This window comes from Phyllobates terribilis, unplaced genomic scaffold, assembly GCF_046119375.1.
Source record: "Phyllobates terribilis strain yellow unplaced genomic scaffold, ASM4611937v1 Scaffold_2__4_contigs__length_985480577, whole genome shotgun sequence".
NCBI lineage: Eukaryota > Metazoa > Chordata > Amphibia > Anura > Dendrobatidae > Phyllobates > Phyllobates terribilis.
Genome location: NW_027362762.1, coordinates 932,474,170 through 932,603,441, shown reverse-complemented (window position 1 = coordinate 932,603,441; position 129,272 = coordinate 932,474,170). Strand labels below are relative to the sequence as shown.

General features: G+C 44.8%; 2 protein-coding genes across 3 annotated transcripts; one reads left to right on the top strand and one right to left on the bottom strand.

The window, feature by feature from the left end:
• Positions 1–48,843: 48,843 nt before the first annotated feature.
• LOC141237463 (interleukin-10 receptor subunit beta-like) lies at positions 48,844–108,623 on the bottom strand. 2 transcript variants are annotated; one of them, XM_073668343.1, is made up of 7 exons: positions 108,397–108,619; positions 93,482–93,605; positions 84,553–84,719; positions 71,423–71,583; positions 70,145–70,295; positions 56,911–57,068; positions 48,844–53,608 (listed from the first exon to the last, which is right to left on the bottom strand). In XM_073668343.1, exons 1-7 carry the CDS (start codon positions 108,443–108,445, stop codon positions 53,486–53,488), a joined length of 933 nt encoding a protein of 310 aa, XP_073524444.1. In that variant the 5' UTR covers positions 108,446–108,619; the 3' UTR covers positions 48,844–53,485. The 2 variants fall into 2 exon arrangements, with proteins under 2 accessions (XP_073524444.1, XP_073524445.1); XM_073668344.1 differs by lacking the exon at positions 56,911–57,068 and having other exon boundaries at positions 108,397–108,623.
• On the top strand, positions 108,562–122,853 carry LOC141237489 (serine/threonine-protein kinase Sgk1-A-like). The gene is made up of 3 exons (XM_073668345.1): positions 108,562–108,695; positions 122,422–122,510; positions 122,655–122,853. Exons 1-3 carry the CDS (start codon positions 108,686–108,688, stop codon positions 122,838–122,840), a joined length of 285 nt encoding a protein of 94 aa, XP_073524446.1. The 5' UTR covers positions 108,562–108,685; the 3' UTR covers positions 122,841–122,853.
• The last annotated feature ends 6,419 nt before the right edge of the window (positions 122,854–129,272 follow it).

Genomic DNA, 129,272 nt, shown 5'->3' with positions numbered 1-129,272 from the left:
TGGAGGAGGGTCCGATCAGCTCTCTGATGGTTTTTGCCTACGGACATAACTCCACAGAGACCATCGTCATCGACTTCCTTCTGCTTTATTAAAGGAGCCTTTGTCTACTTATCTATGTTAGTTCTTGTTTTCAGAGTTTGCATGGGGCAGAGCGCTACATACCATCAGAGCAATCGAATGACTATGTATTTTAAGCTGCTAATTGAGGAGAAGTTAAGGGGCTTTTCCCAATATTACAAGTTATTCCACATCTCTAACTTGCTGATTGCTGGAGGTCGGATATCTGAGACCCTCAACAATCCCGAGATCGGGGCTTTGCAGAGCTCCGTTTTGCATGAAGCAGAGTTGTGCACTTCTCCTCCGTTCATTGTGTATGGGACTGCCAGAGAAAACCAGCGCTCTGCTATTTCCAGCATTCTGATATACTGTCCAGTGAATAGACGGGAGGCCGACCGTGCACACCTCCACTCTATTCAGGGTATCCCAGACGTCAGACCCCCACTGAGTCTCCGCCACTTCTCCTAGTGTGTTTTCGTTTGCTGCTCTGATGCCACGTCAACAGCCCCGCAGCCTATAATTGTGCTTGGCGGCTCTGCCCGAGTTTACGGTACAGGCCACTCAGAGCCACTGTGCTTACTGATTGGCTGCAGTGTTGTTGATTTATTGTTAGCGCTGCAGATGATAACAGGCACCAGGAACAGAGGCGAAGACTCTGTGCTGGACCCAAGAAGAGCGAGTAAAGCACAGTTTTGTTTTTTTTAAAAAATGCACCCCTTTAATGGATTCAGTTCCCAAATACACATTCATTTTTGTCTATGGGAATCCATGCCATATAAACTACTGAAGTCCATGTTGCGGTGAGGTTGTCTCCCGGCGGTGACGTTCACGCAGAATTTGAGGCATTCAAAAACTACTAATTTTTCAAGTTTTTCATTAAATGCCTCCTTTTTTGGGGACATTTTTGGAGGATTTTTTTATTTTCTTAAAACTATATTTTGAAAGAGTTTTTTTTTTCCCGTTTTTCTTTTTTTTTTGCTGTCTTTTGAATGGACTGCCAAATAAGTTGTAGCACATTCCATCAAGATCTGCTTTAGAGAAGTGACATTATTTTTCTTTTTCCTTTTATTTTTAAAACTGATTTTAAAGAATTTTGGAAGCTATATATTTTTTTTTTTTCACAAATTGTCTGTTTTTTTTTTCAACCATTTGATTGGACAGTGCCAAATAATTTGCAGAACGTTGCATCAGGATCTTCTCCAGAGAAACAACATGTTGGTTTTTTTTTCTGCTTTTGGTGTTTTTCAAAACTTCTTAAAAAATGTTTAAAAATACTCGGAAAACCCTTCCCATTCATTTTCAATGGGTTTTCCATTTTGCTGCTCCGGACATTTTTGAAGTTTTTTTTTTTTTTTAAAGAGGATTTTAGAGCAGATCAGCTCAAAACAAAATCCTCAAAAAATTCTGTGTGACCTTAGCCTGAGTGTTTGCTTTCCCTGAAGCGTCCATCGATAAAGCCTACATTAAAGCAGTATTTCCATCTCCAAGATCCTATTCCAATATGTAGTAGGTATAATAATAATAGTAAATACCTCCAATTAGAAATTAGTATAGTTCTTCAGATTTGTTATGTCACGTACCCCATGTGCAGGGCATTGAAGTAGCCTAGGTGTGCATGGTTACGACCACTCATATAGTGACCATTAGTTAGCTGTTAATGGTCGTAAACACAGATACCTAGGCTACTGCAATGCCCTGCACATGAGGTAAGCAATGTAGCGAATCAGAAGAACTATACTAATTTCTAATTGGAGGTAATTGCTAATATTATTATTATTACACCTACTACATAATGGCATAGGATCTTGGAGATGGGAAAACCTCTTTAAATCCTGTTGTGGTCGATGTTGCATAGTTTCTTCTCCCTCTCGTGGGGATGGAGTTCATCCTGATGTTTGGGCTATAGAGCCCTATGAGTTGTGTACATGTTCCTATGACAACTCCTATGTGAACTGGCTTATATTTTGAGAAAGCAAAAAAAACGGTTTCCTCTGTCGACCACAAACCCTCTGATGTACTTGTGTAATTCACATAAATATAACCTCTGCAAAAATTACAGGAAATGTGCTTTTTATAAAGCGGAAGAACCTTGTGTTTTGCACTATGAAATCTAATGTACTTTATACCGTAATTCAATGGTGGGTGAAATATTTTTTATTTTTCCCATTGGGGAGGAATAAGTTTAACAAAAAATCCCTTCCTTCACCACTTGTGGCGCTGTTTATCCCTAAAGTGGTATAGAGCTCTACAGCTTTGTGCATTTGAAACCATATGGAAAATTTGCTGCATGTACATCCTATTACATTTCCAACAATTTGCTGACACCTGGCCTGCTTGCACTTACCTCAGCAGCACCTCCATCACTCTCAGCTTCCACTCCCAGACCAGGTTCAGACGAGGCTATAAAAAATTGTTGAGTTTCATCCAGAAAACTTGGATTTTTTTTTGCTCACTTGTCATCCATATGCAGTCCATTTTTTGGGTTTCTTTACAACAGCAGCTATTAATAATTTATAAAAACTATTTACAGTTTTCTATGTTTCAGAATTTCAATGTATCCGTAAATGCAATGCGGCTCTGTATGGCATCCAATTTATTTTGCTCAATGTGATGGTCAAAGTTCCCCATCTCAGTCACCTCTTTCGGCAGCAATCTCCTGCCGTAGCTCGTCTGTCACTTTGCACACACTTTCCGCATACTCTTCTCAGTTATTGTCTCACAGTCTCTCATGCTTGGGCATCCGTCTACTAGCTATCAATTTCACGGCAGTCTTTCGCGTTGACGGCATGTGAACGCTGCAGCCGATCAGCGAGTGTGGAGCAGATTGCATCGCAGTGCATGGACTGGCTGGCGGCTCTCCTGACCCGAGCATGAGAGCTTCATGTACTTGTATGCAGCGGTCATGCTCAAGTCAGGAGACTCACCGGCCAGTCCGTGCGTTGCGATGCGTTCGTCGTCCATGTTATACAGTGTCTGACTGCGCCCATAGGTTATGCTCAAACACAGGGTTTTTTTTCTGGCATTCAAAAATAACAAGTTTTGAAGCAAAAACCTTGGATCAGATTCCATCACTTTTCACTTTTTTATTCTTCAGGTATTTTTTAACACTGCTGTTTTTGAGAAGGATTTTTGGAACTGATCTAAAACCATTTTAATTTCTCCTAATATTTACATTGACCCCGGTAGGTACAGACTAGATGGAGGAGAGACGCTGTCGCTATAAAAAATAAAAAATCTTCTATTGTCCTGATCGTCCCTCAGAATACAGGTAGCCATTTACTATAGTACAGCTGTTGTTTGCAGCAGATGGACTGACAGTGACACCGCAGAGCGGTGGTCTCCAATGTCTCGCAAGCTATTGTGAAACTGTAACTCCCAGCATGCCCTGACAGCACAAGACATTGACTAATATAAAGAAATTAGGGAGTTACTATTCATGCTATTTCCTTATAGATATATTTATATCACTGGCTAGGGGTGTAATGGTCGCGGTTGCAGAGGAGCGGGAGGGAGGGCAACGGACGCACATTCAAATGAAGAGGTATTTGCGGTGCAGAGACTCGCCGGCTCCCTGCATTGTAATACACACCAACGGACATTCAAAGGCCAGTGCACGGCCGTGACGTCATGTGCTGCCCGTACTTGCACGCTGAAGTTAGCTGCCGATTCCTGTACCAGCTACAGAAGAGGACGCCGTGCAGCGGAGGAAGGTGAGTAGAATCATTTGTTTCTTTTTAAAATGTGCTGGAGAAGAACAGAAGGGGACCAGGATGGGGAATATTATACCATAATTGGAGACATTATTCCAGGATGGGGGACATTATACCAGAATGGGGGATATTTTTTTTTTAAACCAATTATTTTTATTTAGGTTTCAAAAATTTTACAGCAAACAGTTAGCAATATACATATAACAATTCACATAAGAATGGGGGATATTACACCAGGATGGGGGACATTATACCAGAATGGGGGATATTACACCAGGATGGGGGACATTATACCAGAATGGGGGATATTACACCAGGATGGGGGACATTATACCACAATGGGGGACATTACACCGGGAAGGGGAACATTATAACAGCATGGAGGACATTATACCAGGAAGGGGAATATTATACCATAATGGAGGACATTATACCAGAATTGGGGATATTATATCAGAATATGAAACATTATACCAGAATTGGGGATATTATACCAGAATTGGGGATATTCTACCATGATGGGGAATATTATACCAGGACAGGGGACATTATACCAGGACAGGGGACATTATACCAGAATTGGAAATATACGAGGATGGGGGACATTATACCAGAATGGGAAATATACGAGGATGGGGGACATTATACCGGGATGGGAGACATTATACCAGAATTGTGGATATTATAGCAGAATTGGGGACATTATACCAGAATTCAGGATATTATATCAAAATGGGGAATATTATACCAGGATGGGAGACATTATACCAGAATTGGGGATATTATACCAGGATGGGGGAACATTATACCAGAATGGGGGATATTACATCAGGATGGGGGACATTATACCACAATGGGGGATATTACATCGGGAAGGGGAACATTATAACAGCATGGAGGACATTATACCAGGAAGGGGAATATTATACCATAATGGAGGACATTATACCAGAATTGGGGATATTATATCAGAATATGAAACATTATACCAGAATTGGGGATATTCTACCATGATGGAGAATATTATACCAGGACAGGGGACATTATACCAGAATTGGAAATATACGAGGATGGGGGACATTATACCAGAATGGGAAATATACGAGGATGGGGGACATTATACTGGGATGGGAGACATTATACCAGAATTGTGGATATTATATCAGAATTGGGGACATTATACCAGAATTCGGGATATTATACCAAACTGGGGAATATTATACCAGGATGGGAGACATTATACCAGAATTGGGGATATTATACCAGGATGGGGGAACATTATACCATGAAGGGGCACAGGATGGGCAAAATTGTTATCGCATGGAGCCCAGGATGGGGGGGGGTGAACACGTATGTCTTTATAGGATCAAGAACGCTACAAGGCCCCTTACATATGACCAACATGGAAGTGAGGGACAAGGTGCAAATATTGCATCGGGGCCCATCAGACTCTAGTTACGCCACTGTTTCTGGTGGACACAGACAGAAGAGTCCCCTGTGCAAGAACAATATACAGTCATGGCCAAAAGTATTGAGAATGAGACAAATAGTGATTTTTTCAAAGTTTACTGCTTCATTTTTTGTAATGGCAATTTGCATATACTCCTGAATGTCAAAGAGTGATCAGCTTAACAGCAATTACTGTACTTGTAAAGTCAATATTTGCCCAGAAAATGAACTTTAACCCCCAAAACACATTTCAACATCATTGCAGTCCTGCCTTAAAAGGAGCAGCTAACATCGTTTTAGTGATTGATCCATTAACACAGGTGTGGGTGTTGATGAGGACAGGGCTGGCGATCAATCAGTCATGATTAAGTAAGAATGACATCACTGGACACTTTAAAAGGAGGCTGGTTCTTGGTATCATTGTTTCTATTCAGTTAACCATGGTTATCTCTAAAGAAACACGTGCAGCCATCATTGCACTGCACAAAAATGGCCTAACAGGGAAGAGTATCGCAGCTACAAAGATTGCACCTCAGTCAACAATCTATCGCATCATCAAGAACTTCAAGGAGAGAGCTTCCATTGTTGTCAAAAAGGCTCCAGGGCGCCCAAGAAAGACCAGCAAGCGCCAGGACCATATCTTAAAATTGTTTCAGCTGCGGGATCGGACTACCAGCAGTGCCGAGCTTGCTCAGGAATGGCAGCAGGCTGGTGTGGGTGCTTCTGCACGCACTGTGAGGCGGAGACTCTTTCAGCAAGGGCTGGTTTCAAGGAGGGCAGCAAAGAAGCCACTTCTCTACAGAAAAAACATCAGGGACCGACTGATATTCTGCAAAAAGTACAGGGAGTGGACTGCTGAGGACTGGGGCAAAGTCATTTTCTCTGATGAATCCCCTTTTCGATTGTTTGGGACATCTGGAAAACAGCTTATTCGGAGAAGAAGAGGTGAGCGCTACCACCAGTCTTGTCTCATGCCAACTGTAAAGCATCCTGAAACCATTCATGTGTGGGGTTGCTTCTCAGCCAAGGGAATCGGCTCACTCACAGTCTTGCCTAAAAACACAGCCATGAATAAAGAATGGTACCAGAATGTCCTCCAAGAGCAACTTCTCCCAACCGTCCAAGAGCAGTTTGGCGCCCAACAATGCCTTTTCCAGCATGATGGAGCACCTTGCCATAAAGCAAAGGTGAAAACTAAATGGCTCATGGAACAAAACATAGAGATTTTGGGTCCATGGCCTGGAAACTCCCCAGATCTTAATCCCATTGAGAACTTGTGGTCAATCATCAAGAGACGGGTGGACAAACAAAAACCAACAAATTCTGGCAAAATGCAAGCATTGATTATGCAAGAATGGACTGCTATCAGTCAGGATTTGGTCCAAAAGTTGATTGAGAGCATGCCAGGGAGAATTACAGAGGTCTTTAAGAAGAAGGGGCAACACTGCAAATATTGACTTGCTGCATTAACTATTGGTACTCATAATATGATTGCAATTATATTTCTGTATGTGATATAAACATCAGACAAACACTAATAAAAACCAGAGGCTAGCAGATCATGTGAAAATATAATTTTGGTGTCATTCTCAAAACTTTTGGCCATGACTGTACAGTATTGGCCCTTTACAGCCATAATGCACAATTCCACCTGCTTTGGAGATAGAAATGGGCCCCTTTACCCCTTGGCCCCTGTGCACCTGCACAGTTTACACCAATGATATGTCCGCCCCTGAGATAGATATCTATATATATAGACATTACATAAGACGTACAGTCAGCAGCATCTTACAGGAAACCCCTGTGTGAAACCTGAGACAAACACCACAAAGCGGTTTTAGAAAAAGTGCTGCCACAGCCTGGAGACAAGGAAGAGGCTGATCTCTGCTGAGATGGCAGAGAAGGAAGGAGCAGGGCAGGGATGTCAGTGACAGCTGATCGGATGGGAAGGCCCTGGCTGTGTTCCTGTAAAGGAGGAGTCTGCAGACAGAGGAGCAGGAAGAGAAGAAACCCCAGGCCCAGGGTCTGCAGATCCAGAGGACGGATAGCATGTGGCCCCTACTCCTGGCACTGACCACCCTGGTGCCCGTCTCCACTATGTGGGGTGAGTTACTGCCATAGCTCCTGGTATGGTGGTGGGGGATTACAGCAGGAGAACCTATAGATTGATGTATGTCCTAAGCAGCTGTCCTATAGTCAACGTAGCAGAGCTGAGATTGTCATTCAGAACTCGGCGGTCCTGTCCTTCCTTTTACATACGACTTCAGTTATTAGTTAGGCTCCGTTCACATGTCCAGGTTTCATCCATTTGTAACACACCGGTCTAAAAAAAAACGGACTTGTAAAAAATCTAAATAGAAACGAAGATTCCGTTGTTATTAGAGAAGTTTCTGAACACCTTTGTCGCCTCGGCTCAAAAACGGATCCGTTACACGGATGACTTAATGGATGACCTTCCGTTATGATCTATTTCCTATAGACTTAAAGAGCAGTCCTATAATATATATATATATTTTATTTCCGATTTTATGACATATTTATGAGATCTATGAATATATATATATATATATATATATATATATATATATATATATATATATATAGTGTGATTTCTATGATATAAAGTATATTTATAGTTATTATAGTCTCTATTGTTATTACATGTATTCTGTTAGGCTCCACTCAGCCGTTCTATATGTGGTTTTGTACATACAGAACACCGACGCATTATAGTCTATGGGGCTTTTCACATGTCCGTCATAGCCTTAATGCCTCCGTAAGGACTGGACAATAAGACGCTTGTGTGAACAACACATGGGTATTCTTACGGCTTAGGCAATCAAGCGGTGAGCAGTATTAGTACACAACGTTTTTACAGGCGGATTCTGCCTGAAAAAGCGCTTAAAGGGTATTACACACACGGGAATTGGATGTTTCGCCCCCAGCAGTTCGCCCCAGCAATAGGCCCCCGGGTACATTTCGCCCCCGCACATTTCGTCCCCAGCATTCGGCCCCCAGGATGTTTTGCCCCCGCACATTTCACCCCCGCACATATCGTCCCCAGTTCGCCCCGGTCCGGGGGCGAAATGTGTGGGGGCGAATCTTCCTGGGGGTTAAATGTGCAGGGGCGAAATGTACCTGGGGGCGAACTGCTGGGAGCAAAACTTCCTATAACCTACACACACACACTCTTATGTGGATCCTAAATCTACTGATCTGTAAGGCATTGGCTACACTGTGACTTTATGTAGCACTACTGAGTGATTTTAACTATTTAGCTCCACCTGCAGTCCAAAGTAATACATTGAGTTGTATGCAATTGGGTGAACTGCCGATTCCACTTAAAGGGTTTGTCCACTACTTGGACAACCCCATCTCAATCACTATTTCCCCCCTAATAAAATAATAACACCAACACACGTGGTCAAAATTGTTGGTACCCCTCGTTTAATGAAAGAAAAACCCACAATGGTCACAGAAATAACTTGAATCTGACAAAAGTAATAATAAATTAAAAATCTATGAAAATGAACAATTGAAAGTCAGACATTGCTTTTCAACCCTGCTTCCACAGAATTAAAAAAAATAAATAAACTCATGAAATAGGCCTGGACAGAAATGATGGTACCCCTGAAAATAATGTGACAAAAGGGACATGTTAAATCAAGTTGTGTCCAGTAATTAGCATCAGAGGTGTCTACAATCTTGTAATCAGTCACTGTGCTTGTATATAGGGCTACAGATACTCACTGTGCTGTTTGGGGACATGGTGTGTACTACACTCAACATGGACCAGAGGAAGCAAAGGAAAGAGTTGTCTCAGGAGATTAGAAAGAAAATTATAGACAAGAATGTTAAAGGTAAAGGTTATAAGACCATCTCCAAGCAGCTTGATGTTCCTGTGACTACAGGTGCACATATTATTCTGAAATTTAAGATCCATGGGACTGTAGCCAACCTCCCTGGACATGGCCGCAAGAGGAAAATTGATGACAAATCAAAGAGACGGATAATACGAATGGTAACAAAAGAGCCCAGGATAACTTCTGAAGAGATTAAAGATGAAGTTCAAGCTCAAGGAACATCAGTGTCAGATCGCACCATCCGTCATTGTTTAATCCAAAGTATACTTCATGGGAGAAGACCAAGGAGAACACCATTGTTGAAAAAAAATCATAAAAAAGCCAGACTGGAATTTGCCAAACTACATGTTGACAAGCCACAAAGCTTCTGGGGGAATGTCCTATGGACAGATGAGACAAAAATGGAAGTTTTTGGCAAGGCACATCAGCTCTATGTTCACAGATGGAAAAATGAAGCATATCAAGAAAAGAACACTGTCCCTACTGTGAAACATGGGGGAGGCTCTGTTATGTTCTGGGGCTGCTCTGCTGCATCTGACACAGGGTGTCTTGAATCTGTGCAGGGTACAATGAAATTTCAAGACAATCAAGGGATTCTAGAGAGAAATGTGCTGCCCAGTGTCAGAAAGCTTGGTCTCAGTCGCAGGTCATGGGTCTTGCAACAGGATAATAACCCAAAACACACAACTAAAAACACCCAAGAATGGCTAAGAGGAAAACATTGGACTATTCTGAAGTGGCCTTCTATGAGCCCTGACCTAAATCCTATTGAGCATCTTTAGAAATAGCTGAAACATGCCGTCTGGAAAAGGCAACCTTCAAACACGAGACAACTGGAGCAGTTTGCTCATGAGGAGTGGGCCAAGATAGCTGTCGGGAGGTGCGGAAGTCTCATTGACAGTTACAGGAATCGTTTGATTGCAGTGATTGCCTCAAAAGGTTCAACACAATATTAAGTTAAGAAGAATCATCATTTCTGTCCAGGCCGATTTCATGAGTTAAATTTTTTTTTTAATTCTGTGGAAGCAGAAAAGCAATGTCTGACTTTCATTTGTTCATTTTCATAGATTTTTAATTTATTATTACTTTTGTCAGATTCAAGTTATTTCTGTGACCATTGTGGGATTTTCTTTCATTAAACGAGGGGTACCAACAATTTTGACCATGTGTGTGTACTCACCTCCGGTGAGGCCAATTACTTGCTGCTTCACTCTTACCTCCTTTAGGCTATGTTCACACATCTTTGTTTTTTCAGCATTTTTTGATGCAAATTTGTAGCTGCGTTTTACAGTACCAGCAAAGTCCATGAGATTCCAGAAATCTCATGCACACATCTTGGTTTTTATTTATCGGGATTTCATGCTTTGCATGTTTTTTTGCAAAATACAGCATGTCACTTAGTTTTTTCATCATTTTTTCACCCATTGGAAGTAATGGGTGGTGAAAAAAACGCTGGAAAAACGCACCAAAAATGCAGGTGTCAGGTTTTTCAGCTTTTTTTTGTGCCAAAACCAGAATTAAATTTTTTTTTTCACTGAACTTTATGTACATGCATAAAGAGACAAAAGGACAGTGAAAATAGCGCAGCAAAAAAACAAGCAAAAAAGCAACCAAAATCCTGAACAAATCTCCTGGCAAGAGATCAGGTTTTGCTGCAGAAAAATAACGCAGCAAAAACGCAATGTGTGAACATAGCCTTAGACGTCACTGGCATTCAGAGGAAGTCAGAGCTGCAGCTGCTCTTTTACTTCACTGGATTTGACCGGAGGAGGGGAGAGTGAAGCAGCCGCTGATTGGCCTCAGGGATCGCGTGACATAACAACGTCATGAGAGCCCCAGGAGTGCCGGCACTGACAACGCTGGAACGATGCCCGCACTGGAGGTGAGTATAGGTGTTATTATTTTAGAAGGGGGGAACATAGTGATTGGAATAGTGGACAAACCCTTTTAGTAGTAAAAAAATCATTCAGTAGCGCTACAAAAAGTCACAGTGTAGCCCAGGCCTTACAGTTGAGCAAAAAGATTTGCAGGACTCTGGTCCAGCTGCCACTTAGGTTTGTGACTGTCAGACTAGACTTCTTCGAACTTCCTCCCACCAGCCGATATTCCTTGCACCTCTTCTTATTAGTAGCCTAAGCGTGACGTTATTGTTGTCGCATGATGCATACATGACATCTCGCTGGGCTTACTAATCAGAAGAGATTGCGGCTGGTAGGAGGAGGATTGCCGCCGCAAACTACCGACGTGGCAACTGCACCAGGCTCCGGTACTATCTATCCAAAACCATAGAAATGGCAGCACTCCAAGGTACGGGGATAAAAAATAGCAGTGGTTTATCCACCCACGTGACTTGCGATATCTCGGCTCGCAAATAAATCGGAGCCGTTTTCAAGCATGTAATTTTCTTTCTTTTTTGTGTTTGTGTATTAGTTATTTTATCATTTGCTGAGTGACAGCAAAATGAAATGCAGAACAATAAGTAACATGCTTCTTAGGCTTCATTCAGACATTGCGACTTTCTGTGTATTTCATATATTGAACACATACCCATTGCAGTCGATGGGACTGTTCACATGTTTGAGTTTTTTTCCGGAACAGGTGTTCCGTAAAAGAGAACAGAGACTTGTCCGTTTTTGATCTTAGTCAGGGATCAAACTCTCAAGTGCAAGTCTCTGGGTCTTTGAAAAAAAATTGGACAGCCCTATGATGGCGTCCTAGTCATACCCTCTTGCGGTCCGATTTTTATGTTTGATGAGAGAAGCTTGAGAAACGTTCTCGTACATAGAAAAAAGCATCCGAAAACCTACTGAAATTCTGATGGAAAAAACTGATACACTGATGAAAATTTGATCCAACAAAGTGATGGAAAACGGACCGTTTTTTTTTTTTGCATATGAGAAAAATCATTGACGTCTGAATGAGCCCTTAGGGTATGTGACATCTTTAAGACACCTGGGGACCCACCGAGATTTTCCTAAACGAAGATGCTTTAGGAAAAAGTTTCTCGATCTGCCGATCAGCTCAAGTTCCAGTAGTAGGAAACCTACAATGGCCTAAGTGTGGTCTAAGGAGTAACGTTTCTCCTTGCGGAGAGTGACAAGCCAAGCCTGGCATGTCAGAGTGAGGAGACTTATAAGCCATGCATGCTTCTATTTGAAATTAAATATACAACTTGCCTCTTCAGAGAGGACGAGGACTAAAACTCTAGTGCCACCTATTGGAAGCAGCGATCCTCAAAGTCAATATCAACTCTTTAACGAGCCTTGTAACATGACTTGGGATAAAAGCCAAACCAGAATCTCAATTTGCAGACACAGTGTTTTGAGGGTGTTGCCCCTCCTCAGTGCAAAGTATGAGATCTGATTTGGGTAGATGAGAGACTCTGGATTGGGTTCTAAGGGGTAATGTTTCTCCTTGTGGAGAGTGACATGCCTAGCCTGGCATGTCAGAGAGAGAAGACTTATAAGCCATGTATGCTTCTCTGGGAAATTAAATTAAAAGCCAAACCAGAATCTCAATTTGCAGACACAGTGTTTCGAGGAGAAACATAAGAACTTAAAAACTACTTGCTGTGCATACAGCCCCTGGCAAAAATTATGGAATCACCGGGCTCGGATGATGTTTATTCAGTTGTTTAAAGTTGTTGAATAAAAAGCAGATCACAGACATGGCACAAAACTAAAGTAATTTCAAATGGCAACTTTAGGGCTTTAAGAAACACCAAAAGAAATCAAGATTAAAAATGTGGTACTCAGTAAGGGTAATTTTTTTCAGACCAAGGAGAGGAAAAAAATTATGGAATCACTCAATTCTGAGGAAAAATCATGGAATCACCCTGTAACTTTTCATTTTCAAAACTAACACCTGCATCAAATTAGATCTGCTCGTTAGTCTGCATCTAAAAAGGAGTGATCACACCTTGGAGAGCTGTTGTACCAAGTGGACTGACATGAATCATGGCTCCAACACGAGGGATGTCAATTGAAACAAAGGAGAGGATTATCAAACTCTTAAAAGAAGGTAAATCATCACGCAATGTTGCAAAAGATGTGGGTTGTTCACAGTCAGCTGTGTCTAAAATCTGGACCAAATACAAACAACATGGGAAGGTTGTTAAAGGCAAACATGCTGGTAGACCAAGGAAGACATCAAAGCGTCAAGACCGGAAACTGTCAATGTCTGTGACCGAACTGTAAGAAGCCGCCTAAAGGAAATGGGATTTACATACAGAAAAGCTAAACATAATCCATCATTAACACCTAAACAGAAAAAAACAAGGTTACAATGGGCTAAGGAAAAGCAATCGTGGACTGTGAATGACTGGATGAAAGTCATATTCAGTGATGAATCATGAATCTGCATTGGGCAAGGTGATGATGCTGGAACTTTTGTTTGGTTCCGTTCCAATGAATTTTATAAAGATGACTGCATGAAGAGAACATGCAAATTTCCACAGTCATTGATGATATGGGGCTGCATGTCAGGTAAAGGCACTGGGGAGATGGCTGTCATTACATCTTCAATAAATGCCCAAGTTTACATTGTTATTTTGGACAGTTTTCTTATCCCATCAATTGAAAGGATGTTTGGGGATGATGACATCATTTTTCAAGATGATAATGCATCCTGCCATAGAGCAAAAACTGTGAAAACATTCCTTGAAAGAAGACACATAAGGTCAACGTCATGGCCTGCAAATAGTCCGGATCTCAATCTAATTGAAAATCTTTGGTGGAAGTGAAGAAAATGGTCCATGACAAGGCTCCAACCTGCAAAGTTGATCTGGCAACAGCAATCAGAGAAAGCCAGATTGATGAAGAGTACTGTTTGTCACTCATTAAGTCCATGCCTCAGAGACTGCAAGCTGTTATTAAAGCCAGAGGTGGTGCAACAAAATGTATTAGAGTGTTCTTTTGTGTGTTTGTTTTTCATGATTCCATAATTTTTTCCTCAGAATTTAGTGATTCCATAGTTTTTTCTCTCTGCTTGGTTTGAAAAAAAATTACCCTTACTGAGTACTACATTTTTAATCTTGATTTCTTTTAGCGTTTCTTAAAGCCCTAAAGTTGCCATTTGAAATGACTTTAGTTTTGTGCCATGTCTGTGATCTGCTTTTCTTCAACAACATTAAACAACTGAATGAACATCCTCCGAGCCCGGTGATTCCATAATTTTTGCCAGGGGTTGTATATTCAGGCTTTTGTCTATTAACCACTTCAGGTTTCTAAAAACGCCAAGCGGTTAAAATCACTGTCACCTGTCCATTCTCCTGCCATTTTTCCGCTCCAAAGACGCTCTATTCTTTACAATACAAGACAATTGGAAAGCTCGAAACGTTACGTTTGGTACATTTTGCCTTAGTTTTTGCTAAAAAAAAAAAAAATACACTAGCGGTTTCTCCATTATTCAAAGGAGTGAAAAAAACGATGGGAAACAGACAGTAAAAAACATGTCTCAAAAACCGCGGGAAAGCTCCAAAAATGTCGGTAAAACGCTCAGGAAATGACACAAACGACGTTTTACGAAAATAATCGCCAGTTTCCTGAAACTTCCTTGACTTGAAAAACTCAGCTTGTTCACCTGAGATTAAAAGACGTCGCGTGCACATAACCTTGTAGCTGCATTTTTTAATGTGGGTTTAAAAAATAAAAAATAAAAAAAATACCTGCAAAGAAAACGCAATTGCAATTTTAAGTTCAGAATTCATAATTTTTGTTTACTGTGCTGCAGTGATGATGTACCTGACCGCTGCAGTCAATCATTAGCCGCAGCGGTGTACCACACTTCTAGATAGTCCATGTCACGTGATATTACAGCGTCTGGAAAAGCTACCACAAACCAATCTTACCGTCTCCAGAAGGCTTGCATTATTTGGAAATAAGGGAGTGCTGAAGTGGCCCAAGGGTCCAGTGTATGGCAAAGCTAACCCCAAACACTTGTGTACCTGGTGATAAAACCTAGCACTGTAATGGGGAGAAGTCTTTGATGTGGTTGGTAGATGTCATCCGTTGGATTATCATAGGATGTGATGTATCCCTCCAATGAGGCTAAAGGAGTTGTCTACATTTTTTTTTAATCACATGCATCATATTTGGGGCTTAAAAAAAACAAACATATTTGCTGCCGTGTTTCATAAAAATCAACTGTTTCCCTTCGATAAACTCTATGTTGCACTATCTATTGCTGGATGCAGAATGAGTTAACTGAGAATCAATCAGTGAGCAGCTTCTGTCCCAACACTGTACTGCTGTGGAGTAGCACACTCGCTGGCACTGTTGTGGTGTAGCACACTGTGGCTGGCACTGTTACATAGTAACATAGTAACATAGTTTTTAAGGTTGAAGGAAGACTAAGTCCATCTAGTTCAACCCATAGCCTAACATGTTGATCCAGAGGAAGGAAAAAAAACCCATGTGGCAAACACTAAGCTCCACATTGGGGAAAAAAATTCCTTCCCGACTCCATACGACAATCAGACTAGTTCCCTGGATCAACGCCCTATCAAGGAATCTAGTATATATAACCTGTAATATTATACTTTTCAAGAAAGGCATCCATGCCCTTCTTAAATTTTAGTAGTGAATCACTCATTACAACATCATGCGGCAGAGAGTTCCATAGTCTCACTGCTCTTACAGTAAAGAATCCCCGTCTGTGATTATGATTAAACCTTCTTTCCTCCAGACGTAGAAGATGCCCCCTTGTCCCCGTCTCTGGCCTCAGAGTAAAAAGATCAGTAGACAGGTCTTTGTAATGTCCCCTCATATACTTGTACATAGTAATAAGATCACCCCTAAGCCTTCTTTTTTCCACAGTAAATAACCCCAAGTGTAATAGCCTGTCTTGGTATTGCAGACCCCCCAGTCCTCTAAAAACCTTGGTCGCTCTTCTCTGCACCCGCTCTAGTTCAGCTATGTCTTTCTTATACACCGGAGACCAGAACTGTACACAGTATTCTAAGTGTGGTCGCACTAGTGACTTGTATAGAGGTAAAATTATGTTCTCCTCATGAGCATCTATGCCTCTTTTAATGCATCCCATTATTTTATTTGCCTTTGCAGCAGCTGCCTGACACTGACCACTAAACGTGAGCTTGTCGTCCACCAATACACCCAGGTCTTTTTCAGTTACAGTTTTGCCCAGTGTTTTACAATTAAGCATATAATTATACATTTTATTTCCTCTGCCCAAGTGCATTACCTTACATTTATCCCCATTAAAGCTCATTTGCCATTTATCAGCTCAAGCTTCTAGTTTACATAGATCCTCCTGTAATATAAAATTGTCCTTCTCTGTATTGATTACCCTGCGGAGTTTAGTGTCATCTGCAAATATTGAAATACTACTCTGTATGCCCCCTACAAGGTCATTAATAAATATGTTAAAAAGAAGGGGGCCCAATACTGACCCCTGTGGTACCCCACTGTTAACTGAGACCCAGTCTGAGTGTTTTCCATTAATAACCACCCTTTGTTTCCTATCACTGAGCCAATTCTTAACCCACATACATATATTTTCCCCTATCCCCATTGTTCTCATTTTATATATAAACCTTTTGTGTGGAACCGTATCAAAAGCTTTTGAAAAGTCCATATACACAACATCCACTACATTTCCTTGGTCCAGTCCGGAACTTGCCTCCTCATAAAAGCTGATCAGATTAGTTTGACAGGAACGGTCCCTCGTAAACCCATGTTGATATTGGGTCATGAGGTTATTCTTCTTCAGATACTCTAGTATAGCATCTCTTAGGAAACCCTCCAGGATTTTACCCACAGTAGAGGTTAAGCTTACCGGCCTATAATTTCCAAGTTCAGTTTTTGTCCCCTTTTTGAATATTGGCACCACATTTGCTATACGCCAGTCCTGTGGTACAGACCCTGTTATTATGGAATCTTTAAAGATTAAAAATAATGGTCTATCTATTACGTTACTTAATTCATAGAATCATAGAATGGTAGAGTTGGAGGGGACCTCCTGGGTCATCTGGTCCAACCCCCTGCTCAAAGCAGGATTCACTAGATCATCTCAGACAGATGTCTGTCCAGCCTCTGTTTGAAGACGTCCATTGAAGGGGAACTCACCACCTCTCGTGGCAGCCTGTTCCACTCATTAATCACCCTAACTGTCAAAAAGTTTTTTCTAATATCTAATCTGTGTCTCCTCCCATTTAGTTTCATCCCATTGCTTCTAGTCTTTCCTTGTGCAAATGAGAATAAAGATGATCCTTCTACAATGTGACAGCCCTTGACATATTTGTAGACAGCTATTAAGTCTCCTCTCAGTCTTCTTTTTTGCAAGCTAAACATTCCCAAATCCTGCAACCGTTTCTCATAGGACATGGTTTGCAGACCAGTCACCATTCTGGTCGCTCTTCTCTGAACTTGCTCCAGTTTGTCTATGTCTTTTTTAAAATGTGGTGCCCAAAACTGTACACAGTATTCCAGATGAGGTCTGACCAAAGAGGAGTAAAGACCGATAATGACTTCACGTGATCCTTCACGTAATTCCTGCAGTACTCGCGGGTGTATCCCATCCGGGCCCGGGGATTTGTCAACTTTACTGATTTTTAGACGCCGCCGTACTTCCTACTGGGTTAAGCAAGTGACATTTACTGGAGAATTTTTGTTATCACTAATCATGTTTTCTGTCATGCGATTTTCTTGTGTAAATACAGTTGAAAAAAAATCATTTAGCATATTGGCTTTTTCCTCATCCTCATCCACCATTTCACCCAGACTATTTTTAAGGGGGCCAACACTATCATTTTTTAGTTTTTTACTATTTATGTAGTTAAAGAATATTTTGGGGTTATTTTTACTTTCTCTGGCAATGATTCTCTCTGCCTCAATCTTTGCTGCCTTGATTTGGTTTTTACATAATTTATTTAATTTTCTATATTTATTTAATGCCTTATCACTACCTACTTGCTTTAGTTCTCTAAATGCTTTCTTTTTGTCACTTATTGCACCCCTTACAGCTCTATTTAGCCATAGTGGTTTCCTCCTATTTCTAGCATGTTTATTCCCATAGGGTATATATTGTACACAGGTCCTATTCAGGATGTTAATAAATGTCTCCCATTTGCTTTGTGTAGTTTTATGTCTCAGGATATCGTCCCAGTTTATTGCACTAAGATCATCTCTTAACCGTTGGAAATTTGCCTTCCTGAAGTTTAGTGTCCTTGTAACCTCTCTACTACACATCTTATTAAAGGTTACATGAAAACGTATTATTTTGTGATCACTATTACCCAAGTGACCCCCAACTCGTATATTTGATATGCGGTCTGGCCTATTGGTTAATATTAGGTCTAGCAGTGCCCCCCTTCTTGTTGGGTCCTGAACCAGTTGTGAAAGGTAATTGTCTCTCATAGTAGTCAAAAACCTATTTCCTTTGCTTGAACTACATGTTTCTGTCCCCCAATGTATTTCATGGTAGTTGAAGTCTCCCATAATAATGACTTCTCCTTGAGTCGCTGCTTCATCTATTTGCTTTATGACGATATTCTCCGCTACTTCCATTATTTTTGGAGACTTATAACAAACTCCTATCAGTAATTTATTATTTTTTCCCCCTCCCCTTATCTCCACCCACAGGGACTCTACATTTTCAATAGATTCACATATATCCTCCCGCAAGATGGGTTTTAAGGATGATTTTACATATAAACACACACCCCCCCCTCGCTTGTTTGTACGGTCATTTCTGAACAGACTATAGCCCTGTAAATTAACTGCCCAGTCATGGCTCTCGTCCAGCCATGTCTCAGATATCCCTACCATGTCATAATTATTTTACAACAAAATTAATTCTAATTCCTCCATTTTGTTGGTGAGGCTTCTGGCATTAGTGTACATGCATTTTATGTATCTCTCTGTACCTCTATTCCTTCTTACTTTATTGACTGTTCTAACCCCACCCCCAATTTCTTTATTTGTGCCCAGGTCACTATCTGCACTATCTTCCCCACCTATAAAATGAATACCCTCCCCCCCAATCCCTAGTTTAAACACTCCTCCAGCTTCTAGCCATTTTCTCCCCCAGCACAGCTGCACCCTACCTATTAAGGTGCAGCCGGTCCCTAGCGTAGAGTCTGTAGCCAACTGAGAAGTCGGCCCAGTACTCCAGGAACCCAAATCCCTCCTTCCTACACCAGTTCTTGAGCCACTTATTTATCTCCCTAATCTCCCGTTGCCTCTCTGGCCTGGCACGTGGTACCGGTAGTATTTCAGAGAATACCACCTTGGAGGTCCTTGCTTTCAGCTTGCAGCCTAATTCCCTGAAATCATCTGTAAGGACCTTCCACCTACCTCTAACTTTGTCATTTGTGCCAATGTGCACCATGACCGCTGGGTCCTCACCAGCCCCTCCCAGTAATCTGTCAACCCGATCAGCGATGTGCCGGACTCGAGCGCCAGGTAGGCAGCACACTGTTCGACGATCCCTGTCTTTGTGACAGATTGCCCTATCTGTTCCTCTAATAATTGAGTCCCCCACTACCAGCACCTGCCTGGCCTGCCCTACTCTCCTATTTCCCTCTTTACTGGAGCTGACACTCCTCCGGCTTTCAGGGGACATGCCTTGCTGCAGTAGTGCTACCCCTGTACCATCACTCCCCTCATCTGCCAACTTTGCAAACTTATTGGGGTGTGCCAGATCAGGACTAGCCTTCCTGGCACTCTTCCCTCTACCACCCCTTCTAACTGTCACCCAACTAGCGACCTCACTGTCCTGCAGCTCCCGACTACCACCCTCCCCCACATCTACCCCAGTGAGCAGCTGCTCAGTGAGCAGCAGACTCCTTTCCATGTTGTCAATGGATCTCAGTGTTGCCAGCTGCTCATTTAGATCCAGTATCTGGGCTTCCAAACGCACAACTTGCACACATCTCGCGCAGCAGTAAGCACCCACGACCGACTGTTCAAGGAATACATACATGTGGCAAGATGTACACTGGATAGCATTGTCAATAATGGAGCTCATTTCCTAATGGGGATTGCAATATACAGAATGTTAAGTAAAAAGTAAAGTAAAGAATTAATGAAATACAGTCAGCAATTCAGTCCAAAGTCCTCCCTTCCAAACTCCCTGAATACAAAGTCACTGAAAAACAAGTCACACACTTACTTTCGTTCGCATTTGCGCTCTGGACACACGCAGCTAGTTCACACTCGCAAACTAAGAGTTTTAAAGAGTTTTTTTTTCTTTTCCCTTTTCCAGCAATGCACCCTTCACCTCAATGCACCTGTTGAGGTGTAGCACACTGTGGCTGGCACTGTTGTAGTGTAGCGCACACTGTGACTGGCACTGTTATGGTTTAGTACTCTGTGGCTGGCACTGTTGTGGTGTAGCACACTGTGGCTGGCACTGTTGTGGTGTAGCATACTGGCTGGAATTGTTATGGTGTAGCACACTGTGGCTGGCACTGTTGTTGTGTAGCACACTGTGGCTGGCATTGTTATGGTGTAGCACACTGGCTGGCACTGTTGTGGTGTAGCACGCTGTGACTGGCACTGTTGTGGGGTAGCACACTGTGGCTGCTGGCATTGTTATGGTGTAGCACGCTGTGGCTGGCACTGTTGTGGTGTAGCACACTCTGGCTGGCACTGTTGTGGTGTAGCACTCTGGTTGATGCTGTTGTGTAGCACGCTGTGACTGGCACTGTTGTGTAGCACGCTGTGGATGACCCTGTTGTGTAGCACGCTGTGGCTGGCACTGTTGTGGTGTAGCACACTGGCTGGCATTGTTACGGTGTAGCATGCTGTGGCTGGCACTGTTGTGGTGTAGCACACTCTGGCTGGCACTGTTGTGGTGTAGTACACTCTGGCTGGCACTGTTGTGGTGTAGCACACTCAGGCTGGCACTGTTGTGGTGTAGCACTCTGTGGTTGGTGCTATTGTGTAGCACACTCTGGCTGGCACTGTTGTGGTATAGCACTCTGTGGCTGGTGCTGTTGTGTAGCACGCTGTGACTGGCACTGTTGTGGTGTAACACACTCTGGCTGACACTGTTGTGGTGTAGCACTCTTTGGCAGGCGATGTTGTGGTGTAGCACTCTGGCTTGCGCTCTTATGGTGTAGCACACTGTGACTGGCACTGTTGTGGTGTATGTAGCACTTTATGGCTGGCGCTGTTGTGGTTTAGCACACTGTGGCTGGCACTGTTGTGATGTAGCACTCTATGGCTGGCACTGTTGTGGTTTAGCAGTCTATGGCTGTCGCTGTTGTGGTGTAGCACTCTATGGCTGGCGCTGTTGTGGTTTAGCAGTCTATGGCTGTCGCTGTTGTGGTGTAGCACTCTATGGCTGGCGCTGTTGTGGTTTAGCATACTGTGGCTGGCACTGTTGTGGTGTAGCACTCTGTGGCTGGCGCTGTTGTGGTGTAGCACGCTGTGACTGGCACTGTTGTGGTGTAGCACACTCTGGCTGGCACTGTTGTGGTGTAGCACACTCTGGCTGGCACTGTTGTGGTGTAGCACTCTGGCTGGCACTGTTGTACTGTAGCACTCTGGCTGGCACTTTTGTGGTGTAGCACACTATGGCTGGCACTGTTGTGGTGTAACACACTCTGGCTGGGACTGTTGTGGTGTAGCATTCTGGCTAGCGCTCTTGTGGTGTAGCACGCTGTGACTGGCACTATTGTGGTGTAGCACTCTATGGCTGGTGCTGTTGTGGTTTAGCACACTGTGGCTGGCACTGTTGTGGTTTAGCAGTCTATGGCTGGTGCTGTTGTTGTGTAGCACTCTTTGGCTGGCTCTGTTGTGGTGTAGCACTCTATGGCTGGTGCTGTTGTGGTTTAGCACACTGTGGCTGGCACTGTTGTGGTTTAGCAGTCTATGGCTGGTGCTGTTGTGGTGTAGCACTCTTTGGCTGGCTCTGTTGTGGTGTAGCACTCTATGGCTGGCGCTGTTGTGGTTTAGCACTCTATGGCTGGCGCTGTTGTGGTTTAGCATACTGTGGCTGGCACTGTTGTGGTGTAGCACTCTGTGGCTGGCGCTGTTGTGGTGTAGCACGCTGTGACTGGCACTGTTGTGGTGTAGCACACTCTGGCTGGCACTGTTGTGGTGTAGCACACTCTGGCTGGCACTGTTGTGGTGTAGCACTCTGGCTGGCACTGTTGTACTGTAGCACTCTGGCTGGCACTTTTGTGGTGTAGCACACTATGGCTGGCACTGTTGTGGTGTAATACACTCTGGCTGGGACTGTTGTGGTGTAGCATTCTGGCTAGCGCTCTTGTGGTGTAGCACGCTGTGACTGGCACTATTGTGGTGTAGCACTCTATGGCTGGTGCTGTTGTGGTTTAGCACACTGTGGCTGGCACTGTTGTGGTTTAGCAGTCTATGGCTGGTGCTGTTGTGGTGTAGCACTCTTTGGCTGGCTCTGTTGTGGTGTAGCACTCTATGGCTGGCGCTGTTGTGGTGTAGCACTCTGTGGCTGGCGCTGTTGTGGTTTAGCACACTGTGGCTGGCGCTGTTGTGGTGTAGCACGCTGTGACTGGCACTGTTGTGGTGTAGGTGAGAGGCTTAAGACTGGGATCTAAGGGGTATTGTTTCTCCTTGTGGAGAGTGACATGCCAGGCCTGGCGTATCAGAGTGAGGAGACTTATAAGCCATACATGCTCCTCTGGGAAATTAAATATGAAAATTGCCTTAATTTGCAGACATAGTAAAGATTTTGTTTGGCTTTTATCCTAAGTCATGTGACAAGGCTTGGTAAAGGGTCGATATTGACTTTTTAGGATTGCTGCTTCCAATAGGTGGCGCTAGAGTTCTAGTCCTCTTCCTCTTTGAAGAGACAATTTGCTTCTTTATCTGATGTTACAGCACTGTGTCTGTCTCTGTGTTTCCCGCTATGTAAATTTATTGTCTATAGATGCTTTTATAACCTCGTCTTTGTCTTTGCCATCTTCTGCACGCGGGGACTTTCCTTGCAGCATATTATGCAGGATAGACTAAAGCAGAAGTGACGTTAAGTTCTTAGCTGCTGTTCACATTCCTTGGGTTTTCTGCCTTGGTCATATTTTTTTTTAGTTTTTTTTTTTTTAGGCACAGATGTAATCAGTGATTCCAGCTGCCGCTGCATTGTCTGTTGGAGTTTATGGTAGTCTGGAATCCTCCTCCTGTATCTAGAATATGATACAAATTTTATAGATCTTTATGGATACTTTCAAATCTATACAAAGGCTATAGTGGACACCCTTAAATATAACCCCTTCCCAGTTATTTCAAAGCCACCTTGATACGTCAATACTATGGGATAAGTAAGGAGGCTGTGGGTCAGTATAGGGGAAGGGTGCCCTATCCAACAGCCCTATAGGCAGTTATAATAATAATAATCTTTATTTATATAGCGCCAACATATTCCGCAGCGCTTTACAATTCAGAGGTTCATATTCAACAGTCATAAGTAACATAGCTAAAGATAATACAATAATTAAAGAAAAGCTAATGACGACCCTGCTCGTAAGAGCTTACAATCTACAATGAGGTGGGGGTGACACAAAGTACAGGGGCTTCTTTACAATGATGGTCCGGCCATCTTGAGGGGATGAGGGATAGATAAAGGCTGCATGAGCTCATCACCAGCCAGTATCTGTAGTGCTTTTGGGTTCGGTGGAGACTTATGTTTGGAGAAATAAGGAATGGGTTATAAGAATATAAAAGGACTTCGATTAGGGAACGTAAACAGGTGTGTTTTTAGGGAGCGCCTAAAACTGTGTAAGTTGTGGTTTGTCCTAATTTCTTGGGGTAGAGCATTCCAGAGAATAGGTGCAGCTCGGGAGAAGTTTTGGAGCCAGGAGTGGGAGGTACGGATTAGTGCGGCAATTAGGAGTACGGATTAGTTATCATGGCAAATAGATACTAATCATTGTAATAATATTGTATCTACTGTATCATCCATCAAATTATAAGAAGCTTTAGGGGCGGGACCAAATACACATTAGTATTGCCAAGGGAGGCATAAGAACTATGGGAATGGGGGACGGGAACATCCTGGGTGGGGGCTTCAAATGTCCAAGTCATATCATGTTTCTCATGGCATACACTCTCATATTGTTCTCCTTTGTAAACCTTGTTCCCACCTTCCTGCTGGATGAATACTTTAGACCTTGCCTTGTGCACTGGGTACAGTCAACGGCTTTGCTGAGGTTAACGGCACGCGCCGCTGATCGCAGTGCACAAGCGCTGAGCTCAGTTAATGGCTAGATTGGTGACTTGCCGCCTTTGATGTGACAAAACACCGGGACCTGAGCAGGACTGAGGACCTGCTAAGTTCTTTATTTTAGGTATTTTACACAGTGTGGGGCTTACTTTTTCTGAAAGTGGACAACTCCTTTAATATTTGCCTTCATTGACGTTAAGGGACCTAGGCCGACCCCTGAAAATCAAGCCCAAACTGTACAGTGGCACAATGCAGTCAGGGGTAACGTCCTCCTGGAATCACCAAACCCAGACTCCTCCATCAGACGCAGATAGAGAAGTGCAATCCGTCACTGCACAAAACACGTCTCCTCCAGAGTCCAGTGGTGGCGGCTTTACACCACTCCATCCGACGCTAGGCATTGTGCTTGGTGATGTACGGCTGCATGCAGCTGCTCGGCCATGAAGCTCCCGGCGGGGGCGCAGTGTTTGTGCTGATGTTATATCAGAGGATGTCTGGACTCTGCAGTTATGGGATCAGCAGAGCGTTGGGGACTTTTCTGCCCCCTGCTCCTCAGCACTTGGCTCCCGCTCTGTAACATTACGGGGTCTCCACTTTGTGGCTGAGTTGCTGCGGTTCCTTCCACTTCTCAATAATATCACTCACAGGTGATGGGGGAAGATTCAGGAGGCAGAAATGTTACTCCGGTGGCTCCTGTTACAGGACCGCACTGGTATCTGTGATCTCTGCACCACCAGCCATTCTGAATAGTTAGTAAAGGCAGACAGCATGGCGGGGGGCTGGATCTTATACACCGTGGGGCGAGGGGCCAGAGGTTATACATCAGGGGTAAGGGGCCGTAAGTTATACACCAGGTCAGAGGGGCCAGATGTTATACACTGGGGGAGAGGGGCCGGAGGTTATACATTGGGGATGATGTTTCCAGATGTTATAAACCAGGGGAGAGGGGCCGGAGGTTATACACCTGGGGCGAGGGGCTGGAAGTTATACCCCCGGGGCGAGGGGCCAGAGGTTATACACTGGGGGAGAGGGGCCAGAGGTTATATACCGGAGGGTGATGGGCCGGATGTTATACACTGGGGGAGAGGGGCCAGAGGTTATACACCTGGGGCGAGGGGCCGGAAGTTATACCCCGGGGGCGAGGGGCTGGAGGTTATACACTGGGGGAGAGGGGCCAGAGGTTATATACCGGGGGGTGATGGGCCGGATGTTATACACCGGGGGCGAGGGGCTGGATGTTATACATTGGGGACAAAGTTGCCAGATGTTATACACCTGGGGTGAGGGGCCGGATGTTATACACGGGGACGAGAGGCAATGGGATTGAATATAAAACCTGAATTACGTGATTAATCCGTGTCTCCGATGCTTTTTCCTATATAGTGAGTCTATCTCTTTGCATGTACAAAGTGAAGTATAGTGAGGTATAATGGCGCCATCATGCTGCCTGTGTTCTGCATTATACTCATGGTTGTGTCTTTGTTTTTCCTGTCTCTAGATCTTCCTCCACCAACTAATGTCCACATTGATTCCTACAACTTGAAGCATACGGTGAGGTGGGATCCTGTGCAGGTGCCAAATACGCAGCTCCCGATAATGTACCGTGTGGAATGTGAACTGTGAGTAAGACGTGATGTATGTCTGCTTCTGTATATACACGTTGTGACTGTGTGGATGAAACGTGTAAACCAGAGATGTTCACGGCGTATTCCCCTTCTATGGACAGATCCATCCCGGTGTATATATTACAGGCGGGTGACTGGCAGAGCTCATCCTGATCATTCCTACAGGTTTCATCTGCTCTGATGACGTAGATGGGAAAATTCTCCTACATCCCCCCCGATATCCATTTATACTTACTTTTCTAACTTAGTATTAAGTGATCGTATTCCTATAATATGTCTGGTGGGAGGGGGGTGTAGTGTCATAGTATTGATACCTACTGACCAATACCAATTTATGTGGCTATGGGTTTATATCTCTTTAAGGATTATTACCATCCGAAATATTGCATTAATACCTGATGGATGCCTGTCCCTGTACATGGGATCCACACTTATCTAGAGAAAAAGCCTGTCACTCGCTGCCGGGAATGGAGAGGGGTATTATCACATTATGAAGTTACTTTAGTTAGTTAGACAGCATGGAAATAAGCAAGTTTGCTATTGACTTGCTTTTTCTATCTTCTGTGAGAGCCTTTATCTTACATAGTGTACATCTGGTCTCCATGGAGCTCGGCCACCAGAGTCTGGAAAGTGTGCTCAGTTGTTACATTCAAAGATAGGAGTTAACTCCGAACATCCCAGTTATCTCTCTCCAGCCCACTGATTTTTTTCTATACAGCAGTTAGTTGCTCACATCTCTATTTCTCTGTTTCTGATCAAGCTGCTGTGATCACAATTTACTAGCACCCAGCATCGGCAGTTTCCAGAGTAGTTCTCCTAATCACTGCTCTCACTTTCCTCAGTGTGTGCTTGTTCAAAAGCACTGTTATCTTTGTATGCAAATATAGTGATAACTGTGTAGACTCTGAACAAACACTGATAGGACATTAATATGCTTTAGCAAGATAGAGCTCCTGACCAAAACTGTTACTCAGGAAGGAGTGCCCGCCCCCCCAAGTAACCAGGAAGTAAGGAGACTGTAGAGCTATCAGCTGCTCAAGATACAATTTGAGAATGCCCCTTTAAAGGAGTTCTAAAATTGCCAAATGGAGAGACCTTTGCATGCACAGACACTTTCTCATTCCTTTACTATACTTGTGGCTTGACGCCATCCAGGATTCCCCTTATGAATTCAAAAACCTAAAATATCTTATTTTAGTGAATCTATCAGCAGGTTATTGCTGTGTAATCTGAAATCAGCATGATGTAGGGACTGAGAGCCTGATTCCAGTGATGTGTCACTTACTAGCCTGTGTGTTGCTGTTTCAATAAAATCAGTGTTTTATCAGCAGGAGATTATCACTACAGGACTAGCTGCCTCGTGCCTCCTAGTCCTCCTGCTCTGTGTAACTGTGCCCACACCACTGATGAGCAACTTCTTTTCTTGTTTTATTCCTTATTTTAATGCTGATCCAAAAAAAGAATTAACTTTTTATGGTTGAGGTGCTAAATCTCACCACCTCTTTACACAGAAACCTCCAATCAGTGGTGTGGGCGGGGTTATACACAGCTCAGCATTCTGAGCTCTGCGGGATCTGCAGCAGAGAAAACAGGGATTGTATAAAAATGACAGCAAACAGCCGAGCAAGTGACACATCGCTGGAATCGGGGTCTCTGCCCCTACAACATGCTGCTCTGAGATTACATAGCAAAAACATGTTGATAGATTCCCTTTAAGCTAAACATCAAACACCCATACACATGGCTCAAAAAAATAAAGGGAACACTCAAATAATCATCCTAGATCTGAATGAATGAAATATCCTCATTGAATACTTTGTTCTGTACAAAGCTGAATGTGCTGACAACAAAATCACACAAAAATCATCAATGGAAATCACATTTATTAACCAATGGAGGCCTGGATTTGGAGTCACCCCCAAAATTAAAGTGGAAAAACACACTACAGGCTGATTCAACTTTGATGTAATGTCCTTAAACAAGTCAAAATGAGGCTCAGTATTGTGTGTGACCTCCACGTGCCTGTATGACCTCCCTACAACGCCTGGGCATGCTCCTGATGAGGCTGAGTATTGTGTGTGACCTCCACGTGCCTGTATGACCTCCCTACAACGCCTGGGCATGCTCCTGATGAGGCTGAGTATTGTGTGTGGCCTCCACGTGCCTGTATGACCTCCCTACAACGCCTGGGCATGCTCCTGATGAGGCTGAGTATTGTGTGTGGCCTCCACGTGCCTGTATGACCTCCCTACAACGCCTGGGCATGCTCCTGATGAGGCTGAGTATTGTGTGTGGCCTCCACGTGCCTGTATGACCTCCCTACAACGCCTGGGCATGCTCCTGATGAGGTTGCGGATGGTCTCCTGTGGGATCTCCTCCCAGACCTGGACTAAAGCATTCGCCAACTCCTGGACAGTCTGTGGTGCAACGTGACGTTGGTGGATGGAGCGAGATATGATGTCCCAGATGTGCTCAATCGGATTCAGGTCTGGGGAACGGGCGGGCCAGTCCATAGCTTCAATGCCTTCATCTTGCAGGAACTGCTAACACACTCCAGCCACATGAGGTCTGGCATTGTCCTGCATTAGGAGAAACCCAGGGCCAACCGCACCAGCATATGGTCTCACAAGGGGTCTGAGGATCTCATCTCGGTACCTAATGGCAGTCAGGCTACCTCTGGCGAGCACATGGAGGGCTGTGCGGCCCTCCAAAGAAATGCCACCCCACACCATTACTGACCCACTGCCAAACCGGTCATGCTGAAGGATGTTGCAGGCAGCAGATCGCTCTCCACGGCGTCTCCAGACTCGTCTGTCACATGTGCTCAGTGTGAACCTGCTTTCATCTGTGAAGAGCACAGGGCGCCAGTGGCGACTTTGCCAATCCTGGTGTTCTGTGGCAAATGCCAAGCGTCCTGCACTGTGTTGGGCTGTGGGCACAACCCCCATCTGTGGACGTCGGGCCCTCCTACCACCCTCATGGAGTCGGTTTCTAACCGTTTGTGCAGACACATGCACATTTGTGGCCTGTTGGAGGTCATTTTGCAGGGCTCTGGCAGTGCTCCTCCTGTTCCTCCTTGCACAATGGAGGAGGTAACGGTCCTGCTGCTGGGTTGTTGTCCTCCTACGGCCCCCTCCACATCTCCTGGTATCTGCTCCATACTCTGGACACTGTGCTGATAGACACAGCTACCCTTCTTGCCACAGCTCGCACTGATGTGTCATCCTGGATGAACTGCACTACCTGAGCAACTTCTGTGGGTTGTACTGTAGACACCGCCTCATGCTACTGTACCTCTAGGGGTGAGAGCAATGGCAAAATGACCAAAAGAACAGCCAAAAAGGATGAGAACAGAGAAATGGTCTGTGGTCACCACCTGCAGAACCACTCCTTTATAGGGGTATCTTGCTAATTTCCTATCATTTCTACCTGTTGTCTGTTCCATTTGCACAACAGCAGGATAAATTGATTCACAATCAGTGTTGCTTCATAACTGGACAGGTGGATTTCACAGAAGTGTGATTGACTTGGAGTTACATTGTGTTAGATAAGTGTTCCCTTTATTTTTTTGAGCAATGTATATTAGACATCCACTTTGAACACTAAGGATATAGACCCCCTCTGTAAAAACTAGTAATGTACTGCATAGTGAAGAAATTAGAAATTACGCGGTTAGGACATAACGCGATATTCAACTGGATGCAGTGTAACAAACGGTCATGGAGGTTTTGCTCCTTTTTGAAGTGGGGTGGAGTGCGCGAGTGGAGTGTGTGTTTCTCAACCTCTCCCTCCGCACACCTAACACTCATTCATTCACAGGCCTACGGAAGCAGGCTGAGGTCAAAAAGCTCCTCCAAGTGTTCATATTCCTTTGCACAGAGACTTTTGCACTATATGGCACTTCTATTGTGCACCATATGACAGTACTATTTGTGCTCTTAGATTGTACTACTTAGGAAGTGTAAGTTGAAATCCTTGAGTTACGCATGGTTGTATTATATGTGCAGTGTACGACCTTATTGTTTGGACACTCGCGGTTTTACTTGCTCATTTTACATACTATTGCGGCTGTATTGTTCTATTTTATTTTTGCTCTGTAGATCCATTGTATTTTAGCACAGATTGATGGCATTATTTGGGCACTGTATGACCTCATTATTTATACATTGATGGCATTATTTGGCTATTTACTATACTATAGGCTTAGTATGACTTTAGCAGAACACTATATAGCCATAATTTTTCAGTACAGTGTGACGGTATTATTTGGCTATTTACTATACTATAGCCTTGGAATGACTTTAGCAGAACACTATATAGCCATAATTTTTCAGTACAGTGTGACGGTATTATTTGGCTATTTACTATACTATAGGCTTAGTATGACTTTAGTAGAACACTGTATAGCCATCATTTTTCAGTACAGCGTGATGGTATTATTTGGCTATTTACTATACTATAGTCTTAGTATGATTTTAGTACCACACTGTATAGCCATCATTTTTCAGTACAGCGTGATGGTATTATTTGGCTATTTACTATACTATAGTCTTAGTATGACTTTAGTACCACACTGTATAGCCATCATTTTTCAGTACAGTGTGACGGTATTATTTGGCTATTTACTATACTATAGTCTTAGTATGACTTTAGTACCACACTGTATAGCCATCATTTTTCAGTACAGTGTGACGGTATTATTTGGCTATTTACTATACTATAGTCTTAGTATGACTTTAGTACCACACTGTATAGCCATCATTTTTCAGTACAGTGTGACGGTATTATTTGGCTATTTACTATACTATAGTCTTAGTATGACTTTAGTACCACACTGTATAGCCATCATTTTTCAGTACAGTGTGACGGTATTATTTGGCTATTTACTATACTATAGTCTTAGTATGACTTTAGTACCACACTGTATAGCCATCATTTTTCAGTACAGTGTGATGGTATTATTTGGATGCAGTAAAATAGCATTTTTGTGATGGCTTCAGCAATATGATAGAAAGAAGATAATTTTGCTTTGGGTCTCGCAATGAAAGGGTTATTCCCAACTTGGCAAGTTATTACTGCTCCACAGGATCGGATAGATAATTTGCAGATCATTTGGATCTGACCAATCCTGAGAACTGGAATCTAAAAGATAAGCACCTGCAGAATCTTTTGGACCTCAACCGGCTTCTATGTATGGAGTAGTGTTAGCGTGTGTGAAGGAGGATGCTGAACTATAAAAAATATAGGACTAAACCATAGAAATATAGGACTGACACTCAGGGCATTAATGCAGGAGAGGTGAGACTTAGAGTTGGGCAGACCTATTCACAGGACTCCATCTTTAGGCCAGGTCAGTCGTCTCTGGTCGCTCGATGGAGGCTTTGTGAAGTTCTTACCTTCTGGAATCCCCAGTGCCGTTTTTGATTAGCCGGGCTGCCTATAATATTGACTTTTTTTACATTCCTAGTGGAGCTCAATATGGTCGAATTTTTGAAATAGATAAAGTTTTATTACCCCTCCCCCCCCCCCAAAAAAAAATTGATTTTATTCTTTATCTCTAGAATAGGAAATAACTTGCAGGTCTGACCAATGTGACACCTAGTGATCTTGAGACTCCCAAAAATGAAGCCCAGCAGCCCCATAATGAATGGTGCGAGGGTGCACATTATTGACATTGCTCCATTCATTGTCTATGGGATTTCTGAGTACAGCGCTTGGCTATTTCCCCCTGTCGCATATAAGGTGAGAGGAGTGAAGCTTGAGCATGTGCCACCCTGCTCCATTCACCACTGGGCTGCTGAGCCTCGTTCCTGGGATTGCTGGGGGTTCCAATGGTCGGACCTTCCAAGCGATCATCAGATCATCAAGTCATTCCCAATCCTGTGGATAGAGGATAACTTTTTTTTTTTTTTTAAGGAAAAATCCTTTTAACATTAGTGTTGTGAGATGATCTGCAGCAATGTCATATGTATGTTTGCTGAGAATCTGAAGTCGCACTTAGAGATGGCAGCTAGGAGGGGGTTGTACAAAGATCTCAAGCAGCCGAGAAAACAGGCTGTAGATAAGGAGGAAGGCACGTGAAAAGGAAATAAGTGCGGGATAGAAGCTGTGCTGAATTATGAGCTAATGAATGCAGCACAGATACACACAGACCTCACAGCCAGCCTGTATTACTGGGAGGGACGATCCCACAAGAGAAAAATATGTAACTTGGACGATGCTGCAAACTGCAGAAAATAAATGAAGATCACAGACTGAAATCTTATGAACTAAAGGTAACCACTAACGTATGTAAAAAAATATTTTTTTCCTTGTCAAAGGTGTCCATGGCCTTTAAACCTTCAGTCAGCTCCCCCATCCCTGTTGCATTTCAACTGTACAATTCTGCTGCCTTCGTATTTTTTTACAGCAAACACCCTGTTTCTATATTTTTCAGGTTACATAATGTTTATCCGATGTGTGCGAACATCACAGAGACACAGTGCGATTTCACTGACAAAATACAACATTTTTGGAGGGGTAAATATAAAGTCCGAGCTGAGCTGGGCGAGTGGTGGTCCTCGTGGGCCGAAGCACCTGATGATTTTCAAGCCAGTATACACAGTAAGTGCCCTCAATAATCAGACTTGCTACATATTAGACGGATGTTTCTGAACACCGGAAACATTTACTCGATTTATATTTTAACAAAATCGCCCCTGTGGATGACATATCAAATTTGGGACATTAAAAGGGGTTTTCTGCTTTGGACACCCCGTTATTGTCTGCTGGATTCCAATATGATAAGCTGATTACTGGATCTGCTGTTACTGGATCTTCTGACAATCAAGTGTTAACTTTTCCTGCAGCGCCTCCGCAGGGAGAAGGAAGTATTACATTTCCATAGAGAGATTTTTTTTGTAGCTTCTCAGCGCTCTGGCTTAGCAAAGGTTCCCATTCTGGTCCCAGATCTCTATTAATAGGGTATTTTAAAAGTTTTTTTATATGGTTACTTCAAGGGTGTTACCCTTTTTTGGTACTTCCTTTCATTTGCATATTATGAGTTTGTTTCTTCGAGCACTTTATTGCATTTTTTTACTGTAACATGTCTTCTTCTTCATTGCAGCAAAAATTGGTCCCGTAAGGTCCCTGGTTCTGGAGCCCCATGGAAACACGGTGACAATAGATTTTTCACCCCCATTTTCACCTGTTCCTCAAAACTTTAGATTGAAATACTGGCTGTATTACTGGAAGGAAGGCACGGAGGATAAGGTGCGTCACTTTGGACTCTGCATAAGAAGGTTTTACTTTCGCAAATCTGGATGTCAAAGGGTTAATCATTTATCCCCTATCCGTATGACAGGGGATAACTTTCTGACCATGAGGACCCCTCATGATCCCGAGATTAGGGCTCTGAAAACCAGAAACAAGGCCCTGCAGAACCACATCTTGGATGCAGCGTCTGTCCTGACATCTTTACCGCGGGTTGTTTTTTTTATTGTATATATTAACCCCTTCACAAATGAGTGATTTTTCAGTTTTTTCGTTTTCCTTTTTTTCCTCCCCCTTCTTCTAAGAGCCATAACTTTTTTATTTTTCCGTCCACATAGACATATGACGGCTTGTGGGGTTTTTATTGCATTTTTTGAATGACACAATTCATTTTATCATGTGATGCACGAGAAAGCGGGAAAACAATTCCAAGTGTGTTGAAATTGCAAAAAAAAGTGCAATTTCACAATTGTTTTTTTTATTACTTAAGTGATCAAAAAGAAATTTGTAAAAAAAAATAACATGTTTTTTGCTTTTGTTGCCATTTTCCGAGACCCTTAACCGTAATTCTTTCAATTTTCAGGATCTGGGGCCGGGTGAGGGCTTATTTATTGCGCCCTGGGCTGGCATTTTTATTGATATCATTTTGGGGTAGATATGATATTTTGATCGCCTCTTGTTGCATTTTACTGAAATGTTGCAGCGGACAAAAAAAACGTAATTCTGGCATTTCAATTTTCTTTCTTGTTACGTCGTTTAGTTATAGCATTAATTTATTTTATATTGTGCTAGATCAGACTTTTACGAACGCAGCGATACCAAATATGTGTATTTTTTTTTTAATTGTTTCATTTGTAATGGGGGAAAAAAGTGGGTGATTTGAACTTTTTTTTTTCATATTTTTAAAAACATTTTTTTCTCACTAATTTAATATTAATATTTAATAGTCCCCTTAGGGGACTTGAAGCTGCTATTGTCTGATCGTTTGTGGTATACATAGCAGGGCTTCAGCATTGCTATGTACAGTGCCTACAAGTAGTATTCAACCCCCTGCAGATTTAGCTGGTTGAAACATGCGGAATTAACTTGGCATTGTGACATTTGTACTGTAGATCAGCCTGGAAGTGGGAAATGCACTGCAGCAAATTTTTTTTTTTTTTTTTTTTTTTAAACGTAAAAACTTAATTCAGAGTGTCATTTATTATTCAACCCCTCAAACCACAAGAATTCTGTTTGGTCCCCCTAAAGTATTAAGAAGTAGTTCAGGCACCAAGAATAATGAGCTTCACATGTGTGGATTAAAGATCTCTTTTGCCAGCCTTTTCTGACTATTTAAGACCCTCCCCAAACTTGTGAACAGCACTCAGACATGGTCAACATGGGAAAGACAAAGGAGCATTCCAAGGCCATCAGAGACAAGATCGTGGAGGGTCACAAGGCTGGCAAGGGGTACAAAACCCTTTCCAAGGAGTTGGGCCTACCTGTCTCCACTGTTGGGAGCATCATCCGTAAGTGGAAGGCTTATGGAACTACTGTTAGCCTTCCACGGCCAGGACAGCCTTTGAAAGTGTCCTCCCGTGCCGAGGCCAGGCTTGTCCGAAGAGTCAAGGCTAACCCAAGGACAACAAGGAAGGAGCTCCGGGAAGATCTCATGGCAGTGGGGACATTGGTTTCAGTAAATACCATAAGTAACGTACTCCACCGCAATGGTCTCCGTTCCAGACGAGCCCGTTAGGTACCTTTACTTTCAAAGCGTCATGTCAAGGCTCTTCTACAGTTTGCTCATGATCACTTGGAGGACTCTGAGACAGACTGGTTCAAGGTTCTATGGTCTGATGAGACCAAGATCGAGATCTTTGGTGCCAACCACACACGTGACGTTTGGAGACTGGATGGCACTGCATACGACCCCAAGAATACCATCCCTACAGTCAAACATGGTGGTGGCAGCATCATGCTGTGGGGCTGTTTCTCTGCCAAGGGGCCTGGCCATCTGGTCCGCATCCATGGGAAGATGGATAGCACGGCCTACCTGGAGATTTTGGCCAAGAACCTCCGCTCCTCCATCAAGGATCTTAAGATGGGTCGTAATTTCATCTTCCAACAAGACAACGACCCAAAGCACACAGCCAAGAAAACCAAGGCCTGGTTCAATAGGGAAAAAGTCAAGGTGTTGGAGTGGCCTAGTCAGTCTCCTGACCTTAACCCAATTGAAAACTTGTGGAAGGAGCTCAAGAATAAAGTCCACATGAGACACCCAAAGAACCTAGATAACTTGGAGAAGATCTGCATGGAGGAGTGGGCCAAGATAACTCCACAGACCTGTGCCGGCCTGATCAGGTCTTATAAAAGACGATTATTAGCTGTAATTGCAAACAAGGGTTATTCCACAAAATATTAAACATAGGGGTTGTATAATAATTGACCCAGACTTTTATGTTTAAAATTTAATAAAATTCAACTGAGCAACATAACTTTTTGGTTTGTAAGATTTATGCTTCTGTTCATAAATCCTACTCTCGTTTGCAGTTTGAAGGCTCTAACTTATTTGCATCTTATCAAACCAGCTAAATTTGCAGGGGGTTGAATACTACTTGTAGGCACTGTATAGCAGAAATCACGATGTTCTATGAATGCCATCCACGGGCTGGCTTTCACAGAAGGATCGCCATGAGAAACACAGGGGTCTTCAGCAGACCCTCTGGTGTCATGAAAACCCATCGGCGTCCAGTTATCCTCCTTTTCTGTGTCTGTTCACTATTGATGTATCCTATCATGTGCTCCACAGACAGAGGTTCCTTTAAGATTGTCCACTCACTTCATCCTGGAGAACCTGGAAGAGCTGACGGTGTACTGTGTGCAAGTGAAAGCTTCCACCGATTGGATAGAAGGTGAAAAGAGTGATCCCAAATGTGCAAAGACGATGAGAAGAGGTAATACCTCACATATGGCGTTATATTACGTGAGCGCCACATTTGCTGCCATGTGGGTTTTGCACCACCATCCACACACTGTGGACAAACGAGAAACAAGCATTTTGCAGAAATTTTTCAGATTTTTACCTGGGGTGTCAGCTGTAAAAAAATAGCCAGCGCTCACTGGGTATGGAGCAGGATCAGCACATACAGATCCTCCTAACTCCTGCTGTACATCTATGGCGGCTTCCGAGAGAAGTGGGCCGATGCCCGGCGGGAGGCAGTGGGTTCCCCCCAGACACCAGTGGATCAACTTTTCCTGGAATGTTCTTTTTAAACGATGGCATAAAATTACCATTCCAGAATCCACTGACCAGATGATATATAGGAAGGATTATATTTATATATGGATATTTTATCTTTTTTTTTCTTCTTCTTCCCAATATTCAGAATACACTGGAAAAGAACTGGTTGTGATTGTCACCTGTGTCCTCTTGGTCTGCGTGATCTGCTCAGTCGTCGGATATGTGATCTATAGATACAACGCGCTTCTTAAGCATTTTCTGTATCCTCCTTTCAGGATGCCAAATCACATACAGGAGGTAAGTGCGGACGTTTTCTACTCAGCATTGATTATTATCTGATATACCTGTGCATAGGAGGAGTGGTGCTTTTCTGATAAATGCTAAAATTCAGGATGCATGCAGCCACCACTAGATGGAGCTACTTGCGTACACCATAGTTGCGGCACAATTTAAACATAAGCAGTGCCTAACCTACAGCGTAAAGGGTTATTCACTTCTCAAAGAGGTTGTACAGGACTTGTTTATTGATGAGGAAAGTTAATTTACATCAGATGGGTGGGGGTCAGACATCCGGGACCTCCATGATCAGCTGTTTATAGCTATGGGTGTACACAGTGTACAAAATCCAGTATAACAGCTCTGTACGGTCAGTTCTCGTGTACCACAGCTCAGCTACCATTTACTTCAATAGGATCTGAGCTGCAGTACCTTTTATAAAAGTCCTGAACAACCCTCTTTAAGGTTATATGACAGAACCACAGGACCCTCACCTACTGGGAGAAGGAGGTCGCTAACCCCCATCTGCCAGTTGACTGCTGCCACTTTCTCCATAGATTGGTCCCTTTAGCATCATTATAGTCAATGGAACGTCTGAGTCTCTCCTCTACAGACTATTGGCTGCTTTCCAAAGTCTACGCCCCTGAGGAACAGCTAGATTTTCCTATGGTCATAGCAGAGTTATTTATTGGCACCTCAGTCACCCAACCTGCCCCCAGCCGTCCGCTATGGCTCTGCTGTAATTACTAGTCCTAAGTCCACCCACCTACAGTATATAGTCCACCATGTTAGTATTAATGTGTATCACGTTGTGTTTTTCAGTTCTTGGAGAATCTTCCAGAGCAACCCGATGAGACAGCATTTTGTGCCAGTCATAATGAAGAACTTCACAATGATATTATAGAATTTACATTCTTCCCAGACGATAATCAGACATGTGCTGAGCCAAGCCCGGCGCCCACTGAGAAAACCTGAAGAAGCTCCGACTAAGCATGACTCACGACAAGACATCAGATCAGATGAAGTCTGTGCAGATGCCACGTGACACTCAGGGCGCACACATATCTGGGACTTATACTATGTACCTTCTCAGGACAAGTGCCATGTGTTAGACAGTCAATGCCTGAACTTCACCTGACTCGTAGGTATGACTTCTGGCACGAATAGAGACATGGTTATGACTATCCGGGTACCCAGGTGAAGATCTTGGGCACTTAGCGTTTTTTTGAATAATTCAGGGTATTGCATGAAGACAAATCACTATATCCTTTGTGTTCTCCTGATGCCTAGATTGTGAGGGCCATCTTCTGTTTTTTAAGATGGACCTTTCTTCAGTGGCTTACGGTTCCTAGTCTACTTGTGGGTATGATTGTGTTTGCAGATATATGGAGACTCCTGCACTTCCCATATAATAGTAATGACTCTTGCTAGAAGATATGACTCTTGAGTAGAAGGTGAAGGTGTGGGAAAGGCAGAAAAGTCTTGAGTTTGTGTGTCATCTGGTGAAGCTTGGGTCCAGACTTGGGCCACCAGAAGGACAGAGAAAGTCACAGTAGATGAGTAATTAATATAGAAATGAAGTGATCAGTCTGGTCGTCAGCCAGAACTTGTTAGAGGATTGAGTCAGATGACTTCTAGCAGCTGACAATGGATGAACAGGATAGGGTAAGTTGCACCTCTGTCATATACCTCAGAGAGCACTTTAGAAAAACGAGTCAGTACTACAACAGGCCATACACCTCCGATAACTGTTATTCCTAAGGTCACGTTATGGCTAAGTGTGCAAGTGTCCTGTAGGAAGAAAAGGGGGTAAACCATTGCCAACCAATTCTGTTAGTTTCTTATTCCATGTAAGAACAAAAGGATCTTGGCATGTTGAAATCCAACGTGCCCTACCCTTCTTTCCACAACATCTGCTGTGTTAGGGCACTCCGGTAAATGTCGGATGGTCCAACCAGAAGTATTAGGTTTGGTTTGACATTGATCCAATGTGTATGGCCACATTTAAAGTTATGCAAACAGATTGGTCAAACAGATAGCGATGTTTCTTCTTGCCTACTGATAAGTTCCTCCAAGACAGCCCGTGTCTTAGATAGATGCGAAAGTAGGAGGTTGTGGATATGCTCACCACTAGGAAGCCATCATGGTGGAGTTTGCCACTTTATTGCACTTAGCACCATTCCATATACTAAAAATCAGTGTACCATTTGTGATCTGATACCTCCATTGTGGAGTCATCAGAGGCCATGTGATTTATACTAACCTGTTGGTTTACAGAGACTCTTGTAGGACTTCATGGGTTTTTTGGTTAATGTCAACAACCTCTGGATATTGGACCATGTGCAATGTTGCCGAATCGTATGTTCAGCAGACATACCGGTCACAGGCCTCATTTCAGTTTAAGGAATAGGGGGACTTGACCTATGTGTCTTTAGAACATAGGATTTGACATATGTCCCACTGAGGTTCTTGCATATAGGTCCTTGGTTTCTTTCAGCAGATTAAGTGGTACGTAAAGGCCAAGGGGGCATTTAGTTAATTTAACTTAGGGTAAATATCTATTTTAATGAGGGTATTTCCAAAAAAAAGATCTGAGATTATCTAGTTTATTGAGCTGGAGGCCCCACTGCGATGATGTCATCGTCAATGGGTTCACTAAATCTACGCTCTTACTGTATGCCAAAACAGGCCAGTATGGTTGGAATACGAGTGGTCTGGAAAAATTTCAGTATTGTATTAAATTAGTGGCAGATGGTTGGCAGATCGTATTGGTCATGTGGAAAATGGCACATTGCTACTGCAGCCACGGGAAGATGCCGCGGTGCTGGTGCGGCCCCAGGAAGATGCCACATTGCTGCTGCGGTGACCCCAAGAAGATGCCACATTGCTGCTGCAGCCCCAGGAAGATGCCATGTAGCTGCTGTGGTCCCAGGAAGCTGCCATGGTGCTGCTGCTGCGGTGCCAGGAAGATGCCACATTGCTGCTGCAGCCACGGGAAGCTGCCACAGTGCTGCTGCAGAACCAGGAAGATGCCACGTAGCTGCTGGGCCCCAGGAAGCTGCCATGGTGCTGAAGCGGCCCTTGGGAAGATGCCACGGCACTGCTGCAGCCCTTGGGAAGATGTCACATTGCTGATGCAGCCACGGGAAGATGCCACTGTGCTGCTGCGGCCCCGGGAAGATGCCACGTTGCTGCTGCGGCCCCAGGAAGCTGCCATGGTGCTGGTGCGGCCCTGGGAAGATGCCACATTGCTGCTGCAGCCACGGGAAGATGCCACGGTGCTGATGTGGCCCCAGGAAGATGCCACAATGTTGGTGTGGCCCCGGGAAGATGCCACATTGCTGCTGCGGTGACCCTGGGAAGATGCCATGGTGATGGTGCGGCCCCGGGAAGATGCCACGGTGCTGTGCTGCCCCGGGAAGATGCCACATTGCTGCTGCAGGGAAGCATGTTGATACATTTTGTATTCTTCAATCATTTTCTGCATGTGTATGCTGTACATTGAAAGTGCCCCCTATAAGACTTTGGGGTACTTTAAATTTACAGTATTGTGCCAATCCTACCACTATGCCTGCAGGATTGGTTTATATCTTTTTCTTTTTCTACAGCCAAATCTTGTGGAACTTATGTCTTAATTATGTATTAATAAAATGACAGAAGTGCACTATTCATAAATAAATATGTTTTTTACACGATGGCCTATCATTTCTTAGGGGATTAATTTGCCTGAACTCTATTGCAGACCAAGCAGTGAAGAAGATTTCTTCTGTCGCAAGCTGCCTCCCAGCCAGAAGTAGTTTCAGCCCAGAATATTTACCCTAGTATATTTTTTCCAGATACACTCACACAAGAGGAGGAGGAAAAAATGACACAATATGAGACCTTTTGGATTGAGATATGGGAAAGAAAAGGAATGTGTAGGATAATGTAGTAATTAGTAGTGTTGAGCATTCCGATACTTAATTCCGATACTTTTACAATATCGAATACCGGAATCGGAAGTTCCCATAATGCCTGCGCTCTGCAGTGTCTCTGAAGGATGACAAGCTGGATGGCAGAGCTCAGCTGAGATCCAGCCTGTCATCAGAATGCCATCCCAGCGGGGGAGAATTCTCCTGATTGTTTAAAAGCCGGCGGGCGGTAAAAAGCCGCCGGCTTTTAAACAATCACACAGCCCCATACTGCTTCCCCGCAGCCTCCCACCCCGATCCTCCGCTCCTCTCGCCACCTCCCATCCCGATCGTAAGTTAGGACCGGGCGGGGAGCGCAGCACCAAGGAGCGGGGAGTGAAGGACCCGGGCGGGGAAGACTTCACCACCGGCTTTCCCGTTCTGTGCTGCGCTTTCCCGCCGGTTATTTCAAATGAACAGCTGAGATATCAGGTGATGCCGATCAGCTGTTCATTTGAAGTTGCCGCGGTGCCCTCAGAGGGTTCATGTGAGTTCATGCTTGACTGCATTGCATGAACTCACATGAACTTTCCCACGGCCGCACAGGTCAGCCTCACCTCCCAGACCGGTCATGATTGGTGTGTGTGGGTGTCTGTGCGCGGTGTGTGGGTGTCTGTGCGGTGTCTGCGGGTGTGCGCGGTGTCTGTGCGATGTCTGGGGGTGTGTGCGGTGTCTGTGCGATGTGTGCGGTGTCTGTGCGGTGTCTGCGGGTGTGTGCGGTGTCTGTGCGATGTCTGGGGGTGTGTGCGGTGTCTGTGCGATGTGTGCGGTGTCTGTGCGGTGTCTGCGGGTGTGTGCGGTGTCTGTGCGATGTCTGGGGGTGTGTGCGTGCAGGCAGACATAGGCCGATGTGACACTACTACTCCCATCGGCCTATGTCTGTCCCCCGTCCACTCCTGCCAGCAGGATCAGCTCGATGGGAGCAGTAGTTCCCATCAGCCTGATCCTGCTATTTAAATTGCCCTACTGTGTCCCCAATAAATTTTAAATACATGTCATTGGTGGCCAGTGGTTGCCTACAATAAATTAGTTTATACATTACCTGTCCCCGCCGATCGCCACCTAAAATAAAGTAAAAAATAAAAAACTACACCTATACTCACCTAGACACCTAATTCCCCGAAGCCATCGATCTCCTGTAATAAAATATAAAATAATAAACCACAACCTTATCCTTACCCCTCCGTAGTAGTCCACGAGTGTCCCACGAAGATCTCCAGTTCAGAGCAGCCACATAGAATGTGACCGCTCTGAACCGCTGCCGCCGCTAGAATGACGGGGCCGTAAAGCAGCCCCGTCATTGCATAAGCGGGTTCGCCGGAGTTCAGGCAGTGCTGCTCCGGTCAGCTCCTTTACGGCCCTGCTGTATCGTGAGAAATTCCCACGGTACAGCAGTGCCGTAAAGGAGGTCTCCGGAGCTGCGCTGCCTGAATGCACTCCGGTGACCTCAGTCAGTGGCTCCCGCTGCCGGGAGCGGACGTGTTCCCGGCAGTGTGAGCTTACAGCAGCCATGCACAGCTGTCACCATCTCCAGATGTGACAGCTGTGCATGGGAGATCAGCCCAGGAACGTGGACAGGTAACTATTTTTTTTTAGTAAACTAAGAATTAAATAAAATGGTGTGTTTTATTTCAAATAAATTATTTTTTTCTGGGTGTAGTGTGTGTTTTCTTTTTAACACTTTGTAGGTTAGTAATGGGGGTGTGTTATAGACGCCCATCATTACTAACCTGGGCTTCATGGCAGCTGGCGCTGACATGAACCCCAGCCCTATTACCCCCTGCCACCGCACCAGGGCAGCGTGGAAGAGCGAGGCTAAGTGCCAGAATTGGCGCATCCTATGGATGCGCCATTTCTGGGGCGGCTGACGGCTGGTGTTTCTAGCCTGGGAGGGGGCCAATATTCATGGCACCCTTCCTGGGCTATTAATATCAGCCCCCAGCTGTCTGCCTAGCCTTTGCTAGCTATTAAAATAGGGGGGACCCCACGTCATTTTTTTTGGGGGGTCCCCCATTTTAATAGCTAGTAAAGGCTAGGTATTCAGCTGGGGGCTGATATTAGTAGTCTGGGAAGCTCCGTGGGTATTACCCCCTTCCCAGGCTTCAAACATCTGCCCCAGCCGTCTGCTTAACCTCCGCTAGAGACTAAAATTATGGGGCATCCCACGCCAATTTTTTTTTTAAATAAATCCTTTATTTTAACACTAAATGACATTTGAGGAGTTAATAAAGATGCAGTCCCTAAATTATTATTTATTTTTTAATTAATTTTTCCCAAAAATTTTGACGTGGGCTTTGCCATATTTTTGTATGCCAGCCAGGTACAGCATCCAGCTTCTATGAACGCGCCATTTTCCGGGGTGGCTGCGGAGTGCAATTTGCAGTGGGGGGGGAGGCCCAGAAAGCTTGGGTCTCCCTGCGCTGCAGATTCCATCCCCCAGCTGCCTAGTTGTACCTGGCTGGACACAAAAATAGGGAGAAGCCCCACGTATTTTTTTTTTAATTATTTCATTAAATATTTTTTTTAAAAAAAGGGCTTCCCGATATTGTTGTGTCCGGCCAGGTACAAATAGGCAGCTGGTGGTTGGGGGCAGCCCGTTCCTGCCTGCTGTACCTGGCTGGTACAAATATAGTGCGAAGCCCCACGTCAATTTTTTTTAAATTATTTCAGGAAATTCATGAAATAATTAAAAAAAAATTGACGTGGGGCTTCGCACTATATTTGTGTCCAGCCAGGTACAGCAGGCAGGAACGGGCTGCCCCCAACCACCAGCTGCCTATTTGTACCTGGCCGGACACAACAATATAGGGAAGCCCTTTTTTTCTTAATTATTTCATGAATTTCATGAAATAATTAAAAAAAAAAATACGTGGAGCTTCGCCTTATTTTTGTGTCCAGCCAGGTACAACTAGGCAGCTGGGGGCTGGAATCTGCAGCGCAGGGAGACCCAAGCTTTCTGGGCCCCACCCGCTGCAAATTGCAGTCCGCAGCCGCCCTGGAAAATGGCGCGTTCATAGAAGCGCCATCTTCTGGCGCTGTACCCAACTCATCCAGGGCCCTGGTGCGGTGGCTCACTGGGTAATAAAGGGGTTAAGGCCAGCTTGGCATTATCAGCTGGCCCTAAGCCCGAAATTCATGGGGTCACGCCAATATTAGACATGACCACCATGAATTTCTAGTAAAGTATTTAAAAAAAACACAACACCCAGAATAAAGTCCTTTAATTGAAATAAACACACAATTCTTTATTGTTCTAAATTAAACCATACCTACCATCACGCCCATTCCAGCTGAAGCCAACGATCTCCTGCAATAAAAGAAAAATAATAAACCAACCTCATCCTTACCTTCCCATGGATCCCATGACAGCTTCAGCTCTGCTACATCGAGATGACAGGCTGGACCGCAGCAGAACGCTGCCATCCAGCCTGTCATCCCGCAGACACTGAGAAGCGCAGGCATGCTTGCGCTCCTCAGTGTCTCTCTGTGACGGCATAAAGATGAGCCGAGGTCATGTCCAATGAACTCAGCTCACCTCATGCACGTCACTGACAGCGTGGGAAAATTCTCACGCTGAAGCGCTGAGTGCAAGAGAATTTTCCCACGCTGCCATTGACCTACATGAGGTGAGGTCATGTCCAATGAACTCGGCTCACCTCATGCACGTCACTGACAGCGTGGGAAAATTCTCCTGTACTCAGCGATTCAGTGTGAGAATTCTCCCACGCTGTCAGTGACGTGCATGAGGTGAGCTGAGTTCATTGGACATGACCTCACCTCATGCACGTCACTGACAGCGTGGGAAAATTCTCACGCTGAAGCGCTGAGTGCAGGAGAATTCTCCCACGCTGTCAGTGACGTGCATGAGGTGAGCCGAGTTCATTGTCGGCTCATCTGGATGCCGTCACAGCCAGACACTGAGGAGCGCAAGCATGCCTGCGCTTCTCAGTGTCTGCGGGATGACAGGCTGGATGGCAGCGTTCTGCTGCGGTCCAGCCTGTCATCTCGATGTAGCAGAGCTGGAGCCATCGTGGGAACCATGGAAAGGTAAGGATGATGTTGCTTTATTATTTTTCTTTTATTGCAGGAGATCGTTGGCTTCAGCTGGAATGGGCGTGATGGTAAGTATGGTTTAATTTAGAACAATAAAGAATTGTGTCTTTATTTCAATTAAAGGACTTTATTCTGGGTGTTTGTGTTTTTTTTTTTAACTTTCACTATGGGGTTAGTAATGGGGGTGTCTTATAGACGCCTCTCCATTACTAACCTGGGCTTGATGTCAGCTGGTATTATAAGCTGACATCAACCCCAGTCCTATTACCCCACTGCCATCGCTACAGGGCAGTGGGAAGAGCGAGGCTAAGTGCCAGAGTTGGCGCATCCTGTGGATGCGCCATTTCTGGGGCGGCTGACGGCTGGTGTTTCTAGCCTGGGAGGGGGCCAATATTCATGGCACCCTTCCTGGGCTATTAATATCAGCCCCCAGCTGTCTGCCTAGCCTTTGCTAGCTATTAAATTAGGGGGAACCCCACGTCATTTTTTTTGGGGGGGTCCCCCATTTTAATAGCTAGTAAAGGCTAAGTATTCCGCTGGGGGCTGATATTAGCAGCCTGGGAAGCTCCGTGGGTGTTACCCCCTTCCCAGGCTTCAAACATCTGCCTCAGCTGTCTGCTTAACCTCCGCTAGAGACTAAAATTAAGGGGAACCCCACGCCAATTTTTTTTTAAATAAATCCTTTATTTTAACACTAAATGACAAGTACAGTAAGCAACACTGTCACTGTACTTCATATATATGTGACTGACATGTTTCTATCTATCTAATCTATGTATGATTCTCTATTCCTTCTATTCTAAATTGTCGGGTACAGATGCTGAATTGCCGGCCGGCTTTTTTAAAGAGACGGTGCATTAAAACACTATTATTTTTTTAAATAAATCCTTTACACTAAATGACAAGTACAGTAAGCAACACTGTCACTGTACTTCATATATATGTGACTGACATGCTTCTATCTATCTAATCTATGTGTGATGCTCTATCTTTCTGTTATAAATTGTCGGGTACCGCTGCTGAATTGCCGGCCGGCTTTTTTAAAGAGACAGTGCACGAAAACACTAATATTTTTTTTAATAAATCCTTTGCACTAAATGACAAGTACATTAAGCAACACTGTCACTGTACTTCATATATATGTGACTGACATGTTTCTATCTATCTAATCTATGTGTGAAGCTCTATTCTTTCTGTTGTAAATTGTCGGGTACCGGTGTATGCCGCTGATGAATTGCCGGCTTTTCGCATAATACATTCTACATTATTCTTAGTTGTTTTACTTCATGTAGAATTAACCTACAAGGAAAGAAAGGGTTTATTTTCATTCCGATATTTCTGTCCCATTGACTTGCATTGGTTTCCGGTATCGGAATCGGCGATATCCGATACTTTTTGAGTATCGGTCCGATCCAATCCGATACGATATTTCCTGATATCGGAAGGTATCGCTCAACACTAGTAATTAGTAATCTTTTTGTATTATCTAACGACCCTTTAGCTGGTTGTATGGCCAAAGAGACGGCAGATAGATAATATTATCTATATAGTGTAAGTAATGAATAAAGGGGGTTGTATAATCAGCGATGACCCCTTTCAGATTGATGCCGCTGCAGTGCTCAGCAGATTACTACAGGTCTGGCTTCCATCATACTGGGGAAGTCGCAACCACCAAGGCATTGAAGTATTACCGAAATTCTTGTTGGTCTACCTGTCCGTGGTTTAGTTTTTACAGAGCTCTTGATTTTCCATTTGTTAATCATAGTTTGAACGCTGCTGACTGGCATTATCAATTCCTTGGATATTTTTTTGTATCCCTTTCCTGTGTTATACAGTTCAACTACTTTTCCCGTAGATCCGTTGACAATTCTTTTGCTTTCCCCATGACTCACAATCCAGAAACGTCAGTGGCTGGATGAAAGATGCACGGGTCTGTCTGTATCCCAGAAACTCACTCAGCTTTTATGCACACACACTGATTACAAGCAAATCAGTCACAGGTGAGGATGTTACCTTTAGTAGCCATTCAAACCCATTTGTGTCAAATTCTGTGCATGTTATCAGGCCAAAATAACCAGGGTATGTGAACTTTTGATCAGGGTCATTTGGATGTTTTTGGCTGTCATGAAGATTTAAAACGAGACAACACAGTAGTTTGACAATAAATGGCTTCACCTGACCAATAACCATGAGTGGAGCACAACTGCAGTATTGGAGTACTTACTCCAGTTACAATTATTCATGAGTGGCCACCCCCTGCCCGGCCGCCCTCTTCCCAGTTGCCCCCTGCCCGGTCGCCCCTTGCCCAGCCGCCCCCTGCCTGGCTGCCTCCCGCCCAGCCGCCCCTTGCCTGGCCGTCTCCTGCCCCGCCGCCACCTGCCCGGTTTCCTGCCCGTCGCCCCCTGTCCAGCTGCCCCCTGTCTGGCCCTCACCTGCCCAGCTTCCTGCCTCGTCGCCCCCTGTCCAGCCGCCTCCTGCCTGGCCCGCCCCTGCCAGGCCCACTCCTTCCTGGCCGCCCCCTGTCCGGCCACCTCCTGCGCGGCCGCGACCTGCCTGGTTGCCCAGCTGCCTACTGCCCAGCCACCAACTAGCTGGCTTCCTGCCTGGTCAATCTCTGCCCCGCCGACTCCTGCCCGGGCGCCTCCTTCCTGGCTGCCTCCTTTTCGGCTGACACCTGCCCGGTCCCCCTCTGCCTGGCCGCCTCCTGCCCGGCCACCCCCCGTCCGGTCTCCTTCTGCCCGGCCGCCTGTCACTGATTACAAGTTTTCTTTTTAGGTAAAAAAAAACGTTGTAATTAATTTTGTCTCTCTGGACGTGAGTGCACCAGATATTGAAATAGTCAGACGTAGATTTACCCTATAATTATTGGCGTAAGTTATGTTACAGCTGTCGAAACAATGGCGCTTTATCCCGTCCATTTTTCTCTCCCCTTTTCAAAAGTTGCAAATGAAGTAAAAATTTGCAAATTTTAGCACAAATATGGCATGCGCCAAAATGTAACAACTTTTAATAACATTTTTTTTAAAACGCAGAACTGATTTAATAAAATCTCCATTAAATGATATTGTGCATTATAATTTGTTAGGATCTCCCTAGGCCTGGACAGAGAGCGACCAAAAACTAAACTCTGGATTGTCTTTTTGGCCACCATCTTATTTTTTTCCTCCATTACTGTAAAAACTTGTTAGTATGACTGTGTAGTGCTAGGTCTAGTAAATGTTCTGAGGGGAACGCAGGGAGCAAGACACAGGGCTTCCAAGGACCCTAGAGAAACCTCTGTGTCATGTACCAGCTACTAGACCCTGCAGTAGACATAACTCAGTGGCAGTCATTTATAAAATTGTTTCTAAGAAGAACTGCCTGTGTTGCCCATAGCAACCAATCACAGCGCAGCTTTCATTTTGCATTATGCTCTTGAGAAATTAAAGCTGCACTGTGATTGGTTGTTATAAGCAACAAGGACATGCCTTCTGAGCTTCCATAAATCTGCCCAATTAATGTGTTCATTTTGCCTGGAGTGTTCCTTTAATTAGAGTTAGTGCGTGTATCTGAAGGAAATAAAATGATGATTTCCATAATAAAAAAACAGAAATATATATGTGCTCCAAATGATGGCGGTGTTATACAAGTGACCACAGTAGACATATTATATAAATATATATTTTTTTCATTTTATTTTATTGGATTATATTGAATATAATTAACTACAAAGTGTAAATAAATTAAGAAGACGATGACACACAAAAAACATCCACGCTGCCTACGAGTCACATTTACAGCATCTTAGAGGAAATGTGTCATCAGGAAATGTCCCCTATTGCTTATATCAGGTTTTCATGGTAAATTATATATTTTTTTTTTTTCATTTTTGATCATTTTTCATATCACAATCTATATAAAATAATCTGGAGATTTTCAAAATTGGCCACTAGGCCTAATATTAGACTCCTATTTCCTATTCATCACATGGACATTATTAGGAATAGACTGACTCAGACCCTTGTTGTTTGTATGGAAGAATTATCTGAGCATGCTCCGATCTGGGCAAAAGTCATAATGCAGGGAGGGAGAACAGGAGAGCTGTGACATCACCTATTGTGAATGATGGATCCAGTGTTATCTACTGTATATAGAGGTGTTATCAGTCATTGTACAGGAGGAGGAGGAGGTGAGCTGTGACATCACCTATTGTGAATGATGGATCCAGTGTTATCTACTGTATATAGAGGTGTTATCAGTCATTGTACAGGAGGAGGAGGTGAGCTGTGACATCACCTATTGTGAATGATGGATCCAGTGTTATCTACTGTATATAGAGGTGTTATCAGTCATTGTACAGGAGGAGGAGGTGAGCTGTGACATCACCTATTGTGAATGGTGGATCCTGTGTTATCTACTGTATATAGAGGTGTTATCAGACATTGTACAGGAGGAGGAGGAGGTGAGCTGTGACATCACCTATTGTGAAAAATGGATCCTTGGTAATCAACTGTATACCTAGGTATAAAGAAGTGTTACCTTTCAATGTAATCCTGTCTGTGATGATAATGAAATTACTAAAAAGTCATCTGTATAGACAGGAAGTGTGAGTCTAGTATAATAATTCCTAGTGAACAGTGCAAATATATTTATTTTAAACATAGTTATGAACAATTGAAAAAAAAATAATATACATATATATATATCATTTTTTAAATACATTTAACATAAAAACCTTGTATTAAAAAATAGGCAATTTTCTGAGGGCTAATTCCCTTTAAGGCTGGGGCTACATGGCGACTATGAGTCAACAATATTGTGCTACTACACTTGACAATTAATAATAGTGAATGAGGTTACAGTGCGACTCACAACTTCCCATGACCTGACCCCAAGCAGAAACCCAAACCTGCTGGGTTTCTACATTATCACATTCGCTATCATTAGTTGCTTGTGGTACTGTGAGTTTAATGTCACGTGGCCATGTCACCACATAGCTCTAGCCTAAAGGGATTAAAATACCATGGCTGTTTTTTTTTCCACCTAACAATAGCGCCACACTTTTCTACAGGTTGTATGAGGTATTGCAGCTCATGAAAACAAGCCACGGACAGGGAGCGGTGCTCATTCTGGAAGAACAACCCCTTTAAGTTAGGATTTGCATACATATATAATGATAGTAACACACAACAGAGATATACATTTATATAAAACATTCAAATAACATGAGAGCAAGTTATGGTTGGGAAAATGGTTTTCAGTTTTTGCAAAATTATGATTCCTTAACTAACCAAATTGTTTTTAATTTACCAAGTTATCTGCGTGCCCACCTTATGGAAGCCGATGCACACGGTTAAGACATCTATTTGGGTGGGCCGACTTCAAGAGATTGTCTACCACTGGACAGCCCCTATGGATAGCTCTACTGCCCAGCCTAAAATAAAAGTGGTGAGCATAAAGTCAAACTATTCATAACTTTCTTAAAGAACATAAAGTGTAGACCACCCACGTGCCTGCTCTCTTGTGACATCTGCACTCTTAATAACTACTGCTAATAGAAGAGTTCCTCTGTATCCAGAATAATAAAAATCAGACGAGGTATCATCAAGAAAAAACTGATACTATATGGGAATATTTGATAAAGCTAAGTTTTATACAGTGCAAACTTTTCAGGCGGAAAAAGCTTTGATAAGTTGCAAAATTTTGGTGAAATGCAAGACTGCACTAAAGTTTTACAACTTTTGATGGTCTTATGCCATTTTTTCAGCTGGGGCAAGCCAACCTCTGATCGTCAAACTTATGAGCAGCAGAGACCCGTATGCCACAAATCTTACTCCAGTCCCCGACTGGAGGCGCACGCCACTTTACAGTCCCTGAAAAGTGGTGCCTCTTAATGATTCAGAAGCATCTGAGTCCAGCACGAGCTCTCATCAAAACCGGTGTGAACAAAGTCGGTCTTAATGACTAGACGGTCCTAAAATGTTCCAAGTTTCTCAGTGATTCTCATGGTGTTTGATAACTTTGGTATCTTTAGACTGTCTAGTCCAGGCTTACCATGGTCCACAAAGTTACGACAAATTGTGGCGCACTTTCAGCATTTCCAGCATGTCTGAAACACACAATAAATGTAGTGCAAGGCAAAAAAGATGGGAATTTGGCTTAATTTGTGCCAAAAAACGAAGTCCCGTAGCTTAGTAAGTCAGCTACCCTGCGTCATGCCTACAGCAATCCCTAAGGGTATGAAGTATGAACGCCAAGAATAGGAGATATTGAGGTATTCCTGGAGTGTTCTGTTAAATATATAAGAATAAAAAAAAGTAAAAGTGCCTAAAGTGTAGAAAAAAAGTAAAGAAAGGTGAAAGGATCAAACTTAGGTAAATTAGTATAAGGCGAGGTGCAGACGAGAGAATTTTTTGTCATCTGAGAAAATCAGATCAATTATTCTAATCACACTCTGATCAGACACCGGACGTAGAGAAGATATAGTAAAAAAATTCTCCATCTTCTCCATTCTGTCAGTCCATGGAAATTGGTCTGCACTCAGATGTCATCCGAATATCAGATCAAATTCGGGCATGCAGCTCAGTCCGATGGAAAACATCTGACATATGCACAGCCCCATTGGTACGAGTGCGATCTGATGTATTGTCGGATTGCACTCGAACCAATAATACGGTCGTCTGCACGAACCCAAAGGGTAAGAAAATAGTCCGAACAGTTATTAGGGTCTACAACAGGTGGGACATAGTGCGCTAAAATGAGACGAGCCTGCTCAGCTCCAAAATCCTTGATAAACGGCACAGGTTGGCCAGAACAAAAACTTTTGAGAAAAAGTTTAGTTTTTTAATCTCCATCTTTCTTTCTTGTACTGGATCATCCCAACACATCCTTCCCTTGGACATGGTGACGCCACCATTTTTTCTGATTTTTTTTAGAGACAATATCAAGTAGTGATGTCATTGATAGTGACATCACTGTTGTAGTTGGCGACTTTGTTGAGGGGATACTGTCTCTAAATAAAGAGATTCAACTCTATGTCAAGACTTATTTCCAAGGCAATGGTCGATGTGGGGAAAAAATTCAAAGCAGCTCATACCCACCAAACCTGAGACCCGACTGTAAAGAGCACTGGTTCGGGTTTGGCCTTCGGTGCAGCTCTGGAGGCTTATTCCACTTTCCAGATTTTTTTTTTAGGATTCAGAATACCCCTTTAACTGAAATAAATAACTATCTAGGTCAATATAAAAAATAAAGTACGATAGGAAACTTTCTGAGACACTGTGTCCAGGATTACTGTTCCACTTTGCAAGTCTTCAAATCTAGCCAATACTATATCATGTATTTAAGATTTCCTTAAAGTGTTTGTCTCAAGTTAGATTTCCAGGAGCACGTCACTTCCCTGGTGCGATGTGCTTCTGATGATTGACAGCCGGCCTGTGTTCTCTCCCATGCTGCAGCAGAGGCAGCTTTATCTCTGCAGCATTAGAGGAGCGGAGGGACACTGAAGATGAGCAGCGCTTGCAAGCTCTATAACACCGAACTTGTAAAGGGCTGTAAGACTGCAGAGGTGGCCAGTAACCTAGGCAAAGAGCAGTAAATAATACAACTAATATTCCCTCTGTTTTTGAGAACTGAGATGATTTCTCATGAGGACAAATTGCAGAGTTTCTTGTTTTTACAAGAAGTTAGTAATTTTACACATTTAAGAAGTTGAGAATAACTTTTTAAAGTGAAGTGGCTCAGTGTCAGCTGAGTGCTGCGGGTCCAGCTTCTCCTTTGCAACTAGTCTTATATTTTCCCTGTAGCGACCACTACAGGAGAAATATAGTATTACATGACAGTCATGCAAATAAATAACTATCCATTTGAGTAACAGCCAATGGTGTTCTACACCGGCTCATAGAGGGAGATCCTAAGTATGGGGGATCTATGACGCCCATATGCCCTAACACCCCATACGAACAGGGGCTTTCCTAAATATAGATCCCATACAGGATCTGAACGAAATCTTAGTCTTAATATTTCACAGGTTTTTATGGGAAATCGTACCCATGACCTGTGGGGGAATCGGCACTAACAATCGCCACCCTCGAGGGCACAAGGGATGTAAGCAGAGATCTAAAATAGGTAAAGTCCATACTGATCAGTTTCTACTCCCCGGGTCTCCAGGACCCCTGAACAGAACCGAATATGTTCCTAAACTCATCAAACTTATCTAAAGTCTAATTGAATGAATAGATAAATTGTACTTTAATGATACCGGCCGCATTGGTGCTAGATCATGTCACCCTAGGAGAAGACAGTAGCCCCCAAATGTCCCATCCATGGTAGGAGAAGACAGCAGCCCCCAAATGTCCCATCCATGGTAGGAGAAGACAGCAGCCCCCAAATGTCCCATCCATGGTAGGAGAAGACAGCAGCCCCCAAATGTCCCATCCATGGTAGGAGAAGACAGCAGCCCTCAAATGTCCCATCCATGGTAGGAGAAGACAGCAGCCCCCAAATGTCCCATCCATGGTAGGAGAAGACAGCAGCCCCCAAATGTCCCATCCATGGTAGGAGAAGACAGCAGCCCCCAAATGTCCCATCCATGGTAGGAGAAGACAGCAGCCCTCAAATGTCCCATCCATGGTAGGAGAAGACAGCAGCCCCCAAATGTCCCATCCATGGTAGGAGAAGACAGCAGCCCCCAAATGTCCCATCCATGGTAGGAGAAGACAGCAGCCCTCAAATGTCCCATCCATGGTAGGAGAAGACAGCAGCCCTCAAATTTCCCATCCATGGTAGGAGAAGACAGCAGCCCTCAAATGTTCCATCCATGGCGGCTATGGAAGGGGCCCAGCAATCAGACCATTAATTAATAAAAGGCCTGAGGAAAACAGAGAATTCCTCATGCCGCGTGCTTCCCGTCTGTCTCTTCTGATATAAATGTCAGCTGCTCACACGATTCTCCACATTCCTCCGCAGGTTGGGTCGGCAGGTAGGGAGCGCTGTAGAATGGCTTGCTTAAATACTGCAAGGAGAAAAAAAGAATCACAAACCATATATACAGGATAGAATTATCTTGTTTGCCTATAGCCAGTTTCTAGTCATCCACATTTATTTCACTGAAAGGGAATCTGTCGGCACAAAATGACTGTTCAAACCAAGCACAGTTGCTCAGTGCCCCCTTGATGAGGCTGAACAGTTCAGTGCTCCTTTCCACCTACTTGGTTTTTATCTATCTCTTCTCTTCTATGGGGCCTGTAAATCCAGAGCTGTCAATCAAGGGAGAAGGGGGAGGAGATAGGGTGCACTGAGTGCTTATTATTGGTCTGCAAATTGCCTCTTCAGAGAGGAAAAGGACTTGAACTCTACTGTCACCGTGTGACTTAGGATAAAAGCCAAACCAGAATCTCTACTTCCAGACACGTTTCAGGATGCTTGCCCCTCAGAGATCTGATTTGGCTTCGGAATCATAGAATGATAGAATGTTAGAGTTGGAGGGGACCTCCGGGGTCATCGTGTCCAGGCCCCTGCTCAATGCAGGAGTCACTAAATCATCTCAGACAGATGTCTGTCCAGCCTCTATGTGAAGACTTCCACTGAAGGAGAACTCACCACCTCTCGTGGCCGCCTGTTCCACTCATTGATCACCCTAACTGTCAAAAAGTTTTTTCTAATATCTAATCTGTATCTTCTCCCTTTCAGTTTCCTTCCATTGATTGTCGTGTTTCCATGTGCAAATGAGAATAAAGCCGATCCCTCTACACTGTGACATCCCTTCAGATATTTGTAGACAGCTATTAAGTCTTCTCTTAGCCTTCTTTATTGCAAGATAAACATTCCCAGATCCTTTAACCGTTCCTTGTAAGACATAGTTTGCAGTCCGCTCACCATCCATATGAGAAGCCTCTGACTGGGGTCTAAGGCGTAACATCTCTCCTTGTGGAGAGTAACTTGTCTGACATGACAGTGTAAAGAGACTTATAGGCCATGCAATGCTCATCTTATTGGTTTGAAGTCATTTTGTGCTGACAGTCTCCCTTTAAATTATCCAATAATCCACAAGCAAATTTATGCTTAAAATGTATCCCAACATTAAAAGTTATCTCCCATCCACAAGATTGGGCACTGGTCTGAATGCTGAGAACCCTACCTTTCCCAAAAACAGAGGTCAGAAATGCACACGTGGCCACCACTTCATTCATTCTCTATTTGACTCCATTCTGATGGGGCATATCAGAGCTCTATTCTCCGGATCTGTGAGAGTCCCCGCATCTGGACCTCGGGTCAATTCAGTTGAAAGGTGATAACATTCAATGTTGGAAATAATCCTTTAAATGGGTTTACTGGTATTTTAAGAAAATCAAGCGTAATGAGGTAACAGTATAAAATAATGAAGTATCCTATATCAAGGGCCCACTAGTAACCAACTTTAGGACCCCACTTTTCAGCTACAGGTAAATGTGACATTAGCCTCAATCACAGATTTATATAACAATGAACTGGATAGATTGGTAAATAAATAAGATGCTGCCTTTGTCTGTCAAGTACGGCTCATATAAGAGGGTGGTGGCCGACTCTTGCACTGGGACCCACCAGAGGATTCTCCCATTCTCCCGTGGGCCAGTCCAAGCCTATACTCAGCCCTTCTATCCCCTGCTCCAGTGATGCTGTTCCCCACCAGTTTTGGTTTACTTTTAGCAGTGGTGACATGATGTCCATCCACATGTGAACCCTGTAGCTGTTTACATTCCTGATCCAGGCATGAGTGGTACACAACCACTAAGGCCAGTGATTGGCTGCAGGGTTCAGATGTGCATGCATGGACATCAATCACTGTGGGAAGTAAGTAGAGACTGGCAGGGACCACCAGAAAAGGGGGGTGTAGTTTACTTCTTTATTTTTACCATTTCTTATTTGCGGGCAACTCCCCTATAATACTGGAAAAACCCCTTTAATATCCAACTTAAAGTTGTTGAATGTTTTTCTTTTGTGTATTCAGAACCCTTTCCGGGCAATCACAGCACTAGCAGGGATGAAGGAGGGTGCTGTGCCCTACAATTATGCAGTGGGAACTGGGATCCAAGGGATAACGGTTCTCCTTGCGGAAAGTGACATGTCAAGCCTGACATGCCAAGGTGAGGAGACTTTTAAGCCTTGCAGTGCTTCTCTGGGAAGTATGCAAATTGTCTCTTCAGAGTTGAAGAGGACTAGAACTCTAGCGCCACCTATAGGAAGTAGCAATCCTAAAAGTCAATATCGACCCTCTAGAGAGCCTTGTCACATGACTTAGGATAAAAGCCAAAACCAATTAATTGAGATTTTGGTTTTGGCTTTTATCCTAAGTCATGTGACAAAGCTCATTAGAGGGTCGAGATTTACGAGCATGCTTGCGTGTTTTCCAAGTATCTTCAGCGTGCTCGGGTCTTATGTTTGAGTCACTCCGTGTGCATGATTTGCGACTGTTTGACAGCTTTAATACATCTGAGGAATGCCTGTTTCTTAGAGATTCCTCACATGTGTTAAAGCTGTCAAACAGCATGCGCACAGAGTAACTCAAACATAACACCCGAGCACGCTGAAGATACTCGGCGAGCCGAAAGGGTTAACAGAACATACTCGCTCATCACTAGTAAAGAGTCACCATTGTTTAGGGGTTTTTTTTCACATAAATCAATAGTACACATGAAAATAAGAAACTTTGTAATATATCTGATCAGAAAAATCTGCTTCTTTGTCCTCCTGCTTCTTTCATTCTCAATTCACATGTAAAAGCTGTCTTCAGTTAATACAGATTTCCCCATCACGGAGATAGGAGATGACAGTTGGAGCTCGTAAAGTTCTATGTAGCAGAATGTCTCTATCTGCCTTTAGCTCCTCCTTCCTCCATAGATTTTTCAAAGCACCAACTGTCATCCCCTATCTCAGTAATGGGAAAATCTGTCTTCACTGAATACTGAGTTTACCCATTAATTGAGAGTGAAAGAAGTAGATTTCTCTGATGAGATATATTGCAAAGTTTCTTATCTTAATGAGTACTATTATTTGATGAAATACAAAATTAAAACGACGGTTAAACTTTAAGAAGTTTTCCAAAGTCCAAAAATAATCTCTGAAGGGAACATGACATCTGATTTATGCTGCTGGAACCACAGGCAGAATGAATCAGAGACCGGCTCTATAATCGCAGCCAAAAATTGCAAATTATTAAAGACCCTGATGAATTTCTCCCTGTGTGTGATCGAAGCCTTAGAATTTCTAAAATATTTTTCCAACAGGCTATAAAAAGTAAATTAGTAGTGAAGACACAATATAAGGCCAGATACAAACCTCTTTCAGATGCTCTGGTAAAGAATATGATGGAAAGAATATATATTGTGTGATCTCATATACTTTCATTATGATATAGGCCAGTAGAAGGAAAAAAACGGCTGACAGTACCAAGGATCCGAGGAACAGCAGGGCTATTTTCCATGATGGGGTCCTACCTGGAAATAGTTCATAATGTTAATATCAGCATCATTATTAAAGAGGATCTGTCACTTGCCATAAATATGTATTTTTTTTTACCTTGGTGTAAATGCCGCTGTTCTCATGAATCCGGCGCTGTTTTTCTTTTGTTCCTGCGCCTCTCCGTTCCTGAGATATGGACTCTTTTCCCAGTCCAGTCTTTTTAACCAAGTAGGCGTAATCCTTAATTATTCTTTATGGACATTTTCTTGAGGACCACGCCCAGTTGGCTAGCATGACTAGATTTATATACAGGGAAGATGGGGTCGTATCTCAGGAACGGAGAGGCGCAGGAAGAAAAGAAAAACATCGCCGGATTCAGGAGAACAGCGGCATTTACACCAGGTAAAAATATTACATCTTTATGGCAAGTGACAGGTCTTCTTTAAAGCAGAAACTCAAAAAGCTGACAAATATGTGTAAAACACTGACCCTGGCATTAGCCCACGTGCTGTACTTATCCAAAAGACCAGACAGAATCATTGTCCTAACCAAGAACGATATATGTAACCCTCGTGTGATACATGGGCACCACTCCAGTAACAATGATAACAGACCAGTAAGAATGTTGGATAACTGGTTTTGTATATGTGCACAGCCCAACAAAACATGCAGAGGAACTTGTAGCGTCGGCGTCCCTGCCCTCTGCTAGGCAGGGACGCTGTTCCCCTCACCTCTCTGCTCCGTGCCCGGCGGCTTCCTCCCGCTCTGCTTGCAGCGCCCGCTCTCCCCCGGTCACTGTGCTTAGGGCGCGCGCGCGCTCCCCCTCTCTTAAAGGGGCCGCGCGCGCCGCCCTAAGGAGTCCCCGGCCAATGGCCGGAGGATCCCTCCATATATAAGGCACCTCCTCCAAAATGGAGGTGCCCGAGCAATGTTGTTGCACTGTTCACTACTCTGCTTCAGCCCTCAGGTCCCGTTGCCAGTTACCTGCCAGTTTGCTGTCTGATTCCAGCCTGTTATCCGCTTGCCTGCTCGCTAGCCTGAGGTCCGACGGTCTGCCTTCCAACACCTGTCAGTCTGTCTATGGACCAGCTTGCCCGCTCACCTGGGAGCGTCCACCTGCTACCTGCTTGCTAGCCTACCTGGAGGCTCTGCCGTCACGTGCTGTGACCACCTGCCACTCCAGTGACTCTTGCTCGCTCACCTGGGAGCGCTCATCTGCTCCCTGCCTGTTTGCCTACCAGGAGGCTCCGCCGTCACATGCTGTGACCACCTGCTTATCCAGAGACTCTCGCCTGCTCACCTGGGAGCGCTCATCTGTTACCTGCCTGTTAGCCTACCTGGAGGCTCCGCCGTCACATGCTGTGACCACCTGCTTATCCAGAGACTCTCGCCTACTCACCTGGGAGCACTCATCTGCCATCTGCCTGCTAGCCTACCTGGAGGCTCAGCCGTCACAGGTCGTACCTGCCCGTTTACCCAGAGACTGTCCCGGTCACTTGCTGTGACCTCCTGCCCGTTTACCCAGAGACTGTCCCGGTCACTTGCTGTGACCTCCTGCCCGTTTACCCAGAGACTGTCCCGGTCACCTGCTGTGACTATCTGCCTGCCAGCCCTGGTCGCCACCCGCTTCCTTACAAGGACCGCCCCCTTGTATAAGTTGCTCAGAGGTTCCGCCTCCCAGACCCGTTACAGTTTGCTCGGGCCATGGAACCCGGTGGCACCCAAGCTCCCTCGCTCTCGGACCTTTGTCATGAACTGTCCCGTCAGAGGTCCCAACAGGAGTCCATCCTGGGTCACCTGCGGAATGTCAATTCTCGCCTGGACACTCTGACTGCTCCACCAGCAACCACCGCCAGTGTCATGACTCGCAACCCGGCAGCTCCGCTGCCCACCAATACCGTGGTATCCTACTCCGGACCCCGGCTTTCTGCTCCTCCTTGCTTCGGAGGCGACTCTGCTCAGGCTCGGGGCTTCATAAACCAGTGCACCCTGCACTTTGAACTCCTGTCCCACCAGTTTAACTCCGACCGGGCCAAAGTAGCCTTCATCATGTCCCATCTCACAGGGTAGGCTCTGGCCTGGCTAAATCCTCTATGGGAGAGAGGAGACCCCCTGGTGTCCGACTTGCCTACCTTTCTCACGGCTTTCCGGAAAGTCTTCGACGAACCCGGACGGAAGACCTCATCTGCATCGTCTCTGCTACGCCTCCGTCAGGGAGGTCTCACCGTGGGCCAATATGCCATACAGTTCCGTACCCTTGCCTCGCAGCTGGCCTGGGATAACGACTCTCTGGTATCTGTCTTCTGGGAGGGTCTGTCCGGCCGTATTAAAGATGAACTTGCCGGTCGGGACATTCCTACCACTCTCGATGACTTAATAACTCTTGCCACCCGGATTGACCTACGGATCCAGGAGCGTGCCAAAGAGGTCACCCGTGAGAGGAGGTTTCCACGTCTAGCTCCTACCTTCCAGAAACCCGTCACTCCCTCTGTTTCTCCCCAGGTACATTCTCCTGAGCCTATGCAGGTCGACCAGACCAAGATGGTCAAAACCCGTCAGGACTTACGCCGTGCCGAGGGGAGCTGTTTCTACTGTGGCAGTAAGGAGCACCGGATCCGTACCTGCCCGGAGAGGTCGGGAAACGCCTGTGTCTAGGTTCGCTCAGAGAGGTCGACCTAGACAAGAATAAATCCTCTCCATCTCTGCTGCTGTCTGTCTCAATTATCTGCGGGGAGAACCGTTATTTCGAATTAGCCCAACTTGACTCTGGAGCAGCCGGGAATCTTATTTCACAGTCCCTGGTAGAAAAATACCGCATTCCCACCAAACCTCTGGCTGTACCCTTATCTGTCGCTGCTGTGGATGGGGGCCTCTTACCACGTCCCATCCAACTCATCACCGAATCCATTACTCTGCAGGTGGGAATGCTGCATTCTGAGAGCATCTCTTTTCATGTTCTGCCTGGACTCTCTCACGCCCTCTTATTAGGTCTACCTTGGCTCCAGAGACATGCACCCGTGCTTGACTGGCAGACCGGAGAAGTCCTTCGCTGGGGACAGGACTGCCATAAGACTTGTTTGGTTCCTGTTCATCCCGTCCGTCCTTCTCCTACCCCAACTAATCTACCTGGACTTCCGATTCCTTATTGGTCTTTTGCTGATGTCTTTAATAAAAAGGAGGCAGAGACATTACCCCCTCATAGACCATACGACTGTCCTATCGACCTGTTACCCGGTACTACGCCTCCCCGTGGACGTATTTACCATTTACCATTGTCCGCTGCTGAGACCCGGTCAATGTCCGAGTATATTGAGGAGAATCTGGCCCGGGGATTCATCCGGAAATCTACCTCCCCGGCGGGAGCAGGCTTCTTTTTCGTTAAAAAGAAGGACGGCTCTCTCCGTCCTTGTATAGACTATAGAGGTCTTAACCAGATCACGGTGAAGAATAAGTACCCCCTTCCGCTCATTCCGGAGTTATTTGACCGTCTGAGGGGGGCTAGAATCTTCACCAAATTGGACCTCCGTGGGGCGTACAACCTGGTCCGTATCCGTCAGGGGGACAAATGGAAGACTGCATTCAACACCCGGGACGGCCACTATGAATATCTGGTAATGCCCTTTGGTCTCTGTAACGCTCCTGCCATCTTTCAAGAGTTGGTCAATGACATCTTCCGGGACCTTCTCTACTCCTGCGTAGTGGTGTACCTGGACGACATCTTGGTCATCTCTCCGGATCTCCAGACTCACCGGAGGGATGTTCGTCAGGTCCTGCTCAGGCTCAGGCAAAATCACCTCTTCGCTAAATATGAGAAGTGCCTCTTTGAGCAGACCTCGCTTCCGTTTTTGGGCTACATTATTTCCCAGACCGGCCTACGAATGGATCCAGAGAAACTGTCTGCCATCGAGAAATGGCCTCGACCGGAGGGGTTGAGGCTATTCAGCGGTTCCTGGGCTTCGCCAACTACTACCGCCTCTTCATCCCGCACTTCTCTTCCCGGACTGCCCCAATTTCCGCGCTCACCCGTAAGGGTACTAATCCCAAAGACTGGCCGTCCGAAGCAGAGGAGGCCTTCCTCTCCTTAAAACAGGCCTTCTCTTCCGCCCCAGTGCTGCATCGCCCGGACGGCAACAAGCAGTTCTTCCTGGAAGTTGACGCCTCCTCCTCTGGAGCCGGAGCGGTACTTACCCAAAAATCGTCTTCCGGGAGAATGGTAACTTGTGGCTTCTTCTCCAAACTCTTCTCCTCTTCCGAGCGCAATTATTCCATTGGAGACCGTGAGTTATTGGCCATTAAACTGGCATTGGAAGAGTGGCGTTACCTACTCGAGGGGGCTCTTCATCCGGTTATAATTTACACTGACCACAAGAACTTGGCTTACCTCCAGCATGCCCAGAGACTTAACCCGCGCCAAGCCCGGTGGTCCTTGTTTTTTGCTCGCTTTGATTTTGTTCTTCATTTTCGTCCGGCTGACAAAAACATCAAAGCGGACGCCTTGTCCCGATCCTTTCTGGTGTCTGATCTCGAGGAAGAACCTAAACATATCATCGATCCCGCCAGAGTAATGCAAGTGGCTCCCGTGAGTCTAAATCGTCTCCCTCCCGGTAAGACGTTCGTATCGGTACCTGATCGGGAGAAGATCCTACACTGGGGTCATTCGTCTAAAGTAGCTGGCCATGCCGGTCAGAAAAAGACCCTCCAGCTTATTACCCGGCACTACTGGTGGCCTACCCTGCACAAGGACGTAATAGACTTTGTTTCTGCCTGTGTGTCCTGCGCCCGCAACAAGGTTCCGAGACACCTGCCAGCCGGTCGCCTTCTTCCGCTTCCTGTACCTGCTGCCCCCTGGCAGCATATAGCCATGGACTTCATAACCGACCTTCCCGTCTCTGCCGGTTGTACGGTCATTTGGGTGGTCGCTGACCGCTTTTCCAAGATGGCTCACTTCATTCCCCTGCCAGGCCTCCCATCTGCACCCGAGCTGGCTAAAGACTTCATCCGCCACATCTTCCGTCTTCATGGTCTGCCCCTCCACATCGTGTCGGATCGTGGGGTACAGTTCACCTCACGCTTCTGGAGAGCCACTTGTAAATTGCTAGACGTCACCCTGGACTTCTCCTCCGCTTACCACCCACAGTCTAATGGTCAAGTGGAGCGGATCAATCAGATCCTGACCAGTTACCTCCGGCACTTCATTAATGCCCACCATTCTGACTGGGTGGATCTCCTGCCATGGGCCGAATTCTCCTACAACAATCACGAGAGCGAATCTTCCTCCAAATCCCCGTTTTTTGTAGTCTTCGATCAGCATCCTCGGATCCCATTTCCCGTCTCCACCTCGGTGGATAATCCGGCTGCGGAATCTCTTGTTAACAAATTCTCCTCCATCTGGGAGAGTACCCGGTCCGCACTCCTACAGTCGTCCGAGCGTATGAAAAGACATGCTGACAAAAAACGTCTGGATCCTCCTCAATTCCGTCCTGGAGATAAAGTCTGGCTCTCGTCCAAGTATGTCCGGCTCAAGATTCCTTCCTATAAATTGGGGCCTCGGTTCATCGGTCCTCTGGAGGTTATCAGTCAGATCAACCCGGTGGCCTATAAATTGAAACTCCCGGTCAACTTGCGGATTCCTAACTCCTTCCATGTATCTCTCCTCAAACCTGTGGTACTTAACTCTTTTTCCAAGTCTACAGGCACGCCTCCTGCTCCGGTTTCCGCTGAGAACGAGTTTGAGGTAGAGAACATTCTGGCCACCAAAAGGGTAAGAGGAAAGACCTTTTTTCTGGTAGATTGGAAGGGGTTTGGTCCTGAAGAGAGAACGTGGGAGCCCCGGGAGAACATCCATGCCCCTCTCATCCTTGCTAAATTTCTGTCTGGCCTAAAAAAGGGGGGGCCTAAAGGGGGGGGTACTGTAGCGTCGGCGTCCCTGCCCTCTGCTAGGCAGGGACGCTGTTCCCCTCACCTCTCTGCTCCGTGCCCGGCTCTGCTTGCAGCGCCCGCTCTCCCCCGGTCACTGTGCTTAGGGTGCGCGCGCGCGCGCTCCCCCTCTCTTAAAGGGGCCGCGCGCGCCTCCCTAAGGAGTCCCCGGCCAATAGCCGGAGGATCCCTCCATATATAAGGCACCTCCTCCAAAATGGAGGTGCCCGAGCAATGTTGTTGCACTGTTCACTACTCTGCTTCAGCCCTCAGGTCCCGTTGCCAGTTACCTGCCAGTTTCCTGCCAGTTTGCTGTCTGATTCCAGCCTGTTATCAGCTTGCCTGCTCGCTAGCCTGAGGTCCGACGGTCTGCCTTCCAACACCTGTCAGTCTGTCTATGGACCAGCTTGCCCGCTCACCTGGGAGCGTCCACCTGCTACCTGCTTGCTAGCCTACCTGGAGGCTCTGCCGTCACGTGCTGTGACCACCTGCCACTCCAGTGACTCTTGCTCGCTCACCTGGGAGCGCTCATCTGCTACCTGCCTGTTTGCCTACCAGGAGGCTCCGCCGTCATATGCTGTGACCACCTGCTTATCCAGAGACTCTCGCCTGCTCACCTGGGAGCGCTCATCTGTTACCTGCCTGTTAGCCTACCTGGAGGCTCCGCCGTCACATGCTGTGACCACCTGCTTATCCAGAGACTCTCGCCTGCTCACCTGGGAGCACTCATCTGCCATCTGCCTGCTAGCCTACCTGGAGGCTCAGCCGTCACAGGTCGTACCTGCCCGTTTACCCAGAGACTGTCCCGGTCACTTGCTGTGACCTCCTGCCTGTTTACCCAGAGACTGTCCCGGTCACTTGCTGTGACCTCCTGCCAGTTTACCCAGAGACTGTCCCGGTCACTTGCTGTGACCTCCTGCCTGTTTACCCAGAGACTGTCCCGGTCACTTGCTGTGACCTCCTGCCCGTTTACCCAGAGACTGTCCCGGTCACTTGCTGTGACCTCCTGCCCGTTTACCCAGAGACTGTCCCGGTCACTTGCTGTGACCTCCTGCCCGTTTACCCAGAGACTGTCCCGGTCACTTGCTGTGACCTCCTGCCTGTTTACCCAGAGACTGTCCCGGTCACCTGCTGTGACTATCTGCCTGCCAGCCCTGGTCGCCACCCGCTTCCTTACAAGGACCGCCCCCTTGTATAAGTTGCTCAGAGGTTCCACCTCCCAGACCCGTTACAGAACTTCTAAAATCCCGGAAGGAACCGCAATTGTCTGTAATCTGTCTGTGTGCCAATCCCAACAACCAACGATGAAACAAATGCTCCTAAAGCACCGGACACTAGAGTCTAAGGAGACCAAAAAAAGACCTAAATAACTGAACATCTGCCAATGAAACACCAAACCGGGAACATAAGGCAAAAAAATCAAGATGAAGAGGCGTCGGGCAAAAAACAATGAAGAAGTGACTACACAGCTGTAAAGTGCTGAAGACACGGCCGGAGCCACAGTGTGTGAGACAAGTAGGAGCCCAATGTCTGTAGATCACAAACTTTCCTCTTTGCTACTTTCTTGGGATATCTATCTATCTATCTATCTATCTATCTATCTATCTATCTATCTATTATCTATCCATCTATTATCTATCTATCTATCTATCTATCCAATATCTATCATCTATCTATCCAATATCTGTCTATCTATCTATCTATCTATCCAATATCTATCTATCTATCTATGATCTATATATCATCTATCCAATATCTATCTATCTATCCATCTAAATATATATCCATCTAAATATCTATCTATCTATCCAATATCTATCTATCATCTATCTATCTATCCCATATCTATCTATCTATCTATCTATCTATCTATCATCTATCTATCTATCTATCCCATATCTATCTATCTATCTATCTATCTATTATCTATCTATCTATCATCTATCTATCTATTATCTATCTATCTATCCCATATCTATCTATATATCTATCATCTATCTATCTATCATCTATCTATCATCTATCTATCATCTATCTATCTATTATCTATCTATCTATCTATCATCTATCTATCTATTATCTATCTATCTATTATCTATCTATCTATCTATCTATCTATCTATCTATCCCATATCTATCTATATATCTATCTATGTATCTATCAAGCTCAAGGGTGCCAAGCCTCCCAAACCTCAAATATAAAGTTAAAAAATGGAGGCAGCACACCAATTCGAATTATTGAAAAATTTGTGGTTTAATAGCCCATTAATGTGATGGGCATAGTTTTTGGTTCAAAAAATGAGACCCTCCTCCTCCTGTACAATGACTGATAACACTTTCATGTTAACACAAACAACCCCAGATAAGGCATTATATATATATATATATATATATACATAGGTGCTCAGCCAAAAAGTATCGACTGTGCAACCCAGCCAAACTCCATATGTAACAATGGTAAATTTGGAGTAAAATACGGTGTATTATAGACTCAGATAAAATAATGATTTATTAGAAATATATTAAAATACACATATTGATTAATACAACACAGACAGAGCAGACAATAAATTTATAAGGTTGTGTGCGGCCCTAGGTATCACCATTTAACAAGTCTAATGGAGTCCCACCAGACCTGTAGTAGACAGTAAGGCTGTGTGCCCACGATGCGTTTTTTAAGCGTTTCCACAGCGGCAAAAACGCATGGTAGAAGACCTGCCATGTTCCCCAATGATAATCCGCATGTGCTGTGCACATGCTGCGGAAATTTCCGCTGCGGATTTTCATTGAAAATTATTTTGCGGAAGTGCTGTGTTTTCGCCGCCATTGACTTGCATTAGACCGCATGGATTACGCATCACTGTATATGTAGATGCGCATTCCATGCGTTCCAATGTGCGGATGGTACCCGGGTGTGGAGAGGAGGAGACTCTCCTCCGGACCCGGGTACCATAGAACCTGTAAAAAAAATAAAATAAAAAATAAATATTACACTTACCTTCTGACGGCCGGCGGTGTGCTCCTCCTCCCTTGCCGGCAAATCGCGATGGACTGAAGGACCTGCGCTGACGTCATAGTCATGTGACGGCAGGTCCTTCAGTGTACCGCGATCTGCCGGCAGCCAGGATGGAGAGAAGCAAGACTCTGGGGGCCATCGGAAGGTAAGTATAGATTTATTTTTTACATTCTCTCGGGTCACACTATATAAATCCATGCCGGCTGCATGGATTTATATAGTGTGACCAAGTTGTCAAGCACTTTCCAAGTAATGCTAAAATCTCCTGGAAAGCGCTTGTCAACCCGCATGCGGAAATGCATGTGAGGAACGCTTCACATCCGCATGTCCCTGGCAGGAAAACGCATGTACAATCCGCATATACAATCCGCATGTACAATCCGCATGTACAATCCGCATGCGTTTTTCTGCCAGGGGAGATGCAGAAACACTAAGGAAAAATTCTGAGCATTTCTGCATCGTGGGCACATAGCCATACTTGGGATAGTAAAGCATAATGACTCAGCCCCTATCTCTCACACAATAAGCAAGAAAAATCAATAAGTAAATGCATTACATAGTATCAATCAGGTGATATGTTCACAACCTACCCAGGTAGCAGGACAGCCTAGAGTAAGGGAGGCTGACACACGAGATCCCCCTAAGAGACCCCTACGCGCGTTTCGCTTCCAGTATTTACTGCTTCATCATGGGGGATATCACTTGATTCTTGTTTATTGTGTGAGAGATAGAGGCCGAGTCATTATGCTTTACTATCCCAAGTGTGGGAAATTGTTATCCATGGCTCTGCCCTCTGCTTTGGCATTATATTTTGTACCTTAACTGTCTACTACAGGTCTGGTGGGACTCCATTAGACTTGTTAAATGGTGATACCTAGGGTTGCACACAACCTTATAAATTTATTGTCTGCTCTGTCTGTGTTGTATTAATCAATATGTGTATTTTAATATATTTCTAATAAATAATTATTTCATCTGAGTCTATAATACTCTGTATTTTCCTCCAAATTTACCATTAACACTTTCATGTGCAGTAGATAACAGAATCCACCATTCACAATAGGTGATATCACAGCTCACCTCCTCCTCCTCCTGTACAATGACTGATAACACCTCTATATACAATAGATAACACAGGATCCACCATTCACAAAAGGCAATATCAAAGATCACCTTCTCCCCCTCCCTTCTCAATGCTCTTCATCCTAAAATTGGTTATTTCCAAAATTGTAATCTAGAGGATAACAATCACCAGAGCTCTGACCTCAGGGCCGCTAGTGATGCCAAAAACAGAGTTCTGGATACTGGAAATTAATTTCTGCAGGGCCCCTTCTTGAAAGGAGTGGAGGTGCGGATGACTAGCCCAGGGGGATGGGGACAACTCGGTACCCGGGCCTTTGCCTGGCCTTGGGGATGTTGCGGTGGTCGGCTCCCGGACCGTACTCTGGGGTCAGCTTTTAAAAGGGGATTGTTTGTTAATTTTATGAAAGTTTGTGACGCCACCTGTGGTTTCTGGTGAGAATCACCAGTGCTGTGGCAGTCCACTGAGGCCAGTGATAAGGCAGCTCGATGGTATAGCTCCCCACAGGTGGAGCGGGCCTCAGGGCAGCGTACGGAGAGGAGGATGCAGGACAAGCGAGACCCATCTGGGTCAGAGCAAGAATAGGAGCACACACGAAAGTCACTTCAGTACCTTTTACTTATGGAAATTTAGGCACATCCCGGAGCACTGTAGAGTGAGGGGTGCACATCCGGATTCTCCCCAGTGAGCGGGTGTAGGGCCTCCTGTTTCTTGCCTCTGCGTAGTAAGTTTCTGACCTGCCTGAAGCTAGGCCTAACTTGGTTTCTGTTCTGCACCTGCTGACTTGGTGATAGGGCCTTCTGTTGGAGATTACTCTCCCTATTTTCTGGGGTCTCCGTGATTCCTGGCCCTGGTACCTATCAGCTTTTGGTGATCCTGGGACGTGCAGTTCGCCAGGGGTTCCGGTTGTTTTCTACTGGTCATGAAGATCCATGTAGACTCGGACCCGGTGTCCGGTATATGCTTCTGGGGTGAGCTTGCAAAGCTCCTCTGCCCCCTATGTTACTCTCTTCCACTTGCCTTCGGCCCCACTCAGGCCCTCACTAGGCTACACACACTGCAGCCGGGACGCTGCTCTTCTTCGCCGATCTCAGAGTATCGCACACTCCTAGCTCTCTATCCTGAGCTCTGTGAGTTCTAGTCTGGACTCACTCTACAGACTATACTGAACTCTTTCTGCAGGAACTGCTAGGCTCTGGCTCGACTGCACTGACTCCTTCTGTGTCTGAGCAGGAACTGCTGAATCACTGAGCTGCCTATATCCACCTTCCCTATTTATATCCCTATCGGGCTCCCTCTGGTGGTCTGAGGTGGAAGGTGGAGGTGTGTGTATTCGGTGGGGGCCTCTTGTGGAGAAATCCGGTAATGCACCCCTCTAGGATCTGTGGTACCAAGCGCAGCTGGGCGCCACACGGATGCTCAATATCCAATTTATTCATTGTCTATCGGACTGGCAAAGAAACCCAAGTACAGTTGCTTCCCATAGACAAGAAATAGCGTGGAAATCGAGCGTCCGCACCTCTGCTCCTTCAATGTGGGGCTTACAGAGCTCAATTCCCAGGGTCCAGAGTCTGATTATTGGGATCCCTACAATCAGACCCCCTTTAACTTCCGATTTTGTGAATTACCCTCTAGCTCAGTGGTTAGCACTGCAGCCTTGCAGCTCTGGGGTCTTAGGTACAAATCAGGTATATGCTATTGTAGCACCCCGAGGACTCGGCTGCTACAGGGGTATTACACCTCAAACCAGAGGTGTGGTATTCCACTCCCGGGTAAGGATAGAGTGTGGGACTGAGCTCAGTAGGCTGCATGCACTACATTCACCCCATTTCCGGGGGACAGATCAATGGTACTCCCACTAGGTGAATGTGCAGGTACGACAGTGTCTGTCCCTGGCTGGAGTGGGGAGGGGGAGGAACATCCCAGTAGTGTAGGGGCAGATAGGGGAGGGGCTCTGGGCATAGAGGTAGGAGCCCATTGGGTGCTAGTCACCTGGGCTCACACATAGAGGGAGTATATAAGGTGGGCACCATCTAGGAACAGGGTGAGTTCAGGGAGTGAGTTCTGAGAGAGAGCTCAGCCAGGAGGGCTGACAGGGAGCTGTGCCTCCGGCTGGGCCCAGCTCCAGGGCCAGGCCTGTAGTGGAGAGGAGGAGGAAGAAAGGCCCAGAGGCACAAGAAGAGAGGGATCCCTGAGAACCCGTGAGTGACCAAAAAGGGTGAAGGGTTGGCACAGTGAGGTACCGGATCCCAAGCTGGTGGAGGCAAACCATCCTTAGCCAGGAACCGGAGGTCGTGGACAAGTTTTGGCGCGACCCCTCGCCATATCCACCAGGAAGGCACGCCACATAGGGTCAGGAAAACCGGAGAGAGGTTTTGCCCCATAAGGCCCGAGGAAGCTGGACATAGGTGGGTCCCTGGTGAGGACGGCCTGTAGGAAGGAAGAGAGGGGAGCTCAGGACCACGCTCTGGAACTGCCTGGGGGTTGGCCGAGTCCCAGACCTGGTGGACGCAGCACGACTCGGGTGGTCACTCAAGGCCGGAGTGACCGGAGCAACACCTGTGAGTAAAAACCCTGAAACTGCATCACACGTCTCTGAGCTTCCTTGCTGCACCATCACTACCACTATCATCCTCATCTGCTGCCCTGAGGCCATACCCCTCCCGTTGGGGGTTATACCATCTACGCTGCATAACCATATCACCGGCCTCAGCGGTCTGCCCTGCAGCGGCGGCCTCATAGCCGCAATCAACGGGTGGCGTAGTCGAACATTTCTAACATCTACTGCTAAACGCTGCCACTCAGTTTGACTCCCTGGGCACGGACCGGGTCACCGCCACGAGACTACTACCCCCATCTGATCCGGATCCGGGTAAGCTCCCCCGTGCGCGCGATGCCGCGCGACGCAGCAGGCCCAGGGGCGCGTCACTATGGCCCAGAAGCCATATGGAGACAGGGCAGGACTCCTCCTGTAGGTGGGGTTTAGTGTAATAACTCCGCTCCTCAGCCAAATTAACAGGCAGACATTTTCCCTGGGGGGGCACCAGGTATACAGGTCGGTGTGTAAGGCTGTGTAACATGTTTAGTATATCTCTTACCATCTTCGGTGGTTTGCTTGCACATCACCGGGCTGAACTCGCCATTCTTGTCAAACTCCGGCACGTAGGCTTGGACCTTCACGCAGTACACAGTCCACGTGTCTAAGTCATGCAGGATTTCGGTATTGTCTTTTGTAGTTATAGGTAAAACCTGGAATAAAATGTAAAGAAAGGCAGAATGAAAAACTGAAAATGTACAAAATGGACTAGAACAGAGTGTAATGGGCATGCTCTGTGGCCAGTGCAGAGGTCACTGTGCAGGGAGCAGGGAGGAGAAGCTGAAGTGTCCTCATCAGCCCCGGTCAATCATGTGATTCTATATTTTCTGCACACAGTGTTAAATCTGTCGTAATATATTTTATTGTAACCCCACCCTCATGATAATTAGACATCTGCCGCCCACCACAAGGAAAAATTGTCATTCTCTGCCAATAGATTCCCCTTAGGAGGAAAGATATCACCTAAATGCCGGTTAGATTGCTGACTGCTGGGATCCTAAATGATCCTGAGAGCAGGTGTTACACACGCGCCGCTAGGTTCAGATAGGGGCGAGACGGGATTCATGAATTATTTGGAATCCTGGGGGAACCATTACTCATAGACCATGTGCTGCTGCTTCTCTCAGGCACACGATAGATTCAATTACTGACCAGACGCATTAGACAGGAGTCTCTTTTTCAACAGTTTAACAGTGGAATTTAATTTGAAGCACGGCCAGTGCAATACAGGAATATTACAGCAACAATCTTCATTACAGTACAGTCTGAGTTTCTTGAGCTACCGGCTCCAGTAACAATACAGTAGTTTCTTCACAAGGCACAGTATTACAGTCTCTTCAGTTGCATAATTCAGCATAGATTAGATCTCTTAGCAGAACACTTCTATGAATACACAACCACAGGCTTTTCCTTCACAAGGACACAATAGTACACAGCATTCTTTATCCTGCATGGCGATGGAGAGGGGGAGGGTTTGGTGAGGGAGATGATCCCTGTGACACAATTATTTTCAGTCCTTATCTTCCTGCCCGATAATACTCTGCACTGTTAGTTCAGGGAGTTTATCTGACCCCTCTAGTTGCTGAATGCTTCTGAAGCACAACACTTCCTGTCTCCTGTGCTTGTGTTATTTTTAACAGTTGCTGGATGCTTTGGAAGCAACAGCACTACTTCTGCATGTCACACGGGGATCTAACGGGGCAGCAGTCTATAGGACTGCAGGATATGGTAGAGTTTAGCGCTCTGTTATCTCCAGTGGTCTCAATCACACATTACTTACATGTGCAGGGTCAGATTCCTTCCAGTATAACACCCTGTAAGTCAGCTCCCCATATCGCTCCTTTATCGGCCTTCCATCAGTCTTTACAAAGGGGCCTTCAAAACTGATATCCAGGTATCTTGACCTGGAGGAGACTTTTGTCTTTGGAGCCCCAATTATTGCTGGATAAAAGAAAACAGGTATAATATTATCTAATTGTAGAATCCAGTATATTATTATAATAGTGGCTGTAGTCAGATGCATGCAGTGTGATTTTCCTACTGCAGTGTGTAAACTACAGCTCTGGCAAAAATGAAGAGCCCGCTGAACAGTTTTCTATTGGAAAGCATGGAAAGACTGGTGGAAAGCATGCCATGACGAATGAAAGCGGTGATTAAAAATCATGGTTAGTCCACCAAATATTGATTTCACAGTTAAAGCATGAGTAATTTGAGGCCTGAAAGCACTGTTTCTTTTTTTTTGTATTTTGACGCTTTATGATTTGCTGCAAATAAATACAAAATTTTTAGCTTTGAATTTCGGAGACATGTTGTCAGTAGTTTATAGACTAAAACAACAATGTACATTTTACTCAAAAATACAGTTAGGTCCATATATATTTGGACAGAGACAACATTTTTCTAATTTTGGTTCTAGACATTACCACAATGAATTTTAAACAAAACAATTCAGATGCAGTTGAAGTTCAGACTTTCAGCTTTCATTTGTGGGTATCCACATTACAATTGGATGAAGGGTTTAGGATTTTCAGCTCCTTAACATGTGCCACCCTGTTTTTAAAGGGACCAAAAGTAATTGGACAGATTAAATAATTGTAAATAAAATGTTCATTTCTAGTACTTGGATGAAAACCCTTTGTTGGCAATGACTGCCTGAAGTCTTGAACTCATGGACATCACCAGACGCTGGGTTTCCTCCTTTTTGATGCTCTGCCAGGCCTTCACTCCGGTGGTTTTCAGTTGCTGTTTGTTTGTGGGCCTTTCTGTCTGAAGTTTAGTCTTTAACAAGTGAAATGCATGCTCAATTGGGTGAGATCCGGTGACTGACTTGGCCATTCAAGAATATTCCACTTCTTTGCTTTAATAAACTTCTGGGCTGCTTTGGTTTTATGTTTTGGGTCATTGTCCATCTGTAGTATGAAATGACGACCAATCAGTTTGGCTGTATTTGGCTGGATCTGAGCACACAGTATGACTCTGAATACATCAGAATTCATTCGGCTGCTTCTGTCCTGTGTCACATCATCAATAAACACTAGTGACCCAGTGCCACTGGCAGCCATGCATGCCCAAGCCATCACACTGCCTCCGCCGTGTTTTACAGATGATGTGGTATGCTTTGGATAATGAGCTGTACCACGCCTTTGCCATACTCTTCTCTTTCCATCATTCTGGTAGAGGTTGATCTTGGTTTCATCTGTCCAAAGAATGTTCTTCCAGAACTGTGCTGGCTTTTTTAGATGTTTTTTAGCAAAGTCCAGTCTAGCCTTTTTATTTTTGATGCTTATGAGTGGCTTGCACCGTGCAGTGAACACTCTGTATTTACTTTCATGCAGTCTTCTCTTTATGGTAGATTTGGATATTGATACGCCTACCTCCTGGAGAGTGTTGGTCACTTGGTTGGCTGTTGTGAAGGGGTTTCTCTTCACCATGGAGATTATTCTGCGATCATCCACCACTGTTGTCTTCCGTGGGCGCCCAGGTCTTTTTGCATTGATGAGTGCACCAGTGCTTTCTTTCTCAGGATGTACCACACTGTAGATTTTGCCACTCCTAATATTGTAGCAATTTCTCGGATGGGTTTTTCTGTTTTTGCAGCTTAAGGATGGCTTGTTTCACCTGCATGGAGAGCTCCTTTGACCGCATGTTTACTTCACAGCAAAACCTTCCAAATGCAAGCACCACACCTCAAATCAACTCCAGGCCTTTTATCTGCTTAATTGAGAATGACATAACGAAGGGATTGCCCACACCTGTCCATGAAATAGCCTTGGAGTCAATTGTCCAATTACTTTTGGTCCCTTTAAAAACAGGGTGGCACATGTTAAGGAGCTGAAACTCCTAAACCCTTCATCCAATTTTAATGTGGATACCCTCAAATGAAAGCTGAAAGTCTGAACTTCAACTGCATCTGAATTGTTTTGTTTAAAATTGATTGTGGTAATGTCTAGAACCAAAATTAGAAAAATGTTGTCTCTGTCCAAATATATATGGACCTAACTGTATACCTATAAAGAGAAAAATCAGAGAAACTGAAAATTTTGCAGTGGTCTCTTAATTTTTGCCAGAGCTGTCTGTCTATCTATCTAATATCTGTATATTTGTCTATCTATCATATATCTGCCAATCTATCTATTATCTATCATCTATTATCTGTCTATTATCTATCTATTATCTATCTATCTAATTTCTTTCTATCTAATCGATCTCATTTGGATTGTTGTGAAGCTTCTCCAGGTCAGAATATCAGGACTAATAAACATAACCCATATATCAGTCCCAGGAAAAACAACTACACTCCAATATACTGTATAAAAATAGATCACTTTATTGTTACATGTATTACCAAGAGACAGATATCAAACAATAACACACAGAAAGAAAAATAAAATATCATGACTGCCCGATCACATGGGCTCCATAAGACAGTTTTATATGGACTCCAAGATCGTATATACTGCATGTTCTTTGTTCACTCTATATTGGCATTATGGGGGCTGTATATAGCAGTATTGTATTAGCACTCTATGGTGGTATTATGGGGACTGTATATAGTATTGTAGTAGCACTGTATATTGGTATTATGGGGGCTGTATATAGCAGTATTGTATTAGTACTCTATAGTGGTATTTTGGGGGCTGTATATAGCGGTATTCTATTAGTACTCTATAGTGGTATTATGGGGGCTGTATATGGCAGTATTGTATTAGTACTCTATAGTGGTATTATGGGGGCTGTATATGGCAGTATTGTATTAGTACTCTATAGTGGTATTATGGGGGCTGTATATGGCAGTATTGTATTAGTACTCTATGGTGACATTATGGGGGCAGTATATAGCAGTATTGTATTAGTACTCTATGTTGGTATTATGGGGGGTTGTATATGGCAGTATTGTATTAGCAATCTATAGTGGTATTATGGGGCTGTATATAGCAGTATTGTATTAGCACTCTATGGTGGTATTAAGGGGCTGTATATGGCAGTATTGTATTAGCACTCTATGGTGGTATTAAGGGGCTGTATATGGCAGTATTGTATTAGCAATCTATAGTGGTATTTTGGGGGCTGTATATAGCAGTATTGTATTAGTACTTTATGGTGGTATTATGGGGGCTGTATATAGCAGTATTGTATTAGTATTCTAGATTGGTATTATGGGCGCTGTATATAGCAGTATTGTATTAGTACTCTATGGTGCTATTATGGGGGCTGTATATAGCAGTATTGTATTAGCACTCTATGGTGGTATTATGGGGGCTGTATATAGCAGTATTGTATTAGCACTCTATGGTGTTATTATGGGGACTGTATATAGTATTGTATTAGTACTCTATGGTGGTATTATGGGGGCTGTATATAGCAGTATTGTATTAGCACTATATGGTGGTATTATGGGGGTTGTATATAGTAGTATTGTATTAGCACTATATGGTGGTATTATGGGGGTTGTATATAGCAGTATTGTATTAGTACTCTATGGTGGTATTATGGGGGCTGTATACAGGGCCGGCTCCAGGTTTTTCTGGGCCCCGGGCGAAAGAGTCTCAGTGGGCCCCTTTAACACATACCATGATTCATGATGCAGAGATACGGCGGAGAAATATATATATATAGTACAATGCAAAGATTTCACTTCTTACATTACATGAGTGATATCTATTGTAAATTCCACAATAGCTCAGAAACCGGCGAATCGCTCCACACAGAATACTGTCCCCCATATAACGCTCCATACAGAATACTGGCCCCCATATAAGGCCCCATACGGAATACTGGCCCCCATATAAGGCCCCATACGGAATACTGGCCCCCATATAAGGCCCCATACGGAATACTGGCCCCCATATAAGGCCCCATAAGGAATACTGGCCCCCATATAAGGCCCCATACGGAATACTGGCCCCCATATAAGGCCCCATACGGAATACTGGCCCCCATATAAGGCTCCATGCGGAATACTGACCCCCATATAAGGCTCCATGCGGAATACTGGCCTCCATATAAGGCTCCATGCGGAATACTGGCCCCCATATAAGGCTCCATGCAGAATACTGGCCCCCATATAAGGCTCCATGCGGAATACTGGCCCCCATATAAGGCTCCATACGGAATACTGGCCCCCATATAAGGCTCCATACGGAATACTGGCCCCCATATAAGGCTCCGTACAGAATACTGGCCCCCATATAACGCTCCATACAGGATACTGGTCCCCTTATAAAGCTCCATACAGGATACTGGCCCCCATATAACGCTCCATACAGGATACTGGTCCCCTTATAAAACTCCATACAGGATTCTGGCCCCCATATAACGCTCCATACAGGATACCGGTCCCCATATAACGCTCCATACAGGATACCGGTCCCCATATAACGCTCCATACAGGATACTGGTCCCCTTATAAAACTCCATACAGGATACTGGCCCCCATATAACGCTCCATACAGGATACCGGTCTCCTTATAACGCTCCATACAGGATACCGGTCCCCTTTTAACGCTCCATACAGGATACTGGCCCCCATATAATGCTGCATGCAGGCTGTTACCCCCCACATAATGCCCCATACAGGCTGTCCCCCCCTTATAATGCTCCATGCAGGCTGTTACCCCCCCCCCCTTATAATGCACTATGCAGGCTGTTCCCCACCTTATAATGCCCCATACAGGCTGTCCCCCCCCCTCTTTATAATGCCCCATGCAGGATGTCACCCCCCCTCTTTATAATGCCTCATGCAGGATGCCCCCCCCCTTTCTTTATAATGCTCCATGGAGGATTCCACCCCCTCCCCCCCCCCTTCTCTTTATACTGCCCCATGCAGGATGTCCCCCCCTTCTCTTTATACTGCCCCATGCAAGATGTCACCCCCCCTCTTTATAATGGCTCATGCAGGATGCCCCCCCCCTTTCTTTATAATGCTCCATGGAGGATGCCACCCCCTCCCCCCCCTTCTCTTTATACTGCCCCATGCCTCCATACATTAAAAAAAAAAAAAATCAAATACTCACCTCCCTTCTCCTCACCTGCTACCTGCTGCCCGCTGCCCGCTGCTCGGGTCCGAACTCCAGCGTTGTCAGCGTCTTCCCGCTCAGCGCTCCCTGTGACGGCTCAGGGGAGGGCGCGGTGTAAAGACGTCACCGCACCCTCTGACCAGGGAGCGCAGAGCAGGAAGACAGCTGATCTGCGGAGGCACGGGGAGAGGTAAGTATCCAGCTGCCGGGGCCCTGAGCAAGCGGCGGAGAAGGGCGAGCGCTGACACCGCTCTCCTCCGCCCATAGCCCAGCGGGGTGCGCGACCGCCAGTGGGCCCCTCTGCCTGCTCAGGGCCCCGGCATTTGCCCGGGTGCGCCGGGTGCTGACGCCGGCCCTGGCTGTATATGGCAGTATTGTATTAGCACTCTATGGTGGTATTATGGGGGCTGTATATGGCAGTATTGTATTAGCACTCTATGATGGTATTATGGGGGCTGTATATGGCAGTATTGTATTAGCACTCTATAGTGGTATTATGGGGGCTGTATATAGCAGTATTGTATTAGTACTCTATGATGGTATTATGGGGGCTGTATATAGCAGTATTGTATTAGCACTCTATGGTGGTATTATGGGGACTGTATATAGTGTTGTATTAGTACTCTATGGTGGTATTATGGGGGCTGTATATAGCAGTATTGTATTAGTACTCTATGGTGGTATTATGGGGGCTGTATATAGTAGTATTGTATTAGCACTATATGGTGGTATTATGGGGGTTGTATATAGCAGTATTTTATTAGCACACTATATTGGTATTATGGGGGCTGTATATAGCAGTATTGTATTAGCACTCAATGGTGGTATTATGGGGGCTGTATATAGCAGTATTGTATTAGCACTCTATGGTGGTATTATGGGGGCTGTATATGGCAGTATTGTATTAGCACTCTATGGTGGTATTATGGGGGCTGTATATGGCAGTATTGTATTAGCACTCTATGATGGTATTATGGGGGCTGTATATAGCAGTATTGTATTAGCACTCTATTGTGGTATTATGGGGGCTGTATATGGCAGTATTGTATTAGCACTCTATGGTGGTATTATGGGGGCTGTATATGGCAGTATTGTATTAGCACTCTATGGTGGTATTATGGGGGCTGTATATAGCAGTATTGTATTAGCACTCTATTGTGGTATTATGGGGGCTGTATATGGCAGTATTGTATTAGTACTCTATGGTGGTATTATGGGGGCTGTATATAGTAGTATTGTATTAGCATTATATGGTGGTATTATGGGGGTTGTATATAGCAGTATTTTATTAGCACACTATATTGGTATTATGAGGGCTGTATATAGCAGTATTGTATTAGCACTCTATGGTGGTATTATGGGGGCTGTATATAGCAGTATTGTATTAGTACTCTATGGTGGTATTATGGGGGGTTGTATATAGCAGTATTGTATTAGCACTCTATGATGGTATTATGGGGGCTGTATATGGCAGTATTGTATTAGCATTCTATAGTGGTATTATGGGGGCTGTATATAGCAGTATTGTATTAGTACTCTATGATGGTATTATGGGGGCTGTATATAGCAGTATTTTATTAGCACACTATATTGGTATTATGGGGGCTGTATATAGCAGTATTGTATTAGCATTCTATGGTGGTATTATGGGGGCTGTATATAGCAGTATTGTATTAGCACTCTATGGTGGTATTATGGGGGCTGTATATGGCAGTATTGTATTAGCACTCTATGGTGGTATTATGGGGGCTGTATATGGCAGTATTGTATTAGCACTCTATGATGGTATTATGGGGGCTGTGTATGGCAGTATTGTATTAGCACTCTATAGTGGTATTATGGGGGCTGTATATAGCAGTATTGTATTAGTACTCTATGATGGTATTATGGGGGCTGTATATAGCAGTATTGTATTAGCACTCTATGGTGGTATTATGGGGACTGTATATGGCAGTATTGTATTAGTACTCTATGGTGGTATTATGGGGGCTGTATATAACAGTATTGTAGTAGCACTGTATATTGGTATTATGGGGGCTGTATATAGCAGTATTGTATTAGTACTCTATGGTGGTATTATGGGGGCTGTATATAGTAGTATTGTATTAGCACTATATGGTGGTATTATGGGGGTTGTATATAACAGTATTTTATTAGCACACTATATTGGTATTATGGGGGCTGTATATAGCAGTATTGTATTAGCACTCTATGGTGGTATTATGGGGGCTGTATATAGCAGTATTGTATTAGCACTCTATGGTGGTATTATGGGGGCTGTATATGGCAGTATTGTATTAGCACTCTATGGTGGTATTATGGGGGCTGTATATGGCAGTATTGTATTAGCACTCTATGATGGTATTATGGGGGCTGTATATAGCAGTATTGTATTAGCACTCTATGGTGGTATTATGGGGGCTGTATATGGCAGTATTGTATTAGCACTCTATGGTGGTATTATGGGGGCTGTATATGGCAGTATTGTATTAGCACTCTATGGTGGTATTATGGGGGCTGTATATGGCAGTATTGTATTAGCACTCTATGGTGGTATTATGGGGGCTGTATATGGCAGTATTGTATTAGCACTCTATAGTGGTATTATTGGGGCTGTATATAGCAGTATTGTATTAGTACTCTATGATGGTATTATGGGGGCTGTATATGGCAGTATTGAATTAGCACTCTATGGTGGTATTATGGGGGCTGTATATAGCAGTATTGTATTAGTACTCTATAGTGGTATTATGGCGGCTGTATATAGCAGTATTGTATTAGTACTCTATGGTGGTATTATGGAGGGTTGTATATGGCAGTATTGTATTAGCAATCTATAGTGGTATTATGGGGGCTGTATATAGCAGTATTGTATTAGCACTCTATGGTGGTATTATGGGGGCTGTATATAGCAGTATTGTATTAGTACTCTATAATGGCATTATGCGGGCTATATATAGCACTATTCTATTAGTACTCTATGGTGGTATTATGGGGGCTGTATATAGCAGTATTGTATTAGTACTCTATAGTGGTATTTTGGGGGCTGTATATAGCAGTATTGTATTAGTACTCTATAGTGGTATTATGGGGGCTGTATATAGCGGTATTCTATTAGTACTCTATAGTGGTATTATGGGGGCTGTATATGGCAGTATTTTATTAGTACTCTATAGTGGTATTATGGGGGCTGTATATGGCAGTATTGTATTAGTACTCTATGGTGACATTATGGGGGCAGTATATAGCAGTATTGTATTAGCACTCTATGGTGGTATTATGGGGGCTGTATATAGCAGTATTGTATTAGTACTCAATGTTGGTATTATGGGGGGTTGTATATGGCAGTATTGTATTAGCAATCTATAGTGGTATTATGGGGGCTGTATATAGCAGTATTGTATTAGCACTCTATGGTGGTATTAAGGGGCTGTATATGGCAGTATTGTATTAGCAATCTATAGTGGTATTGTGGGGGCTGTATATAGCAGTATTGTATTAGTACTTTATGGTGGTATTATGGGGGCTGTATATAGCAATATTGTATTAGTACTCTATGGTGGTATCATGGGGGCTATATATAGCACTATTCTATTAGTACTCTATGGTGGTATTATGGGGGCTGTATATAGCAGTATTGTATTAGTATTTTAGATTGGTATTATGGGCGCTGTATATAGCAGTATTGTATTAGTACTCTATGGTGCTATTATGGGGGCTGTAAATAGCAGTATTGTATTAGCACTCTATGGTGGTATTATGGGGGCTGTATATAGCAGTATTGTATTAGTATTCTAGAGTGGTATTATGGGGGATGTATATGGCAGTATTGTATTAGCACTCTATGGTGGTATTATGGGGGCTGTATATAGCAGTATTGTATTAGCACTCTATAGTGGTAATTTGGGGGCTGTATATAGCAGTATTGTATTAGTACTCTATAGTGGTATTATGGGGGCTGTATATAGCAGTATTGTATTAGCACTCTATGGTGGTATTATGGGGGCTGTATATAGCAGTATTGTATTAGCACTCTATTGTGGTATTATGGGGGCTGTATATAGCAGTATTGTATTAGTACTCTATGGTGGTATTATGGGGGGTTGTATATGGTAGTATTGTATTAGCAATCTATAGTGGTATTATGGGGGCGGTATATAGCAGTATTGTATTAGTACTTTATGATGGTATTATGGGGGCTGTATATAGCAGTATTGTATTAGTACTCTATAGTGCCATTATGGGGGCTGTATATAGCAGTATTGTATTAGCACTCTATGGTAGTATCATGGGGGCTATATATAGCAATATTCTATTAGTACTCTATGGTGGTATTATGGGGGCTGTATATAGCAGTATTGTATTAGTATTCTAGATTGGTATTATGGGCGCTGTATATAGCAGTATTGTATTAGTACTCTATGGTGCTATTATGGGGGCTATATATAGCAGTATTGTATTAGCACTCTATGGTGGTATTATGGGGGCTGTATATAGCAGTATTGTATTAGCACTCTATGGTGGTATTATGGGGGCTGTATATGGCAGTATTGTATTAGTATTCTAGAGTGGTATTATGGGGGCTGTATATAGTAGTATTGTATTAGCACTCTATGGTGGTATTATGGGGGCTGTATATAGCAGTATTGTATTAGCGATCTATAGTGCTATTTTGGGGGCTGTATATAGCACTATTGTATTAGTACTCTATGGTGGTATTATGGGGGCTGTATATGGCAGTATTATAATAGTACTCTATGGTGGTATTATGGGGACTGTATATAGCATTGTATTAGTACTCTATGGTGGTATTATGGGAGCTGTATATAGCAGTATTGTAGTAGCACTCTATATTGGTATTATGGGGGCTGTATATGGCAGCATTGTATTAGTACTCTATGGTGGTATTATGGGGTCTGTATATAGCAGTATTGTATTAGCACTCTATATTGGTATTATGGGGGCTGTATATAGCAGTATTGTATGAGCACTCTATGGTGGTATTATGAGGGTTGTATATAGCAGTATTGTATTAGTATTCTAGAGTGGTATTATGGGGGCTGTATATAGCAGTATTGTATTAGTACTCTATGGTGGTATTATGGGGACTGTATATAGCAGTATTGTATTATCAATGTATAGTGGTATTTTGGGGGCTGTATATAGCAGTACTGTATTAATACTCTATAGTGGTATTATGGGGGTTGTATATAGCAGTATTGTATTAGTACTCTATGGTGGTATTATGAGGGCTGTATATAACAGTATTGTATTAGCACTCTATAGTGGTATTATGGGGGCTGTATATAGCAGTATTGTATTAGTACTCTATAGTGGTATTATGGGGGCTGTATATAGCAGTATTGTATTAGTACTCTATAGTGGTATTATGGGGGCTGTATATAGCAGTATTGTATTAGTATTCTAGAGTGGTATTATGGGGGCTGTATATAGCAGTATTGTATTAGTATTCTAGATTGGTATTATGGGCGCTGTATATAGCAGTATTGTATTAGTATTCTAGATTGGTATTATGGGCGCTGTATATAGCAGTATTGTATTAGCACTCTATGGTGCTATTATGGGGGCTATATATAGCAGTATTGTATTAGCACTCTATAGTGGTATTATGGGGGCTGTATATAGCAGTATTGTATTAGCAATCTATAGTGGTATTTTGGGGGCTGTATATAGCACCATTGTATTAGTACTCTATGGTGGTATTATGGGGGCTGTATATGGCAGTATTATAATAGTACTCTATGGTGGTATTATGGGGACTGTATATAGCATTGTATTAGTACTCTATGGTGGTATTATGGGAGCTGTATATAGCAGTATTGTAGTAGCACTCTATATTGGTATTATGGGGGCTGTATATAGCAGTATTGTATGAGCACTCTATGGTGGTATTATGGGGGCTGTATATGGCAGTATTGTATTAGTACTCTATAGTGATACTATGAGGGTTGTATATAGCAGTATTGTATTAGTATTCTAGAGTGGTATTATGGGGGCTGTATATAGCAGTATTGTATTAGTACTCTATGGTGGTATTATGGGGACTGTATATAGCAGTATTGTATTATCAATGTATAGTGGTATTTTGGGGGCTGTATATAGCAGTATTGTATTAGTACTCTATGGTGGTATTATGGGGGCTGTATATAGCAGTATTGTATTAGCACTTTATATTGGTATTGTGGGGGCTGTATATAGCAGTATTGTATTAGCACTCTATAGTGGTATTATGGGGGCTGTATATAGCAGTATTTTATTAGTATTCTAGAGTGGTATTATGGGGGCTGTATATAGCAGTATTGTATTAGTACTCTTTGGTGGTATTATGGGGGCTGTATATAGCAGTATTGTATTAGCAATCTATAGTGGTATTTTGGGGGCTGTATATAGCAGTATTGTATTAGTACTCTATGGTGGTATATGGGGGCTGTATATAGCAGCATTGTATTAGTACTCTATGGTGGTATTATGAGTCTGTATATAGCAGTATTGTATTAATACTCTGTGGTGGTATTATGGGGACTGTATATAGTATTGTATTAGTACTCTATGGTGGTATTATGGGGACTTTATATAGCAGTATTGTAGTAGCACTGTATATTGGTATTATGGGGGCTGTATATGGCAGCATTGTATTAGTTCTCTATGGTGGTATTATGGGGACTTTATATAGCAGTATTGTATTAGCAGTCTATATTGGTATTATGGGGGCTGTATATGGCAGTATTGTATTAGCACTCTATGGTGGTATTATGGGGGCTGTATATGGCAGTATTGTATTAGTACTCTATAGTGGTACTATGAGGGCTGTATATAACAGTATTGTATTAGTACTCTATGGTGGTATTATGGGGGCTGTATATAGCAATATTGTATTAGTACTTTATGGTGTTGTTATGGGGGCTGTATATAGCAGTATTGTATTTGTACTCTATAGTGGTATTATGGGGGCTGTATATAGCGGTATTCTATTAGTACTCTATAGTGGTATTATGGGGGCTGTATATGGCAGTATTGTATTAGTACTCTATGGTGACATTATGGGGGCTGTATATGGCAGTATTGTATTAGTACTCTATGGTGGTATTATGGGGGCTGTATATAGCAGTATTGTATTAGTACTCTATGTTGGTATTATGGGGGCTGTATATAGCAATATTGTATTAGTACTTTATGGTGGTATTATGGGGGCTGTATATAGCGGTATTCTATTAGTACTCTATAGTGGTATTATGGGGGCTGTATATGGCAGTATTGTATTAGTACTCTATAGTGGTAATATGGGGGCTGTATATAGTGTTGTATTAGTACTCTATGGTGGTATTATGGGGGCTGTATATAGCAGTATTGTATTAGCACTCTATGGTGGTATTGTGGGGGTTGTATATGGCAGTATTGTATTAGCACTCTATGGTGACATTATGGTGACTGTATATGGCAGTATCGTATTAGTACTCTATGGTGACATTATGGGGGCTATATATAGCAGTATTGTATTAGTACTCTATGGTGGTATTATGGGGGCTGTATATAGCAGTATTGTATTAGTACTCTATGGTGGTATTAGGGGGGCTGTATATAGCAGTATTGTATTAGCACTCTATATTGGTATTATGGGGGCTGTATATAGCAGTATTGTATTAGTACTCTATGGTGGTATTATGGGGGCTGTATATGGCAGTGTTGTATTAGTACTTTGTGGTGGTATTTTGTGAACTATATGTGGTAGTACTGAGTATTGTCTTAGTAGTCTACGGTGGTATTATGTGGGAAGTGCATGGCAGAAAAAAATACATTACAATGTATTTGCTTTGATGTGCCTGGAAATGGACCGCGTACCTTGATTGATTCAAGATAGATAGGAAAGACTTACTTTGATTGTCGGGGTCAAAATGAATAGTCACCCAATCAGATTTTTTGGAATTTAGCTCCGTCCTTACTCGCACATAGGACTTGTATGTAATAATGGAGGAATCACACTGCTGCTTATGTGTCCTTTTACATATATTCTTATAATGATCCCTGTTAGAAATCAGGTCCCTGGAAAATAAATTTCACATTATGTACAGCAGCCAGAAGCAAATGTGATGCAAATCACATCAAGAGCAAAACCATTATATACCAAAGAAAATGTCAATATAATATATACTTTCATAGAAGATTACCATGGAATAGAAGGATAGATAGGATAGATAAATACAGTGGGTACGGAAAGTATTCAGACCCCTTTACATTTTTCACTCTGTTTCATTGCAGCCATTTGTTAAATTCTAAAAAGTTCATTTTTTTCTCATTAAAGTACACTCTGCACCCCATCTTGACTGAAAAAAACAGAAATGTAGACATTTTTGCAAATTTATTATAAAAGAAAAACTGAAATATCACATGATCATAAGTATTCAGACCCTTTGCTCAGACACTCATATTTAAGTCACATTCTGTCCATTTCCTTGTGATCCTCCTTGAGATGGTTCTACTCCTACATTGGAGTCCAGCTGTGTTTAATTAAACTGATAGGACTTGATTTGGAAAGGCACACACCTGTCTATATAAGACCTCACAGCTCAGAGGGCATGGCAGACTAAATGGGAATCATGAGCTCAAAGGAACTGCCCAAGGAGCTCAGAGACAGAATTGTGGCAAGGCACAGATCTGGCCAAGGTTACAAAAGAATTTCTGCATTACTCAAGGTTCCTAAGAGCACAGTGGCCTCCATAATCCTTAAATGGAAGAAGTTTGGGACCACCAGAAGTCTTCCTAGACCTGACCGTCCAGCCAAACTGAGCAATCATGAGAGAAGAGCCTTGGATAGAGAGGTAAAGAAGAACCCCAAGATCACTGTGGCTGAGCTCCAGAGATGTAGTAGGAAGATGGGAGAAAGTTCCACAAAGTCATCTATCACTGCAGTCCTCCACTGTCATGGTTGTGTCGCCACGAAGATCGTCACGATTGTACAGCCTGACTTCTCGCAGCTGAGTTTTTGGTGTTTTGTGCTTTTCGGCAGTGAGGGAGTTAACTCTCTCTCTCTGTGCTAGACAAGGTCCAGCCTCGCCCAGCTGCAATCAATTCTGCAGTAGTGAGATTCCTTCATATGTCTGCTGATCTGTTAGGGAAGTTGTCGGTGAAAGCATTTCATGCAGAGTAACAGAGCGGATCGTGGTATTTGGAGTTTCAGAGCTAAGTGTATTTGGAGTGGTTTTTCCCTTCCTCGCTTTATCATTTATCTCCTTTCCCGTTGGTGTTCCCTCTGTTGTTGTTGTGTAGTTTTTGTATGCAAGGTGGTTTTGGTTTTACCCTTGTACTGTCTCGTTCGTCTAAGTACTGAGTGTTGGCATATTATTACCTGTCCCCTTTTGTTGTGATCGGGGTCCTTCTCAGGACTAGATTACTTAGGTGCAGGGATCCTCAGGAGGTAGGGGTTACGCTGGCGGCCTGGACCTCTGTACCTTTAACAGTACCTCCAGGTAGAGGGATTAGTCAGGGCCCCAGCTTAGGGTCAGCTTAGGTCCCCTACCTCCAGTACACAGAGACAGCGTGACATTTTCACTGACCACTTAGATTTTCTCCAGCTACCATGGATCCAGTAGCCGGTCTAGCTTGGCAGTTGCAGAGGTTGTCCATGGAGCTGGCGGACGTTAGGTCCAAGGTTTTGCATCCCCAGGAGCAAGCCAGACCAGAACCTAAAGTAGCTCTCCCTGACAGGTTCACTGGGGGGGCGGGACAAGTTTTTTGTTTTCCGGGAGGCATGCAAGTTGTACTTTCGGCTGCGGCCTCGGTCATCGGGGAGTGAAGAACAAAGGGTGGGAATTGTCATCTCGCTCCTACAAGGGGACCCACAATCTTGGGCGTTCTCTCTTCCCCCGGGCTCCCTGGCTCTCCAGTCAGTGGATAGGTTTTTTGCTGCTCTGGGTCTTGTATAGGATGACCCGGATCAGATCTCCCTTGCTGAATCTAAGTTACGTAGGATCCAGCAGGGAGATCGTCCGGCGGAGGAATTCTGTTCGGAGTTCCGTAGGTGGGCCACTGACACCCAGTGGAATGCCCCAGCTCTTAGGAGCCAGTTTTGTCAAGGTTTATCCAACAAATTAAAGGATGTGTTGGCACAGTATGACTCTCCCGCGTCACTGGAAGCCGCTATGGCCCTTGCTATTCGCATTGACAGACGGCTTCGGGAGAGGTGCGGGATAACTCCACCCCCTGTGATGACTCCACCTCCTACAAGGTCCCCTCATATGGTGGTTCCCCTGGTCAGTCCAGAGGAGCCTATGCAATTAGGAGGGACATCATTTCGGGGGAGGGGACCGGTGGCACACCACAAGACTGGAAGGTGTTTCTTCTGCGGGAGAAAGGGACATTTTATTGGGGGGTGTCCATCCCGTCCTTTGCAGAGTAAAGAGTCGTCGGAAAACTTTTAATCCCAGGTTGTGTGGTGGACGGCAATCTGGGAGTAGGTATTTCGTCCCTAGGGTCATCTCAGTTTCTCGTATCGGCGGAGGTGGTGGTGGGTACGAGAACTGAGAAGATATCTATTCTTTTAGATAGTGGGGCCGGGGCTAATCTGCTGGACGCTCGGATTGCCCGGGTTCAAGGTATGCATTTGAGTGAGTTGGCTAAACCCATCCCCATATTCTCGATCAATGCCAGGGTCTTACCTCCATTTTTGGTGGACTTTGAGGATGTATTCTCGGAGAAAGGGTGTCAGGAACTACCTCCTCATCGCGAGTATGACTGTTCTGTAAAACTGCTTCCTGAGGCCAAGTTACCTAAATCTAGGTTGTATAACCTTTCTGGTCCTGAGAGGCAGGCCATGAAGGATTATATTTCTAAAAGTCTGGCTAAGGGGCATATTAGACCTTCATCTTCCCCGGTGGCCGCGGGGTTCTTCTTTGTGAAGAAGAAGGATGGAGGCCTATGCCCTTGCCTGGATTTCCGTGAACTTAATCGGATTACGGTCCGAGATCCGTACTCGCTCCCACTTATTCCCGATCTCTTTAATCAGATCGTGGGCGCCAAATAGTTCTCTAAGTTGGATCTCAGGGGGGCGTACAATCTGATTAGAATGAAGGAGGGGGATGAGTGGAAGACGGCGTTTAACACTCCGGAGGGGCATTATGAGAACCTTGTCATGCCATTCGGTCTGACTAATGCCCCGGCGGTGTTCCAACACTTTGTTAATGACATTTTTCGCCGCCTGGTTGGACAGTTTGTTGTCATATATCTGGATGATATCTTAATTTACTCGCCTGATCTGGTGTCTCATCAGGAGCACGTTAGGCAGGTGTTACAGATCTTGCGGGATAATAAACTGTATGCTAAATGGGAAAAGTGTGTGTTCGCCGTACAGGAACTCCAGTTTTTAGGTTTCCTGGTTTCAGCGTCTGGTTTTCGTATGGACCCTGGGAAAGTGCGGGCAGTTCTTGAGTGGGATCTGCCTGAGAATCTTAAGGCACTACAACGTTTCCTGGGGTTTGCTAATTATTACCGGAAGTTCATTTGTAATTTCTCGTCCATGGTTAAACCTCTCACTGACATGACAAAAAAGGGTACGGATTTTTCTAGGTGGTCTGACAAGGCTTGTCAAGCTTTCTCCTCCTTGAAAAAATGTTTTGCCTCGGCACCCATACTCATTCAACCTGATGCGTCACAGTCATTCATTGTAGAGGTAGACGCTTCCGAGGTAGGGGTGGGAGCAGTGTTGTCACAAGGTTCGTCCCCTGGTAAGTGGCATCCGTGCGCCTTTTTCTCTAAAAAATTGTCGTCCGCCGAGAGGAATTACGATGTCGGCAATAGGGAACTCTTGGCCATTAAGTTAGCTTTTGAGGAGTGGCGCCATTTTTTGGAGGGGGCAGTCCATCCGGTCACCGTCATCACCGATCACAAGAACCTGCTTTATCTGGAGTCCGCAAAACGTCTGAATCCCAGACAAGCCAGGTGGTCGTTGTTTTTTACCAGGTTTAATTTTGTCGTTATGTTTCGTCCTGGGTCAAAAAATGTGAAGGCGGATGCCTTATCTCGTAGTTTCCCTGGGGCCGGGAATACGGATGACCCGGTTCCTATCCTTCAAGAGGGGGTGGTGGTGTCGGCAGTATGCTTTGAGCTTGAGGAGGAGGTATTGGAGGCTCAGGGGGACGCCCCTGTTGGACCTCCAGGGAGACTGTTTGTTCCAGATCAGCTACGACAAAAGGTGATCGAGGCACACCATAACTCAGCTTTAGCAGGACACCCAGGGAGTAAAGCAACTGTGGATCTCCTCTCGCGTCGGTTTTGGTGGCCTAACTTACATAAGGAGGTGGTAACTTTTGTTGCATCCTGTGGGGTTTGTGCGCGCTCTAAGACCCCACATACCCATCCGTCTGGGGCCCTCTTACCTTTGAAGATCCCGGAGCGTCCTTGGACTCATCTGTCTATGGACTTTATTACGGACCTCCCGCCGTCTTCGGGTAAAACTGTCATTCTCGTTGTAGTAGACAGGTTCAGCAAGATGGCACATTTTATCGCTCTTCCTGCTCTTCCTAATGCTAAAACTCTTGCGCAGGTGTTCATTGGGGAGATTGTGAGGCTTCACGGGGTACCCTCCGATGTGGTGTCGGATCGGGGGTCTCAGTTTGTGTCCAAGTTCTGGAAGGCATTTTGTACTCGGCGGGGGATGCATTTGTCGTTCTCATCGGCTTTTCATCCCCAGACCAATGGTCAGACGGAACGTCTGAACCAGAGTTTGGAGACATATCTCCGGTGTTTTGTGTCAGAGAACCAGGAGGACTGGGCTTCTTTCTTACCTCTGGCAGAGTTTGCTCTTAATAATAGGCGGAGCGAGTCCACTGGTATGTCCCCGTTTTTTGGGGCATATGGTTTTCACCCCCAGTTTTGTACTTTCAGTAGAGGGGGCTCTTCGGGGGTTCCTGAGGAGGAACGATTTTCGTCATCACTCGCTTCTGTATGGAGAGGGGTACTGAATAATCTGAGTACTATGGGGAACCGTTACAAACGTATGGCTGACAGGAGGAGAGTGTCTGGTCCGGAGCTAAGTGTGAACGATCTGGTATGGTTGTCTACTAAGAATATTAAACTTAAGGTTCCTTCCTGGAAACTGGGTCCCAGGTTCATCGGGCCGTACAGGATCAGTTCTATAATTAATCCGGTGGCATTCCGTCTTGATCTCCCCCCTACGTTTAAAATTCACAACGTGTTCCACAGATCGTTGCTTAAGAGGTATGTGGCGCCGGTGATACCGTCACCTTTACCTCCGCCTCCAGTGGTGGTCGATGGTAACTTGGAGTTCCAGGTATCGAAGGTCATCGATTCACGCTTTAATCGTCGGTCCCTTCAGTACCTGGTTCATTGGAAGGGGTATGGTCCTGAGGAGAGGATGTGGGTTCCTGTGTCAGATATTAACGCAGACCGGTTAATTCGGGCCTTCCACCTGACTCACCCGGATAAACCTGGCCCTGAGGGTCCGGAGGCCCCTCGTAGAAGGGGGGGGTACTGTCATGGTTGTGTCGCCACGAAGATCGTCACGATTGCACAGCCTGACTTCTCGCAGCTGAGTTTTTGGTGTTTTGTGCTTTTCGGCAGTGAGGGAGTTAACTCTCTCTCTCTTTGTGCTAGACAAGGTCCAGCCTTGCCCAGCTGCAATCAATTCTGCAGTATTGAGATTCCTTCATATGTCTGCTGATCTGTTAGGGAAGTTGTCGGTGAAACCATTTCATGCAGACTAACAGAGCGGATCGTGGTATTTGGAGTTTCAGAGCTAAGTGTATTTGGAGTGGTTTTTCCCTTCCTCGCTTTATCATTTATCTCCTTTCCCGTTGGTGTTCCCTCTGTTGTTGTTGTGTAGTTTTTGTATGCAAGGTGGTTTTGGTTTTACCCTTGTACTGTCTCGTTCGTCTAAGTACTGAGTGCTGGCATATTATTACCTGTCCCCTTTTGTTGTGATCGGGGTCCTTCTCAGGACTAGATTACTTAGGTGCAGGGATCCTCAGGAGGTAGGGGTTACGCTGGCGGCCTGGACCTCTGTACCTTTAACAGTACCTCCAGGTAGAGGGATTAGTCAGGGCCCCAGCTTAGGGTCAGCTTAGGTCCCCTACCTCCTGTACACAGAGACAGCGTGACATCCACCAGTCGGGCCTTTATGGCAGAGTGGCCCGACGGAAGCCTCTCCTCAGTGCAAGACATATGATAGCCCGCATAGAGTTTGCTCAAAAACACATGAAGGACTCCCAGACTATGAGAAATAAGATTCTCTGGTCTGATGAGACGAAGATAGAACTTTTTGGTGATAATTCTAAGCGGTATGTGTGGAGAAAACCAGGCACTGCTCATCACCTGCCCAATACAATCCCAACTGTGAAACATGGTGGTGGCAGCATCATGCTATTGGGGTGTTTTTCAGCTGCAGGGATAGGACGACTAGTTGCAATTGAAGGAAACATGAATGCGGCCAAGTACAGAGATATCCTGGATGAAAACCTCTTCCAGAGTGATCTGGTCCTTAGACTTGGCCGAAGGTTCACCTTCCAACAATACAATGACCCTAAGCACACAGCTAAAATAACAAAGGAGTGGCTTCAGAACAACTCTGTGACAATTCTTGACTGGCCCAGCCAGAGCCCTGACCTAAACCCAATTGAGCATCTCTGAAAAGACCTGAAAATGGCTGTCCACCAACGTTCATCATCCAACCTGATGGAACTGGAGAGGATCTGCAAGGAAGAATGGCAGAGGATCCCCAAATCCAGATGTGAAAAACTTGTTGCATTTTTCCCAAGAAGACTCATGGCTGTACTAGCTCAAAATGGTGCTTCTACTCAATACTGAGCAAAGGGTCTTAATACTTATGACTATGTGATATTTCAGTTTTTCTTTTTTAATAAATTTGCAAAATTTCTACATTTCAGGTTTTTTTCAGTCAAGATGGGGTGCAGAGTGTACTTTAATGAGAAAAAAATAACTTTTTAGAATTTACCAAATGGATGCAATGAAACAAAGAGTGAAAATTTTAAAGGGGTCTGAATACTTTCCGTACCCACTGTAGATAGATAGAAAAATAAAAGGAAAAAAATAATGCAATGATTTTGAAATGTCTTCTACCCATATTCTATTCACAACAGAACATAGAACTCAGATCAGGAGGTGAACATTGGCCATTTTTTAATTTTATTTGAAAAAATTAACTAATTTAGAATTTGATGACATCAACACATCATAAAAAAATTGTGGGAGGGTTAACAAAAGGCTGAAAAAGTAAGTGGTTCTAATGAAAAACAGCTGGATGGTCAATTTTAAAAGAGCATGTTAGAAAGGCAGAGTCTCTCAGAAGCAAAGATGGTCGGAGGTCACCGATTTGTGAACAACTGCGTCTAAAAATTGTGGAACAATTTCAGGAAAATGTTCTTTTATATAAAATTGCAGACTTTGAATATCCCACCTTTTACAGGACATAATATCATCAAAAGACTCAGAGATTCTGGGAAAATCCAAGTGCTTGAGGGACAAGGGCGACAGTCAATATTGGATGCTCGTAATTTACTGGCCCTCGGGTGGAGCCGCATTAGAAACAGGCATGATTCAGCCATACAAATCACTGCATGGGCTGAGGAATAATTCAGAAATCATTGACTGATCACAGTTTGTCGTACAATCCACAAATGAACGTTACAGCTTTATACTACAAAGAAGAAGTCAAATATCAGCACAATCCAGAAATGCTGCCTTCTCCTCTGGGCCAAAGCTAATTTATAATGGACGGAGGCAAAATGGAAAACTGGCCTGTGGTCGGGTGAATCAAAATATGAAATTCTTTATGGAAACCATGAATGCCGTGTCCTGCGGACTCAAGAGCAGAGGGACCATTCAGCTTATTATCGAGGAAAAGGACCATCCAGCTTGTACTTGAGGAGTGGTACCAACCAGCTTGTTATCGAGGAGAGGGACCATCCAGCTTGTTGTCAAGGCGAGGGACCATCCAGCTTGTTATTGAGGAGAGGGAACATCTAGCTTGCTATCAGTGAACAGTTCTGCAACACTGATGATATGGGGGGCATTAGCTCCTATGGCAGGGGCAGCGCGCACATGAAAGGCGTTATCAATGCTGAGCATTATATGGAAGTTATAGAGCAACATGTGCCCCATCCAGACAATTTCTATTTCAGGAAAGGCTGTGTATATTTCTGCAGGACAATGGTAAACCACATACTGCCTCCATCACACCAGCATGGCTCCGCAGAAGAAGGGTTCGGATGATGAGCCGGCCGTCTGCTGTTCGGACCTTTCACCAATAGAAAACATTTGCCGCATTATGAAACAAAAGATCTGGCAAAGACCCCAAACTGTGAAGCAGCGAGAATCCGACATCAGGCAAGAAGGAAAGAACGTTCCTCTCCCAAAACTCCATCAATTGTCCCCATCATTTCCTGATGTTACAGAGTGTTGTTAGAAGAGGAGGGGGATGCCATACAATGGTGGACAATTTTTGAGATATGTTGCTGCCATCAATTTATAAAGGAGTCAGTTTTTACAACTGAACTGGAAAATGTCCAACGAGACAAGAATTTTTTTTGTTGCTCAAGGTTTTAATTTCTCTAAAAGCTGCACTTATGGGGAAATATAGTTTATGTGCATCAATTAATAGTGACTGATACTGAAGCTTCCCTTTTATTATAACAGGGTCTGTAAACTCTCTTTAGCATGAGGCACCCACTATTTTTTCTAAAAGAGGTTCTGAAGCAGCTGGGGTAAAGTGCTACACAATGTACATTTATATGACAAGAAGAATCATAAAAAGCAATCACTGCAATGTCACCTACATTTTATATTGCACGCTGTATTTCACGTTATTCCCGAGGTCAGCTGGACGATTCCATCGCAAGATATTCCTAAAGTTGACGGACTCCATGGTGACATTGTTGGGAACCGGAAGCTTCCCGAACCCTGTATATGCAGAAGAAATCAGCGTGATATTATTATTTACAATCTAACACAAATGCTAAAAATGGTTCAAATTGGTCAAAAAATATTTGATAATACTGTGCGGAGATTTCAATATGGAAAAGCTCACTACAAGACAGTATCCACCTCCTTGAACCACGAATCATGGCTCCGGGTCTACCACAATGAGGACTGTTAGGAGTAGTGTGTGTGCGGTTGCATTTAAGGGTTTTTCCCTTTCAAAGATTATTGCTCAAAAGGGTGTGGAAAACCCAAACAAACTGAGCCTTTATTCACCCTATGCCGCTTTTTGTTGATTGACTTAAGTGGTAATACCACGTTTACAAGGCTGCAGCCAATCACTGAGCTCAGTGGCTTGTGCCTTCTACATTGGCAGGGCTGCTGAGTTCAGTGATTGTCTGCAGCACTGTCAACAGGACGTCAATGCTCAGATCAGTGATTAATGTGACATCGTTAAGCAGCCGATCAAACATTGGAGCAGAGACACAGACCCATCACCGGGAAGGTGAGTATTAATTAGAATTTTTGTTTTGTTTTTTTTTACATTCTCGAGCTTTGGAGCAATAGTCCTTAAATGGGGAAAACCTCTTTGGTTGGGAGCCTTTCCATAAAACTGAAAAATTCTGGCAACAAGGGGAATTGGGCATCCACATGTATTAAAGCCCAGTCCAGTGGTTTGAGGCCAAATTCATGGACCAGACAATTTTAGGAGATGGTCCAGGTTTCAGTCTACCATTGTAGAACCAAGAAAGAGGCGGTTCCGATTTGCCAGCTACGGTTCAAGTGTGTTGCTGTGAGCCAAGAAATGGAGGTGCCAGAGACCATGAGGCCTAACATTTTGGGGGTGCACAGTGAGGTAGAGTAAAAAGGACCTCCCCACAAAGAAGACTAAACTAGATAAAGTGTCATAAAATGAAATTCAGCAAGCCCCACCATCGAGCCATTGTGCCTTTAATTGCTGAAACTGCCAAGAGACTGGACCAGTATTGTGTGACCGTGAAGTTTATAGAACCTCCGAGTGAATAAAGTTTTGAACTTCAGCTTGTGTCATGTGCCTTCACCCCCTATCGTCAACATACCTCCGTAGGGTGATTACTGCTAGATACCTCGCCTTCACCTATAACTCTATCTCAGTCATCTTACAGGACCAAAGGTGAGCTAGGATGTTATGGAGGAGCCTCTGAAAGTAGAGATTCGCTTCTTCATAGTTAGTATAGGTATTCCACAACATTATATATATATATATATATATATATATATATCCATATGAACGAACAGTCCTTCTGAGGACTAATCCAGCTGCATATAGTGGTGATAGCAGGAATTATGTGGCAGACTGCAGTGTATGTGGCAGACTGCAGTGCATATAGTGCAAGAGGGTCCATTGAACGTTTCTGCTGCTGCTGTTCTTACAGATATTTGTAGACAGATATCAGAGGCCAGGGAATTTTTTTTTTTTTATCTTAATCCTGGTTATTTGCTTAAAAAACAATCCAGAGTACACCATTTTTCTGCTCAATTTACTTGTTCTCACTGCAGAATAAAGCCAGATCTGTTCCATATTTTAGTGATAAAAATCCAGAAATTTAAACTGAACATGGAAAATCTTGGCCTCCTTTTCCATTCTGTTGCAGTGTGTCGGTCAAGCTATTCACACTAGGTCTCTGTGAAGGATAGTATTAGCAAATTACAGGCCTGCTATTTAAAACCGTGGTTCTCTGTCAGACATAACTCCTATAAGAGTGTTCCAAAATCAGACATTTCTTCCATTTTGATTCCGTTGCAGTGTGTTGGTCAAGCTATCCACACTAGGTGTCTGTGAAGGATAGTATTAGCAAATTACAGTCCTGCTATTTAAAACTGTGGTTCTCTGTCAGACGTATTACATATGACTGAGTTCCAAAATCAGCCATTTCTCGTGAGCGTGGAAAATATTGTCCTACGTTAAAAATGGGCAAGGTGCGTGGCAAGGGACGGGGAAGTGGACGTGATGGTGATGGTGCATGTAGAGGCCGAGGACGTGGCCGCAGGCAAGCTGAAATTGTGCCCCAACAAACACCTACATCTTGTCGCTCGACCTTTCTGTCCCAATTACTAGGGGACCGCAGAACACCACTATTGAACATAGAGCAGTGTCAAAATGTTGTTGGTTGGATAGCAGATAATGCTTCCAGTCTCTTAGCCACCACCACCACCACCATTACCCTGTCTTCCACACGGTCAAGTCTCAGTAGCCGTGAGTCTGGACCGCATATTCCTCACCCTGATCCTCCTTCCTCCCACCATGCCAAGTGCCCGGAGACAATTGATCCCACACTTAGACACTCAGAAGAGCTGTTCACTTTTCCATTTGTAGATTCGGACCTCTCGCACGCCCAGCTTCAAGCGAGTCAAGAGGAGGACGCGTGTAGCGATGACCAAATATTGGAGCAGCCACGGTCACACGAAGGCGACGGTGGAAAAGTGCAATTACTGTCGCAAGAGGTGGATGATGATGATGTTGATGAGACACAATTGCCAGAAAGTCAGAAGGTGGACCAGGGTGCGGAAGTGGAAGACGAGTTGGTGGATGATATAGTAACTGATCCACCCTGGCAGAGGGGCATACAGAGCGAGGACAACAGCACACAGGGGGAGGGAGGCATAGCACCACAACAGGCAGGAAGAAGCAGTGTGGTGGCCGCAGACACAAGGCGGGAAAGCGTTCCTCGTAACGCCAACACGACGGAAGTTGCCAGTACAACTGTTAGGTCTTCCCGAGTCTGGTTATTTTTTAAAGACGCTGCAGATAAACCCAAAAAGGCCATTTGCACCACCTGCCAGGCCAGCATCAGCAGGGGTAGCAAAACTAGCATCCTGACCACCACCAGCATGATCAGGCACATGGCAACAAAGCACTCGACTAAGTGGGCCGAACCCCAGTGTCCAGCAACAGTGTCTGCGGGCGGGTGACACCACTGCTTGTTCCACTGCTGTGCGTGCATGCCAATCCCCTGTCCATGGCGCATGCCAAGATGCCTCCCGCCCTGCACCTGTCGTTGAACACTCTCAACTAGCACCATCAGCAAGCACGTGCACGTGCTTGTCCCAGTGCAGCGTTCAGTTGTCCCTACCCCAGTCCTTGGAACGCAAGCGCAAACACGCAGCCAACGCCCCACAGGCCACACTACTAAATTCACACATTTTGCGAATGCTTGCGCTCGAAATGTTGCCTTTTATTCTCGTGGAGACGGAACCTTTCCGCAACCTGATGGCGGCAGCCGTCCCTTGGTACTCGGTCCCCAGCCACCACTATTTCTCCTGGTGTGCCGTCCCCGCATTACACGAGCACGTGTCCCACAATTAGACGTGCCCTCAACAACGCAGTTACTGGGAAAGTCAACCTAACCACAGACACATGGACAAGTGCTTGTGGGCAGGAACGGTACACTGGGTTCATATAGTGGAAGTTGGGATCCAGTCGGACTTTGGGACGAAACAAGTCCTCCCGACGCCGAGGATTGCGGGCCCTGGGTTAATCAGGTTGCCCCCACATTCTACAGCTCCTGCACCTCCTCCTCTTCAGCCTCCTCCTCCGAAATGAACACAGTCGCAAGCTGGAAGCACTGCAGCACTGCCTCGGCCAAGCAGCAACAGGCTGTGCTGAAGCTAATATGCTTAGGTGACAAACCGCACAATGCTGAAGAGTTGTGGACAGCTCTGAAAGTGCAGGCAGATCTGTGGCAGACACCGATGACCCTACAGCCAGGCATGGTCGTGTGTGAAAATGGCCAGAACCTGGTGGTGGCTCTGAAGTGAGGCGAGCTCACACACATACCATGCCTGGCCCATGTACTTAACCTCGTGGATCAGCAGTTTCTCAAAACCTACTGGGATCTGTCGGATCTGCTTGTCAAAGTATGCCGCCTGTGTGCCCATTTTAGAAAGTCAGCTACAGCTTCCGCCGCCCTTGCCGTGTTTCAGCAGCGTTTTCAGCTTCCAGCTCAACGACTGATCTGCGATGTTCCCACGCATTGGAACTCTATAGTGCAGGTGTTGGGAAGGATTTGTGAGCAGAAGAGGGCAGTTTTTGACTATCAGCATCAACAAGGCCGTCGGTATTCAGGTCAGACTCCACACATAAAACCTCAGGAGTGGACATGGATGTCATACATTTGTACCATCCTCCAAAACTTTGAGGACTCCACCAAGATGGTGAGCGGCGATGACACCATAATTAGCGTCACCATCCCGCTTCTCTGTCTTCTGAAACACTCTCTGCTCACAAAGAGGATGCATTGCAGGCAGAGCACAATGAGATGGAGCAAGGAACCATACAGGGTGATTACACACAGCCCAGCCTCATCTCATCCCAACGTGGATTGGGTGACAATGAGGAAGAGGAGGAGGAGGAAGGACAGGAGCTAGTTTCCTACGCTATAGACGGTATTACCTACACAACTGTCATACCGTCTGTTCAGTGTGGATGGCCTGAGGACAGGGAGAAGGAGGAAGAGGAGGAGTAGGACAGCATGATTGTTAGAACTCTCCTGTTAGTTTTTTTTTAGTTTGCTGGTCACATGACCATTTTTGCCTATTTAATCCGGCTCCGCCCTCCTGGTCTTGCTGGACTTCATTGTATTTACTACTCTTGAGCTAGCTTGGTGCTCTGTTGCCATTCACTGTTAGTTTTGCTAGGTCTTCTGACCTCTATGCTTTTTGTTGTGTGTTTGTCTTTGACTGCTACTATTTCTGCTAGGAGGTGTCCAACTTATCCCAGTCCCTAGTTCCTGTAGGGATCCCTCCCTCACATCTATAGGTCTTCGTTCAGACTAGCCGAGGACTTTAGAGGGGCTGATCGCAGGATCAGGTTCCCCGTTACATCGTAGGGATCTAGTTTAGTTCTATTGTAGGGACAGTTCTCCTGTCTTTCCTTAGTCCCTGTAGCAGATCATAACAGTAAGTTCAGCCCTAAAAGAAAAAAAAAAAAATTTCTCTAAGGAAAGACCTCCAGTTTTCCATCATGGTCTCGGTTCAAGATTTGGCTCAACGCTTGCAGGGACTCTCTCTGGAGGTGGCCAAGCTCCAACAACACGTGAGTAGCTGTTCTGGAGCACATTTTGTGGAACCAAAGGTACGTCTGCCTGATTTATTTTTTGGCGAACAACAAGATTTTTTTTCTTTTAAAAATGCTTGTTTATTGTATTTTCGTTTGAGACCCGGATCCTCTGGTGATGAATCACAGCGCATAGGGTTCATAATGTCACTTTTGCGCAAAGATCCTCAGGGATGGGCCTTCTCTCTCCAACCTAGTGATCCGTGCTTTAGATCAGTGGATAGTTTTTTTTCTGCTTTGGGTTTGTTGTATGATGATCCTGATCGTGTCTCATCAGCTGAGACTGAATTGAGACGTTTGAGGCAGGGATCAGGTAATGTGGAAAAATATTGTTCTCACTTCCGTCAGTGGTCTGCCCAGGTGGGGTGGAACGATTCAGATTTGAAAAGCTTGTTTCTTGCAGGGCTAGGTGAAAGTGTTAAGGATTTACTGATTGCTTATCCCACACCTGGAAACTTGCAGGAGGCTATGCAATTAGCTATACGGGTGGACAGGAGACTGCGTGCAAGGGTTAATGAGAGCAAATCCTCTGCTATGTCAGCTCCGAGTCTTGAGAGGGTCTGTGCTGACAATGGAGAGCCGATGGAGATTGGGGCGATGCCACCCCGCTCTCAGGAAAAAGATCGCAGGCTTTCTGAAGGCTTGTGCTTCTATTGCGGAAATTCTGGTCATTTTATTAAGAACTGTGTGCTTCGTTTGAAGAAAGAAAAAAAAATGGTCAGTTATGCCCGTATTGCCTGTTTAAATTCTAAGGGAGTATTCCTATCTGCCACTACTGCTGCTCAGGATGAATTAATTGAATTTCGGGTATTTGTGGATTGTGGTTCTACTCTGAATGTGATTGATGGGGGATTCTTGGAAAAACTTAGATTAGAACCTAAAACTTTGTCATCCCCTATTGCTGTGGTTTCTGTTGATGGCTCTCCCTTGAAGAGTGTTACTCATAAGGTCTGTGAATTTCCCCTCACTATTAATGGTATTCACCAAGAAAATTTGGATTTGGTGGTATTGGATAATTTGCCTTCTCCAGTAATATTGGGGTTACCCTGGTTAAAATTGCACAATCCTGTACTGGATTGGTCTACCAATGAAATTAAGTCCTGGAGCCCTAAGTGTTATGACAAGTGTTGTAACGGACGTATTGCTGCTGTGGATAAAGGGGAATTGCCTGTACCTATTCAGGATTTTTGGAGAGTTTTTTTCTGAGGAGGAGTCACAAATTTTGCCTCCCCATAGAGACTATGATTGTACCATTGAATTTGTTCCTGGAGCGACTCTTCCTAAAAGTCGTTTATTTAATCTTACTATTCCTGAGAGAAAGGCTTTGGAGGAATACATATAGACAAGCTTGGCCGCCGGTCACATTAGGCCTTCCAAGTCTCCTGTGGCTGTTGGATTTTTTTTTGTAAAAAAAAAAGATGGCGGTTTACGTCCTTGTCTGGACTTTCGTGAGATTAATAAAATTACTGTACGCAATCCTTACCCACTGCCATTGATTCCTGATTTATTTAACCAGTTAGTGGGGGCCAAGTGGTTCTCTAAAATTGATCTCCGGGGGGCATACAATTTGTTGCGCATGAAGGAGGGTGATGAATGGAAGACTGCTTTTAACACTCCTGTGGGTCATTTTGAGAATCTGGTGATGCCTTTTGGTCTCACCAATGCTCCAGCATTTTTTCAGAATCTTATTAATGACATCCTTAGACCTTTAATCGGCAAAAATGTGGTTGTGTATTTGGATGACATTCTGATTTATTCGCCTGATCTGGAGTCTCATTGGCGGAGCGTACGTGAGGTATTACAGTTATTAATGGACAATTCGCTTTTTGCTAAGCTGGAGAAATGTGAGTTCGCTGTACAGAGAATTAGTTTTTTGGGCTACATTATCTCCAGTGAATGTTTTGAGATGGACCCGGTTAAAGTTCAAGCTGTGCAGGAATGGCCTAGGCCTATTCGTTTGAAATCGATACAGAGGTTTTTGGGTTTCGCCAATTATTACAGAAAATTCATAAAAAATGTTTCTATTATTGTCAAACCGTTGACCGATCTCACCAGGAAAGGTGCTAATGCGGTTCAGTGGACTTCTGAGGCCATTGAAGCTTTTGTGTTTCTAAAGGAGAGGTTCACCTCTGCTCCCATCCTTATGCAGCCTGATGTGACTAAGCCGTTTTTGGTTGAGGTTGATGCCTCTTCGGTGGGGGTCGGTGCGGTGTTGTCTCAGGAAAACAAGGATGGAGTACATCCCTGTGCCTTTTTTTCAAAAAAATTTTCTGAGACTGAACTTAATTACGATATTGGTAATCGGGAATTGCTGGCGATTAAACTCGCATTTGAACACTGGCGTCACCTCTTGGAAGGTGCTGAATTTCCCATTCAGGTTTTCACTGATCATAAAAATCTGATCTATCTTGATGCTGCCAAGCGCTTGAATGCCCGTCAGGCTAGGTGGGCACTTTTTTTCTCGCGGTTTAATTTTTCCGTTACTTACATCCCGGGTACCAAGAATGTTAAAGCGGATGCTTTGTCTCGCAGCTTTTCTCCCATGGTCGGTGTTGAGGAGGAAGAGGAGAGCATTTTACAAGAAGGTGTTGTGATTGCTGCTTTGGACTCCGTTTTGGAGGATGAGATTCTTAAAGCTCAGGAGAATGCCCCATCTAACACTCCCCATGGGAGGTTGTTTGTGCCTAGGACCTTTAGGAGAGATTTGTTTGTTGAGTGTCATGAGTCTCGGTTGGCAGGTCATCCAGGAATTTCTGAGACCAAGAGACTTGTGGGTCGCAGTTTTTGGTGGCCTGGATGGCAGAAGGAAGTCATTAAGTGGGTGCGCCAATGTACTGTGTGTGCTAGATCCAAGTCTTCGCATGCTCCTGCTGCGGGGTTGCTTTGCCCTCTGGAGGTTCCTAGTGCACCTTGGACACATCTGGCTATGGACTTTATTACTGACCTTCCCCCCTCTGAAGGTTTCACGGTCATCTGGGTGGTCGTGGACCGTTTTAGCAAGATGTGTCACTTGGTTCCCTTCATCAAACTGCCTTGCGCTAAGACACTCGCTAAGGCCTTTGTCAAGGAAATTGTCAGACTACATGGTGTTCCTACTGACATTGTTTCTGATAGGGGACCTCAGTTCGTGGCTCGTTTTTGGCGTGCCTTTTGTGACAGGTTGGGAGTTCATTTGTCGTTTTCATCTGGATATCATCCTGAGTCTAATGGCCAGACAGAAAGGAAGAACCAGGATGTTGAGCAGTTCTTGCGTTGTTTTGTGGCAGACAATCAAGAGGGGTGGTCTGAGTTTCTGCCACTTGCTGAATTTGCTCTTAACAACCATACATCCTCTTCTGCTGGGTGTTCGCCTTTTTTTTGTTGTTCTGGGAGACATCCGTCTTTTGGGTCATTCTCCAAATTGGTTTCGGCTGTGCCTGAGGAGGAGAGTTTTTCCGGTGATTTGGAGAGAGTTTGGACGGATGTGCGTGGTAATCTTCAGGAGGCTAACAAAAAATCTAAGAGGTACTTTGATAGGAAACGGCAAGAGGTTTTGTTTGCTGTTGGTGACATGGTTTGGTTGTCCTCTAAGAATCTGCGATTGAGGATTCCTTCTAAAAAATTGGGTCCCAAGTTCGTAGGGCCCTTTAAGGTGCTTCAGATAGTTAACCAATCTGCTGTTAGGTTGGAGGTTCCTACATCCTGGAAGATTAACCCGGTGTTTCATGTTTCTCTGTTGAAAAAAGCTGATGTGTCTGATGGTGATGCCTCTGCCACTGTTCCTCCGGTGGTGGAGGACGGGGAATATGAAATTTCCCGCATCCTAAATTCTAGACGGTATAGAGGGAGTTTGCAGTATCTCGTCGCTTGGAAGGGCTTCGGACCTGAGGATAACTCATGGGTGAGGGCGGATAATGTTTCTGCTTCCAGACTTGTCAGAGCGTTTCACAGGAGGTTTCTTGGTAAGCCTGGGCCTAGGGGATCCGGAGGATCCTCTTAGAAGAGGGGGTACTGTTAGAACTCTCCTGTTAGGTTTTTTTTAGTTTGCTGGTCACATGACCATTTTTGCCTATTTAATCCGGCTCCGCCCTCCTGGTCTTGCTGGACTTCATTGTATTTACTACTCTTGAGCTAGCTTGGTGCTCTGTTGCCGTTCACTGTTAGTTTTGCTAGGTCTTCTGACCTCTATGCTTTTTGTTGTGTGTTTGTCTTTGACTGCTACTATTTCTGCTAGGAGGTGTCCAACTTATCCCAGTCCCTAGTTCTTGTAGGGATCCCTCCCTCACATCTATAGGTCTTCGTTCAGACTAGCCGAGGACTTTAGCGGGTCTGATCGCAGGATCAGGTTCCCCGTTACATCGTAGGGATCTAGTTAAGTTCTATTGTAGGGACAGTTCTCCTGTCTTTCCTTAGTCCCTGTAGCAGATCATAACAGTGATCAGTCGTCCTCTTGGTCAGGACACAGAAGTCTTGCCTCTTTGCAGTCTGGCACACATGGCTGAGTTTATGTGACACTGCCTTTCCCGTGACACTGACTTTCCCGTGACCCTCACGTAGTCCAAATTTTGGGTGACAGTCATTACTGGTTGGTGACACTTCTAGACCCACGCTACAAGGAGAACTTTCTGTCTCTTACTCCTTTGCAGTAAAGGCCTAATAAAATGGGGCAATACGAGAAGGCCCTTGTGGCGGAATTATTTAAAAAATTCCCATATGAAAACGCTGGCGGCAGAGGTCACAGTTCGTTGGACAACCAAGGAGTACAGGCAAGAGAGACACAAATGCAATCCAGCAGAGGCAGGGAAACACTGTCTAAGTTCTGGGACAGTTTTCTCAGACCCTCCCATCGCACAGGCCCTGAGGCGTGGGGTATTCTCCCAAGGAAGGAAAAGATTCAGAAGATGGTGAGGGAGTACCTTTCTGACGTACTCCATGATTCCCCTGTGCCTTATAATTATTGGGTATCCAAGCTGAACACGTGGCATGAACTGGCTCTCTACGCCTTGGAGGTCCTGGCCTGCCCTGCCGCTAACGTTTTGTCAGAGCGGGTTTTTAGTGCTGCTGGTGGAATTATAACCGATAGGAGCATCCGCCTGTCAACTGAAAATGCTGACAGGCAGATTCTCAACACCATCGAATCATAGCAACGTAACATAAACTCAAATACAGTGTCTTTTTTTGGAAGGTCTAACTCTATTCCCATACACCTCTGTCTTCACACCCAGACATGGGTATATGAGTCCTGATTTTGTCTATTTGCTTTTGTCCTCCTCCTTCTCCGCATCCTCATCCTCCACCACCATATCACCACCATATGTACCATATGAACATATCTACGTCTCTTGCAAGGGGCATTGGAATTCCTCCAAATTTTTGGCAGCCGTTGCTTCACTGCATAGTCAAACAGTATGGGAGACACACTTCCTAATAATGGGGGAATTTTTTGCAGGAGACCCTCCGACCTCTGCATCTCTTGCAAGGGGCATTGGAGTTCCTCCAAATTTTTGGCAACCGCTGCTTCATTGCATAGGCAAACAGTATGGGAGACACGCTTCCTAATAATGGGATCATTTTTTGCAGGAGGCCCTCCGACCTCTAAGTCTCTCGCAAGGGGCATTGGAATTCCTCCAAATTTTTGGCAGCCGTTGCTTCACTGCATAGGCAAACAGTATGGGAGACACACTTCCTAATAATGGGGGAATTTTTTGCAGGAGACCCTCCGACCTCTGCATCTCTTGCAAGGGGCATTGGAGTTCCTCCAAATTTTTGGCAACCGCTGCTTCACTGCATAGGCAAACAGTATGGGAGACACGCTTCCTAATAATGGGATCATTTTTTGCAGGAGGCCCTCCGACCTCTAAGTCTCTCGCAAGGGGCATTGGAGTTCCTCCAAATTTTTGGCGGCCGTTGCTTCACTGATACCCTATAACTGAATAGCAGACCCTCTCCTTTCTAATGTGAACATGTCGTACTCGTTACTGTGGCCCAGCTGTATGTGTCTTTAAATTGTTAGTGTTTTTTTTTCTAAAATTTGGTAGACGTTAGACTCACTGCATACCCTATAACTGAATAGCAGACCCTCTCCTTTCTTACGGGAACATGTTGTTACTGTGGTCCAGCTGTATGTATGTTTAAATTGTTATTGGGGTTTTTCACAAATTTTGGCAGCCCTTGCAGTCACAGCATAGGCATTACCACTATAGGAGACCCGTTCCTTTATAATGGGAACATTTTTTTTACTGAGACCCTCCTCTATGTCTCTTCAAAGGGGTATTGGGTTGTGTTCAAATTTTTGGCAGCCCTTGCAGTCACTGCATACGAAACAACAGTTATCGTTAATAATGGGAACAACAAAGCATAGCCGGCTGATGGCTCTCTAACAACAGCGAGGGCCGACTGCTGGCCCTTTAAGAATAGTAAGGGCCGGCCGCCTAATGTCCCTATAAAAATAGGCTTTGTGACTTTCAGAGTCCCTCCATCATAAATGAAACAGGATGTGTCTGATGATGTGTCACACACCTCATGGCCAGATAAGGGTGTAAAATGTTAAAATGACATTTCCTGGTGAATGCATTTGTCTTGGCTGAAAGCAATTCAAAAGTGCAAAAACGCATCAAAAACGCTACTTGTGAACATAGCCCATGGTGTGGAGGAGAATGTTTGTTTTTGGTTATTTATTTTGCCTTATGTACAAGTCATTACCTTGGAAAGGAAGTTCTTTATCATATTTCCCAGGAAAATCTATTTTGGTTTTGTTTTGGTATCTTTTATTGTGAGTCGGTAAAAGTGGTGTAATACCTCTGACAACGTTGTTAACAGAAGTGACCTGGGAGTCAGAAATGCTTCCAGGGGGCTTCCCTATGCTGTCCCCATGTCATCTGAGCACTGTTCCCATCGATTTGGGCAATTTTTAGGCCCTCTGCAGACCGCCGGGGGGAGCCATCTGAAAAATGCTCCAGTTTCCCATAGACTTACATTGGGCTCGTTACTCGGTCCGAGCACCCGAGTATTCCAATTTGCTCGGCTCGAACAACGAGCACCCAAGCATTTTAGTGCTCGCTCATCACTAGTAAAAACCCTTTTAGTAATTATTTTATGATCATATATGGTTTGTTTTATCTACTTCCTATTTGGCAGGGGGGTCTGAGGCATTCTTCTCTCTCTTTGTAACTATGTCTTCCACCTCCAGGTAACTTCTGCTGTAAACATCCTCCCTTGTGGTTTGTCACACATGTTTCTCATTGTGCTTGTTGTGGTATTACTTTGTCAATGCAGTGTAGAGTTATTACCATGTGCTCACTGAATGACTTAAGTACAATGTATAGTTTCATTCTTAACAATGTGTTGCAATATTACTGAACTATTGTTTTCTCTTTTCCAATAATTCGGAAAGAATGCCCGCACATGTTTTGCCTCCTTCATCTTGATCTTATCACCATGGCAGAACGTGCCAAAAGGTAAAAAAAAAAATTCAAAAAGGGTAAAATAAAATACTCCAAACATTATTAATGTCCATATTTTGTGGGTTTAGATATAAGTTTATGCATTCAGGGTAAGACCATCCACTGTAGTACAAGAAAATCGTCTGGAAGGCCCAGAAGGTCCAACAGAAGACAACCCCATTTGGAGGCTAGGAGAGATCACTTGTCACTCAAGTCTATTTATTATGGAATCATTCATAAATAACCTCTTAAAGGCTGTGGAAATCTGGAAGCTATAGGACCTTTTGGTTTTGGCTATGGCTATGGCAGTCTTTATTCTAGCTGTAGGAGTGTTATTATAAGGGTTGCAGAATGTGTGGTTGCCCTCCAGGCTCAGTAACCTAAAGAGGCCCATAAGGTCTCTTTACTCCATATGAGGAGACCAAATACCATAAATGAAGCATTAGGTCTCATTCAGACGTCAGTGGATTTTCCTCGGAACACTTTTCATCAGTGTTTTGGATCAGATTTTACCAGTGTGTCAGTTTTTACCATCGGAGTTTCTTCAGTTTTTCCCGTACACCCACAAAAAAAAAATCTGATTGAGGTTTTACATTCTTCACGTAGAAAACAGTGAAAAACGGACAGTACTAGAATGCAACTAGGATGGCATCAGCGCACTGTCCGAGTTTTATATGTAACCCCCTAGACTTGTATGAATGATTTTGATCAAAAATGGACATGTCTCCATTTTTATTTTTTGGTGCTCAATCAGCAAAAAATTTACAGACATGTGAAAAGTCTCCATAGACTATAATAAGTATGAAAAACTCAGCTAGGACATGCACGGGAAAAACAGACATCTGAATAAGGCCTTATTTGCAAACTCTCTCGAAACGTCCAAGAGGTTCCCAGAAAAGGGAAGATAATGTGGACTCGCAGAAGCGTTGGCAAATCTCCAGTTCACATGCTGAACCCTCCTGAATCCTTCCAGGAAGAACAACAATTTTGGAAACCCTAAGGGTTTGTGCAAGTGGTGTCTTTTCCATGCCAGAGTATCCACATTGCTTTAGAGACAGAAGATATTTCTGGAAACCACTGGTGGTGTTTACACTGAAGCATCTTTTTTGATGTCTCTGTGGACCTATTTTGTGGCGACTTTGCCATTGGCGTTGTTGTTTTTTATTAAACTCCATATATATGGTAGCGACTTCCAAGCTGCCAGAAGAATGAACCAGTCCCTTCTTTTAGCCACTTCACGCTTTCGAAGTGACAAGAACTTTTGATATTGCCTTGTGTTATGTTCATTTTTGGGGGCCGTGTTTTTAGGTGTGTCCCCGGTGGAATTTGCCTGAAGAAGATGTCTTGTACACAAACTCTAAGAAGACCAACACATTGTGTCGTATGAGATATACCCCTTTTTTCCAGACTCTCGAATGGCAAGTACTCCAGATGAAGTCATTGGGGTGGCCCACATACTGATTTTGCTTTGGTGCCCAACAGCTACATATTACGCCCATTGAGCCTACTACTAAACAGTGGGTAGATTTAAGGCCATGTTCATTATTTGGTCAGCATTTTACATCGGTATTTGTAAGCCAAAATCAGGAGTGGAACAATCAGAAGAAAAGTATAATAGAAACAAGTCACCACTTCTGCATTTTTCACCCACTCCTGGTTTTGGGTTCCAAATGCTGATGTAAAATACTGACCAAATACTGAATGTGTGAACGTGGCCTAATATTTCAGTCCTTAGACTGAATACTACAGAGCCCAAATCATATGTTTAGTTTTGCTATGTAATTTTTGGCTATGCAGTTTGCTTATTGTTCTATTTTTTTACACCCATGAACTTGTCTAACGAGTTTCACCTATGAACACCGCGCAGATGATAACCACATCACAAAACCTCGGCAATTCATGGTAAAGCGCCCGACACAAGGTAGCAAATGTGAACCTTGCAGAGAGGTGGAGGAGACCAAAAAGGCAGAAACTGCGCCAAATTTACCACAATGGTGCACACTATTCGATAACCTGGGGCTAATTTATGATTCTTAGCCACACCACTTATAGTTAGCGTTTAAAATGTCGGGAGAGGCAGAGAAAGAGTCGAGAAACGCATGAGAAATTTGGCGCACACCGTGTACATAAATATTTTTGCCACTATTTCAGCCTAAATTTTTGCGAATTTTTCACTATAATCTGCCCGATCTGTCACAAAGGGACAACACGTTACCACGTCCCCTGTAAAGAGTTCACTCGGAATGAGACAACTCACCTGGAATCCAGCAGCAGATGAAAATAAGCAGCCCATAGTGATAGTCCATGATCCGCTCGGGGGTCCTTTTTGCCGTACAGTGTGTCACATCATGTACTGACACCCACTGTAACGACACTCACTCACTTCCTCATTTTTCAGTTCTGGGTAATATACACAGTTACAGGAAAATATTACAAAGCGACACACATGAGGGAGGAGACTGCTGACGGCTCATTACAGTCCCCTGTGTACTCAGCCCACAGGTTGTGCAAGCCTATGCGAGAGCAGGGAGGAATGCCATAATCACATGCTCTCCGGTAAGGTGTGTGTACAAGGTGCGAAAGTCACCTGTAATCTCGCCCGTCCCATAGTTGAAGTAGTAGTGAAAATCATTAAGCAGGCGTGTATACCTTGCTAATGATGTTATGTTCAGGTACAAATGTTATATACAAAGAATTTTACTACGTGAGCAAAAGCTGGGCTTTACCGCTTAAATGGGGGCATAGCTGGTATTCTGCTGTAGGGTCGACAATGCCTTGAAGAGTCAGACACTGCAGGACAGTTTCCACTGTAATACCACATTCACACATCCGTGTGTCAAGGCCCAAGTACGGACTATGATGCACGGACTGTCCACGGGTCTCCTGACCTCAACTTGAGAAGTCATAGTCATATACGAGGCTCTCAACTTCAGTTCAGGAGATCTGTGGACAATTCGTGTTTCGCGGTCCGCACTCGGACCATGACACTAGGATGTGTGAATGCAGCAAATGTCCGACTACAATGGTGACAGTAAAGGGTAAATGTCATTGGGACTAGTGGATCTGGAGCGTGTGGTTCCCTGAGTTAGGAGTAGGGGCAGGCGGGTCCAAGCTTGAGTGTGATGTCTCATCTGGTGAGGTGGATCTTCGAAGACCACTGGTCCGGATTAACAGTTGTAATGCAGAACGGACAGATAACGTTGGTGGAGCATGGAGATCCATATGGAACAACGGAAGGTGTGGTGGCAGAATGGCAACAGGAGGAGCAAATGTGAAACGGGATATGATAAAGCAAAATTGTGATTATGGCAACAAATATAATGGAGTGGAAGCTGAGGAGACTGAGTAATAAGAAATTGGTGAATAAGAGCTCAGTTTGTCACAGAAACCAATGAAGAGCTGTCAGATGTGTGGCAGATTATATCCTGAGATACAGCTAAACAATATTGTCCACAGGCACAACATTTTACATAATATCCACCGAACAGTAGAATATGTCAGTAAGAATCTGCATGAACAGCATTACTAGTTCAGTACTATGGAGAATCAAAATCATACAGTATAATAGAAAAAGTACTCAAGAACTCATCAATTTATCCAAATATATCAAATTTTATTATATCCATTGTGGTAAAGCGACTTGCTCGGCTCTCCAGAGGCAGACACAGGACACACGGTTTGGGTAAACTTCCTGCGGGTTTATTGTGTGGCATAAATTCCAACAGCGTCCCCTAAAAATAAACAGTCCCTCTCGGGGTTAACGGGAAATCAAAAGATAACGTATAACAAAGTCCTTTAGCCAGCGAGGCTCTGCCCGCTGCAGGTCGCACAGTGAAGTCTCAGCAACACCAATCCTCCAGTGTTGCTCTCTGGCTTCAGCCCAACACAGCCTGGAGACTTCCTTCTCCAGACCACACACTACAGATAGGAAACAATAGTGACTGAGCATTTAAACCTTGCTCCGCCACACCCTGAGAGGAGGTAGGGGGAATGGCTTCTCACCCTCTGTGCCATTCCCATAAAACCCACACCATTTAAGAGAGTTAACCCCCAGCATATAACATGCTGGCAGAAATTGAGTAGGTTTTAGTTCACACAGGAACTAAGTTCTGAAGCAGTTCTTCCATTGCCTCTTCTTCAGCAATGTCTAATGGAGTGTCACTTTCACTATTCACTGCTCCTACATGTGCTCCTTGGCTAATTAAATATTCTGCTATGTCAGTGACACATACCTCCCCTCGTATATCACACCAGTGACTCTGTCACACCATATACAAACAAAAGTGAAAAAAAAACACATGGCAATATTTAAAAATTGTTAAAAAGTGGGAAACCACAATGTGGCACCACAAATACACACAGAATTTAGACCAACCTGCAATACTCTCATTAAATTACAAAGGCCATAATAAATAATGTGCAGTAAACTGTAGTCATGAGCAAGCTACAACCTCCTATAAATATATATGGCTAAATAGTAAAGGAAGGCCAGTTACTACCTGAAGCGAGATAACATTGGACGTACATTTCGGTGTTTGCCTTCTTCGGGGGTGATAACACCCTAGTACAAACCATCATTTGTACACATACTCCTCTAATCATCACGTGCACACACACCTATTGTATAATCATTCAAATGACCATGGTGCCTGCCTGTTTCATCTTCATACACCTGTGTAAGTCATGGAGCTGCCATAGGGAAAGGATTCCCCTGTCACGAAACCTCAGCTCTGCACAGTCCGTAATGACCACATTGTCTACCAATTTAATCACCTGTACTGACCGTGGCATTACCATATGTTACAGAGCATCAGCTCTAAGCAGTCCATATTGGCGCATGCCGCCCCGCCCGCATAGGTTGCTGCAACGCCAGCAGCATCAAGGATAGCGGTCCGATCAAGTACCTGCAAGACCACGCCCACTGTGGTCATGGGAGCGCTAGTCCAGTCACATGATCGGAGCGGCATCCCGTAGAAACGCCCCCGGCGACGCGCGTACCCAGGCCAGCAGGACGTGCGCGCATGGGACCTTACACAATCAGATCCACACAACGGTAAGTATGGGCAGCATTTGTAGGGGAGAGGATAATGAAGAATGTACCCAATAAAGGAGTAAAAATAGTAATATTGAACAGTATATAGGTGTATTATGAGCACAGACATATGGAAAGAGGGAGACAACAGGAGACATATGAAATAAACCAAAGTCTTATAAAGTATATAGAAGTAAAAAGCTATTACAAAGACCCCCCAAAACATCAATTGGACTGAAAGTACATCTGTAGGTGTTCTGTGGTGCCCCTGAGGGTTCGGCCGCCACAGGAATGCTGCACTTCTTCAATGGAGTGTGGTGTTCCTCCTCTGAGGTAAGTCCAGTGTGATGGTAGTTACCTAGTTTTGCATCCAACATCACATTTTTCCACCAGAGGGAGCTATTATGCACTAGGTGCTGCTCCCCTGGTTACAGGGAGACTGGGGAACACAAAGTGGTGGGAACCAGTTAGTGGGTGTGGGTGGAGGAACAGTTAGTTAGTTACACTTCTAATTTCATACTTAATAGAATGCCATCTTGGTCGTTCTTCGGTGGTTCTGAGTTGGTCCATCTGACCTGTGTGGTCTCTGACGGTGTGTCTGTCAAGTGGTCGTACTGTGCTGTCATCTACTGTGTGTTAATGTGACTTCCCTCCGGGAGCGCAGATCCTGTGTGGGCCTGCACCGGTATGGGACACAGCCCTCGTACCCCGATCTATGGGACGAGAGGGAGGTTGCAGACAAGGAATGTCTCAACCAGACCAAGGACCAGGATCAAGAAGGCCTGGGAGCTTTAGAGTGTGGGAGGATGCAGACGGAGCGGAGTTCACCACCTGTCCTCTTCTACCTGATCTATTCAGAGGGATTCCGGCTGCAAGAGGGGTACCGGCCCCCGACACCCGACCTCGCACTCTATGTCCAGGACGGGAAAGCCCGGTTAGGCCCTGAGGATCCCGGCGAGCTTCGGATGGAGAGGAATTGCCACCCGAGCAGTACACCTGAGAGGAGCTCAGAGGGAGACCCGGCCTATCTACACACGCACAGACGGGAAGGGGTAAAAGTCTGTAGTGCAGGAACACTCTGGTGTAGGGACGCTGCCGGACACTGGACTTCCTCGGAGGTAGTTGGACCCCCGTCCCTGGTGGCCGCAGGACTCCGCGAGGAGCAGGGAGAAGCCTTGCGCTGCTTATGAGAACTGTGAGTAAAGCCTTGGAAATTCATCCCTTTGGCCTCCGGACTGTTCATTACGCGCCATACCACGCGACACGGTGCCCGCATCTCTACTCCCGCACTACTACCCCCCTTCATCCCGCCTTGCCTGCCCTGAGGCCACGCTCCGCCTGTGGGGAGCAGTGAGAACTTTAGCCGCCATGACATCGGGCCTCAGCGGACTGTTAGCGGCGCTGGCGGCGCATCACCAGACACCACAGGTGGCGTAGTCGACAATTACCACTCAACCCGGATAGCCCTAACATCATTTTCAATGTGACGGCCCTGGGCACCGAACGGGTCAAGGCCACGACTGCATCCCCCTTCTCAACATCTGACCCGGCTCCGAGTACCCCCATCTTCCCAGGGCAGGGCTTGAGAGGCGTCACAGTTCCTATTCACTGTATAGACACATCAATTAATACGGTGTTGGGTTTCACTCGCTCAGCTGCTTTTGAGGTAGGCACAGGAAGCGGTTTCTTTAAAATGTCCAAGGCAGGTTTATTGTAACTTCATAAACCTCACTTTAAAAGTAAACGAACCACAACCTTGTCCTGCACAGAGTAACAAAACAGAAAATAAACAGTCCATACAGTGCTGCGGGTTCGCCCGCTCACAGTCAGTGTCCTTTAGCGCAAACACACTGGAGGTCTCCACACCGCCAGCTACAGACACTGAATGAGACACTCGGTCTCCATTTTATTTACAAGAACCATGCCCTGGGGTGGGGATATGTGAGCAGCCATTCCCTCCCATCTCTTATGACTGCTCGTAAAAACGGGCACCAATACACGCTCTATTAACCGTCTCAGCACTACGTGTGCTGGAGCATGCTTTCCCGGGTTTACATCACTGAAGCTACCAACCTCGATGATACGTATCTCCCCTCAAGGACCTGTCCAGCGACCATCTTACAAGGGGCAGAAGAGGGAATTCATGCAGGAACAATACATCTATTCTATATAACCATAAATTGACCACCCAATCTAACCGCGTATTATATCCTGAGATACAGCAGAGCTAAGTTTGTCACACAGTCCAATAAAGACCTACTAGCAGTATGGCAGAGTAGGCTCAGTTGAGCTTGTCACAGAGTTTAAAGTAAAACTGTCCAGCGGTATAGCAGAATCATTCAGCGATGTAGTAGAAATGGGCAGCGATATAGCAGAATTACCCAGCGATGTTACAGAAATGGCCAGCAGTAGAGCAAAATTATCCAGCGATGTAGCTGAAATGTCCAGCGGTATAACAGAATCATCCAGTGATGTAGCAGAAATGGACAGTTATATAGCAAAATCGCCCAGCGATAGAGCAGAAGTGGCCAGCAATATAGCAGTGCTATGGTCCCCAACTACCTGAATACTCAGACTGCATCTTGCTGCCTGATCCAGCCAATAGTGCCTGGAAGAGTGAGGTCAGAGTTGGTCATCAGGTAGCCATGGCAATGTGATGTGTGAAAGAACAGAGAAGGTTTATGAAAGGAGGAGGAAGCAGTGCCCAGCGATGGATCCAGGAGTGATGACTAAAAGTGTCTCCTTTCATGCTGATGATGAGGTCTAGAGGTTTGGAGAATAAAGTCTCTGTACGCAGTAAAGAGTGAGACCTGAGTGAGATACACCATAAGGACTATTGCTTGTTCTAAATTGCAACTGTTTGAAAAACTTAATGAGCTTACAGGGCGACAATGTTGGATTTGCTTGGGTCAAAACTGCAGAACACAAATTGCTGTACAGATCGGTGTAGATTCTTAGAGCAGGATCCCCGCCAATCATAAATTGATGGTCTATACTAAGGAAAGGCCATGAATGTCAAATCCCCCCAAAAATATATTTAAAGCAAACCTGTCACTTGCCATAAATATGTATGTTTTTTTGCCCAATGTTAAAGCGGCTATTCTCCTGAATCCAGCAATGTTTTTCTTTTGTTCCTGCGCCTCTCCGTTCCTGAGATATGACCCTTTTCATCTCTGTAGTTAAATGTAACCTTTTTTAGCAACTGGGTGTGGCCACAGAGAAGAGCTGAGGACCACGCTCATTTGACTAACAAGACTAGCTTTATATACAGGGAAAAAAGGGCCATATCTCAGGAACGGAGAGGCGCAAGAACAAAAGAAAAACATCGCCGGATTGACGAGAACAGCGGCATTTACACCAGGTAAAAAAAAATAAATATCCATAGCAAGTGACAGGACCCCTTTAATTCCATAAATATTACCTCTTACAGCGACTGCAGCAAAACAGCATCATATGAATGATAGTGATTTTTCTAAAGATGGTTCTGAGGTCTGTGGTGCATCTGGTGCAGTACCTCCATGGAAATATGATAACTTCAGATGGAAGATACTATTTGCATATCTGTGAATGAACCTTTTTTTGTTAGTGTTATATAATATATTTGCACATGGAAATGTATTCATAGAGATAGCCATGCACCTGGCCATGGCACGAGAAACCTGAGACCGATTGCAAAAAGTAGATTTGTGCTCTACTGCCTGTTAACAACCTCATCAGATATGTATGTGGCCATACCTAAAAAGTCTACATACATTATAAAATATATTCACTGGTATCGTTAGAAAGATTGAATGTGGGTTTAAAGGGTATTTCCATGTGATCTCAGCATCGATAGTGTGCAGCGGGGAAAACCCTTTAAAACTGACTTTTCCTTTTGAGTCTGTAACTAAGGACAAAAATTCCATTCACTATTAAAATAGCTTGGCCAGAGCTGAGTGGCTTGTTAGTGCCCTTTCTCCTGGCACGCGTCAAGATATAAGAAACACCAGGAAAGTGCAGACCTATTAACACTGAAATAATAGGATACAGGGGTTTTATGAGATCACATGGAAACTTCCAAGAAGAAAAAAACTAAAGAATGGAGCGCCCCCTAGAGTAGTAGTTCAATCACACTGCAAAAACTATTTAGCAGAAGCAGGGATAAGACAAAAGAGTGGTGATCCTCCATTTTTCCCCCCGAGGTCTGGTCTTTTTAAAATGCTGTCTAGGAGTAAGCAGATTGGATATGGATCGCGTTTTTCATCTCATGGCTCCTTTTAGCTAGGGAAATGTCCAGTGACTAAAGGTTGTAGGGACTGGCATTAAAGAGGATCTGGCAGTTGCTATAAATATGATTTTCTTTTTTACCTGGCGTAAATGCCGCTGTTCTCCTGAATCCAGCGATGTTTTTCTTTTCTTCCTGGGTCTTTCTGCTCCTTAGATATGGCCCCCTCTTTCCTGTATATAAATCGTGATGTACAATACAAAGTTATATTGTGGTACCGTGTTAGCCAGAAAAAATTGATGTAAATACTTTTATGCCCAAAAATGACAAAAGTATGCTCGGAGTGATACATTTATTGGCTAACCAGAAAACAAATATATACAGTGGGTGCGGAAAGTATTCAGACCCCTTTAAATTTTCCACTCTTTGTTTCATTGCAGACATTTGGTAAATTCTAAAAAGTTCATTTTTTTCTCATTAAAGTACACTCTGCACCCCATCTTGACTGAAAAAAAAACAGAAATGTAGACATTTTTGCAAATGTATTAAAAAAGAAAAACTGAAATATCACATGGTCATAAGTATTCAGACCCTTTGCTCAGTCACATGCTGTCTATTTCCTTGTGATCCTCCTTGAGATGGTTCTACTCCTTCATTGGAGTCCAGCTGTGTTTAATTAAACTGATAGGACTTAATTTTGAAAGGCACACACCTGCCTATATAAGACCTCACAGCTCACAGTGCATGTCAGACCAAATGAGAATCATGAGCTCAAAGGAACTGCCCAAGGAGCTCAGAGACAGAATTATGGCAAGGCACAGATCTGGCCAATGTTCTAAAAGAATTTTTGCATTACTGAAGGATCCTAAGAGCACAGTGGCCTCCATAATGCTTCAATGGAAGAAGTTTGGGACCACCCGAAGTCTTCCTAGACCTGGCCGTCCAGCCAAACCGAGCAGTCATGTGAGAAGAGCCTTGGTGAGAGAGGTAAAGAAGAACCCCAAGATCACTGTGGCTGAGCTCCAGAGATGCAGTAGGGAGATGGGAGAAAGTTCCACAAAGTCAACTATCAATGCAGCCCTCCATCAGTCGAGCCTTCATGGCTGAGTGGCCCGACGGAAGCCTCTCCTCAGTGCAAGACATATGAAAGCCCGCATAGAGTTTGCTCAAAAACATATGAAGGACTCCCAGACTATGAGAAATAAGATTCTCTGGTCTGATGAGACGAAGATAGAACTTTTTGGTGATAATTCTAAGCGGTATGTGTGGAGAAAACCAGGCACTGCTCATCACCTGCCCAATACAATCCCAACAGTGAAACATGGTGGTGGCAGCATCATGCTATGGTGGTGTTTTACAGCTTTCAGCTGCAGGGACAGGACGACTGGTTGCAATTGAAGGAAACATGAATGCAGCCAAGTATAGAGATATCCTGGATGAAAACCTCTTCCAGAGTGCTCTGGACCTCAGACTTGGCCGAAGGTTCACCTTCCAACAATACAATGACCCTAAGCACACTGCTAAAATAACAAAGGAGTGGCTTCAGATCAACTCTGTGACCATTCTTGACTGGCCCAGCCAGAGCCCTGACCTGAACCCAATAGAACATCTCTGGAGAGACCTGAAAATGGCTGTCCACCAACATTCACCATCCAACCTGACGGAACTGGAGAGGATCTGCAAGGAAGAATGGCAGAAGATCCCCAAATGCAGGTGTGAAAAACTTGTTGCATCATTCCCAAGAAGACTCATGGCTGTACTAGCTCAAAAGGGGGCTTCTACTCAATACTGAGCAAAGGGTCTGAATACTTATGACCATGTGATATTTCAGTTTTTCTTTTTTAATAAATTTGCAAAAATTTCTACATTTCTGTTTTTTTTTCAGTCAAGATGGGGTGCAGAGTGTACTTTAATGAGAAAAAAATGAACTTTTTAGAATTTACCAAATGGCTGCAGTGAAACAAAGAGTGAAAAATGTAAAGGGGTCTGAATACTTTCCGTACCCAAAGTATATTCAAGCTTTCAGAACACAGAGGTCCTTTTTCAGGCAGGATTACAAATGAATTGATAAGACAAAGGCACAACATTTAAGAGATATTAGAGCAGGACATTTGTTCATGAGGTGTAAGGGGTGATGCCTCCTAATGATAAACCAGGGAAATCAAATTAGGGTATTTCTTACAAATGTAGAGGCTGTGGAAATGTTTAGTATCTTTAGTCCTTCTGGTGGAGGTGTGAATTATATCCATGTAGTGATTCATAATCCAACATTCTTAGCAGTTTGAATTCCCAATTGTCTTCCTTAAAATGACCTTTACATATTAAGACTGTTAGATCTGTCATACAGTGTCCAGGTCCAGGGAAATGTTTTCCCATGAGCGTGTCCAGTTTATTCCTGATTGTGTGTCTGTGTAAATTCATTCTTGTTTGTAGTTTTTGCATGGTGTCCCCAATATAGACACCTCCAGAGCACCTTGTACATTGTATCATGAAAAGAAATCCATGATCTTATATTCCTGATTTGTGGTATGCGGACTGTATTTGTTGGTAATATTTGGGTACAAGTTTTGCATTTTTTATTGTTACATGGGAATGTGCCCATCACTGATGGAGATGAGAGGACGATTCTGACAAGTAAATTCCTTAAGTTTGATGGCTGTTTGGAAGTGGCAGTTCTGGGAACATTCTGAAACCCTTGGGGAGGCCCACACCCAGCTATATCCAGGACACTTCTATACATGACTATATCTATACGTCATAGGTCACCTCCCTCCTTTTGATGCGGGCTCCGGAGCTGAGCCCGCACCTTTTCCGGCACATGACAGCTGATCTGCCACTAATAGCCACGAGTGGAATTGCGATCCACCTGCGGCTGTCAATCTCTGACAGCAGAACATGCACGTGATGGCAAGACAACCGAGAATCTGCGGGAGGCCTCCACCATGCTTGTCATTGCTGATCTGTTATGAGTGCCGCCTTTGGGCCGGCGTTCATAGCAGATGATCCTTTCTGCTACATGTAACAGGGCTGCAGCCCTGCTATGTGTAGCACAAGCGATCAGAAGATCACAGCTTTAAGTCTTCTAAGGAGACTACTGAAGCAAGCGAAAAGTAAAAAAATATTATTTTAAAGTAATCAAAAAATTGTAAAAAATATAAAAGTTCAAACCACCCCCCTTTTGCCCCATTCAAAATAAAACAATAAAAAAAATACACATATTTGGTATCGCTGCGTTCAGAAATGTCCGATCTATCAAAATTGAAAATGATTTAATCCGATCGTAAACGGAGTAACGGGATACTAGAGCTCTCTACATTGAAATAGTTTTAAACTTGATGTACGTCCGAGGGCTTGCCAAAAATTGCACTGGCCATCGGAGGGCCCCCCAGCCATCAGGGCCTGGTTGCATCCTCTGTGACCGCAATACGACCCGGCAATTGAATCCCTCCAAGCATTCCGGTGGTGGTGTATGTGCAATCCTGGGGAAACCATTACTCAGGGCGACCATAGGCTGCAGCTTCTCTCAGGCACATGATAGATTCAGTTGCTGACCAGACACATCTGACAAGAGTCCTTTTCAACAGTTTAACAGTGGAATTTAATCTGAAGCATGGCCAGTGCAATTCAGGGATATTACAGCAACAATCTTCATTACAGTACAGTCTAATAAAGCAGACACAGTAACGTCAGTCTCTTCAGTAGCATAATTCAGCACAGATTAGATCTCTTTGCAGCACACTTCTATGCATACACAACCACAGGCTTTTCCTTCACAACGACTCACTAGTACTCCGCATTCTTTATCCAACATGGAGATGGAGGAAGGAGGGTTTGATGAGGGAGATGATCCCTGTGACACAGTTCCTTATAGGCCTTATCTTCCTGCCCAATAATACTGTGTACTGTTAGTTCAGGGAGTTTATCTGACCTGTGTTTAGTTTCTCTCCTGATCTGAATCAGTTGCCGTCTGTCAATCCAGATAACACACCACCTCTCTCTTCGGCTTCAGCCAGACTACAATAACAAGTTCCCCACAATCCCCCTGGGGCTCTGCTAAAACACTCCCTGTCTCCTGTGACTGTGTTAACCCCTCTAGTTGCTGGATGCTTCTGAAGCACAACACTTCCTGTCTCTTGTTACTGTGTTAACTCTTATAGTTGCTGAATGCTTTTGAAGAAACAGCACTACTTTTGCATGTCACACAGGTCTGCTGGGATTCCTCCAGGTGTCACCCTTTCAGGGTGATTACCTGGCTATTTAGCTGGCTGACAATGATCAGACCATTGCCAGTCGTAGCTTTGCTCAGTGGTGTGTGTGCCTTGTGCTTAGAGTTCGGCTATTCTGATCTTTGTAGCCTGACCTTGGACTTTGCCTTTTGACCATTCTTTTCTATTGCCGCTTTGCCTTTGATTTACTCTGACCTTTGCTGCCTGACCTCGGACTTAGTCTTTTGATCATTCTTTTGCCTTACCCTTTTGCCTTTGACGTACTCTCCTGGTATTTGACCCCGGACTCCTTGACTCCCTGGTCCCATGGCTTGTTCATGAGTGGTGACTCAGCGTCACAGCTGACAGTCAAGATGCCAAGACACTTTACTGGCAAAGTAATCCCCCATTATCCTGCGCCAAGAACGGCCACTTAGGCAAGTTGTAACTTGTTTTTATGTTGAATAGCTAGAGGTATTTTTGGATTAGTAGCCTGGAATGTGCTGGCGGAGTTCCTCTAACATTTCTCTATGTACAATGACTGCTGGAAACTTAAACGGAACCCGCCATCAGGATATTAGACTCCTATCTAAAGGCTTGTGCAAAAGGCCCTTTAATGCTTATTAAATCCATGCCTTGCTTGTAGTATTTCATTTGGCAATTGTAGAGAAATCCAGCCTTGCAAGTGCAGGGGGTGGACACTGTATTTCCAGTTTTCCAGCTGCCTCCCTCCCTTTTCCCTGTCCGCTGCCGGCCTCTATTCTCTGATGGACAGGTCACTCTTCTCTCAGTGACCTGCCTCCTTTGTCAGAGTTTCTGCGCATGTACCGTCATTGTGTCATCAGATGTGGTAGCACATGCACAGTAAGCACCTTTTGATGTTAGATGTGCAAGACTATCAATCTGTACATGCGCCAACCCCTCTGTCGAGATGCCATGCAATGACAGCTCCTGAAAAGAATCTTGGACAGGGGAGGCATGTCATTGGGAGTAGGATGACCTGTTCATCATAGACCAGAGGCCAGCAGTGGGCAGGGAAAAGGGAGAGAGGCTGGAAGAGCAATGTCCGCCTACTTAAAACGTCAAGGCTGGATTTCTCTAGTTTCCTAACAAAATACTACAAGCAAAATATGGATTTAATAAGCATTAAAGGGACTTTTCTATCCTAGAATGTCATCATTCTAATGGAGGGGTTGCGGAATGAAAGTGACGCGCCCCTTGGGGCCGTAGGATGCTCGGTAGCTGGGCCGGTCCTTTTTGGGGTAGTCACGGTGGCAGTGACCCGGTCCGTGCCCATGGCGGTCAATAAAGAAAAGGGAAAGTCAATTGGGGAATAAAGTTTGTGACGCCACCTGTGGTATGCAGCTATAGATGGCCGCCGCTGCTGTTCAGATCCACTGGGGCCGTTGGTGACGCAGCAGAGATGGTTCAGCTCTCCACGGGTAGAGCTAAGCCCCAGGGCAGTATAAAGGTAGATGTTGCTGGCAGGAACAGTGTAGTGCAGGGCTGGTGATGCAGCAATTAAGTCAAGGACACAGCGGGGAGCAGTCTTCAAGTATTTACTCACAGTTATCAAGATTCTCCAGGTTACAACTGCCAGATTATAACCGCCCACGTCATCCTGTGTCCTCCGGATAAGTGATCCAGCCAACTCTCAATTTGGGTGCACTTGAACGGAACCCCTTTCTTGTGTATCTTCCCAGGTCGTCTCTCTCTGCGCTGGCTCTCTCTCTCTCCTGCCCTGGCTCTCTCTCTCACCTGCCCTGCGCCTCACACACAGTGTCCCGGGCCAGTGGCCGCGGGCCTTGTTGGGCGACGTCCGGTCTGTCCCCTTTGTCCTATATGGCCACCTTTTCAGCGAATGTGTGTGGACTTTGGCTATGGCACATGAAGATACCGCAACCTCCGATTTGCTAGCTGAGCCTTAAAGTACTCCACTAGTCTGGGGCCGGTCCCCTACTGTGGCCTGATCCCTCCACGGTCAGCGTGAACTCGAGCGCATGGGTGGCATCCGCACTTGCCGTGCCCCTAGGATCCCTTCTATCTCTGGAGCCTTTCCTACTGCTCCGGTGTTCTCTCCTCACTCTCTCAGTGCTGGGCCCCTTTGACTGGGTCCCCTCCTTCCCCTAACTGAACTCCTGCTCCAAGGTCTGGAACCGGGAATGGCCCCTTCTAGATGTTTCTACCCTTCTTTTATACTCCTCTTTCAGTGCTCCCCTAAACCCACGTCCTCTACTTAGTTCCACCCTCCTGACAGGGACCAGGCCTCTGCTTTCCCTTAGGAGCTATCTGGACCTTCCCTTATGAAGTGGTGTAGTGTTGGATGTGAGTGGTTGGGTCCCGGGTAGTGCTCCCTCCTTACCTGAGAGTGGGGTACCACACCTCTGGCTGAGATGCAGTACCCCTGTGGCAACTGGACCCGCAGGGGCGCCACAAAAGGAGCACTTGTAACGTGACCGAGGGCGGTAGCCCTGGTGCGGCACATGTCCATGTCGCCATGGCACTTTACAGGAAAATTGTGTCCCTGCCCCAATGTGCTGTCAGGCGTGAGGTGCATCACACTCACTTGTAGGCCGTAGGACTCTGCTGTCTCAAGACCTCCATCTTCCGAGCCACCGCACATAAGGGGACACCCACTTGGTTTCAATACACAGAAGTTTACTGGACAGTTCAAGTTCATCAGACTGTAACACGCAGTCTCGGACACAACTCTTCTTATTTCTTGTGTCCTTAACACAGCACATTTTCAGCATTACTATTTGTTCCCCCTGGACTATGCCTAAGGCTATAGGATTAGCATTATCTAGTAATATTACATCTTATTTATCCTCTCTCCACCAGGGACAACCCAAGCTGAATCCTCCATCATTGTAACTGGACTGGAGAGCTTCACCTTCCATAAAATCATTGGAAAGGGCGGATTTGGTAAAGTAAGTATTAGAAATTGTGGTGACGTCTTCCTCATGTATGTGGCAGTAATATGACTCTAGGGAACATCACTGCTTCATATCTTCTCATCATGTCTCATGGCAGGACGTGCATTTCCTCCTGTTCTAATGTTCTCTATTCCACAGGTCATGTTGGCCACACATCAGGCCTGCCAACAACAACTGGCAGTGAAGATGGTGAAGAAGAGGCTCCTACTTGAGAAATCAGAAGACAACGATCTGATAGAGCGACAGGTCCTGGAGATGACTAGGAAGAGTCCATTCATTACTCGGGCTTTTGCCACCTTCCAGTCCCAGGCAAGAGGCTCATAATCCAAGAGCTCTGAGAAGTTTATGTGTTCTATGAAGTCTAAGTGCCAATCTGTGTGCAATGTTCTAGGTCACTGCCATAGTATTAAATGGATTATAAAACTTCAACCAGTGCACCATATCTAGACTATACTAATAACTAGAGATGAGCGTTGTTCTACTCGAACTGTTTGCCAATCTCAAATTCGAGCTGTTTTGGGCGGTGTTCGAGCCGGTCGGCGAACACGAACAATTTGAGAAAAATTCGGCTGTTCGAGGTTATGTTCGATAACTGTTCGTGCACCAAAATCATAACTGGATTTTTTCTCAGTAATGATGAAAATTAATGTTAATACGCAGTTTGAGTGTACAGCGGGGCGGGGGGAGGGGCAGGGGATGGATCTCTGCAGGAACAATGAAGATCTCCATTTTTTTTTCTCTTTCCCGCATTTACAGTGGGGAGGTGCAATCTGTCAGCCTATCAGCAGCGCACACACGGAGCGAAGTGCTTTTTTTCACACAAGCAAGGGCATGTGTGATTGGCAGTGTATGTCACATGTCCTTGCCCTATAAGACCAAGCCATTTTCCCCGTCGCCACCATTTTCTCACTGCTGCAGCTGCGTGTTAGACGGCACCGCTGTTGCTGTGTGCGCTATACCTTGTTAATTTCAAGCCAATTTTCGCACAAATCTACAGATAGCTTGGGAGTAGGGAATAGTTGTGATTGCAGTCCTTTTAAGGACTAGGTTACAGCATTTCCTACGACTTTTATCAGGCAGGTCTGTGCTCTTAAATAGATAGATTGTGGGAGTAAAGACTAATTGTAATTGGAGTCCTTTTCAGGACTAGGTTACATCAGTTCCTATCAGTTTTTGCCAGGCAGGTCTGTGCCAGTGCTGTGCAAGTTTTTTTCACAGCATTTGGCTGAATCTAGCAAAGCTAATCCTTTTTGGCCTATTGCAGAATGTGTTAGTCAGTGGAGTAGCCTATCTGTGTTGCAAGATATACCACCTGTGTATAGAATACCAATTTTTTTACTGCACCTAGTGAAGTAAAATCTTTTGGGCATAGCATCATTCTATTAGTCCATCTATACTGACCTCCATCAGGTTGCAAACTGAATATAATTTTTTTCTGCATCTAGCTCTGAAAAAATATTTGGGCTTCTAGCAGTGTGTGGGACTTGGTCTATTAGTCCATCTATACTGACCTCCATCAGGTTGCAAATTAAAAATAATTTTTTTCTTCATTTAGCTCTGAAAAAATATTTGGGCTTCTAGCAGTGTGTGGGACTTGTTCTATTAGTCCTTCTATACTGACCTCCAGCAGGTTGCAAATTGAATATAATTTTTTTCTGCATCTAGCTCTGAAAAAATATTTGGGCTTCTAGCGGTGTGTGGGACTTGGTCTATTAGTCCATCTATACTGACCTCCATCAGGTTGCAAATTAAAAATATTTTTTTTCTGCATCTAGCTCTGAAAAAATATTTGGGCTTCTAGCAGTGTGTGGGACTTGGTCTATTAGTCCATCTATACTGACCTCCATCAGGTTGCAAATTAAAAATAATTTTTTTCTTCATTTATCTCTGAAAAAATATTTGGGCTTCTAGCAGCGTGTGGGACTTGTTCTATTAGTCCATCTATACTGACCTCCATCAGGTTGCAAATTAAAAATATTTTTTTTCTGCATCTAGCTCTGAAAAAATATTTGGGCTTCTAGCAGTGTGTGGGACTTGGTCTATTAGTCCATCTATACTGACCTCCATCAGGTTGCAAATTAAAAATAATTTTTTTCTGCATCTAGCTCTGAAAAAATATTTGGGCTTCTAGCAGTGTGTGGGACTTGGTCTATTAGTCCATCTATACTGACCTCCATCAGGTTGCAAATTGAATAAAAAAATTTTCTGCATCTAGCTCTGAAAAAATATTTGGGCTTCTAGCGGTGTGTGGGACTTGGTCTATTAGTCCATCTATACTGACCTCCATCAGGTTGCAAATTAAAAATAATTTTTTTCTGCATCTAGCTCTGAAAAAATATTTGGGCTTCTAGCAGTGTGTGGGACTTGGTCTATTAGTCCATCTATACTGACCTCCATCAGGTTGCAAATTAAAAATAATTTTTTTCTTCATTTAGCTCTGAAAAAATATTTGGGCTTCTAGCAGTGTGTGGGACTTGTTCTATTAGTCCTTCTATACTGACGTCCAGCAGGTTGCAAATTGAATATAATTTTTTTCTGCATCTAGCTCTGAAAAAATATTTGGGCTTCTAGCGGTGTGTGGGACTTGGTCTATTAGTCCATCTATACTGACCTCCATCAGGTTGCAAATTAAAAATAATTTTTTTCTGCATCTAGCTCTGAAAAAATATTTGGGCTTCTAGCGGTGTGTGGGACTTGGTCTATTAGTCCATCTATACTGACCTCCATCAGGTTGCAAATTAAAAATAATTTTTTTCTGCATCTAGCTCTGAAAAAATATTTGGGCTTCTAGCAGTGTGTGGGACTTGGTCTATTAGTCCATCTATACTGACCTCCATCAGGTTGCAAATTGAATAAAAAAAATTTCTGCATCTAGCTCTGAAAAAATATTTGGGCTTCTAGCGGTGTGTGGGACTTGGTCTATTAGTCCATCTATACTGACCTCCATCAGGTTGCAAATTAAAAATAATTTTTTTCTGCATCTAACCCAGCCAATAGTTTTGGCCTAATACCACAGTTTGGCCACTCAGCTCTGCTCGGTTACCATCCATTGTTTTTTTGTGCAAACAACTCCAGAGTTGTGAATTAGTTAACCACCAAAATGAGTGGAAAAAGGCCTGCTGCTGGTGGAAAGGGGAATAGGCGTGTTGGGAAGGGGAAAAAAGGTTGTGTCCGTGGGGTAGGTGCAGAAGAAAGACCATCTTCCAGCCAAACTAAAATGTCTACTTCTTTTAGCGGACAATGTGATAAGATCCCTTTCTTACGGCCACGCCAATCGCTACAAATTCCAGATGAGGCACAAAAACAGCAGGTGCTTCAACGGATATCAAGTGCTCCTTTAAGTGGGCTCTCCTCCACATCAACTTCAACATCACAAATACTCCAGTCCTCAAAGGTGTCACCCAAATCGCACTTGCTTCCTCACAGCTCCCAAATCTCCAGCTGCCCGTCTGAGTATGAGGTAGAACAGATGGTTGAGTCTGCAGAGCTGTTTACTCATACTATAGCCTGGGAATCAGAGGTCGACTCCAGCGCTTCTGTGAATCCAGACGAGGAAATGATCTGCACTGATGCCCAGAATCTTTATGAGTCGGATCCAGGACCAGACGCAGAAGGTTCTGACCATAATGTAGACCCTCATTCCCAAACTGTAACTCCTGTTGGTGGAGACAATGAGGAAGACGATGATAAGACTCAAATACCTGATTGGAGCGACAACTTTAGTTTTTTGTCAGGGCAGGAACAGGTTGGCTCTGAGGACGACGGGTGTGATAACGCACAGGGTGATGATGATGAGGTCGGAGATCCCACTTACTGTCAACCCACAGTCAGCCAAGAGATGAGGTCAGCAGAGGAGGTGGAGGAAGATGCTAGTGACGACGAGGTCAGGTTGCGCCTTCCTGGACAGAGACGTAGTACTGGAAGCACGTCAACAACTGCATCCTCAAACACAACTCTGCCTCTCACCACAAGTCGTGGTGGCTCTTCAGGTCGCATGGGTGCTAAGCCTTGCATAGCCTGGGCATTTTTTCAGATCGATAAAGATGACCCAACTCGTGTTATCTGTAACATTTGTCAGCAAAAGCTAAGTAGAGGCCAAAAAATACATAGTTTGAGTACTTCATGCATGAACCGGCACATGGACATGAAGCATAAGTTGCAGTGGGAAGCTCAGTGTGCTACAATGCGGTCTAGCCGGCCGGGCCAACCACCGTCTGCCATATCTTGTGCATCCGCGGCCTCTTCATCCTCTGTGACTGGGGGGACAGCAGTCACACCTGTTTTGGGGCACAGACCTGCCACCTCTTTACCCGCAACAGCCAGCGTGATTGGCAGGTCATCATTTTCTTTGGAGGTGGTAACACCAGCTGGTCTTGAGCGCTGTCCGACATCGATAGCACCACCTTTGGATCAAGGCAACCTAACATGTCCGCCTGCATCTTCCTCACAGACCGGCAGTTTGCCGGGGACACCCTTATCAACCCCGTCTAAGCACAATAGCCAGCCCTCGGTCCCTCAGATGTGGACAAGAAAAAGACCATTTCCTCCTAGCCATGAGAAAGCTAAGAGGTTGAATTTCACCATCTGCAAGCTCTTGGCTACAGAAATGCTGCCTTTCCGCCTGGTGGACACAGAGGATTTTCGAGACCTTATGTCCGTCGCAGTGCCCCAGTACCAGATGCCCAGTCGGCACTACTTCTCAAAGAAAGGTGTGCTTGCGCTCCACCAGCATGTCGCACACAACATCACCGCTTCTTTGAGAAACTCTGTGTGTGACAGGGTGCATTTCACCACAGACACTTGGACGAGTAGGCATGGACAGGGGCGTTACATGTCGCTGACTGGGCACTGGGTAACTATGGTGACAGCAGGACAAGGGGCTGCTGTCCAAGTCTTGCCGTCCCCACGAGTTGTGCGTCAATCCTCTTTATGTCATTTTTCCTCCACTGCTTCTGCCTCCTCAACCTCCTCTCGGTCTTCCACCTGCACCCAAAGCCTGTCTGGTCATGCCACAAGCTTTCTAACTGCGCAGAAGGGATCCTGCACACCTCCTTACTATGCTGGCAGTAGGGCTCAACGTCATCAGGCGGTTTTTACATTGAAATGTCTGGGAAATGTGAGTCACACAGCTGAGGAGTTGTGGTCAGCTCTGGAGAACCAATTTCATGAATGGTTGTCTCCACTGGACCTGAAACCAGGGAAGGCCGTGTGCGACAATGCTGCAAACCTGGGTGCGGCCCTTCGCCGGGGCAATGTCACACACGTGCCTTGTATGGCTCACGTGTTGAACCTGGTTGTCCAGCAATTTTAAGCCCACTATCCCAGACTAGATGGCCTTCTGCAGAGGGCACGGTCGCTGTGTGCTCACTTCCGCCGTTCGCATCCCGCAGCTCAGCGACTTACATCTCTACAGAAGTCGTTGGGCCTGCCACTTCACCGGCTAAAATGCGATGTGCCTACCCGGTGGAATTCAACTCTGCACATGTTGCAGCGACTGTGGCAGCACCGACAAGCCCTGGTGCAATACGTTCTGACGTATAGCCTGGGCCAACGAGATTCAGAGGTGGGGCAAATCACGCTGGAGGAGTGGTCTCAGATCAGGGACCTATGCACCCTTCTGCACAGTTTTGAAATGGCGACGAAGATGTTTAGTGCTGACGATGCCATTATCAGCATGACTATTCCGGTGATTTACATGCTGGAGCACATGTTAAACAGAATTCGGAGTCAGGTGGTGGCACAAGAGGAGGTGGAGGAAGTAGAGGAGGAGGAGTTGTATGCGGAAGGGCTAACATCTGCAAGGTCCAGACGGTCGGCAGCACCAGGGCGGCAGGCATGTGAGGGTGGGGGAGATGATTTTACCAGGGCGCATGGTAGCAGCCAAACTAGTGAGGAAGGTGCAGGAGCCCAGGAAGAAGTGGAGGACGAACTGATGGAAGACTCATCAGATGAGGGAGACCTTGATCACATTTCTGTTGTGCGAGGTTGGGGGGAGAGGACAGAGGAAGGAAGCATGATTGTTACCTCGCCACCAACACAACAGGGACTTGGTGCTCCTGGATGCGCAACACACATGAGTGCCTTCTTGCTGCACTACCTGCAACATGACCCTCGAATTGTGAGAATTAGAAATAATCCTGACTACTGGGTTGCCACACTGTTAGATCCCCGGTACAAAAGTAAATTTGCAGAAATTATTCCTGCCATAGAAAGGGATGCACGCATGCAGGAGTATCAGCAGAGACTGTTGCAGAATCTTACATGTGCTTTTCCACAAAATACCAGTGGTGCACGTAGTGAATCTCACAGTTCCAACTTGCCAACCGTGGGACCGTCAAGTGTTCAGCACTCAAACCGTAACAGAACCACAGTATCTGCTGGTAACATCAATTTTGCGGAATCATTTCACCACTTTTTTAGCCCATCCTTTGCAAGGCCACAGGAGACAAGAAGTCTGACACATAGTCAACGCCTAGAGACGATGGTACAGGAGTATCTCCAAGTAAACATTGAAGCCACGACTGTGTCACTGGACCCTTGCTCTTTTTGGGCTTCCAATCTGGATAAATGGCCGGAGCTAGCCACTTACGCCTTGGAGATCTTGTCATGCCCCGCAGCCAGCGTTCTGTCTGAACGTGTGTTCAGCGCTGCTGGTGGTGTGCTGACAGATAAGCGCACGCGGCTCTCCACTGATAATGTAGACAGACTCACGTTCATAAAGATGAACAAATCATGGATCCGAAACGACTTTTCTAC

Coding starts and splice junctions, on each gene's coding strand:
- LOC141237463 (XM_073668343.1), bottom strand. CDS start 108,445: ATGGACTATCACTATGGGCTGCTTATTTTCATCTGCTGCTGGATTCCA. Junction 70,296..71,422: donor AGGAATCTGACCCTGCACAT/GTAAGTAATGTG, acceptor ATTTTATTCCAG/GTTTTACCTATAACTACAAA. Junction 53,609..56,910: donor TACCAGAGCATCTGAAAGAG/GTTTGTATCTGG, acceptor TTCTCCTTGCAG/TATTTAAGCAAGCCATTCTA.
- LOC141237489 (XM_073668345.1), top strand. Junction 122,511..122,654: donor GAAAGGGCGGATTTGGTAAA/GTAAGTATTAGA, acceptor TCTATTCCACAG/GTCATGTTGGCCACACATCA.